A 120,126-nucleotide genomic window follows, 5' to 3' on the forward strand; every position below is an offset into this window, starting at 1 on the left:
AATTAGTTGGGGGAGATTACCAAAAAAAAAAAAAACACGAATTTAAGGCAGTCGTGGTTTTTGAGGAGGCTGGACTGCTATGAATTCATCATACCGATCTTTAGAAACCTAAGCAAGGTGATCTATTGCAACTGGGCTGATTTAAGAAAACTTGATTTTGTTAGGTCCAAATCGACCAAGTTGTCATCGCAAAGAACTTCGAGTTCTTATTCTTCTGCATAACACAAGGTCTTTAAAATCTAAAAACTGAGTGGATTGGCAAAAATCCCATGACTCATAATCGATTCACACTGCCTCTAGCTCAGGGCAAAAGCAGAGAGCATGCAAAGGTGTCTACGTGGCTGCACAACAACAATCACATATTTTTGGATATCAAGAATGGTTCTGCATAAATGGGTTTAGACGTTGAGTAAGCACTTCTGTTGAGGTTGACTGTATGTCTACCAAAATGGCCGCTAAGATTATTCTCATTTGAAGGGAAAAAAAAAAAAAAACATTTTGTATCATCAAAAATCATTTTATTTATTTTATATTACCACTTTAACAGCATACTTTACTTCTATTATTTACTATGTATTCCATTATATTAAAATAATATATTTTTTACCCACAGCAATACTAGCAACAATAGCAAACAGCAAAAAAGAGAATAAAAAAAAACAATAAAAGCCAAATGCATGTCGCTATTGTATCAAAGCAACCGCATTAGTAGTTGCAAAATCTCGTATAATACAAAAAGTGCATCATTTTACACATTTTAACAAAAAAAATGCCCACATCAATTAGTGTAAAAGTGTGCAAATATGCACCACTGCTATAGTAACCATGCATATATACACGGTTACTATAGCTCTTCCATTTAATATTTTAGTATTTGTTTTTCTCTCCTCTCTATACCTCTGACTCTCACCTCACTCTATTTTTCTCATTTAATCAGATCAACTCTCTCGCCAACCCAAACCCCATCGCCAATCTGTTGTGGCTGATTTGGGGTTGCTGGGTTTGTTTTTGTGTTATGGCCTATGGGGGAGGTTGGTATTGGCGGTGTGGCCTATTAGGTTTTTTTTTTTTTTTTTTTTGGTTGAGCTTAAGGCTACAATGATAGTGATTATGAGTGTGGGTTAGTGGTATCGGTGATTGTGGGTGTGGGTCGGTGGGTTGTGTGGTTTCCAATTAGGTTGTGGTGGGCAATTATTTATGATCGGCTTGTTCTTTAGGCCTTTTTTACTGGTTTTTTTTTTTTTTTTGGATGCTGGTGTCGACCTTGTTGCAGAGTGGGGGGCCGAAGGCGTCGATCTTGATAAGTGGGTTTTGATCCATTTTTTATTCTTTGTTTGATTAGTGGGTTTTGGGATTTCATATGGTTGGGTTGAATGAATTTTTGGATTTCATATGGCTGGGTTGATGATGGTGGTTGCTTGATGGTGGTGGCTGCGTGGGTTTTGTTGGGTCTGTGAGAGAAATGACAATGTTAAATAAATGAATATTTTATTGAATAAATGTGTAGAATAGATAAATTGATGTAGGTATTTTGTAAAAGTAGGTGTATAAAATAGAAAAAGTAGGTTTTTTCTTACAAGATAGATGAAAATTTTGCACTAATTGACGCAGTTGATCTCATGTATACAAGATGACACTATGGCAAGTTGTAAAACTCAAATGCAAAATGCTTCACAGGATGGAACTTGTTTTTTGTGCTTTTATGTAGTTAGTGTTATGCATTTTGTATTTTTAAAGGCTTTGCATCACCCAATAGAAATGCTCTCAAATTTGTTTAGCCTTTTGAGATTGTTTGGTTTTGGATGTATTGTTTCGTGATGTACTGTGTTGTCCTCTACTTGTCTTTTCTCTTCTTTATTGAATATATTCTTTTGCAGTAAAAGCAACAAAAAATATTATTTTAATTTTAGGAATTATAAATGGTGATTTTTGTACGATGATCTATAAATTCAAATACAAAATGAGTGTATAATAATATTAAAAAAAAAAAAAAAAAAAGGGAGTCATTAATCTCACTTAGATTAAGTTGACAAATATATCTTTTGGCAAAACTGTTCATCAATTTATATACATATTTTTCTAAAGGAAATACAATAAACACTATCCACATAAATGTCTGGACCAGATAAAAAATAAAAATAAAAATTCAATGCTTTGATCATTTATTTTGAATCACAAGTTTCTTGGTGGGGTTCTCTACTTTTGGAGCTTACCTGCTAGCTTTATTGTGGGGCTTTCCTTTACATTTAACATACTTTTATGATCGTGGTTGAGTTGAACTTTTTTATAGCATAAGGTTGATCATTTTTCCTGTACATCATGATCATGTTTTGCTTGTTTCTCCGTGGCATCTTGGACTTCTTGCACTTTTGGAAATAGCGAGGCATCTTAGGACCACTCCCATGACTTTGCTTAAAGTCATTGCTGTCCAATATCAGTCCACATCATAATGGGGTTATCTACTTTTTATAAGATTTGATGAATCTGGTGCCCCCTGTTCTTTAACAAAAGAACAACAAAGTCAAGAAATCTGAGGAATTTTTTTTTTTCAGACTCTGTCTTTATTATGTTTGTTGATTAGCACCAGTCAACTCAGATGGAGAGAGGGTTTGAAAAGCTGAAGGTACCCTCGATTAAAATGTGTAGGGATAAATATTAATAGTAACACACCAGAGAGGAGGACCATCTTTATATTGGTTGCAATATCTTGGAAAGATATCTTTGGTGATTGCTTATCTGCATATTGAATCTTCCACCTTCCAATCTTTAAAAAGACCACATCTCACGGATGAAATCAGAGAGTACCAAATTGAATTCTTTACTTGATTTATTAATAGCCTTGTGATTTTTTAAATTTTTTCTAAACAAGGTTTTGAGAGACCGAAGAGATAGTATAACTCCACCTCGGGACCACTCGAACTTTAGTCCATACACTCCTCGAAACTTAAAGAAGTACCAACTCGCCTAACGTGGACGATAATAACAAGAGGAAGTAGTTGTGCTCAAATTTTTTGCGTTAGGTGATATCCTTATATGTTATATTAACTACTTAATAAAGACTCCCTAAGGTGTTATTGTTATCTCTCCAATAGAATATATTCTTGAAAAGTGCTTCAAAAAACATATTTTCGACAAAGTAAAGAAATTTATCCAAAAAAATCATGAGAGAGAGAGAGAGAGAGAGATATGGAAGAGTGCACTTTCTTACTATCACTTTTGGCGTTGGAAGAGTGCACTTTCTTGCTATCCCTTCTAAAGTTTCTTGTGGAATTTTCATTGCTCTTCGTCATTTTAACAGTAAATTTGGTTTCCTAGCTATGGGGAATTTTTTGTTGGTTTTGGAATCTAGAGCGGTCAAAAATCTTCCTAGTCCAGGGTTTGAGGGATATTGATTGGCTTTCACCAAACAAAATCATCAATTGCTTTGACTGAATAAAATTATCGATTGCTTGAACTAACCAGTACAAGACCAGCCTTGATGAACTTGGGTTTAAAATAAAATGTTCCCAGTTAGGTTGGTCACTCATATTTAAAAAAAGATAAGCATCTCAAGGAAGTCCAAACTTATTACAAATGCATTTATTAATCATCAATTTCACATAAAATGCTTCGATATAAGGGTAACCACCTAAAACCTTGGGGACAATACTCTAAACTCATGAGTCATGACCCCTTAGCAGACTTGAAGGGATGGTGGGTTGTTAGAAATTCCCCATCCTATGGGGAAGTGTTTACTAACTCCACCAACAAGAGCTCATAAATATACCCTCCTAAATCTTGAAGTTGTATTCTTTTCCTAACTACAATTGTCGGTGTATAATTTTTCCTTCTAAGTCTACTCAATTCCGATACTAATTTAACCTTTAGAAGGGCTTATGAGTTATGACCAACCCCACAAGTTGGTCCTTAGCATATTAAGTAGGTTTCTTATTTCCTGTAGGTCTTACACCACTAGAGATTGTTCATTGTTCTATTAATTATTAATTATCAATTTTGTTCCGCTAGAGCCCTTGTTATGGTTCCTCTTATTCAAATCTACTCGTTTACAATTGCCATCACTTGTGAAAATCACAAAGCATAAGATCTAGCTAGGCATTGTCAAGGCAACCTGGTTCAACAAAAACACTCCTTGGGAATGATCTATAAGACATCTACAAAGAAGACTCAATAATCGAAGCGTTTGGGGGACCTCTTTCACTATAATGAAATCGTGGACTGACCATGCCAAGGGTTCAACAAGCATTGATGCCAAATGTTCTACCCCAAAGTTCACCAACTCAATGAGTCTCGAAGGGGGTGACACGTGTAGTCTTTGGAATTTGGATCCCCCATTGTAGTGGAAGACGAAGACTACAACTTCTACCTTTGGAGCAAGGGGAGTGTCCCTGAACAAAGGGACAAACTCAAATGACCCAACCTCGACCTATGAGTGAGCGATAGTCGATCTTAGGTAGTCGGTCCAGAGGCTCTAGGATGTTGTATGGGAGGAAAAGAGAAACCCTTCTTACCCTAAATTGCAAACCAAGAAATCACACTCCCCAATATCCCTTGGGGACATAAGTGGGGGCCAAGTCGTCACAAGCAAGACAAGTTAAGAGATTTCCTTAACCAAACTCCAAGAAGCAATAAATCAAGAGAAGGAAAACAATATTATATCCTCATAATCCAAAGGATGGCATGCCCTATAAGCACTCAAGGAATGATGAATGAAGGTATGCATGCCCTAAGGAAGAATGAAGAGTCCCCAAAAAGTAAAGATGAATTCATAACGCCATTTGGAAGGCATTCCATCAAATCTTGAAATTGTAATTTTCGGTCAAGATAGAGAAGGCAAACTTAGCATATAAGTTTTAAACTCTTAGGCAGGGCTGGCTCAACAATTTTGGGGGTCTTAGGCGAAAATTTGAAGTGGATTTTTTTAAAACTTTAAAGTCTAAACCTGCAAAAATAAAATATAATTTGTTATATGGTTCAATAAATTAGTATCACTATAATACAAATGAGTTGATATAATATACATCAAATTATTAATTGATGTGATAATTTATAATAATTGATAAAGTAAGAGTTTGCATTAAAAAAAAAAAGTGATAATTTATTAATTAGTGTGAGGCCGTGTTGGGGCCAACTTAACTTAGGTCTTGTGATGTATTGGGGTTTGTGGAGCACTGTGCAGTCTTGTCTTATCAAGTTGTGTGCACTGTTATTGTGCAGTATTTTGCATTTTAAGATACAATGTGGTCTTTTTAATGCATTTTATTGACCAATAAAAGTACTTAATTTTTTTTTTTGTAATTAAAATATATAGATAAATATTATATATATATATATATATATATATATATATATATATTTACAAGTGGGTGCTTTTTTTTATTTGGGGGCTTTAGGCGATTGTATCAATTGCATCTGTTGTTCAGCTAGCCCTACTCTTAGGCTTATCCTTTATAATAGAGGAAATGACTTAGTTGGGTATATAAGCCATTATTTTTAAATAATGGCCTTGTATTATTAGCATAATGCACTGATATGTTGAATGTTTCCTCTTAGCCTCAGATTTGTGGCATTGTAATGGTTCGATCAACTAGTGCACAACTCTATTCACTTTTAAGAAATGATGGTTGACTCATTTGTTGCTTAGTTCATAACCAACAATCGATGAACAAATGAAGTGGACATCCTCTCATATCTATATGTTTGGTGTCAATTGAAACCCTAAAGGTTTGCGTCACTCGTGTCTATTTGTGTCCCACGTTTTTTTTTTTTTTTTTTTTTTGTTAGTTTTTAGCTTTTGTGCACAATTTTTTAAAACCTTATTCTTTTTTTTCTGTATATTTTAGCACGCCTTTAACAAAAAAAAAAAAAAACAAACAACAAAAAACTAAATAAACTAATATGAAACGCACATGCCATAGGGAGACTTACAATAAAGTGGACAACTTTGGTGAAGTCTTTATCATGCGAAACTTAGGCAGTCCCCCCACTAAACAACCAATCGAAGACATGCAAGACCTACTGGCTCACAAGAAAATCTACAAGTCTCCCAAGTTTCTTTAGCCTTCAGCTAGGACCAAGAAGAAGGGGCCCATAAGGAAATCATACACTTTCAAGGGCTTCCTAACTGGGCTTTAGAATACAGGGTTGGCCCTTTTTAGTTTCCTCATTACATACAGTTTCCACAGCACAGCTGCGACGTCGTTTCGACAAAGTTTAAACCATTTTACAGAGAGAAAAAAATAGCAGCAGAAGAAAATGGAGGAAGACAAAGCCGCGGCGTACTACGACGAGCTGAGTCGCAAAGGCCAAGGCGCCGCCAGGTTCAAACAAGGCCTCGGCTTTTCCTCCTCCTCTTCTGCCTCAGAGTCCAAAGCTCCGCCGTCGAGAGGCTCGGCTTTGCCTTCTGCTTCCTCTTTCCTCAGCTCCTTCGTCAGAGCCTCCAGCCCCTCCAAGGTCTCCGAGCTCGAAAAGCAAGCTCAGCTCGAATCCATTCAAAACAAGCTCAAGAAGAAACCCACCTCAGATAAACAAGAAAAACACTCTAGGGCTTCTGAGAAAACCGACAGAGATAGAGACAGAGACAGAGATAGAGATAGAGATAGGCATTCGAGGAGGCGAAGTAGGAGCAGAGAGAGACACAGAGATAGAGACAGAGACAGAGACAGGGATAGGGACAGGGACAGGGACAGAGAGAGGAAGAGGAGAAGGAGCGTGTCGCCGCGAGAGAGGAGGAGGTCGGAGAAGAGTAGAAGCGAAGATAAAGATAGGGATAGAGTTGATTTTTCTAAGTTGATTGAAGGCTATGACAAAATGGTAATGTTTCTGAATTCAACGCTTGCTTGCTAGCTGAAATTTCTGATTTTGTTCAAGTTTCTTGTATTTATGATTCATATGCATTGTAGAATACTTATTTATGGGTGTCTATGTGGTTCTATAAGCTGTTGCAAAACGGTGTTTTTAAGTTTAAAATGAGTAGAGTTTTGGGTTTTAAAAACGCTCTTTTGGACTCTCAAAACGCCTAACCTGTATGATTGATTGTAGAGAGAATTTGAACCATTGACAAATAGAGATGTATGATGAAAAATATATGTTTCTCTCTTTGTGTTGTAAACAGACACCAGCTGAAAGAGTCAAAGCCAAGATGAAACTTCAGCTTGCTGAAACTGGTAACTAACTTATCTAAGATGCTACATTAGTATTGTATTTGTTTCTTTCTTAAGAATTTAGGTGTTGGGTTATTGTTTTAGTAAATGAATGCTGGTATCTGTTTTATTAATCTATGTAAAAGAATTATGGTTTGTGTAAAATGTACATGAACTGCGATAGATGGGTTTCACTTGCGAGGTAACCTAGTGCGCATGAGTTAAACCAGATGAATTTGGTGGGCTTTGAAAGTACTTGTTGATGGTCGAAGTTTACGTTTGGAGCAAGTTAGGTGGTATATAGAGTCATATGCATATGCTCACAAACATGCTACTTTGTTGAACATAAGTTAAAGTTGAGAAAATTTGCCATCTATGTAGATTCTTCTAATAAGTTTCCATCTTTAGTGAACATTAGTCTTTTTTTAAGCTCAGTCATTTCTTCTTGCGTTGAGAATGTTGAAGTGAACTTGATAAAATAATATAATCTAAGAGGCAGCAATTCTGTTTGATGAGAAGATGACCTACTAATTGTGTGTGGAACTGCGTTTATACCAGTGTTATTGCCAAAATAAATAAACAAAAATAAACAGGATAGCATGATTCTTTGAAGTTGAAAGCACCCATTCTTGCAATCTCCCCCATTATCGTATCTTATGAATTTGAGACATTTGGAAAGATGTTGAAGTTGCCAATACTCTTGGAATTTGATAATCAGAATAATGTAATTGCAGTAGTTATAAAATTTTCTAATAATGATTTATAATATCCCATGATAGTTATTTGTCAACAGTTTATCAAAGTGCGCTCTTAATTTGTCCATTTAATAAGGGAAACTATTAAAGCATTGTGACAGGACTTCAATTTGAGAATAAAATGGGATTTTAGTACTTTAGTTGTTCTTGATTGTCAAACCTACTCTTTCTTAGTGGCCACGTCTGTGGAAGAGTACTGAGTGGTGTGCTTCTTCAACTTTTGCACATGATGTTATTGCTCTTCCTTGTGATCCTTTTGCTTTGTTGGTTGTGAAGTGACAATGCATGCTTTATTTAAGGAAGACCTTGTGGGGGCTGAAGTTTTATTTGAAAATGAAGTTTTTGTAAGTCCACATGGAAGATTTTACTCTTAATAGGGTTCAAACCCAGATGAAGTTCTGACAATCTGTCAATAGAATTGATGAATCTTAACTTTAAAGTATGATGAACTCATACATATTGAGTTATCGGCTTATTGTTTTTTAAAGGGTTTGGTCCTTATCACTTGGTAATTATCTATGATGTTTTTTTAAAATTAATTTAACTTTGAAGCAGTATGAACAGATTGCCCATGTTCTTATTTCTAATTATAGCTATGAAACCAAAAGGACAACCTTTAAAGGAAATGTCTTCTTTTGTTTCAAAATAACTAGATTTTATAAACAACAGCATTTAAATTAAATTAAAAAAATTAAAGGTAAACTTTTGAGGCTACTACTGGACCATATCATAATGCTTCCCTCTGGGTGAGGGGGACCTGTAAAAGACAGAAAAGAATAGTAGTTAAACTTCTGTGTATGGTTGCTAGTTAAACATCTTTCATTCCTATTAACATGGAAGCCACCTCCCTATAGAGCTCCTTTCTCTTTCTCTCAGAGCGAGGGGGACCTGTACAAAACAGAAAATTGTAGTTAAAATTCTTTGTGTGGTTGCTAGTTAACCATCTTTCATTCCTATTATAGTATTATTAAAATGTCACTTTTATATGCAGCTGAAAAGGATGAAACAAAGGGCATGGGCTCAGGTTGGGAACGGTTTGAATTCAACAAAGATGCTCCACTTGATGACGAGGAGATTGAAGGTCAACAATCTATACCCATAACAATGACTTTTGAATTTGTACTATAGAATATAGATAATGTTGGCCATACATGTCTCTTGGTTTATTATTTGCATATCATTGCCATTAAACTTTGATTATACAATATTGCTCTTATCCCATCTATGGAGTCATTAAGCTGCCACCTGTTACTGGTTGCTAGTTTTCTCCTGCATTCCTATACTTTTTGTCTGATCCAATATTGAAAGATGTTAGCTTGGGTGTCTCCTTGCAACATAATCTATGGATTTCCAAATGTCAACAGAGATTCCATTTTATATTGTGCATCACATGCAGTTCAGTGTTAGTTCTGCTTGTGTGATTGAGGTGCAATTCACATGCAGCTTAATTTTAATTACTGTAAATTTTACTCTCTTGTAATATTGAGACATTATTAAGGACTTTTCTGGCGTAAAAGATATCATTGAAAATGCACAAAGTTCTAACAAGTATGACTAATTTTTTTCCAAATTTAGTAAGAAATCTAAGCTCAGAGCCTAGTGGCACTGGCAGCTACTGTTTTTGTGGTTATATTGAAAAACAGAAAGGAAAAATAAGGGCAAGGTTGGGGTACTCTGTTCTTCTGTAAATTCATTCATTGCAGGAAAATAGGGCTCACTCTTAAGGAATTTGCTATTTTGGCTATCTTATTGCCACTTTTGAGAAGCAAGTTAAATGATCATTTTGTTTTGCTCTATTATTCACTTAGAGATAGGGCTAGCTCCACAGATTTGGAAGTGACACTTTCATTCTATAAATGGACTTTATTGCAAAACAGAATTATAGGTCCTCTACAAACCATAGGTCTTTGCCCCTTTACCTTCTCTCCCTGTGTCCTGCCTTCCCCAAGAAATACCTCCTTTTTTTACCCCAAATAGTTTGTCTGCTGCAATGTTCCGATTGATCTAACTTATTATCATCTGACTGGTGCAATATTCTGCTCACAGAATTTCTCCCTCTTTGTGCCATATGTTGGATTTAAATTACAAGGTCATAATATGAGCCCAACAATTGATTGAGGGGATAGATTCAATGTAGAGACATCTCAGGTGTTTGGGGTATCCCGTAAATTGAAAGACAACATTATGCCATGATAATCTCTTATGAACTGTGCATGAGATAAGCAAAGAACTGATGGTAGAAAAAAAAATTGTTTACCATGTCTGCAGCTGCAGAAGATGATAAAGCATTAGTCAAGCACATTGGCCAGAGCTTTCGCTTTTCTGCAGTGGAGGTATTATGGCCCATCTTTTCTGCTATCTGTTACTCATGATAGTTTCCATTTGATAATCATGCATGTTAGTTGTGACAATTTGGTTCTCATGATGTGAGAGAGAGTTTCTTGTTTCCAATTGTAATTTAGCTATTGTGATTTTTAAGACAAGAAGAGAGGAACAAATTAAAGCTGCTCATGATGAGGCCATGTTTGGAGCATCATCAATTCTGCCTTCCATTAGTACAGAGAGTGAGCCTGAAATGGAGGACAACAAAGAGGAAAATGGCCCTGTTACAAGCCTCTTAAGTGATAAAGTAAGTAATTTCACCTGCTTTTGGGGAGAGAGGTAGTTTGGGATTGCTTGTTCATGATTTATGTTATCATTACCATGGTTTTAGGTACTAGCAAAGCAACAAGGATCTTGGCGTGACCGTGCTCGTAAAGTGTAGGATAGATCAACAAGCTGATCGGCAGCATCAGCGACTAACCAAAAGAGTCTCATGTAAGTATTTCATCAATCATGCGAGAGGCGTATGCCATGCATGTATGTTGAAGTTAATTGGAAGAAACCTATGCCTCTGAATGAATCTGTGCATGACCGAGTATGTTATTGTTGCTACTTGTTGGCGTTGTACAGTTAAGCTTGATGGTGAAAAGATTCTGATATCATCCAAATTTTGGGGGTATGAAAGAGGAAAAGTCCATGTTTCTTTGTAACAAATTTGTGAGAAGTAGGAGCTTTTTTGCATATTTTGTTTGAATTGTGATCATCGCTACATACTGCTCGTTTTTTTTTGCCCCCACTCCGCCCATGCTGCTTGACAAACCTTTCCGGAGACAATTGGCAAATAATTGTGCTATATTCTGTTACTCCCATACCATTTCCTCTCAAAATCAGAACGACCATTAGTTGATCCATTGATTCTTTTGTGACTGAAATTTGTTGCAAGTGACTACTGCAAGATGCATGTGAATCCAAATGATAAACTCATATGGTAAGGTTGATGGGCAGTGAACTCCTTTTTTACAGAGTTGTAAACTAAGCAAAGCATAAGTAATGGCCATGATACCTGAAGCCATCGTGCTGTGTGGTTGACACCAATTGCAGACACACAAATTCGCATCGTGTCTTTGTCATTGACATCATTTTCTCTTGAATTCATAGATAACGTCAGTTTTACATAAATTTATAGTGGAAAAAAAAATTGTGAATGTGGGTAGGTGTTAGTCAAGCAATTTTCAAGTATATGTAAAGTAAAATGTTTGTTTTGATCTTATACATTTGCAACATGTTTAATTAACTATTTCTCTTTTTAACACTGTTGATTGTTGCTCTACTAGTTGGCATTTCTTGATGTTCCAATAGAGTTATTCAAAATTTAAATCCTTCATTCTTCAAGTATCAAATTATCATGACAGGGTGGGAAAAAAAAAACACCATTGACCCTTTCTTTTATGGTTGTTCATCAGTCACTTGTATGCTTTTACAGCAGTAGCCTAAATTATTTAGTCTACTAGTAATTATCAACGACAGGCGTTAACAAATAGTCAAATACTATGTTCTCCTATTACGCATGCCACTAACAAATACTATGTTCTCCTATTGCACATACCAGTGGGCGCTAGGCTAATAGCAATGGACCTCTTAAAAAAAGAAGGTATATTCCATTACCATATCCTAAGGTTTAATATTGCTTGAGATTTAGTCTAATGCTTAGGTCTATTCTAATACTAATTATGTCTAAGACATTTTAAAACTTACTAATTTGGTCTTTAAATCAAACTTGGTCCTTAAGAAAGTTGAGAAAAATGGCTAGCGGGTCTAGTTAGGTTTAGGGACCAAATTAGTTAGTTATGAAATATCTTGGACATGGTTGGCACTAGCCTAAATTTGAGGGTATGTTAATGAAATTCACCCCAAAAAAAAAGTAGTAATAGAACTAAGAATTTGCATCAACATAGGCAAAAATTCTTGTATGTCTTAGCATAAAAACTTTCTTTTATATTTTACATTTACTTTTCAAAAGAACTCAAATCAAATTATTTATTTTACACTACATTTCATTAAAATATCAAATTTTCTTGACTTTTAAAGATTATTTATCTTTTTTACACACATCAACTACCATTCATTTACTTCCTTCATCCTTGTAAAAAAATAATAATAAACAAAATTCAAAATAAATAGTATCAATGTACTATAGCAAAATTGTAAATTTATACTATTACTCATTTTTAAGAAAAAAAATGTGTATACACAGTATAAAATTTACATATTTTTCTATCATATACTCAGTGTCTGTTTGGAACAGTTTATTTAGCTGAAACTGAAATTTTTTTACTGAAATTACTGTAAATAAAGGTAAAAATTAGTTGAAAAATATAGTGCAATTCATGAGTAATACTAAAAAATGTTGAAAAATATAGTGCGATTCATAAGTAATACCAAAAAATGCAGTGAAACCCATAAATAGTAGCAAAAATAAGTTAAAATTACATATAAGCTGAAATTTTCAGTTGTTCCAAATGCACACTCTCAATGTGTGTTTAGATACCACTTATTTACTGAAAATATTATAATAAAATAATTTTTAAATGTATGAATAATACTATAAAATCCAAATTTACGTGAAAATATATATTTTGCTAATTTTTGTGGGTCTTTAAACAGTACTAATAAGACTTACTAAAAAAAGGCAGACGCTCGAATTAGGTAAACCGCCCAATCCAAAGGTACGCTCAATGGTGCGAGTGCACGGCATAAATTTTCACATCCACTTGATCAAGTGGCTGGCAATATTTACATTATTTATATCTTTCTATATAAAAATAAGTTAGGCAATATTTTAGCCTCGAGAACCACATGTCCTGACGTGTCGAATGATGATTGGCTTACTACACCACACAAAACAATGTGCTGTGTTTACTTTCTTCCTCTCTCTCTTTCCCATTCCAGCCAATCAGATTACACCATTCTCCACCAAAAAAGAAGAAAAAAAGAAGCATATACTAATTAATAATATTTTTTTTAATATATAAAAAACTCACGTTTCTAACAATCTTTACTCATCAAATATAAATAGTCTCGCCATTTCAATTTTCTCACTCTCTTTCCTCACAAACTTTCAAACTCTTAAGTCCCTGCGTTGTTGAAATGGCGAATCGATGGCTGAGGCCCGAGGTACGCTCAGATCCACAGTTGTTGTTCCACAACACTTTTATAGTAGTATTGACTAAAAAATATCTATCTATCTATCAATCTTTGATTTGATTTTCTGTTTATGTCTTTTCTTTCTATAATTAGATAGAGTTTTAGATCTATCTCACTCCCAAATATTTAGTACTGTGTGTTTTTTGTTTTTATGGTAAGCGTAGGTTTATCCGCTGTTTGCGGCCGTAGGAGCTGCAATAGGGATCTGCGGGTTCCAGCTTGTCCGCAATATCTGCATCAACCCTGAAGTCAGGTATATATATATGATTATGTGTATATATTCAGAATTAAAAAAAAAAAAAAATTGAAATTGGTTAATCTTTATTTATTTATTTATATTTCATTTAATTTGTTATTATGGATTATATTAACTCTATGTCTATGTTTGGGAGTTATTAAGAAAATGAAATGGAAAAAAAAAGGGAAAATAAAGGGATTATCTTATTTTATTTTTTAGGTTGAGAGTTTATAAATGAAGTGGAAAAACGAGAGATTTTTTTTATTAAAAATATACTTTTTACTATTTTTAAATATTTTTTTATAGAGAGTTTCAACCTACGGCGGACGTCCCTGATGATTCAATTCCTGCCTATACCAATCACTAGGCAGGAACTATACAAGTAATTGGAACCCACAAGATGTAACAATAGTTGAAAATTTAGAATTACTAACTTTTTATTGGGGAAAAAAAACCTATAAGGTTTCTTTACAGAAAAAAGGAAAGCACTTAAGGTTATGAGTGTTACACTTGTGGTATTGTTTTATGTTTAAACCGTTCAATTGTGTAACACTTATCTCTTGGGTGGTTTTGAGTGTAACACTAACAAAAAAAAAAATTCTATGATGTTGTTTTATATGAAAATATTATGGACACATGTCGCTCACTATTTGTTTTTATAAAGGTTTACGCACAAAATAATACAACTGAGAGTTTAGTGTTACATGTAACTATAGTTGAAAATTTAGAATTTCTAACTTTTTTTTGGGGCAAAAAAATCTGTAAGGTTTCCCTATGAAAAAAAAAAAGATAAAAGATAAAAGGGAAGCCCTTGAGGTTATGAGTGTAACACTTAATGTCTTGTGGTATTGTTTTATGCTTAAACTGTTAACGCTTAACTTCTTGGGGGTTTCGAGTGCAAGTGTGCAACACACTAACACAAAACATTCTCTAATATGGATACATATCATTACCTGAACAACTTATTATTTGTTTTTATAAATGTTTATTGGTTTACATATTGAGTAATACAAATGAGAGTTTAGTGTTACACTCGAGACTTTTAAAGTTTTTAAAGGAAACCACGGGGTTTTTGTGTATTTTTCTTAAATTTTAAATTTAGAACATGTCTTAATTTTGTGGAATTTGAATTTTTCACTCTATATTTTTAACTTTCTTTTATGCAATCATTTATAATGAGAATGTGGCCTTTTTATGTGTGGGGTTGTTAGTGGGAGTATAATTTGATGGGTGATTTTAAATCTATAAATTTATCTGTGTGCTTAATTTGTTTTATTATTAAATCATTTTCAATTAGGCAGTAATGTTATTTTGAAGGTATTAAAACGTGGACACCAAGGAGTTCTAATCAAATATATATACTAGCATTCATAACTTATCAATAAATATTAAAAAAAAAAAAAAATAGGGCAACACTTGGGTACAATTTATTTAGGTGCAGTACATTTGCTTCTCAAATTTAATTTAATTGTCTTTGAAAAAATTAATGTTTATATTTCATTGGTCAATGTTACCTTGTGTTTGAATTTAATTGGAAAATTTAATGTACGACACTTAAGAAACTGTACCTAAGTTTTGCCCATTTATTTTAGTATCTTTTTGTCAAACTAGGGAAAAAATTGGTATTTCACAAGCATTGGTTTTTCTTGTGAGAAGCTAGTGTGTAGTGGTAAATAATAATTGAGACTTTTGGGAGGAATGGGAGAACCCAAAAGGGGTAGCACAATTGGCTGAGGACCATGTTTTGTAGGGGGTCATTAGTTAGAATCTTTCGTTTGTCCTCTCCTTGGGAGTCACTCACTCATGATTACCTACTAATAATATGATTATATGATGTTGCGATGTAGCATGCTTAAGGAAAATCACAAGGTGATATATAGTTTTGCCTTCTTCTTTATCAGGGTGAACAAGGAGAAGAGGGCTGCTGGAGTGCTGGACAACTTTTCTGAGGGGGAGAAGTACGCTGAGCATTTCGTAAGAAAATTTGTCCGCAACAAGTCCCCAGAAATTATGCCATCCATCAACAACTTCTTCACAGACCCAAATCGAAGCTAAGCTCTTGAATAAAGAGAACTAAGTGGAGATATGAACCCTAGTATGATGGTTATTTGCGATTGAAAACTGTGTTAAATTTGCATCTAGTGGATGTCATTGAACTTATGGGTGAATAAAACTTGAATTTTATATATGAGATAGATTAACTGCATCCACTTGGAAGGAAAATTTCCTGTGGTTCCTTACCTGTTTTAAATTGAATAGGCAGACGTGTATTTCATTCAAATGTCTTAGTCCCATTTTGGGACATTGAGCTGGATTTCGTCCCGCCAACTTAATTTATTATTGCTCTTGAAGCTGGACTTTCTCAACTTAAGAGTCTCTAGATGCCCATAGATGTGGGAAAAAACTGCTAACCAATATAAAATAAGGTGTTAGCCATCATGGATGGCTATCTATTATGGGACAAATTCAACCACTAATGAGATTATGAGACCATTCATTATTAATTTGGGAATTTATTCTCTTAAATTATCATAAATTTGTCTGTGAGGATAACTACTGCTCTTTCTAATGTTGGGGAAGTTCAATGAACGCAAGACCCCCAAAAATACCCCATGTCAACTGTTTTTTGTGCCCAAAAGGTTGAAATGGATAAAAGGTCACTCCTGTTTGAATTCGTGGTTAAAATGCATGCTTTTGCCTGCAACTATTTTTGGTGGAGGTTTAAAGAGGGAGTGATTCTAGGACCAGGGTGAAGAAGGTTCAAAATTCTAATTGATCACTGATGGGTGTGGACAGGTAACTTCTCTGCAGTCTGAAAGGGTAATGTAGGGGATGACCTGTAATTAATCCGACTCCGAGTCGGGAGGGGATTGTAGTTGTCCTCGACATTATCCAATAGAAATGCAAATGCCTACAACCTGAGTTTAAAGGGGGTTTTAAGAACTCTGTTTTCAACAGAGTTGTGATGCAGATGGGGTATTCCTCTTTCCAATTTTAACTCTTGAGTCTGTTCTTAGGCTGATGTTATGTAACCTGGCTGGCTCGTGTTGTATAGTGTTTGAATTTGGGTAGTGTTTTCAAAGACGTGATGGTCTGCTCTATTTGTATGTAGCTGCCTTTGCTACATGTTGTACATTGTGTTTTGGTAATAAAATCTGACTTGCCCCAAAAAAAAGCACAAATTAAATAAAAGAAGTTATTGACTAGTCCCTTCTGAAGATAACCATAAACATTTTGGGTATCAAGCTTGGGTGTCTTACAAGTGCATGAAATTCCTCTCACAGTTCTCTGCATGAGAAATACCTACCATAGATAGTCCCCATGTCATCCCTCTCTCTTGCACTTCGCAGATGGTATCAAACACGTGCCTCTGAAGAATCATGAGGAAAAAGAATGCTACACAAACAGCACACCTGAAGAACAGAGCTTCTTTGGACACCATTATAGCTATCATAAGTGGTCCAGCCTGTTCTCAAAATTACTGTCCGGATAGGCTCATGACAATTTCAAACCCCATGCAACTGACTGTATACGAAGTTTATCATCATTTGGATCCTGACTTCCAAAGCAACATCTTATCCCCTGAACCTGCCCACCCACCTTAAAGAAGAAGAAGACAGTAAGCAAGCAAAAGACTTGAAGTTATGAGATTAAGAGATTCATTATAATTTATAGCTGCAAAATGTCTCATGAAATGGAGAACACAAAACAAGAACAGCATTCGTACTTATTATATGACATTAATAAACGATCACAACAGATTAAACTTCAGAAGAATTACATTGGACTTCTAGTCAACAATCAAGTTCTAGTGCACAGCAACTCCAAATAAGGAAGAAATACTTTCCAAACTTCAAACTTGTTTCCTATATAACTGCAGCACCACATTCAGACTGAAACATTCCATTGGGGTAGCATCTATCCCACTATGAAAATAATTAATTAGATTACAATTGAAAATACATCAATTTGTTCAGCAGCGTTCAAGATATGTTTGCATTCTGATCTCATCCCAAGATTTTTATCAGTCATCGATTTCCATAATTCATAAACTGGGAGTAGAGGCATATACATGTAAATCTATTTGGAAACAAAAAATTTAGGGAGAGAAGTGCTCAACATCCATCGAAGGGAAACCAGATTGTGTTGTTCTCATTCCTCGAAGTAAACTCTTTGCTGTTTCCTTCTCCTGCAATCATGGGCAAAAAAGTGCAAAATCAGTGATTCATATTCAAAAAATTAGTAATATGGGTTTTTATGTAAAACATTGACAGAAGCGGGGAAAAATACAAAGAACTCACGGGGCCAGTAAAATCCAGAAGACGGGTACAATACACCTCTGCCTCGTCAAATCTCTTCTGGGTTTTATAGTACGTAGCAAGATAAAGCAAAGCTTCTACCATATTTGGTCCTTCCCTCTCTTCAGCTTCCATCCTCTCCAAATCCTTCTTGTAGTAAAATGCTGCCTCTTCAGGACGCCCGAGTTCATATTGCAACTTTGCTAGTTGGTGCAGGGCAATTGCTTCCCTGTCATTACAATTTGCTGCCCTTCTGTAACACTTAATTGCCTCCTCAAGCATGCGAAGTTGATCAGTTTCATAACAATGAGCCATTGAGATCCACAACCGAGAATCATTTGGCTGCAAGAATACGGATTTTCGGAAGTAATGTAGGGCATAGAATGGCATGCCCATCATCTCATAAGCTTGTCCTAGTCCATACCATGCTCGATAATCACATGGATTTATATCTATAGCCCGTCGATAGGCATCAACAGCAGCTGGCGTATTTTTCATCTCAATATACTCATGACCCATAAGTGTCCAAGCAGACAAATAATTTTTGTTCAATTTGAGTGCCCTCCTAAAATACATAACTGACTTCTCATGCTGCCCCTTTAAACTATAGTAATTGCCAATAATGCAACAAGATTCAGGCCTGTATTTATCAGTCATAAATACCCTATGGGCAAGGTAACTCAGGGCAGAAGAACACTCATTTGCATAGAGCACATTGGAATACATATCCATGTCTTCGACTCGGTAAGGATCATTTCTTAGAAGTTCTTCAAATATTGTTTCAACTTGTTGAAATTCCCTCAAACTGTACTGGGCTTTTGCAATTTGAGCCTGGATGTAATTACTATAACCAAAAGTTCCCTGTAGATATTCGTATTTTACTAAAGATTCGCTGTGCATCCTAATTTCTAGGTAAGCACTGGCAAGAAAGAAGTCCTTCATCCAATGGTTGTTGAGATTGAGGCTGTTCAAGATGTCAATTGTAGTACACAAAGACTGCAGCTCTGACCATGCATTCCAGTTCCAAGGGTAGCTATTCACAGACTCAACAAGAACTGTACGAGCAACAGTCTCGCTGCCTTTCTCTTTGAGAACAAGACCATACAAGTACAATCCAAATGGATCAATTGAGCCATTCTTGCGAAGTGTTGATAACTCACGCTCCAAAGAGACCAGTTCGCGGTTCACAGAATCACTCTTACCTAAGGGTCCCTCAAGTTCTATCACCTCTTCTTCTTTCCGCTTTTCCCCAGCCTTCATGAAACAATGAGAATAAGAGTATTTATACATATAAAACTTCTGAGAAAAAACAAAGATCGAATAGACCATATATCCTTGAAAATCAACAGGTATCACGCCATTTGTTAGAGTTAATTCTAGTTATTATTACCATTTAATATTAACATGCTAACATAAAAATAAACAGAAGTAGCTCTTAACGCCATTCATAACAGATCAAAAATTTATTGAAGTAGGAAAATAAAGAACTATGCAACCCCCTACTATCTCACAAATACCATGAGATTCTTTAATTTTCTTGCAATTTGGGTTGGCATGAGAAATTATGCACTCTTCATGACTTTCTGCTAGTGATCAAAGCTATGCATAAGTATATTCAGTCTTTGTTGCAGCCATTGCAAAACTGGAGGCACTTAGCCCAAAATTCAAACCTGAAAAAGGGTTAATTTTATCACCTTAGGTATGCATGTGCTTTCAGTTATTTATTAGTGAAATTTCATACCTAAATCAAACATTGAAGCAAGTCTCATGTCTGGCCACCATTTCTCATCTAAACAAAACCTCATTATACCATGCTTCTTTTTGGTTCTGGGTATTAAGTCCAATTATTGCATAGTTGACACTTTTTGTAGCACCAAGTCACCAACCACTAACCTTGGGTATTAATGATTCAACTCCATTGACAACAACTTTACATGCTTCCACCCAAATAAAAAAGGGAAGATTTAGAAAAGGCTTCAAAATAAGAATTCTAAAGACTATCATCCTGAACCAGCTAGTGTTTTGCCTAAATCCTACCAAATTGAATCTCTTATTGATTTATTTCCTACAATCAACAAAGAACACAATACAGAAAACAAGTCTCATTCCTAATGTATCAAAACCCACCATCATATAATATCCAATCTAAAACAGAAGGAACAATATAAATTATACAGCTAGAAGAGTATGCAACAAACCAGATAAAGAGCATAACAACGCAAGAACACAGATTTCTTCCCAGTTTGGTCCCGTAGCACATGAGCAGCCCTCCTGTACTCTCGGCAGTCAAAGTAAGACTTAGCCAGGAGGTAAAAGTCACCATCCACAGCATCGTCCTCCTCCATCACAGGAGTAGACACGTACGACACACCAGCAATGGGTGTTGAAGTGATCTCATTCGTGCGGAATCTCCTGCGAATGCTTGAGCTTCCCCACTGGAATCTGGTGTTTGAAGGCGTGAAATTTGCCGGGTCTTGCTCAATACCCATCAACTGTTCTGCTGCCCTGCATTACCAATTTACCATAGACCCAACAAATCAAAATCCATTGCAAATAAAATCAAACAAATATTTGATGATCAAAACAAGGAAAAAACAAATGGGGTAGCAAACTAGCAATATACTTTTCACTTTCCCATTTGAAAAAACAAGGTTTTTACATCAATTTTGACAAGGGAAAAGAAAAATATGCACTTGGGTTAGTTAAGTTAGAGATTCTGGATAGAGTTTTACAATTATGACTATTTGTTTTCCTATTAATCAAGTTGCTTAGTTACCAAATGGAGCATAAAGACAGTAACTTTAACACTAATTAGATAAATAAACACAGGAATTCAAACAAAAGAACATTGATTAATATGAAAATTAAGTAAGTGATTTCAGAAGCAACAAAAGCACTTATCAAAAATTGGGGGTTTAGAGTTTTATAGGGTTTTGGAGTTAGAAATGAGTACCATTTGGAAGCAGTGTAGAGGCAACGATCACTGAGCTGACGAATCGCAATGCGGAGCTCACTTCTACAACTCTCTTTTGAATTCATCTCTCTCTCTCTCTCTCTGTTCAAAGCTTAATTGCTTGCGCTCTTGTTCATTCAAAACAAATCCCAAAAATCAAACAGTGTTTGCCTCTAAAGTGCGCGCCGTGTGTGGTGGTCGAAATTCACTGCTCGGTCCGCGCCCAGGGTTTTTGAAAGTATAGTGGCCGAGGTCTTCAACTGTTCACTCTTTAGAGCTGGGCCAGGCCTATAGAGTACCGTGGTAAATGAAAAATGAACCAAAATTGTCTATGAACTAGTTGGGCTTAGTCGAGAAAAGATTGGTTTATATTCATTTGTTTAGCATGCAAGTTAACCTCAAGTTCAAGTTTATGCTTGTTATTAAACGAGTTAACCTCAACATTATAATATATTTGTGAACAAATTAGTAAACATGAGAGTTGATTTAATTATAGATATAATATTATATTTTTATTTACATTATAATGTACCCGTTCATTTTTACTATTATGAACGGGTACAGAATTTTATTAAGGTTTTAGCACATATGGAAAAAGAATAAAAGAATGAATAGTTTTTTATTTATTTTAAGTATACACTAAATGAATGAAATAGATTGTGAACAAGGTCGACTTTGTTTGATAAGAAAATGAATAAAGTTTGAAAATATGGATAAGGATTGGGTTTAGTGCACATGAGACCAATTGAAATGTGCCAAATATTTAACATGTATCAACATCTCAATAGGTCTAGTGCGTCTGTGCATTGGATCAAGCCAATTATTGAACTTGTAATCTTGTTCCATGATAAGTACAACTATACCTAAACTTTTAGTAATACTCAAGTCTGAGTAGGGTCGGCCCACTTATGCCATATTAAGGAGAGTGATAAAGCCCAAAACAAATTAGAGCCCAACTAGACAATAACGATTATGAAAAACCTGTGTGTTGTGACTAGGAAAATCGAAAATGTTCACTCAGCTTCAAAGAGCTCCTTCACCACTCTCCCATCTCAAAACCCACTCTCCAAAACCACTATATTTACTTCCACTCCACTCTCTCACCACCACCACCACCACCACCACACAGTGGCTCTAGCATTATTTTTTAGCGGGTTCAATAAGAAACATAAATTATATAAAATTTTAAACAAAAGATAAATTAATTATATCGACATAACAAAAACAAAAAATCTTTAATGCATAAAGTTTTACAATTGCCTTACGATGTTTCATATCTTGAAATTATTGTATGATATCTTCATTATCAATCCTACTAACTACATATATTTCAATGTACATAGTCAAGCAATCATTCATCCACTAATTTCTCATTTAATTGATTTATTTAAAATTTCTTAAGATCTAAATGAGCTTTTTCTAAGGTTTAAGATTAGTAGATTCTACTTTTGTTGTTGGGCTAATTAAAAAATTTTTCCCAGATTTTAGATCAAATTGATTTGTCATTGAGATTTTTCTTTGGGTTTAAAAAGGTCAAGATATTTTTAAGATGATTATATTTAAATTTATTTCAATTGGACTTAAGGTTAGGGAGTTCAAACTTTTATTTTAAGTGTCAAAACAAGAAAAATAAAATAAAAAATATTATAATAATTTTTTTCTTTTTTTTTTGGGTTCAATTCAGGGGGTTCAAATGGGCTCCAAGTGGAGCCGCCCTTGCCACCACACCGCCATCGTTGCCGCCATAAGATGCCACGACCTTAGCCAAACTAATCCTTAGCTATGACCCAAAAACCCTAATCTAAATCATCCAAGACCCTTAAATCCAATGGACCCAAGACCTAGTCAACAAAACCCTTAAGCTCCTCTGTAACCATGGACCAAAAGCCCTCCATTTCTTCGATAAAGCCTTCAAACTCTTCATGTCAATGCATGAGCATGGTTGTTTTTTTCAGGACTTGAATTCGTTCAATACTGTTATTGACATTTTGTGCAAGTCGAAATGCGTTGAAATGGCTCATAACTTGTTTAAGATGATAAATGGTAGGTTTAAGGCTGATTGTGTTAGCTATAATATAATTGCAAATGGGTTTTGTTTGATTAAGAGGACACCTAAGGCATTGGAGGTGTTGAAGGAAATGGTTGAGAGGGGAATGAATTTGAGCTTAACGATGTATAATATAATGCTTAAAGGGTATTTTAGGGCTAGTCAGATTAAGGAAGCTTGGGAATTCTTTTTGCAAATGAAGAAAAGGAAATGTGGGATTGATGTTATTACTTATAATCTTGGTTCATGGGTTTGGTTGTGTGGGCAAGATTAAGAATGCTAGAAAGGTTTTTGATGAGATGATTAAGGAAGGGGTGCTTCCTTCGGTTGTGATGTATAATGCTTTGATTCAGGTTTTGTGTAAAAAGTATAGTGTGGAAAATGTAGTTGAGAAGATGGTGGGGAAGGGTTATGTGCCTAATTCGACGGCTTATAGTGTGTTGGTTAGAGGATTATGTCACGCGGGTGAAATGGATGGGCATTGGAGTTTGGAAGAATGAAGGATGATGAGTGGGAGCCGAACGTTCAGATGTATAACATTGGGATTCGTTATTTTTGTGATGTAGGAGAGAAGAAAAAGGGTTGGAGGTGCTTGAAAAGATGGATAGTGGGGTTTGCTTCCCCAATTTGGATATATATAATGTTTTGATAAGTGCAATATGTTTGTGAGGAAGAAATCAAATGATTTGTTGGTGGCTGGAAAGTTGTTCACTTTCAATCGGGTTTTGAATGGGCTCTTGCTAACTGGTAATCAAGGCTTTTCAAAAGAGCTTTTGAGAATGCAGAGTAGATGTGGCTATCTTCCACATCAGTTCAAACTGTGCAGCCTAGTGGCATTTAAATTGGCTAATGAATAACGTCATTGCACTCACATCCTCTTGTCAAATATTGAAAATATTTCCAAGTGTGAAGGGCTCCCATTGTTGTAGAAGCTGACTTGTGATTGATAGTGGCTTTATAGGATGCACATCTTATTTGCTCTTCAAAGGCAACTAAAATTGCATTATGAATTTCAATCAACACCTAAAATTGGGACATTCAATGCCTGCTTGTGCAACTAGTCCACAAAAAAGAATTTATATTATAAAGGTTGTGGCAGTGAAGGGTTATTAATGGGAACAAAGTACTTGAGTGTTTGAAATCCCTCTTTCAGCCTTTTAGTGGAAAAAAAGTACAATTATATGTGGCAACAATTGGGATAGAGCAACATTTGATGATGGCCATTGATTTCATAAATTTGAAAGTTGATTTGCTTCATCCTTCCTAGTTCCTTATGCTACCTCATGTTTTGGAATTGGCATCTGCGGACATGTTTAAACTCCAAGAAGCCTAGAACCCTTCCATAGGTGATGACTATTCTTGTTGTTTAGAGGGCCAAATGTTGCATCAACATTGCAGGGGATTACTAAAATCTAAAGGGTAGTTGTAGAGGAAGTTGTCTCTACTATGATCAGCAATGGGAAACCACCTGATTTTGCAATGCACATTGGGGATGATAGATCTGACGAATGTCATATATAGATTCTCTCTACATATTATAGGCTACACATGCTATCCTTAGTCACCATTTGGTTCCCATCAAAACATTATTTAGATGTAGAGAATGGGGAGGAGGCTTGTTATAGCTACTTTCGATATCTTAAAGATGTACTTTTATGAAATCAAAGCCCAATGATTTTCTTCACTCAACTAACAAGAGCAACATAGATGAGAAAGTATAAAACAGTTTGCAATTTGTTCCTATTTAGTTACTGTTTGCTAAGTAATTCTATAGTACATGGCAAGAATACTTTTTTTTTTTTTTTTACTAAGGGTTTGTTTGGAATCCACTTATTTTGCTGAAACTAAAAACTTTTTATTGAAAGTACTGTAGATAAAGGTAAAAGTTAGATGAAATAACATAGTGAAACTCATGAATAGAATCAAAAAGTGCAGTGAGACCCATAAATAGTAGCAAAAATAAGTTAAATAGTAAAATAAGTTGGCTTTTTAATTTGGAGCCAATTTTTTTGGCCTATTTTATAGCCCATTGTAAATCCTATGCATAAGATATAGAAACCGCTGTTTTGGTGATTAGGGTTTTCTTTACGTAGCTTTTAAGAGAAAGAAAAACTGTAATACCGCATTTTGTATTTTTCCTTAATAATAGTGAAATCTCTGCAACTCCGTACACGAAGGCAAATTGCCAAACCATGTAAATACTGTTTTGTGCGTGTGATTATTTTTTCTTTAGTGTGTGTTTTCTCTATTTTGTTTCTCATAGGTTTGGGAATTTCATATTAATTCCCTACACCCTCATCTCCTTTGTTCTCACCCTTCAAATGACAAGCCCGTTCTCTCTCTCTCTCTCTCTCTCTCTCTCTCTCTTTTCCTTCAACCAATAAGCCTCTTCTCTAATTCTCTTCACCAAGTTATATTTCCTTTCTTGTGGAGTAACCCTTGCAACATGCAACCGATGCACAACTGCCACCATTTCTGGTCCCAATCCCATCATTTTCTCTTCAATCTTCTTATATTTTTTGGCATCGCTTGCCTGATCCAAAAGGGTACACCAAAAAATCTTCAGTTGGTTCCTCAATAGAAGCTTAACAAAGCTAAATAAATATGATTTGTAGAGATGCTGTAAATTATCATATTGGAAATGCACCAACAGCTGTAATTCAACTTCATAATCATTGCCTTCAGCAAGTATCTTAAGCACATCTTTTGCAGAATGGATGCATCTTGTCACTCCAACCAATTGATCACATGCTTCATTGATCTGGAGTTGAAGCCAATAAGAACCAATGCTTAGAACGTCAACCCTCATATTGTCAAAATTTGGTTGTAGTTGTGTAGCCCAATGACCGTTGGCTTCCACTTCATCATCATATCCTCATCTTCATCTGAGGAATCCCCAACAAATCATCCACTAGTCTTTTGATATGGTAGCAACTGATCAAAACCATAATTGGGTACAGTATGAACAAGCTTCTCATCAATCTTAAGCTCACCTATCTCATCAGTTAATATCTCATTAATGACAGTATTAACAGGCTTCCCCTGGAATGCTCTGTCACCAAAGCTCTCTGGGTCAGTCTTTCCCCATAGACCATCCACATGTTCTTCTTCCTTCATCAACTTCCAAAACAAGCTCAAACCCCACTAAAATCCAAAACCAACAATAGTATGAGCTAACTTTCCTCTTCTATTTAAAACAAAATCGAAATCAACATATGTATAAGCAGCAAAGCAATTGGTAAGGTCGCTACGCTTTTGTATTTCGTTTATTTCTCCCAAATTCCCACTATCTCTAACGAAGTTGAAAGCTTTAGTGGGTTACTTATTATACTAGGAGTAGGAGGTAAGTCGGTTGCCTTGTCTGTTTGGAAAAGGGATTATTATTATTATTATTATTATTATTTTTAATTTGAACCGACCAAATTATTTATAGTAGTATAGTACAAATAAAAATTTATATATAAAAAAAAAAGGGAAAAAAGAAATAATCTATGAATTGTTGGTAATTTAACCATTTTTTTTATAGAGGGTTTCAACTATCAGAAACTTTACCAGTTAAGCTAATTAGAATCCACTGTTGGTAATTTAACATAGTATCAAAGCATTACTCGTAACATGCTTATTTATATGAGTCTACTCAACAACTAATTTTACAACATTTGTTAATAGCAAGCAATTTTCCTTTTTCACTCATAAAAAATATAGAGGATTTTTTTTTAAAGGGACTAATAACTTTCAAGCGTAAAAAAAAAATGAACTGATCAAATTATATATAGTACCGTTTTTTTTTTCTTTTTTTTTTTGGGGTGGGGGGGGGGGGGTTGGTTCCATTAACTAATAAAACAAAAATAATATTATAATTTTCAACATAAATTCAAATTAAATTTTTTGAGATGAAAATAAATTCAATTTAATTATGCATTTGTATCTAATTACAAAAACTAGTGTACTATATTTAAGAAACAGTATCTAAATTTTATCATTAGTGTTTATATTCTTTTTTGGCAAACTTCACACCATCACTTGGCACTTCTCCTCGGCCATCACAAATTAAGGGATAACGTATTGAAAAAACTCCAATTAAGTAGTTAATATAACATATAAGAACACCACTTAACCCTATAAGTGTAAGCAGGGACCGACTTAAGATTTTAAGTTAGCAAGCACTGAAGTATAAAGAAAAAAAAAAAAAAAAAACTCTAAATAGGCTTCCATATAGTATTAAAAAATTATAAATACTAAAAATCATTATTTCTAAATACATTAAGATGCAATCATTTACTAACAAAAACAAAATAATGTCTTTTTTTTTTAATACTAGGCTGGTTAGGATTTTTTTTTTGTTAAAGTTAGAGCATTCACATTGATGGTGCTAAAATTTTAGCTTTTAGTTTTAGCATTTCAAAAAATTATTTTATCTATTTTACCACCTCACTTTACAATACACTCAATATCAATTTTTTTTTTTTTTTTTATAACTTCATTTAAAATAATATTAACAATAAAGGAAACAAGAGAATTTGAGTTTTTTAATAAAGGAAGCAAGATAATTTGAGTTTTTTAATTGAAAGTAGAGATATAATCATAATAAAATATTTTATTTTATTTTTGACAACTTGCTACAGTCAACTAGTATTTATACCAGTTTACTGTAATTGCAAAAAATTTAGTTTTAGCTTTTCCAATAACACATGATTTTTTGGTTCTTTGGTGGTAATATATATATATATATATATATATATATTGGCTAAAATACAATCACTATTGTGCATATTTTTATTGTTTTTGTTAAATTTTTTTGTTGAATAGTTGCTATTTGGGTGAGGCTAGTTAGGCTTATTGTGAAAAAAAGGGGCCTAAGGTTTTGGAAGGGGCTTAACTACAAAAATGAAAAATATTATAACAAAAAAAAAAAATTGGACCAGGGGGTGCCCAGGCTCCCACCTGGGTTCGTCCCTGAGTGTAAGACTAACTATGATATATTAACCACTCACTTTTATATTTTTGTTATGTCATGTGAGTATATTATTCTTAAGATGATCTCAAATGAAATTACTAGTCATTAGCGTGAGCGACACAAGGATAAGATTAATGAAAAAAAAAAAAAAAAAATCAAACCCATAACTCATAATAGAATTAAACAACAAATATTATTATAAAAAAAACATTGAAGAGTATACAAATATAGCAACCAATTTGGATAGAGTTATGCACAAAAACATATTGGATTGGTGACAAATCAAAAAGAAAAAGAAACATAAACATAACACACAAACACAACTAAAAAAACATGCATATACCGGAGGGGAAATTTTCTAATAGTTTAACTGCAATTGAAGATTTACTAATTTAGACATGGCCCAATAATAACAAACCACGTCAACTCAATTTGAAGTTAACATCATCAACTACTTACTTCTATAGCGGCTAGCATCGCTAAAAAAAAGGTGGTGGATTGGTGGTAATGTAGCATGAGATCGATTAATGCCATTTATGAGATAGAGATTTTTTTTATTATTATTGATAATTTGATAAGGACATAGTTTAACTACAAAACTAGTTGTAGCTCAAAACTACAACCTTACTTAATAAAATAAACATTATTTTATATTTCGAAAATATAACCGTTGAATTGTATGTTCTTTATACTTTTAATACACATGTCAAATTTTGTATCAATTGGATATTATTTACTATATAATTTACAAACTTATATTTTCTGCATAATTTTAAACTACAAAAACTTACAATTTAAATAATTTATTAATAACATAGCTATTAATTTTTAATTTTCTATAATTTTTGCAAGCATAAATGATATAAGAAGAAGATGCAAATTCACATCCAATTAAAAGATATTGAGTAATGTTGTAGACTTAGATTACAACCAATTTTGTAGCTAAACTTTGGCCATTTGATAATTGTGATTGGGGTATGTAAACCTTAAACATCTTTGTTGAAAAATTAGGAGATGCTAATTAAAATACAAAGCTCTTGGACAGAATTAAAGAAATAATAAAGTAATTGCATTAGATCAAAACCCATTAATAATTTAAAAGTGGCCACAGTAAATAAAATCTTTTCTATTACCAATAGTAAAAAAATTAAAAAGTGAATATTTATTTTTATATATAAAATAGTGAAATGTAAATAAATAAAAATAAATACAAAAATTCTATCTCTGGCCCAACGGTCAGAACTCAGAACCCAAATATAAACCACCGACTTGTTCAAATTTCCTATTCCTATTCGTAAAACAAGTGCTTCACATCACCGCCATTCTTCAATTGTACTTATAAATATGCCCTAACAAATTCTTTGCTCAAATTCAGTTCTTGCTCTTAGAAACTTAGACATCAAAGTACAATATGGACGGTGTCTCTTTTCCTCTGATTGTGGTAAGACAGGTGTGGAAACACAATCTTTTAAAGGAGTTTGATCTCATCAGAATTGCAGGGATGACTCACAGAATGGTGGCTTTCGACACTGAATTCCCAGGTGTTGTTTTCAGTCCAATTAACATTGACAAGCGAGAGCTTGGAAAACTACCTTCCTTCTTGAACTACAATATTATCAGAGATAATGTCAATGCTACCAACATTATTCAGTTGGGTTTGGCGCTCTGTGACGATAAAGGATCTCTGCCCAATTTCGGTACCAAGTATCAATACGCTTGGGAGTTTAACTTCAGAGATTTCGATGTCTATAATGACGTCCAGAACCAGAAATCAATAGAGTTACTCAAAAGCCAGGGAATCAATTTCGACAAGAACTTGAAGGAGGGTATTGACTCTGCCGACTTTGCTGCATTGATGTTGAAATCTGGGTTGTTGGGTAATCACTCTGCTTTCACTTGGGTTACCTTTCATGGTGCCTATGACATTGCCCACTTGATGAAAATCTTGATACGGCAACCACTGCCGTATGATCTGATGGAGTTTATGGATCTGATGCAGTGGTTATTTGGGAAAAGGCTTTTCGACCTGAAGCATATGATGAAGTTTTGTGATGGCCTTTATGGGGGTTTAGAGACAGTGGCTAATAGATTGGGAGTGGAACGCTTGGCTGGGAAGAGTCACCAGGCTGGTTCGGATACCTTGTTGACTCTGCAAACTTTCATGAAGTTCTTAGATGTCTACTTCAAAGAAAAGAACGATGGTGGACTTGCACATAATGGCCATTTGTTGACAGGGATGCAGTGTGTTCTTCATGGCTTGGAGTTGAACAATAATCATCAATTGAATAATGCCGGCTTAAATTTGAATCTGTGTAGACAATCACATGTATTATGTAATTAATTTTTCATTCAGTAAATTTTTTTTTTCTTTTTCTGTTTTTGGTTTATAATTTCAATACAAGGTTAATTTTTTTTTAACTGTTTAATATATATATTGCTGGATCTTACTTATCAAAAAGATAATTGCTTGTTCTTAACTTTAATATGGGTGCAAAGCTGGTTTCAAATTCTTGAATGGTGGCTTGATAAGATATATTTGCTTGCTAAAGTTTCTTGGTCCTCAACAACACATCAACCAGCCACATTCTAAGGGAAATCTGATTTAGTTCCCAAGTTTTAATTGGGGGGATCCAAACCAGACAGCTCTAGTTATTGAGGAATAGATGTGAAAAGGACCTTGCACAAAGAACAAATTTAAGATGTAGGAATTCCCCTTTCAATGAGCTTCAAGTTTATAGGAATACTCTCATGTAGCAGCTTCCATATAAAAGTGTTGATCTTAATAGGAAGCTTCACCTTCCAGACTAAATTCCAGATTTCCTTGGGAATGTCTGAGTTTCTATTCTGATGTTGGTTGGTCTCCATGAATTCTTGATGTAAATGTTCATAGGCTTTTTTCACTTGATAATCTCCTGAGTTGGAACAGCTCCAGAGAATCTTGTCCTGACCTTCCCCTGTTTTTGGCAGAGGGATCTTTAAGATTTCTTCACCAAGGGGATATTGGTAAAGCTTCCTTACTACTTCTAGTTTCCAAGTGTTGCTAGTGGTATCAATTAATTCAGACACAGTCTTATTAACTAAACCAAGCTCGCTAAGCTTCTGAGAATTACTCTCATACCGAACAGGATGAGACAAAGGAATGTTACAACCTCTCCCAACCAACCATCGACCTTGTGAGATAATGGTATTGTGTTTACCTATAAGGTTTTTCCCTATCCAAGAATGAAGAGTTTTAGGGTAATATTTAGCTTTGAAAGTTTTGACTAGAAGAGAATTTGGTTGCTTTATCATTCTCCAATATTGCTTAGCAAGCATAGCTTGGTTAATGAGATTGAATTTTTTGAGTCCTAGACCACCCTCACAGTTTGTTAAACAGATTGTATCCCAATTCAAGAGATGCAATTTTTTTTCCTGATTTTGTTCATGTCCCCACTCAAGTTAATTTTTGAGATAAAATTAAATTTATTTATGCATTTGTATCTCATTAGTGTTTATATTCGTTTTGGCAAACTTCACACCATCGACTGAATCTTCTCCTCGGCCATCACCAAGACTAAAATCACATCCTTGGATCATAAAATAGGGAATAATTCTATGGAATGTGCTCCCTTTGTAATGAAGAGGCTTCCCATTCTTCCTAATTCCTTTCTCCACCGATATGAGAGGGCGCATTAATATTAAAATGAATAACAAAAAAACCTGTTAGCCATGATCATAAAAAAGACACAGAAGGGAGCAAACAATCCTAAATATAAAAGCAGCTTTCATATGATTAAAGATATAAATTGAGAATCGTATAAGGCAGTGGCTTCTAATTTACCTGGGAACCATACCTATTGTTTTAGGAATTGTATATCAAAGAGGCCAATGACTATGTAACTTGAAAGGAATGAAATAAACGCAGAATGCATTGTAAGGTTGGCTATCTTTCTAAGATGAGCATTGAGGAATTTTGGAACAAAAGTTAGGTGATACTATTGTAAATCTTAAGTTTTTATGCCATTCAAGTCTCAATCTCTCCACTATATCTACCCCTAGAGTTCTTATTTTAGTGATTTTGTAGGGCAAATTGTCAATACCCAAGACGTCATCTATTTCTAGGGACCAAACTCCAAACCATACAACTTGTTCTCTACTATAATGAAGTGGCCAGAAGTCCCACGAATATATTAAATGCAAGAAAACATTTGATTTTCTTAAAATCTTGTAAATCACAATAGGGTGAAAATTAAAGGAGGGATATCTTTCTGATGAATTAACCATAGGAAAACAAATTCGCTATTAATTCTATCCAATTCAGTAATGTCATCTTAATTTATCTTTCTGATGTTTGATATCTGTAAGGGCAAATTTGTAGGGAAGTGGACATATAAACTAAACAAACATATAGCATGACTAGGGTCACAAGAAATTTAGTCCAATGATATGATAAGGCAATTCAACTAAGCATGATGATTTTAAATCAGCACGAGCCCAGTTGATATTTTAGTTATTTCCAAGTTTTTAGTGTTTGTAAATATGCATGTGAACTTAACAATTAGTTTTTTTTTTTTTAAAAAAAAACTGTGCAATTTAGGTCTCACCCATTTAACATGTATGCGAATTGAAAAATTAATTAATTTTGCGCAATTTAGGTCTCTTTAGTTAAAAAAAACCATGCAGTTATATTTTGTCTTTACCCCTTTAGCTTTTTACTATTCACAGTCACACTGGCCTACGCCCCACAGCACAACCACTCAACTCTTACCGCAAATAATAATTCATAAAACTAAACACTATTATTATTATTTTTTTTTTGTGCTAAACTTCAATGTAAAACTAAACACTATTATAGAGATGTCAAACGCATGCACTATCATAAATTATAAATTCACACTAGTCTATCAAAATTTACAAAGTCAGACACTCAAAAGAGAGATAAAGAGAAAGAGCTATGATAGTTACCAACAAATGAGATACTAAGGCCTCGTTTGGGAGGAGAGAATGGAATGGAATGAAAATAATAATTTTAGAATATTTTTCTCTTCCATTGTTTGGGAGTTTTAATGGAAGGAATGGAAAGTTCATTCCCTTGTTTGGAAGTTTAAGTGGGAGAGAATGAAATGAGTAAGAGGGAACACTCATTCCTCTCTATTCCCTTAAAACCTCAAATTTTAATTCCCTCCAAAATTGGGAGGAATGAGAGGGAATTGAATTAGATTTAATGATTTTTTTTTATTAAAACTCCCAAAATACCCCTATATATTCAACTATTTATTTTAAAATAGGGGTCTAATAGTAATATTGTTATAAAATGATTCCATTCCATTACTTCCATATTGCTCCCAAATAAGATTACTTATATTCCATTTATTTTCATTCATTTCCATTCTTTTATTTTAAAACATCTAATCAAGATTACTTAATTTCATTCCATTTCATTCTTTTCCATTCCTTTCCCTTGCTTAAATACATTCTATTTCATTCTATTCATTTCCATTCCCTTATGATCATTCCATTCCATTCCCTTATGAACTCCCAAGCGGAGCCTAAGAGCGACGAGTAAAACGATGGACGATATAGATTGGCGGACTAAGCAAAGGAGGCAGACCTTCTCTATCTAAAACTCTTAGGTTTGCTTTTGTTTTGTTTTAGTGTTTTTTTTTTTTTTTAATATAATTTGATTATGTTGTACCAAAAATTTTAAATTGGAGCTAGGGCTGTAAATGAACCAAAACCAAAAATTTTAAATTGGAGCTAGGGCTGTAAATGAACCAAAACCAAAAATTTTAAATTGGAGCTAGGGCTGTAAATGAACCAAGTCGTTCTAAACAGCTCGGGCTTAGTTCGATAAAAAACTCGCTCATGTTTGTTTGTTTATAAACAAACTAAACTTAAACTTTAGTTTTAGGATTGCTTAATAAACGAGCCGAGCCTAAGTAAAAAGTATTATTCATGAACAAACTCGTGAACACCAAGGCTCGATACAAAAGTAACAAAACAAGTTGAGTTTGGTAATAAAATTGATATGAGCTTGACATATAAACTCATATCTTTTTAAAACTTTAATTAATTATAAGTTGAGACCACTCATCCAAACAAAATAGGCAGGATAATAAACTTGACGTAAGTTTGATAATATACTTGTATGGGATCTCAAGCTTAAAAACATGATATTGAGCTTGAGTTTGGGCTTGATATAGAACTCGAGCTTGGTTTGACTAATGAACCAAGTCAAGCCAAGCCGAGCTCAAGTTTGTATACTTTATAACAAGCTCAAGCTTGTATACTTTATAACAAGCTCAAACTTGAACATTATTTGTAGGCTCGTATTAAGCTCAAGCCAAGCTTGAACATTCACTACTCGACAAAACTCGGCTCGTTTACGGCCCTAATTGGAGCAAAAGAGTTGTGCCAAATGGGCTTCTTTATTTGTTTTTCTGAGACTGTTGTTGGGCTTCCAAGTATTTTTAAAGTGTCAATGATATATTAAAGGGGATCAAGTTAGTTTTGTTGGGCTTAAATAAAATTTAGGGTGTTCAAATTTTTTAGGGTGGTCAAAACAAAATAAATTATAAAAATATTATTAATATAAAATAAAATAATTCCAGGTCAGGGTGTCCTTTGGATACATTAGACTATTAATCTTTAATCCATTTCGAGTCCAACAACTCATAGCTATGCTTAACCTTCACTAACATGATATACCTATGGTTACATTGCAACATCCAAGAAGCTATATAATATGTCAGCAATAAATATGAACATCACTTGGATGTGTTATTAAATGGTCTCCTTCTTGCCATCATGCCACTTAGATTTGGTCATAGGGGGACATGCCAAAGTATCAGACTCTGAAACCTCCACCTCGTGACATAGTTAAAACAAATTCTGTCCAAAGTATATAAGAAAGACCAGTAGATATTCTTGAGTCATAAAAATTTTCTCTTTGTATTTGAGGTGGGTATGAGAAATTTTCCCTTTGAAGTTGGGTTGAGTCAATCACCACAAGAGCATCCACATTGATGGTGTGAAATTACTAAAATGCTATTTTTAGCACCACAATATACAAAGAGTGTGTTACATTGGTGGTAGTATAGGTAAAAAATTTAACTCATCAGCTATAGTGCACAACCATTTTATAGATGTGCACCGTAACTCAAATGTTAAAGCAACATAATATATTTTATGTAGTTGTAGTTGTTGTTTATTGTAATGAATGTATTATTTTATTATGTTATTTATATTATTTTAATGTGTTGAATGCTAAAATAAAACCATTGATATTGAATGTTTTGTAAAGTGAGGAGGCAAAATAAATAAAGTAGATTTTTGTGATGCTAAAAGCTATTTGGTACCGCCAGTGCTGAGGCTCTTACAAGTGAACAATTCTTAAAAGAATTAGAGTCTCCGATGATGGAGTGTAGGGAAGGGGTCCTTGGATTGGGCAAGGGAGGCGTTATGGGTTTTCATTTTTTGGAGTTATTTTTTCCCTACAATGGCATTATGTGATAGGCCTTCTTTACTAATTTGTGAAATGGTGAGATGGACATGTTAGTTTTGGAGGGTGTAATACATCTAGGTTTTTTTTTTTTTTTTTAATTTTTTTAATTTTTTTTTATTTTTAGCTACCATTTCATTAAGGCTAAACATAAACAAAGGCAATACAACAATTATGCCTACAAGCTTCCAAAACAGGAGGCAAATTACAATAATAGAGCAATAGCAAGTTTAAAAGCATAATGAGCTACTAAGATTAGGGATCTCCCAACCTAGCAAAATTCATAACCAACAGAAGATAAACTTAAATCATAAGCATTACAAATAATAGAAGGGATGGACTAGTCATTGTGTGTGTGTTACACGATTCTAGACTATCTAGCTCTTGTTGAAACTTCATTATAATGCATTGAGAGATAGAGAAAGAGGCTAATAGCTTAAGGAGAAAGGAGTAAAAAAAAAAAAAGGTCATGAGTCTCTTAACTTTGGTGTAAGACAATCAAGACCCAAATAACTTAGGGGGGAAGGAGTTTTTTTTTTTAATTAAATTTTTAAATAGAAAAAGGTCTTGAGTCTCTTGACTTGGTGTGGTGAAGACACTTTCACAGAACACTAAGGTAGTCCAAAACAAACAAACATCCTTTGGAAAAAAAGAAAAAGAAAAGAAAAGAAAAGAAGATGAATTCTGGTCGCTTAGCCTTCACTCTCTCGGTCATTCTCTTCTTCACGATCATTCCCAATATTCAGGTACCTACTCAATTTCCAAAAGCATATTTATTGAAATCTTTCTAGAATTATATATTACTTATATATAACTTTTTCTGGGCAACCAAACGGAGAGTAAGCAAAGCAAAAATGGTTTTGTGTAAAATTTTGTTTTGTGTGCAGAAGAGCCACGCAGCAAATGAAGTACATGACCGGATCTTCAAACCCACATCATCGCCATTTTCAACTGCGCTCGAAACCCTTCAGAAGCAAATTGGGTATAACCCTTTTTTCGTTCCCGATTCTCGCATCTTTGTCTTCTACATTTGTTTACTTCATTTTTTGGTTTCTGATATAAAGAAATGAAAAATGGAAAATTTTGTACAATCATGTCGATGATCAAGAATTTTGAAAACTTTGTGTTATTCTATTCTCTCATGCTTATCAATTGGTCTTAGACTCTTAGTTTTATCATGCTTGTTCTATACATTCATATAATTTTTCAATGCCAAAATACACTGTTGGTCCCCAAAATTTAGAGGTTGAAGTTTAAAGCGATCGCTTTTTCTATCGTGTAATTTTTGGAAATGTTGCTTGCCAATGGCGTCGCGTAATGATGGAGATTATTGGTCCCTTTTCTCACTTAGCATTTCTTATATTTTCTGATTAACCAATTGGGTTCTTACAGTGTTGCTTTCTCTATCTGTAGCTACGATTTCCAGAACATTGGTCTTCTTCGTCGTGCCATGACGCATGGCTCTTTCTCTGAAGAGAACAACCGAGCATTGAGCATTCTGGGTGGCAATGTGATTGAAACATCGGCCTCCCTCCGGTTACTTGAAAAAGACATTGATATTTCTTCAAAAGATCTGAACCGTCGCTTGTCAGAGATCTCCAAAGTGGAATCTTCATGCACTAGTGATGGGATGCGGTTGGGGTTGCAGAAGGTGGTCAGGGTATCTCCCAAGACTAATTCTTCTGCTCCTGGAGTGGTTTGCAGTGCTTTCCGAGCGATGTTTGGTGCTATTGCTCTTGATATTGGGAAGTCAGACGATGCTGGAGACATTTTCTGGAATGTTCATGGTGGTGATGTTGGAGTTGGAGATGCTCTGGCATGGTAAGTTGGCCTTTCTATTAGCGTGGTATTAGAAGTTATATGCTAAACTACTATTAGTTTTTATGATTGTAGTCATGGTGGAAGAACCTTTGGTATGTTGCTTGTATCTTAGTTAAGCTAACTCTAGATATGCTTATGAGAAAAGCTTCCTTGGGCCCTGGGTCTGTAAGGTGTGCTTCATATTTGAGTATGTGGTAGAATGTAAATTAATAAGTAGGAGTGCATTTTTATTCTGGTTTCAGTATCTTTTATCTTATTCATATCATCTTATGTTTGGATTATTTATGATTTAAAAATTGCTCTTTTTCAATTACTTCAAAGGTTTACTGGAGTTACTTGAGAAAATATGAAGGACAAATGAGTGCTACTGGCTTGTGAATACTCATGCAGAATTGAGTTTCATGCCATATAACCTGAATGCAGATGAACTGCCATTTTCTATTGCATGATTGAATGAAAATGTAATACTCCTATAACGATAAGTGTCTGATAGAATTCTACTTGTAGAAACCAATGAGAGCCAGGACTAGATAAAGTAGCACTTGTGCATCCATACATCTATGCGTTTTTGTGTAAATTTGCTTTCTTCGTATTTAACACATGATGATTGACGCTTTTATTCTGTTAAGAGTATGGTGAGAGAATGAGCTAAAGTTCACATGGGCTTAAAGTCATGTCAGAACTACGATGAATGACTTGAAATCCCCGGTTTCCCCCTGTTCTCTTAATTTTATTTATATAATGTCCTGTAGACATGTGTTCATCATCAATTCTTCTCTCTCTCTCCCTCTCTCTCTCTCCCCCTTGTTTTCAAACTAGTCCCTATGGTGGGAACCAAATGAATTTCCAAATCAGTCACAAGAATGTTGTAAACGTTTTTGGTTTTCCCTTGGAGATGGAACAGCTTATGCTTGTCTATAGTAAATGAGATAAGTGAGTTCCATGTAAGATGTGGTTGAGATTTGTAATAGAAATTTTATGTCAAATTGACCTCAAGCACTTGCAGGATATAAGTACATTTGTTTCTCTTCCACAATTGTGCTGTTTCAGATCATCACTTACATAATCCTTCATATTGAGGTAGTGGCAACAATCTTGTATGGTTGTACATATGCTACCTCGCCTACCTTCTTCAATTATTAGAGGATAGGTAAAGTCCTTTGCAGTCTTTGCAATCTTTGAAGCCTACTTAGTTACATGATAAATCTTTAATCTTGGTTCTTTCTGTTCAATTGAAGTCCAGGAAATTCACGCAAAGTTTGCATCATTTAGATGATGGTATCAACCACTATTAATATTCCACATCCTAATTCCTCTTGAAACATAGTTGTCCAGAAATTCGACCGTTAGTGCAGTGTTAATGGGCTTCTGAAAGGTTAGGCCTACATGTTTTCATGGGCTTAAAAATATCATACTCCCATCTGGTAGAATTCAGTTGCTGACTTTGATAAGTTGGGTTCATCAAAATAACAAAACACATCAGCCAAGCAAATCACATGTTTGAGTTTCTTTGTTTTGCAGTTAATCATGTTGTTTTTCTGTTCTTTCATCTTCATTTGCCAAACATTAGGATGGTTGCTACCTCTTTGAGTTATAGTTTCATGGCTCCATGGCCGGAGGTGAGGTGGCCAGACTATTAAGCATAGCACCCAAGCGACCTGCATCATTTCAAAACAAATGATAAGTCCTTGGTTATATGTGTTTACTATTCAAAGCTGTATTATTTCAAACAAAGAAATCACTTCACAATTTTTTTCGCCATGACCATGAAGAGTGGTGTTATTTTAGTACTTATATCAATGTTTCAGTCTCCATCCTCGTTGTCCTATCAATATAAGAAAAGTTAGATACCAAAAATATCAAGGAAGACTCCCCTATAACTATAAGACAGATGGATATTGAAATATCTAAAGAAGTTGAAATTTCGTTTTCATCTAAAGAAATGTTGACATAAAATTTACGATAAACAATTGAAGTCTTATAGACTTTAAGGGGAAATACATATCTCTACGAAAATCTAAAGTAGTGCAAGCACTTGAAAATGACCAGATGATACCTGAACTAATAAAATCTCTTGACCTCAAATGAGAGGTCAAAGATATGAATCATGCCTACCCTAAAACCCAGTTAATAGATGCATGATGTTTAGCAAAAAAAAAAAAGTTAATAGATGCATGATGATAAAGCCATAACTAGGATAAATAATTATGTTTGCAGAGGGTTTATAAGAAAGTTGCTTTCTAATAGCAATTTATCATTTTAACAAAGTTCAAATTTAATAAGAATTTAGTGTAAAACTTATGTTTTACATCATCTAATAAGAGATTGTCATATCAATTTTTTACTCAATATATCTTGCCACACTTAATAACATTTTTATTTTTTTTAAAAGAATGAAAACTTTTTATTACAAAAGGAACTACAAAATACAAGAGTCCTTAACAGGAGCATCCACCAAAGGGGATAAGCAACATGTTACATCAAAGGACCCCACAAAATTACAAGATAGATTCCATTTTGCCAGACTATGAGCTACAACATTCGTACATCTTGGAACCCAAGTGAAAGAAACACTGAAATTGCAAGGAAAGCAGGGAAAATTCCTGCATTATAGAGTTGATTCTCCACGGCATGCTGGCTGTTGGGGAGGAAATAAGAAGTGAGAGCATCTTCAATAAACCCTTTAAAGTCATGTTTGGAGAGCAAACCCACAAAAATTAGTTCCAACAACCTCTCCAAAATCTAAAAAATAGAATAGATTAGCCACAGTACTCTCCACACATGAAGATAATAACATGAAGCTCTCCAAAATCTAAAAAATAGAATAGATTAGCCACAATACTCTCCACACATGAAGATAATAACATGAAGAGTTATTATCGCTCTCCAAATGAATTTTTATGACTAAAATATTCAGCCTCTTCTCTCCACTAATTAAAATATTCAACTACTCTCTCTTTTTCTATGCACATTAAGAATAAAGAATAAAGAAAGAACAAAGAAATGATGAGAAATTAATATTCAAACATGATAGAAAACAGATAGGAACTGTTTGAAAATGTATTAGAATAAGTACAAATCAATGTAAAAATTTGACTAGGCTACTAGAAATGACTCGAGTCTCATTAAAAAAATGATTAATTCAACACTTCCATCAGCTAATAAAATTCATTACCTATCTTAAAATCTCAACTTTTGCCTTAAAAGCCAAAGGTTTTGTAATTGAATTAACACTTTGCCATGCACAAAGTGTTTGGGGGTTTAGGAAGGAAATTGTTCGAATTGTAGGGTTAACAGTATATTGTAATTATTTCTAAAAAAAAAAAAAAAAAAATTCTGCCTTAAGGACAACTAACAACACCTCATTACATTCTCAAAAAAAACAACACCTCATTAGTTTTTTAATTAAGACCTGAAATATATAGCATTTATTAAGATATCATGTATGATAAGATATATCCATATTTTAATAATATCTTTATTGCAAGGTGTAAATCCATTATAGAATTTAATCAATTTAACAAACAATTTAGAAAATAATTAATTTAATAATAATGTGCCCAACAGGAAACGCTCCTCCCTCGTCTGATTAGGTAGGTAAGAGCGCTGCGCCGCTGTCATATTCCTGATTAGAATTTGTAGGGCCCATTTAAAAAAGGTAGACCCAACTTGGCCTACCATACCAAAATTTCCTTCCAATTACACCAAAGTCACGGGACCCACCACCACATTTATTTACTCCTCTTTTATTTGACCAAGTCCACCCAACTCGCAAAACAGTGAAAACACCCAATCATTTACTACACTTCACAACGGCACAAATCACCGAAATTACCAAAACACCCTCCTCCATCACTCTACTAGATAAACTTGTATTACCTGCTACTCCCGGTCTCTCTTCTTGACTACCGGTATTTCCCGGTCACCGCCATTGCCGTTACAATCTTCATGTTTTTCTGAAACCGTATATAAAACCCAGGCCTCAGAGAAATAAGAGAGAGAAAGAGAGAGATATCTAGGGTTTGTAGAAAATGGTTGCAGAAACGTCTCACAGTCACAGAGACATTGAAACGAACAGTGAGGATGTAACCAACACACTGATGGGAAACAATCGGTGTTGTTGCTTCCCTTCAATCTTTACTCCGTCATCGCGAAGATCCTCCGCCGTCGGATTATCCTGGTGGGAACGGGTCGGGTCGAGCGACGATAAGTGGTGGTCCGGAGGCTTTCGCGCCTTGAAGAAAGTCCGGGAGTGGTCGGAGATCGTCGCCGGACCGAGATGGAAGACGTTCATTCGCAGATTCAATCGGAGCAAGAGCGGAGGCGGAAGCAGCGGCGGCGGCGGCGGCGTTGGTAATTGTAATCGGCACGGAAAATTCCAATACGATCCGTTGAGTTACGCGCTGAACTTCGACGAAGGCCCGGGGCAGAACGGTAATCTGGACGAAGACGACGATTACCACTTGTTTCGGAACTTCTCAACCCGGTACGCTTCGGTGCCGGGTCAGTTGCCGGCGAAATCGGCGAATTCTTCATCATCTTCGACTTCGTCCACGTCGACGAAGTTGTTATCGACGCCGCCGCCTTTGGATTCCGGTAGACACGTGGCAGTATCGACGTAATATGCGGCGTGAACAGCGCAGGCGCTGAGCTGGATGGTGTTGGATGATGACAAGATAACGTGGCGGCGGCAATTACTTTTTTATTTATTTATTTAATATTTAATATTTATTGTTTGATATTTTATAGATACTTTTTTTGATATATATATTAATAAAGAAAAAAATTATGAATGATGCGTGTGTGATTAGGATTAGTGAAACAAAAGGATTGGTTTTGCAAATGGCATTTGCCATTAATTTGGTTAGGTAAAAGGTTGGGTTGTCTTTGTGACGAAAGGTGTAAAGGTGTTGGGTGTACATTTCTATGATATATGAACATATGAGGTGTCTTATGTTTGAACAAAGTCAAATAATCCAATAACAATGTTACCTTGCTGATGGGTTTTTGTAAAATTATACTATGTTCCTGTATGTGGATAAGGTATATAATGTTTCGAGTATGTATATTTGAACTCTCACGGACTCATTAATGTATGGACATTACGCGTTGTGAAAAAACAGAAGAAATATAATATCTTTTTGCTTGTTGTAGGTTCTTATAGAAAGCACATTAATGTATGGATTTTATGTGTTGTGAGAGAGCAGAAGAAACATAATATCCTTTTGCTCCTCATTGTATGTTTTTATAGAAGACTCATTAATGTATGGATTTTAAGCGTTGTGAGAAAGTAAAAGAAACATATTACGTTTTGAACAAAATTTAGTTACAAAATTGTTTGTAATTTAAGATTACAGCTTTACTCAATAAAATAAATATTACTGCACATTTTGAAAATATAACCGTTAAATTACATTCTTTATGCTTTTAATACACATGTCAAATTTTGTGTCAATCATATATTATTTACTAATTTTAAACTACAAAAACTTTCAATTTAAATAATTTATTGATGGCATAAATATTGATCTTTAATTTTCTAAAACTTTTGTAAGGAGAATATAAGAAGAAAATGTAATCTAATAATAAATTTGTCAAATCTCCAATGAATAGATATTGAGCAAAATTATAATCTTAGATTATAACAAATTTTGTAACTAAACTTTTTTCATATCTTTTTGTTTGTTGTAGGTTCATAATAACTTTTTGCTTGTTGGTAGTTCTTATGTAGCTTCCAACGCAATTTTCATTTTTCTTTTTTCCTTTTTTTTTTTTTTTTTGTGTTTTTGCTATGAATTGTGATGTAAATGTGATGCAATTCTTTAGTGAGCTAAATTGTATAGTTCTTTTTCACACTACTTTCCGCGAAAGAAAATTTGTACCATATATCCCTTTTATACTAATTTAAATGTGTTTTGCTTGACGTTACAAAAAGAAAGTGTCTTGCTTTTTACTTTTCGGATGTTTTAAGATAAATATTTGTTCTCTCCAACCAATGGATAAAAAAGAAGTAAAACGAGGAACATTCCTTTCCCCCTCTACAAAGGCTTCTACAAATGTAAAGACTTGATTTTTTTTTTTTTTTTTTTTTTTCATTTCCTTAAACTATTCTTCTTTTTAACTTCTTCTATTTTTATTTATTAGTGTTATATATTTTATTTGTAGTTAGTTTAAACCTAAGAAAAAGGTCTTAGGCATTAAAAAAGAAGTTCAGTGTAGGCTGAATGCTAGACTAAAATTTAGTTATTTTGTTATGAATGAATTTACTTCAATTAGTCTATTTAAAATTTATAGTCAATCTCTTTTACTCTTTGACTTCCCAAAAAAATTAATAGTTAATCTCAAACTCTTGTGACTAAAAAATTAATGTTATTGTTGTATTCGTATTATTTAAAAACATAAAGAAGATTATATGAAGGTTTTTATTTGAAGCTTTCTCCACTTCTAGCATGGTGTTAAGAAGATTCTTTTTTTTTTTTTTTTAAATGTTGTTTTAGATTGGTGTAGGTTGAATGCTAGACTAAAATTAAGTTATTTTGTTATAAATGAATTTACTACAATTAGTCTATTTAAAATTTATAGTCAATCTCTTTTACTCGTTGAGTTCCCAAAAAAATTAATAGTCAATCTCAAACTCTTGTGACTAAAAATGTTATTGTTGTATTTGTATTATTTAGAAAAATAAAGAAGATTATATGTAGGTTTTTATTTGAAACTTTCTCCACTTCTAACATGGTGTTAAGAAGATTCTTAAAAAAAAAAAAAAAGTGTTTTAGACTAGTGTAGGTTGAATGCTAGACTAAAATTTAGTTATTTTGTTATGAATGAATTTACTACAATTAGTCTATTTTAAAATTTATAGTCAATCTCTTTTACTCGTTCACTTCCCAAAAAAATTAGTAGTCAATCTCAAACTCTTGTGACTAATAATGTTATTGTTGTATTCGTATTATTTAGAAAAATAAAGAAGATTATATGGAGGTTTTTATTTTAAACTTTCTCCACTTCTAACATGATGTTAAGAAGATTCTTTTTTATAATTAAAAAAATGGTGTTTTAGACTATTTTATTTTGGTTAAAAAGCAAAACTGACCCTCTAACTTTTTTCAAATTTTATTTCAGTCCTCTAACTTTGATTTCATTCATTTCAGTCCTCTAAATTTCAAATTTATTCAATTAAAGCCTTTCTCTTAACTTTTGTTAAAATTTTTTGAAATAAAAAATCTGGAAAATATTTTTCAATCATTAATTGAATTTTTTTAATTTAAAAATTTTGAATTTTTTTTATAAAATTGAAAATTAACCACAACATATAACAAAAGTTGATGGAAAATTCTTAATTGAGTAAACTTGAAAGTTAGAGGACTGAAATGAACAAAAGCAAAGTTAGAGGATTGAAATAAAATCTGAAGAAACTTAGAGGATTAGTTTTGCATTTTACCATTTTATTTTTCATTAATAATCTTGTTATTTATAATCAAGACACATATCTTGGGTGGGAGGAACTACCGATCTATGCGAAAGAACAATTAATAATGTTCATCTGAATTGTTCAAACTTTCAACTTGTTTCTTGAATTTTATGAAAGACTTGCACAATTTTTGTATCTTTCTTACTTTTGTCTTTTGTGCAGTCTGAATAATGTTGTAATTCATATTCTTTGCACAATTAATAATGTTATGTTACGTCAGTTTAAAGTTCGTATTCTTTGGGTCCGTCCTACAACAAATGAAAGTTTGTGAACATACTATGTTGAAGAATGATAAAGAACAAAGTAATGGATGTGAGTGTTAGCAAGGGCAGAAAAAAACCCAAGAAGCCCCTCTCTCTCACCCAAAATGACAAATGCCCCATGGATTGAGAATGTATCTACTACATCAGCCATATGTAATATGCTGTTTACAAACTTTTGGATCTCACATATGAGCATCTTCCATTTAACATCTTTTCCTTCTCACACTCAAAAAGACAAACACCTCCTCAATAGAGAACTTCTGAAAATAATAAGGTCGACAATTGTGAGAGGCATGTTGCATTGATCGGATGCTTAAGAAACTAATTAATCTTGCTAGGTTTAGTGTTGGCAAATTCCATGACAATGTAAATAGTTAAGTGTGTCTGTAATAAGTTTATTAAAGTTCAAGACAATTTGTACAAGATGCAGCTCAATAAAGACAACGTTCAGTTGTCCTTAGATAGAGGCTCAATTGCCCCTCTATCGAGAACAAAGTAATGATTGCCACTCAATCAAGACTGGACGTTTCAGTTGTGAATGCAAGTGAGTAATTTGTGAAGCACTCAAATAATCGGAGAGTTCAAAGGTTTGGAGTAGTAGAATGTTTTTAATGTAAGTTATGTACTGGGATTGTAGGGTTTAGGTTAGAGGTTTTAACCTCAATTGTAACAACTTCTCTTAATTATAATGGATTGCTTATTTGGGGAAGATTTTCTTTTTAGTGGGTTTTCCTTTGGAGTTTGGAGTGTTCTCTATTGGTTTTCTACTTCGTTTAGTTTGTTATTGTATCGTTGTCTCATATTTATTGTGGTTGATTGATTTGCAATTGATGACGCCTCATGCCTATGCTACTTTAAATTGATTACAACTTTATTGGTTAAATTGGCATAATTTGACTTAATCTATAAAATTCATTGTATAATATACAACTGGGGTATAAAATACCTAACATTTATCATACCTTTTAATACTTTTACAATAAATTTTTTAATTTACTTTTAAATTTTATTTTTACTTATTTTATCTTATTAAGATATATTATGCATATCTCCTTACATATCTGTGTTTAAAATTTTGTTTTGACAGTTACTATCTCAATGTGATTCAAAGAGCAAGCTTAACCAATTGAATATGTTATAAAGGATGTTGAATATTTTTTCCCCAACTTCATATTGTGAAACAGATACTTTTATTCTGATTCTTAAAAAAAGTTATACTTTTATTTAATTTTTTTTTTAATATAATTTTGTTATATCGATTATTTTTTCACAATTAATTTTGTTCAATTTTGTCAATTATAACTAAAATTCTATTTCACCACTCAGTTTAATTCTACACATCCATGATCTACCTCAGACTAATTTTTGAGAGATTTTAATGTTTATTTTATTTCATAAATATATATTTAGTATTACAAACTTTCATTTAATGTGAAACAAAAAAAAAAATGATTTTCAAAGTTGAAATAACTTTGTGGAATATTGTTAACTACAAAATATTTTTTATAACTATTAAGTTGTTAAATTATTACTAATTCTTATTTGAGTTCATTGCTAATACTATTTTATTATCTATAATTCAAATGTCACAATTCCTAATGTGAAAACAGTTATGCCTCTAGACTGATTACTTTGTGATGAATGGGTGTTTAAAAGCAACTCAATGCAGCTGAACTAACGCAGAACTGAGCTGATTTTGAATTCTAGACGGGTCATAGTTCAACAGAGTAGTGAGGAAAGCTTGGAGGAAATACTGTGAAAAAAAAAAAAAAAAAAAAAAGACTTCTAGACGGGTCATAGTTCAACAGAGTAGTGAGTTTTGATGGGCAGACTTGACTACCCTGGTCACAGTCTCTTTCTTTTTTGGGGTCCATCCTGTAACCAGGATTTTGAGAATATTTTGTGTGTCAGCTATGGAAAATGGCCGACATTAAAGTGGCTAGAGGATTCTAATCTTCTTTTTTCTTTGATAGAGAGAAAGAGGATTCTAATCTAGATGTACTATGACTACAAACTTTTAAAATTAAATGTTTCATCCTCTTTTTTCTTTTCTTTTTTTCCTTTTATCTTTCTTTTTTAGGAAAAAAAAAAACTATCATTCACGTAAGTGAAACATTTACGTCCGAGAAACATTTACGTCAAAGAACAAAACTTCTAAGACAGGAGGAGAAAGATTTTCCATCCAAGTTACATCATTAAAGATATATTTAACAAACTTAATTAAAAAGTGCGCTATTGAATTACCAGATCGATTGACACATGAGAAAAAGCTATCACGAAGACCAGCATCAATGTCTTTATTTCTTGCAAAATATTTGTTCACATTACATAATTGACTACATATGCACAGCTAGACATAAGTTGCTTGTTTTTTATGTTATCAACATTGCAGTGTCACGCAAATTTTTTTAATATTTTTTTATTTATTAACAAGATGTCACAGAATTTTTATTTTTCTCTCTCTTTAAGATATCTGTTTTTGAAACTTTATTATAGTTTTTTGGATGATGGTGGTCTATAAAGGTGGTGAATGATGAAGAGGATGTGTGTAGGATAAAGTATTTTTTTATTTGTATTTTTTTAATATATGGAGGTAGAAGACAAACTTTTCATTGTTGTGTGTTGAGAGAGTTTATTCTATGGGGATAAATTAAATAATGGCCCTAAACTTATCGTAAAAAGAACTATTCTTGAATTCCTTTTGTTTGTTAATAAAGATATAGGGATACGAATCTAATCTCATGTTATTCTTGAATTAGGCTATTGTGGGTATTTGGATGTTTTAGAAGCATCTTCCATTTACAAATTAGAAAAGAAAGAAATTTAAAATAAATAAATTTAGTAATTTTTTTAATGTGAATAATAAATGTAGTAATTGTATTGTATCAAAGATACACAACTCCTTGGGAGTAAAATAGTACTAAGTCTTCATGGATTGAACATATGCCCTCCCAAATAAGAGAGTATGGAATTACCTTTGACCCAAATACTCCTTGATTAAAGCATTTATAATTCAAGTATATAATTGTGTACAAGTCAAGGGCCTCTATTTATTATTATTATTTTTTATTTAAGGGACGAGAAGGGGAGAGAAAAGAGCCCGTGGTATGAGTACTGGAGACATAGAAAGGTGCCAATTGGATTGTAATCTCAATGTGTTAATGACATTATTTATTTTTTTATTTTTTATTTTTTTGTTTACATCAAAGTACCGAATGTGAGATTTGAACTCAAATTTTTTGTAGTAGAATTAGATAATTTTATTGAGTTACAAAACTTTTAATATTATTAAATGAAACTACCTAAGCCAATGAAAAGGACAACTATCACCCCCCACCCAAAAAAAAAAAAAAAATTCATAGGTGCTGTGACTGCTGTCATCTTCAAAGTAATCTGATTTCCAGCCTTGGTTTTCTCAAATACAACCTACACGCAATATACACTTCACTATAACTTTTTCTTGCTTGTACAGTTGTACGTAATCATTATTTTTTTGCCGCACATTACATCACCAAAAGGGCACATCTGTTGGGTCTGGCTTAGGCCAACCTCAATTCCTAACAAGCGCCATTTTCCCTAAAATATAAAGTTCAAAGTTTGACTAGTATGATGGATATAAGAAAGAAAAATATAATTTAATGGTAGATTTGTTAAAATTTAAATCTAATAAAGTTTGGTTACAAATTTGGCTAGAGTCTTAGGGGCGGTTTGGATCCCACATTTCTGTATTGCGTTTTTTGCTATGCGAGTTTTTTTTTTTTTTTGCTTCAGCCGCACCTTTTGACTAAGTCAATTGTGAACAGTGCATTGTTCACAAATTACATTTTTCAGCAACTTTTTCATTAAAAATAGGTCCTACAATACTATTCACACATTTAAAAATTATTTTGCTACAAGTGTTTTCAGTTTTCAGTTTCAACAAAATAAGTTCTATCCAAACAAACCCTTGTTCCTTAACTCACAATATGAAAATGAAGGAAAATGAGGCAGCCTAAGGCATTCTCAGCAAGACAAATTTGTATGATATATGCACACAAGGCATAAAAGGCAGATATACATGATTGTTCAAAATATAAGATATAACATCTGCATATGAACTCTAATGGGCCAAAATGTCACAATAGCACTGTTCATTGAAATATATATCAATCTACCTCTGTTTCAAAAATATATAAAGATCTACTACTTTTTAGGTACTTGAGTTCTATAGAAAAATTTTGTGGCAATTTTGAAGGTAATTTTTTCAAAGAATTCAAGTTATACGACAAACTCAAGTTTCACATGAATTTAAAAAAGGTGATAGATCCAAAATAATGGTCGATTGATATATATTTCGGTAAACAGTAGTATTTGGCCATTTTGGCCCTTCTAATGCTCATTGGTAGTTTATATCAATGGCCTAAGGCACATATTTGGGTAACAATCTAAACTTGGGTCATTGCTCATAGGTCATGCTGAAAGAGTCAACTACAAGGGGAAAGTACTTTCCCAATCAATCCAGATTTATACAACAATTCATTATCCTGCAAGGGGTACAACATGAATAAATTCCTGAACACAAACTGGCTACATATGATCTGTTTTTATGCGAACTTTTCTGCCATTCACATTTTTAATGTTCAATAAATAATCACCTACGATCCATGGAAAGCTCAAGTAATTAAGGCCTTCCCGGCAATAAGTAGGGTGATAAGTAACATAATACCATGCTGAGGCCATCTGCTGACGCTCATGCATTTTGCAGCAATCTTCAAACCATTCTTTAGTATCTCTTTGTAGCCTCTTCACTGAGAGCAGAATCCGATCCCTCAAATCACCATATCTCCTGTTATCACGCTGCAAATATGCTGCACGTTTCCGCAGATTACCCGTCAGCAATTCATCCTCACTCTCAGCATCATAATATTTCATTAAGGTACTCATTTTCTCTGTATACTGGTCTTTGTGTCTTTCTGCAGTTTCAAGGAAGGCCTCAAAACCGTCCACTTCAAGATCATTATCATAAGCTTCTTTAGCAAACTTCTCCAACCAGACCAAGTTTGGCCTTTCTTGCACTGCTGACTCAACAAAGGCATGGTAGAGCTTCCCCAATACGCTGTTGGAGGTATACATGGGCTTGTCTAGCCTCTCCATGAAATCTGGAAACTCCTTTGGTTTCAGAACCCTAGGCATTTCAGCTGGTGCACCAGTCTTTGCAAAGTCAACGGCCATTGAGTGAAGGTTTGCCAACTCTAGACATTTTTGACTTCGGGCTTTATCTGACTCATGGTCAGCATGAACTAAATGTGCGGTAGAGATGGCACCCAAAGTATCATTGATCATGTAATCAACAAAAAACTTTTGGATTTCCTGCAAGTTCACCAAGACTATGAGAAGAGCAATAAATAAATCACAAAAATATAATTAAACTTCTATTTCAACTCTAAAGGGTAAAACTAAGTTTAGAAAATATACCTCTAAGGTCACATCATGATCCATTTTCCGAGGTCTTCTCCCTGTGTAGTCCATTGGGGGCTCAGTTTGACAGGGGATCAGATCTTTATCCCAGCTTATGAAGAACTGGTCTCCATCAAGATCACCACCAGAGCATTCATTTGGATGTGGCCTGTGGACACAAATTCTTGACACCATTATTATCTGTTTAAGAACTAACCATCTCTTCATGCCCTATTATGTGTTGTTATAACACACAGCTCAAGACATTGTTGTAGGAAATGACTGCCCAGTGCAGTTAAGTGACTAAACAGAATGAGATGTTAACTGCAAGTAAAGGTGGTTAGACAGAATGAAATGAAAATTTCCATTTCCTGGCAAGGGAAAGTGGGTTTCATAAGTAGCTGCTAACCAGGATGCTAACTAAAAATGCTCCTGTGAGAAGGCATTAGATTGTCACAATCACTAATGAAATGAAAATTTCCTTTTCCTAGCAAGGGAAACTGGGTTTCAAGAGTAGTTGCTAACCAGGATACTATTAAAATTGCTCCTGAGAGAAGGCATTAGATTGTCGCAATCACTAATGACATAAAGTGTAAATGCATCATCTAAAAAAACAAAAAGGAAGTAGTAAAAATAGTAGTAAACTCAGATCAATAATTTTCTTTAACAACAATAATAAACAAGGGAGAACTCCATGAGGAAAGGAATACAGATTTTCCACTAAAACCAAGTCAATATTAACATATCCCTAATATGAAATTAACAGCCTAACTTCACTACACAGTGACATGCCCAAATGTAAACTCTACAGTTCATATGCCGATAGTACCTGTCAACCTGATCTTGTAATTTATAACAATCTGAGGACCTAAATACTTTAGGATAGTCAAATTAGGAAGAGGAGTTTTTCATGATATTGTCAAATCATTGTGGTAAAATAAAGGTTGAGCAATGCAATGGTTCTAATAATTACACCTCACTAATGTACCATATCTGGTGCAGCCATAATAATTGCTGACTCTAATCCAAATATGTAAATTAAAAACAATTAATCTAGAGATGCGAAGTATACCGTTGTCCTTTCTGAGGGAAGATAAGGCAATCCACCAGACCCTTCTCCTCTAATTCCACTTCATAGATAGCCTCAAGAACTCTGATGTCTCCTGGGTGAAGACAAGGGTTTTTGGTCACAACAACCTTCCCTACTACTATACATGTTGTCTCATCCACCTTCCGGAAGAAACTCTGATCCTCAGATTGCAGTTCTGCTTTTGTCATGGTAATGCGGACATACACTTGGCCATAATTTAAAATACCGGTTTCATCCAGGCAACCAATCAGGATTCGACCCTTTGGGACAAATATTCGACATCTACTTTTCAAATCAGACAAGAGGTTCTCATAATGTGCTTGAAGCATCATTGAGAGATAAGGTTCCTGATTTGGCTCATAACCCTGAAGCAGCATTTTTACCAGAATGTTTCTAGAATCTGATCCATTCAATATCTGTAAGACCTTTATAGCTGCCTCTCTATTGGTCAACATTTTGCCCAGCAGACACAGTTGTTCCTTTTGCATTGCCTCAAATGCTTCGTCCTTTACTCCCAAGGTAGACAGGAGGGTAATAATCTCTCGATTCAAATAGCAGGGCATGGAATCACTCCATTTAGTGACATTAAGCATCCTGTTCTTTGATTCAAATTTTTCCATACTTTTACGCAGAGATAGCTTCCGGTAGGAATTACGGTCAACAGTGACAACACCTTTAAATCCACCATATCGAATTTGAAACGCTGAAGGGGTTTTATTTAATCCACACTTTTGAGCAACTAGCCAAGCAAAAGACTGAGAAATTTTTCCAATGCCATCTGAGAAGCAGTACTCAATATCATCTGTGATCACTTTGATATCAGGAATAATCTCTACATCTTGTCCAGGGACCTCAAGTGTTTGCATAGAGGAACTGAACAACTGACCCATCCTTGCTGCACATTTAGATACACTGCGAATCTTGTTGAAACACCCCATCCATTCTCTAATATCTTCTGCTTTTACTTTGTCATTAGAAGCAAACATCCAAACAGAATTTGATCGCAGTTGACTAGCAGAAAAAGCTAAAAACTGAAATCTTTTAGCTCCAATCACAATCCCATCTCGAAGAACAGTCAATATGCGATGATATATTCCAGTTCTAAAAGGTTTGGCAAAAATACCTCGCTGGACACTTGTGGAAATGGCATTTGCAGGAAGCTTACTCCAATCCTCTTCAACAAAAGTAACTCTCATAAAATCTGAAGCATATGTTGCAAAATTCTTCACCACATAATTAGAAGTTTCAAACTCAGGTCCCAAGCAATAAATCTTTGACGGGGTAATTAGTGCTCTATGACAACTCATTACATTTTGATCTTTTAATCTATTGTAGGAAGAGGGGGGAACACTCTTACGGTTTCTTTCTTGGATATGAAATTGAGTCTTTACAAATGGTACAGGCTCATAACAAGTGGAATTTAGCTTGTGCAACTTCTGAAGAACCATAAGAGCAGTTTCAACATCTTTCTTGCTAAGTATCTCAATCAGATCAGTACCTGCAGCAAGGCTAATTTTCTGGGTATGGACAAGGGAATTGAGTTGGAAAAGGATCTCATATGCTAAGTTAGAGGCCAATTTGTATTTCACAAGTGGAACTATCTCAGATTTTGAAGAGAATTCCTCTCCATCCTCTAAAATTAGATCATTCATATCTTCTCTATAATGGGGGAAACTTGTAAAAAAATCTGAACTCGTTAATCCTTCAATTTCCCAACAAAATGAAGTTGAGTGTCCAATTGACTTTTTACTGGAAAAGTCTATCGTGCGAACCCAACGAAAGTCAAAATCTTCCTTGCAGAAATTGTACCGATCAGCACTAAATTTTGAAGTTATATCAGGTCCAGAAATTTTCTGATAGATCCTTGGTCCATACTTGAGCTGAGAGAGTAGATTAGTACACTTTGAGTCAGAGTATTCTAAAGCCAGAAACCAATCAACAGGAGTAAGTAATGTCAGAAGATAGCTATAGTTATTGAAAAATGGTAATTTCATCCAAGTGTTGTATGCTACAAACTCCCAGTCCCCACTTATTCCCTTTTTTACAACCCCAAGCAAATGATATTACAAGGTTTGAGTAAAGCATCCTCCTTATAAAGTTGCCAGTGTTCATGCATCATCACAGAGACTTTACCAATATAAATGCCTAAGAGGGAATTTAATCATTACGAAGCTCATTATGCCTTTACTAATTCATTTGTGAAGCTATCTGCAATAGAGTCAAAACATATACTATTTATAAATAAACTCTATAAATTCATCAATACAAACCTATCCTTGAATCCTAATCAACAAGATAAATTTAGTTAAACTCACTATTGACTCCACCTCTATGGATTAACTATCAACTTAACTTAATAAAGAATCTTCAAAAAGGTTGTCAGTTACATCATGCAGGTAATTTACTGATGCATTCATTATTTAGTAGAATAAAAAGGAAAAAAAAAATCCAGAAACTCCTATAACAAAGGAAAGAAACAATTTTCAATTTTCATAAATCTTTTGAAACAAAGGTGGCAGGGAACTACCAGAAGGGATAGGCTGCATTATTATGCAAGTATCTACTTCTTGCTTAGCACAAAAATGTGACACAAGCTTTGGCAGCAATTGCAATCATCCATATTGGGTTCACATTCAACTGAATCTACCCAATAATCCTTTACTCCACAATGTAAATCAACTCACAGCCTATTGATCATGCATTCTCAAGAGAACCAGGCTAGACAAGACATTTGTCACAAGACACGACAAAAGAATAATAACAGAAATTGAAATGAAAGTGTACTTATTGCACCTCTTCCCTAGAATGTCCCAAATTAAAAACATCTTCTATCCTACATTGTACACCAAGATAGCAGCAAACACAATCAGACAAGGTAACATCAACAAAAGCCAAACCAAAAGAAATATCTCAGCATACATATCAGACACTGCCACTCAACAAATTTGAGACAAACCTCAAAACTTTTATTTTGAATTCAAGGAAAACATTGACAGATAAATTGGCAAAATCTTTGTTTTTTTGTTTTAATAAGTACTTGAAAAGGAAAAACAGCAATGTTCCCCGTAAACAAGAAGTGTAGTAGGGAGGCTACAAACATATACCAAGAAATTCCTCCAAACTAGAAAAAGAGTGACTGCTTAAAGCAGCCGTCCAATCATACAAAGAATGTACAAACAAATATTTTATCTCCAACAACGAACTTTCAAACCTTTCAAATGTACGTTGACTGATGTTCCCAAATAGTCCACATAATACATAATGGAATCTTCCTATTTTGTAAATTCTCGGGTTGAAAACAAGCCCTCTTCCTCCACCAAAATCTCAAAGCTTTTCAATTCGATTTTAAACAGGCTTTTACCACCCATGTTTGGGAAAAAGAAGCAAATTTGAGAGACTACTGCCTCTCCACCCAAGGATCTCCCAATTTAGCTGTTTAACAACAACAAGGGTGATCCATTAAAGGTGCTGATGTTTCCCTAGGGGAAAGCTTTTCGCCAATCAGAGTCTCCCAAAAGCCATAAATCAACCCAATGTACCAATAACATAACGTAATTCAATCAACAGATACACTAGCAGAAACCATTAACAGCCTATCTAGCTCTGTAACTAAACTAGAGAGTAATAAAAGGCATAAAAATGTTCCCTATTCTCTCATTCTTATTCCTACAAACAATCCAAGACAGAACAAACAATCAATCAAAACTCGCTTCTGTTCATATTAAAAAAAAAAAAACACACACACACACACAAGCTGCAACACATTCATCATTCTTATTCCTACAAACAATCAAAACTTGTTTCTTTGCCTACTAAAAACAAACAACAAAATCAGCACAAGCTACAACACATTAATCATAAAACAACAAAGACATACCAAAAAAGCAAGAAAAACAAAAGTAAAAAAATCAAACCTTTAAGACCAAGGCATCGCCATCCCCATCAGCAAAATGACTCCGAAAAGTGTCCAAAACATCATGAAACATAATCTCAAGTTTATAACACTCCCCACCTTGCCAAACCCAGAACTCGACCCTTTCTCTCTCGGGCATAACCCAGACCCTCACACCCTCCCAAGAATCCAACACACTCATGCAACCCTCTCGAGCTATAAAACCCACATGCAAAACACAGTTATCTAGGCGGTGCTTTGGGTTCACGGGGCGTGGGACGATGTCGTCGTAGGTTGTCTCGGAGAGTCTGAGAGTTTGGGACTTGAAGGTGAGAGTGACAGACATGGCCTTGGACTTGGCCTCGAGAGTGGTGAACTGGATTCGACCGAAGCTTCGGGGCTTCCATTGCTTGTGCTCGGTGGAGATTTCGAGGGCGAAGATGGAGTCACTGCCGAGCTGGGATTCGAGGAAGTGACGGAGGTCGTGGGCAGTGATTGTTTGAGGAAGGTTTGAGACCCCAACTGTGGGTCTCTCCGCCGCAACAACACTCATTGGTTTGCTCTGCTTAGTTGCGAATACTGAGAGTATCTAATAAGCAGTGAAGTGAAGAGTAAAGAGCGAAGAGAGAGAATCTAAGGAGACAGACCCAAGTTTGGGAGCTTTAAGCGAGAAAACAGGAAAAAGTTCCGCCCAACACTTGTCTGTGGTGGTTTTTTGTTTTTTGTTTTTTTTTTTTTTTAATAAAAATCATTTGTCCTTGCCCTTCTTGGAATAAGGATTTTTTTTTTTTTTTTTTTTTTTTTTTTTTGGGTAAGAGACTGTGCGTGGGTTAACATTTTCCATCACTTCGGGTCAGTTTAGATATAATTTATTTTGTTAAAAATTGAAACTGAAAACACTTTAGTAAAATAAATTTTAATATATAAATAGTATCGTAGGATCTATTTTTAATATTTTTTTTGAATAAAGTGGTTGTAGATCTCGTGAACAGTATTCAACAGTGCATTCTGTCGAGAGAAAGTTTGAAAAGCATGCAGCAAAAAAAAAGAGGAAAATGCAAAATGCAAACGTTGAAGGAAACGCCAGATCCAAACACTACCTTAATAAACAATAACGAGTGAGAGAAAAAAAAATTTAGGGCCCATTTGGTACATGTGTTTAAACAATAATTTTCAATTTTTTTGAAAAGCGAAAAATGTATGAAAATACTTGTAATATTATTTAAAAACTGAAAACATGTATTTGAACTCACGTAGCAAGCCCTTATTTTACAAAATGGTATTATAAGTGACTCTGTGGGAATCCCACAAATATAGGTCTCATAAGACACCTTCACTGGAGGCTAAAGAGATTACTCTTTATATTCTCATTTTCTAAAGGAAGGAATAATAAATTAGCCTCATTGCAATGAGGCTTTTTTTTTTGGGTATATAATCATAATTTTTTATTTATTCATCCTTTTTCGGGCACTAAAAATCTGTGATGAATTTGAATTTGTTGAATGTCTAGAGTAACTATTTTAATTTTTTTTTAAATGATAAAAGATGAGGAGGAAAATATGTGTGTTTGTTTAAATTTCAAAAATGATAAGTGATAAGGAGATTACAATGTAATTTAGAGTGTGCCTATTTATATTTAAATAATAATAAGAGATGAGAAGGAAAATATGATTCTTCTCTTTTAAATTTCAAAAATGATAGGAGATAAAGAGATTGTAAACTACTAAGAATGTGAGTTTGGTTTTAAATTATGAGCTTTTATTTTATGAATCTGTCCACCTTCCATAAATGGCTTGGGTTAAAATGGCTTGAAAACCCCTCAAATAGTAATATAAATATAGAAGTTGAATAAGGAATTTAGAATGGTATTTAGGGAAAATTGTCCACATACCCCTAAACTTTCAACTAGTGGCCAAAATACTCCATGAATTATTATATTACGAAATTTACTCTGTAAACTATACATATCTATCAAATCAGTACTTCAGTTAGTCTAACGTTAAAACATTAACAGAATAAGGGTCTGTTTGGATACTGTTTATTTGTTGAAAACTGAAATTTTATTGCTGAAAATACTGTAGTAAAGTAATTTTTAAAAATAAGAATCGTACTATGGACCCAAAAATGTATGGGCATGCGCGTTTTTGTGTTTTTGGTTGGGTCGTGAACAATACCGTGGGACTCAGCCAAAAACAAAAACGCAAATGCAATGCTAAATCATTTGCACGCAAACGCATACTAAGAGCATCCACAGCAGTGGAGCTAAAAATTTAGCTTTTTAACTCCATCAAAAGTTATTTTATCTATTTTACCTACATACATGCTGCAGCAGTGGATCTATTTTAGCTTTCAACACAATAAAATAATATAAATATCACAATAAAATAATATAACCATTACAATGAAATAATATATCCCACTACCAAAAAAAATCTACAGCACCCACCACAACCACTTCTACCATCAGCCACAGCTATAGCCACAACCACCACCACCACTGGCCACCAGTCCACATCAGGAAAAAAAAAAAAAAAAAAAAAAAAAACCCAAATCTCCAATCTTTTTCCTCAACCCAAACCAAACAAATCACCAATCACAAACAAAAAAAAAAAAAAAAAAAAAATGCAGCACAACCACCACTAAGGCACCAACACAGCATCACCAACAAACCCACAGCCACCACAAAACAAACCCACAGTACATCACAAAACAAACCCACAGCCACAAATCACAAATCGGACCCATAAATCACAAATCGAACCCACGCTGATACGACCCACCACCAGCAAAACAACCCACCACCACCACCATCTCCACCGTGACTCCTGAAATCCAACAACCCAAACGCCGAAACCTACCAAACCCAAATCCAGCTACCCAAACGTCGAAACCACACATCGAAACAAAAACCCAGCCCGAAACACAAAGCCGAAACATAAAGCTGAAACACAAGTACAGCTCGAAACACAAAACCGAAACGTCAAAAATAGAAAAGAGAGGCCGAAATGGGTCAGGTCGGCGGTCGAACTTAGGTCGACAACCAAGCGTGGGTCGGCGGTGACGGGTCTGTGGCAGCTGGGCTCGTGCAGATCAGCGATAGGTCTTTGAGGAAGAAAGAAGGGTCTATGAAGGAAGAAAGAAGAGATGGGGAGGCAGGAAGGAGAGAGAGACAGAGAAAGGAGAATGAAGGAAAGAATAAAAAATAAAAAAAGAAGTGTGAACACAGAATAAAAAATTATTTTTCATTTTAGCTTTGAGCTACAGTGCACATCTATCTATAGATGTGCATTGTAGCAAAAAACTAAAAAAATTTAAGTATAGCTCCATTGCTATAGCCTCTTTTTTGTGTTTTGCTGCTACGAATGCTCTAAGCGTGCATTTGGATTGGGCGTTTTGCCCAATCGTGTGTCTGTGTTATTTTAGCAAGTCTCATGGGCACTATTTACGGACCTACAAAAGTCAGTAAAATACAAATTTCTAAGTAAATCTGGATCTTATTATACTGTTCACAAATTTAAAAATTATTTTATTACAGTATTTTCAACCATAAACTTCTTATTTTTAGCATATCAGCGGTATGTAAACATGCTCTAAAAGCATGTGAGATGCCTGTGTTCCCCGCAGAGAGGAGAGACCTCTGACCAACAGAAAAGAAAGAAAGGCGGTGAAACTAGAGCCACCGCAGAACTTCTCTCCGCCGTCTCGCCGCCCTTGTCCCGGCAATGCTTGGTGGTTTCGCTGCACCGTTCAATACCCAGCACCTGGTATTTTTTTTTTCCTTTCATTCTTTACCTGAGTTTAAATCCATAAAGAACTCTTTATTTTTCTGATCTCCATGTGCAAATTTCTTGGTTTGGTTTAGTTTTGGGGACTGGGTTTCTGCTTTGTTTGTTTCATAGAAATTAATGGAATTTACAAATGAAATAAACATTAAATTTGGGGGTATTACAATATATATATATATATATATATATATCAAATGAATGAATTATATTCTTTATATTGTTTTGCAATTGATGCTTATGTGGCTAGTGATCTAGTGAACGTGTATTGCATTATTACTTTTGAGTATGCTATACAGCTATTTGATGAAATGCCTGTGTGAGATATGGCTACTGCATCATCCTAGACTTAGAGGATATGGTGGTTGCTTCCTCACACTTAGTATTGGCTAGAATAATTGTTTTAGATTATTTTGCATCAATTTGCAGATCATAAGACAGATGCATTATTTTAAGAACTCTTAAAATTAGATTCCACCTTCAGGGTCATTGAGTGTTGTTCAGGATTGGATCTAAAAAGTTAGAACTAGTTCAAGGTTGAAATTTTCTACGGACTCCAAAAGCAAGAAATGAATATTTAGATATCTTTTCAAAACTCTAATAATTATTTATAGAATCTAGGCTACGTGCTAAAATTTATGGAGTATTCTATTTGGAGACCTCATTGAAGAAGAGAGGAATTGTCCTTTTACTACATTCAAGTTTGTTTTGATGTATTTCTAGTAACTTTTGTGGGCTAAAGACTTCATTTTAATTTTCAACGCCTTCAATTGCTAACTCATTTTCTTCCTTTCTGGTCTCTTTTCAACTGGTGGAACAAGAAAGAAGGAAAACACAATTTAGAGTGTAATTTAGCGAGCTTGCTGATAGGTGATTTTTTAGCACAGTGTGTATATTGTTTGATGTGTTGGCAATCTAGTTGCTAAGCATTTGACTCTTTATTGGCCATTTGCAATGAATTATATTCTCCAAATTGTTTTATTTAAATAAGTAGACTGGTAAAAATACTAGCTTTAAGGGAATAGTTTAGCTTATGGATTAGGAGTTCAGTGTATTTTTTCCCTATTTCTATATTGGATTTTTTTTTTTTTTTTTTTCTTTTTCCAGCTCTTTCTGTTAGTCTTCTTGTTAATTTTCTATTGTAGCCATGGATGAATGTCTACTTTTACTCCCTGCAAATGCACCTTTTATGCCAAATGTACCACCCTCAAAATTGCCTACATCCAGTGCTTAAGTTGCTCTAGCAAAGCCCTTATCTGCCACTGGGAGTAGTACACTTCAGCTCAGTTCATCTTGTGTAAAACGTTCAAGCCACATTTTCTATGATTCTGATGATTACTTAGATCGAGATATTTATGAGATTGTAGATGCTATGGCTACTGAGTCTGAACCGTCTACATCCGGTGCTGCACAACCTACATTATTTGATATGATGGATCTCCTGCAACAGATTCTACCTTGCTTATATCAGATTCTACATTACCTAAATCGTATTGAACAAGATATTAAAGAGATTAAGGAGGGTCAAGAGTTAGGAGTTGATAATTTAGTGATGTACTTATGTTCTTTGTGAACTTGCTGGTTTAGTACCTTGTGAACTTTGATGCTTAGTTATAACAGTTTGTTTTTGTACTTAAAACATACTTTACTTTATACTCCTTGCTTCCTGTAGGTTCTGAATATTGTCAATGTATGTATCAATTTCTTTCAGACTTTTCTTTTTTCTTGATTTGGTCTTAAAATTACAAAGAATTTAATATTCTTTTGCTCAACTGCCAATTTTATATACTTCCATGTAACTTTTAGGTGACCATGTTATTATTTACATGTAATCATGCAAGCAGAGCAATTTTTATGAATGATTGAATGGTGGCAGGCTATGTAACTTAATTAATTCTTTTCATAGTGTAGGAATAAAAATATTGGGGTGTCCCTCAGAGAAAAGCATTCAAGTTTTTTAAATGCGTGGGGACACAAGATTTGAGAGTGGCATGTGAATCTAATTAATTTTAATTCTCTGTTAATCCACAACACTGACTCACTACTCTACAAAGTCTTCAAAGCCAAATATTTTCCACATTGTACAATCTTGGATGAGGAGGTTAAGATGAAAGGATCCTATGCTTGGCAAAGCATTTTGAAAGCTAGAAGTCTGGTGCGTATAGGGTCAACTTGGAGAATTGGCGATGGAGAAAAAGTCCTTATAAGAGGTGATAATTGGCTACTTGAACAGTTTTCCAAGCAAGTCATAGATGAAGAAATCCCTTGCTGGTTGGAAGAAAGAGTCTGTGAAGAACTGATGCCGCATGAAGCCAATGCTGTCCTCAGTATACCCCTTAGCAGCAGGCAGCCAGAAGACACTCTAATATGGTAAAAGTCAAAAAATGGAGTTTACACAACGAAGAGTGCTTATCGTTTACTAGCTGACAGTGAGGCCTTGAAACAACCTGGACAATCTAACCCGACAGCTAATAATGGACTATGGAAGAAATTGTGGAGTCTTGACATCCCTAACAAAGTGAAGCACTTTTTATGGCGTGCTAGTTGTGAATCACAAATATCACTCGCAATGATATGTGCGAAATATGCGATGGCGAAGCAGAAGATACCATTCATGCATTGTGGGATTGCCATGTACTGAAAGAAATTTGGTGGGAGATGGACATTTGCAGGAGTAATCTTGCTACTCGTTTCACTTGTTTTAGTGATCTCCTAACAGGAATTTTTAATAGTCAAGAACCAAACCAGGCCGAGGTGTTTGCATTTGTAGCTTGGGAGATTTGGAGAAAGAGGAATGCTTTAAGGGTGGGTGTTGACTCCATACCGTACTCAAAAATATTTGTGGAAGCCATTGAGAGATTGCAAGAGTTCCAAGCAGCACGGTCTGATCAAATCTTAACCAACCAGAGGAATGGTTTCACTAGCTGGGTCCCATCTCCTAACCCTCTGCTGAAAGTTAACTTTGACGGGGCGGTATTCCAGGATACGTACCATGCTGGAATTGGTGTTGTAATCAGGGACTCCGAAGGCAAAGTTTTAAGTGCTTTATCTGAAAGGATCAAATTAACCCCAACGGTGGACGATGTTAAAGCAATGGCATGCAGGAGAGCAATTGAGAATGGACTACAACAAGCACTGTTTGAAGGGGACTCGGCAACAGTCATAAACGACATTCAAGCTGGTCCACCTTGTCTGGCTTCGTTTGGGCATATTATTGAGGATGCCATCAACTTGACTTCACACCTCTATTACTGCTCCTTTTCACATGTGCTACGAAAAGGCAATACTGTGGCTGACAAGGTAGCTATAAATTAGCTAAGTTTGTTTTGTACCCAAATTTTGGAAGGAGTACATCGCTAATGATGTCAGCTCTCTTGTATTACTCGACAGCAGCTTTGCGTTGGCTTAAATAAAATGGTTGACTACCGGGCTTTCTGGCCTAAGTGGTACCCAGTTCACTTGGTGACCGCCAACTCATCCCCTGCATAAACAATTACCCAGCAAAAAAAAAAAAAAAATATATATATATATATATATATATATAAATAAATAAATAAAATGGTTGACTGGTTTCTCAAAAAAAAAAAAAAAAAAAACTTCCCAAAAGACAATTGGAATCCTTATAGCTTTGATATCAATTATAAAATAATATTGTTTGGCTTAAGACTTTACCTATTAACTAGGTTTAAGCCTTTCATGCTCGACTGATGGACAACCTTAGAATATGAGATAATTTAAAACAAACTTGAAGTCCTTGTTTTTGCATTGGAATAAAGGATGATGAAGTCCTTGTCTGAATTGAACTTTATGCAATAACTCTAAGGCTCTTTAATTTATTTATTATAAAAAAAAAACTTTCAACTTTTTTACATCCCCATAGAAAAAAAAAGAAAATAAATCTTGTCATCAGAGTAATTCAAATTTGTAATGTACTAATATCATATCATAAACACCAAAAACTGAATATGTCTCGATCTCCCATGGATTGGAATAATAATGAATGTTTACAAATAGTATATTGTTTGCTAAAAAAAAAAACAAACACTCAATGAATCAATAATTACATTTTTCTAGCAATATTGAAAGACAAAAGTATACCGGCTCCATTAGTAAACAAAATATTGAATTAAAAAACTATTTATCTTCTTCGTACCACTAGACCTTAGTCTTTCCCTTGTCCTTCTTGCTTCCACTAGTGTTGTCAACATAATTCTTAAGTTGCTCTCCATGCTCAATTATTGTAGAAGCAATAATTTTGCGATAATTAAGCATGGAAAACATGGGATTCCACTCAATCCCCTTCTCCCACAACCACAAGTCCTCTCATTCAAGTCCACCACATATCTTCGACCATAAATATACTCCACCTCATATTTGGACTCTCCATTCCAATAAGAAATGCAATGTACAACCTCGCTTTTTATCCTCTCAAGATCATACATGATGGGTACACATTGTGTTACCACTTGATTATTAATCAAGCCTCAACCATTATGAAAGACTAATAACTAATTAACAAACAAAAGTATATCGGCTCCATCAGTAAACAAAATACTGAACTAAAAAATTATTTATCTTCTTGGTACCACTAGACCTTAGTCTTTCCCTTATCCTTCTTGCTTCCACTAGTGTTGTCTACATAAGTCTCAAGTTGCTCTCCATGCTCAATTATTGCAGAAGCATTGCTTCTGCAATAATTGAGCATGAAAACATGCAATCCCCTTCTCCCACAATCACAAATCCTCTCATTCAAGCAATAATTCTGCAATAATTGAACATGAAAACATGCAATCCCCTTCTCCCACAACCAAAAGTCCTCTCATTCAAGTCCACCACATATCTTCGAACGTAAATACACTCCACCTCATATTTGGACTCTCCATTCCAATAATAAATGCAATGTACATCCTCGCATTTTATCCTCTCATGATCATATATGATGGGTACACATTGTGTTACCACTTGATTATTAATCAAGCCTCAACCATTATGAAAGACTAATAACTAATTAACAAAACAAATGCAACAGCAGATCAATTTGAAGCAGACCTCGGCTATGACTATGTAAATATATTTAGAAATCTCTGCAGATAACAGCAACAATTTAGAAATGTAAAAAATCAAATAAAAAATAGTAGTAATTTAAGAAATATTTTATGGGCGTATAAGACTGTAAAAACACTGCTGTCGGGCAGGAGATAAAACATAGAATACAATGCTGTGATTCTAAATCTACTACATTGGTGTACAACACCAAAATGGGAATAGGATACCACTAAGTAATACACTGAGAAGTTACAGTACATAATAGGATGCTCCATGCACTATCACACCACCCCAACTATTCTTCTTGCACATATAAATTCACTCTTGCTCCCATTTCCCTTGTAAACATATCAAGCATATTTTCATTTGCACGCTCTCTCTCTCTCACACACAATAGCACTTATTATCATGGATATGCATACAGAGATAAGAGACTTCATGGTGACTGTGAGCAAGAAAGAGGTGGTGGCAGCCAAATTTCCAAATCAAGAGCATTGGCTACCACTATCTAACCTAGAAATGTGTTTTGGGCCTCCATTGGATTTTAGTCTCTTCTTTTGTTATACGAAGCCAACCTGTGAAGACAACTGGACATTTGTGTCAAAGGTTGAGGTTCTAAAGAAGGCCTTGGCAGAACCTTTGGTTCCATACTACGCTCTTGCTGGTGAGATAATTCCAAACTCCATGGGTGAACCTGAGATTCTTTGCAACAACCGTGGGGTAGACTTCATTGAAGGTTTTGCAGATATAGAACTTCAAAACCTCAACTTGTATAGAGCTGATGAGACCATTGGCTGCAAACTTGTACCCAAGAAGAAGAATGGCGTGCTGGCTGTTCAGGTCAGGGTCAACGCTATACTTTGTTTTGATTTATTTATATAATATTTTTTTTTTGTTAGTTTAATACTTAAATTTATTCTTAAAAATATTATTTTTGCACAACCTAATTTAAATTTTATATACTCTTATTACAAATATTTCCAACTATAAGAGTAAAAATAACTAAGTATTTAATTAAGGATTGTAAGTATCACTCTTTATCATAAATTTATATTAGAATAATGCTCAAATTACAAACTATTTTACAAAATGTTAATATGACCTACTTCTTATTGGTTTTTATTTAAACCCACTATTAATATCACTTTTTTATTTATCAATAATCACTCACCACGCTAGCCGTTTGTAAAAAAATTTGTAAAATAGTTTGTATTTTTAGCATTATTCTTTATATTATATGTGTGTGAATGTATCTAATATTGATTTTATGCATTACTTTTTGTTATAATGTTATTTGTGTAAATAATAATGTGTGTAGAAGTTTGTGTGTACCTTATAAATATAAGGGAAATGTTTTGACATCATTTTCATGGGAAATATAACAATTGCCCTAAAGGTATCTATTAACATGATCCTAAATATAATATAATTTTATCTAATTTAGTAATTAGGAAATAGAAAAGGTTTGTTGCATGTGTGTATTGTTATCATGTTATAATAATCTTTTTTTATAAAGTCAGAAAAATTCAAGAAAAAAATTGTAAAGTTAGTGATTGTTCAAGTATTTTATTAGTTAAGTAGACATGTAGTATATTATTTATGTATGAATGAGTATAGTTATGTGCATCAATAATTAATACAAAACCAATGAGTTGAGTTTATTTATTTAGTTTAAATTATTTTTATAAAGACAAAGACAAATAGATAATAACAACTACATAAAAATAAAAATAAAAATATTAGACAAACTTAACAAAATAAAATGGTCATAACTACCTACAATGGCAATAAATACTCATATTGAACTATCATATAATAATTCAAAATTTGAAAACTTTTAAAAAGAAATTGTAAAACTTCAATTTTTTTTTTGGTATCAATAACTCGATATATTCAAGTTCTCTATCTTTTTATTATTATTTTTTTTTCATTTAAGTTTTTTAATGAACCCCCTAAACAAAATTTTTGGAGCCACCACTGGTTTAGGTTTGTAAAGGAACAATGACCTTGGAGATTTGAGGCTATCCTAGAAGACATTAATTCTTTGATCTTATCCGATTATATGGTAGTATTTTTTTTTCTACTATGACTAAGTCTCACATACATCAAGTTATTACAAAGAGAAATCCATTGGAGGCAACCCTAAAATATTAGTAAGATGTTTCAAAATTAGGAATAGGATCTCATGGATATCATAACACCTTAAAAACCACTTACCATTGATAGATCAAATGATATTAATCTAAAACTTAGAGGAACTAAAAGTACTTTGGATTATAAAAAAATACATGGTTAATTTTTTTTTTTGGTTAAATCCAAATTACACCATTTAAGTTGGATAAATTGTCATTTTTGTCCTCAAAGGATTTTTTTTTAATCATTTTAATTCCTAAACTTTAATAAATATGTCAAGTCTATTATCCCGTACATTCACGTTCATAAAATTATTATTGAGTTCAATAAAATAACGTCGCCTTACATAAGTAAAGTTTTATTGTTGGAATAACCAATCTTGACAAGAATATTAAAGTTTAAATATTAAATGAGAAAGAATAAACTCTAAGGATGAAAACTCACTACTAAAGGGGTATACTGTTGATTGTAGGTTTCCCCCCTTTTTTTTGGGTTAGTCTTTTGCTAAATTAATGCCATGAGACCTACTTGTAGGCTACTGGGTTCAAATGTGGCGGACTTATGGTGGCATGCACTTTTGGCCATCAAATAATGGACGCATACTCGGCCAGCATGTTTCTTATCTCATGGGCTGAGGTTGCTCAATCTAAACCTTTCTCTTCACTACCAACATTCTGCCGATCATTGCTCAATCCTCGAATCCCCGGTTCCTTTGATTCTTCGATTGAAAACTTGTGCATCCCCATCACAACGTTCCACCCAACCAAAGAGCCAAACCTGGGCGCTAATAACTTTGTTAGCCGCACGTACATTGTTAAAGCCAACATTATCAACCAACTCCAATCACTAGCCAGCACCAATGAATGCAAAAGGACTAAAGTTGAGTGTTTCAGTGCACTCCTATGGAAAATTATTGCCAAAAGTGGTACGACTGACAAAAATATATCCAAACTGGGCATTGTTGTTGATGGAAGGACAAGAATTGGCCGTGGAGACGAAGAGAAAACAAAGATATTGGCTTCTTACTTTGGATTCGTGTTGTCCATTCCTTATGGAAGCAAGAACGTAGATGAGCTTATTGAAAAACCATTGAGTTCGATAGCAAATGAAGTTCATGGAATTGTGGAAAGTGCAATGACTGAGCATTTCTTGGATTTGTTAGATTGGGCAGAGGCTCATCGTTCAGTTCCTAGGTTGTTAAAGATATATGCCTATGGCAGCAGAGAAGGTCCTGCTCTTGTGGTTTCGTCTGGTTTGAGGTTTCCATTATCAAAGGTGCAGTTTGGATGGGGAAGACCAACTTGTGTGTCATGCTATTTCCCATGGGGTGGAGATGCTGGGTATGTGATGCCAGTGCAAAGCCCTTCTGAAAATGGTGATTGGATCGTGTACATGCACCTCTTGAAGGAGGAATTGGAATTGATAGAACGTGAAGCTGGTCATGTGTTTAGGCCTTTAACTATGGAATACCTCAATGAATTTGAACAAGAACCTCTTGTTAGTTTATCAAATGTGACTGTTTGATCATGTTCACTAGTTATCTTATATTATATTATGCAAACGTGTCATGTATATATTTAGAATAAGTTTATGCATTTATATGTAACAACTAGTTATAGGTCCGTGCGTTGCACGGTTTTATGAAAAAGCTTATAAAATAAATGTATAAATAATTATATATTTTAATAGATTCAATAAAAATAAAAGAAAAAATTATCAAAGTATAAATAATTATCTCACTAAAATAAGGGGTAAGATTTCATCCTGAAACTAAATTAAATTGATAATTCCAAATTGAGTTTTAAATTGATAATTTTTTTTTAAACGTACTAAACAATTGATAATTCTAAAATTAATATATTCTTGATAATATTATAAATTAAAATTAAAGTTGATAATTCAAGAATATACGTGTAAAACATCTTGATAATTTGATGTAACATAAAAATCAAATAAGAAAATTGTTAAAATTAATCTATTAATTCTAACCATATTTAATCATTAATTCTAAGACCCTAACCCTAAGCATATAAATTAGATCAAAGCTAAGAAAATTAGTTTAAACAAAAGGCAACCAATACACAAAACCTAATCAATTTAATAAAAACAAAATACAAAAACAAAGAAGGAGCCTTTAGAAAATTGACAATGTTTTTGAATGTTTGGAATTCATTAATTAAAATCACATGAAGACAAAAAAACCAATAATAACACTAAAGAAAATAAAAAAAAATGAAAATAATAATAATAAAAGAAGAAAGAATGCATACTTGCATTGTCATAGGATTTAGGCATTCACATATTAAAATAAGCTTCACTCCAAAAAGGATATATAGGGTTATATATATTGGTAGAGTTCCATTTGAAATATAATTCATTTAAATCTTATTGAAATTAAAGATATCTAATCAATGTGTTTGTTTTTATCCCATAAAAATTGGAATTAAAAAAAGGTCATATGAATATAATGAAAAAAAGAAAGAAAAAAAAAGAGTTGATTCAACATAATGTAACATATAAAAATTTTAAAATTAAAATTTTTTTTTTTAAAAAAAAAAAAAGAGAAAAAGAGAACTTGGTTGATAGCTATAAGGAATTTTGATATATATATATATATATATATATATATATATATTTAAATGTCATTATCGTAGAAATTATCAAATTAATGAAGGTATATACTTTTTTTTGGAATAGATAGAGATTTTCAAATTATTGGAGATATATACTGTTTCTTGGGGTAGATTTATATTAATCACCTCTTGAAGAATTTGGATTGTGCTTATCCCTTAATAATCAAGTTTTATAACTTGATATTTTGATAAAATAATATTAATTTAATAATATTAAAATTTTGAAAATTTAGATGATAAATATTATCTAAATTAAATTTTTGTATGTTAAATATTATCCCCTAATTTAAGAAATATATCCTAACAAATAAAAAAATAATGTTAATTAGATGATAAATATTATCTAAATTAAATTTTTGTATTTTAAATATCATCCCTTAATTTAAGAAATATATTCTAACAAATAAAAAAAATAATGTTAATATAATTTTATTTAATGATAAGAATGTATTAGAGTCCTGGTAGTATACTTTTTTTTTTTTTCCTTTCTTTTTGAGTAAACAGTAATATTTATTAGAATACACACGAAAATAGTAATATTAGTGTTTTAAATCAGGTTTATAATACATTACATAACCAGAGTACAACTACAAAAGAGCCTAACTTTTGTAGTTCTTTAAAAATCTAAAAATTTAATAAATTTTTTACAATTTGGTGAAGTCACATGGCGCAACCACGGCGTCTAAGTCCAACTTTTATTATATATAATATGATATATAACAAGATTTTTTTTTTTATACAAGATAGAATTTCTACTCTAGCAGTCTAGCCTCATCTAAGTGTATATCTGTGTGAAACTCCCTCTTGAAAACTTAAACCGCGGTCCTTACTCCCCACACCTTATAAGCATTTATACTTGTGGAGTGACCACTCCACCAAGGGTGCGCGATAGTAGCTATATATAATTATGAATAAAAAACCAGCCTAAATAATAATAAAAGACCATTAACGTACGTTATATTATGTTCATCCATGAGAGGCTCTTTTACATATGAATAAATCATTTTTTTATTTTATTTTTTTATCAAGTTCCCACTTCTTTTTAATAGCTAGGATAACCTCAAGTATAGCCCATGTGAATTTTGATAAGTTGGCTAATATAGATTCATAAATGATTAAATTGTAATATTTTTACGAACAACGTTTGACTTCAAATATGTTTGAAGCCTTGAGCACCTCTAATAACCCATAAAAAAAATGACATTAATCCTTGTCATGTGCAACACACATAATTCACTTTAAGTTAGTAATGTGCATTGCATATGATGAGATAAATATCATAAAAATATAAGGAAAAATGCCCATATACCCCCTGAACTTTTAACCATTGGCCAAAATATCCTCTTAATTTTTTTATTGGCCAATTTATTGGTTTTTTTTAAAAAAAATAACTATAAAACCCAAACTATATTATTAGTTAGGAAACGTTTCAAACATATTTGGTTTCTAACAATTCGAGTCCAGAGGACTCGATTTTCGGGTTATAAATTGAGTATATTGTACTCGAGTTTCCTATTTTGCCAGCAGCTGAGGTGGACAAAGTGTCCACGTACACCTAGAAATCGAGTTTAATGGACTTGGTTTTTGAACATAGAAATCGAGTCTTCTGAACTCGGTTTTTGTACATAGAAATTGAGTCCACTGGACTCGGTTTTGTACATAGAAATCGAGTGCTCTGAACTCGTTTATGGAAAATGAATCTATTGAACTAGATTTCTTTTCGGCCCTCCACGTGTCCTAATAGATCACATTCAAAAAACTTGAGTTTAAAACACACTCACAATTGTCTCACTCTCATTCCCTCCCACTCTCAGTCTGTCTCTCACTCTCACTCTCATTCCCTCTCGCTTTGTCGTCGTCCGTCACTCTCAGTCTCATTCCCTCTCCTCATTCCCTCTCGCTCTGTCGCCGTTGCCCCCTCTCTCTCCGTTGCCGTTGCCCCCTCTCGCTCCGTCGTTTCGTCGCCGTCATTGCCTTTCGCTCTCGTCGCTCCGTCTTTGCCTCGCTCAACTTTTCTCCCGCAAAAACTAATTTTGGTTGGCTTCGTTGGTAGTCTATCACAAAAGTAAGGACTCTCTCTCTATTCCTTGCAACTGATAGAATCATATATGGGTTTGCTTTGATTATTTCTTTTTTCTGGGTTTATTGGTAATGGATGATTTTCTATTGGCATGCATTGTACTTGATAGCAACACAAATAGTGAACATAACTATATTTTTGCATATGGTGATCGTCTTCCTATTATTGTTGTTGCTATGATCATCTATATTAAAATCATAGTTGAAATTTCCTATACAAATTGTTATGAAAACCAAAAAATTGTAATGTTCTGATTTGTTAAAGCATTGCTCTAACTCCTCAGAACACATTTGAATGAAAATGGAGAAATGTAGAAGGCTTAATTAATTAGCTCATACTGAGTTTTTAGTAGCATATTGAGTTTTTTATATGTATGTTTATTCCCTGTGGTTGATTGTCATACTTATCGTTTGTGCTAGAAATTAGGCTATACATTGAGATCTTTGCCAATTTATCTTCAATATGTGCTTATATTACTCTTGACTCCCTAAACTTCATGCAGTTTGGCTACTGTTCCTGCTTAGATCCCTGATGAGTTCGGTCCTGGTCCCATTGAGGATTCCGTGTTAAGGTTTGTAAAAGAACATTGATCATGTGCTATTTGGGAAGGCAAGGTAAAATTAAAACCGACCACCTGCTAAATATTCTCTTCTTATCCTTTTACATTATATTGATTTTCTTTTTCTTCCCATTTCTAAAATTCTAAGTTTGTCAATGGTATTACTAGCTTTGAATGCATAGTCATGCCCATTAGTTGGGTTAAGTTAGATTGGTTGACTGTTGCACACCCTTACATAAATGTTACACTTAGATAATTAAAGATATTGCCATTGATAAGATTTAGAGAGGTTTGACTGTTTCAGTCTTTTAGCATTGGACTAAGATAACCAAATTGAATTGTGAGAGCTAGAGAGAATCAAATTTTGATGTATGTATTCGTTGTAAACATGGTGGGTAATGGGTTTGATTGCAATTATGGCAATGTTTACACTAGCATGCATGGCATAAGTAGCAAGATAAATGGCTAAAAACAAATGTATCAAGTGCATTGCATCCTTTTATTTTTCTCCTGTTGTTGCTTTTTTTTTTTTTTTTTTGAGATGATATTTTAATTTTCCTTGATAACCGCTTTATTTTTGTTTTTTGGGATCAATAGCTACAATCATATATACAAAGGTTATGGTATATTGCATCTCATCACCATGGTCCTATCATGTGCAGGATTCGAGGGCACTGAAATGTTGCGGTCGTAATGACGAGTTCTAAAAATGACGCCGGATAGTGGTGGATGATTGCATCATTGACATTGTCAAGAGAGTTGGATTAGAGGGGTTGCATAGGACCCCATGTAGAGAGATTGATCATAGCTTGATAACGGTCTTCGTTGAGCGATGGCGGCCTAAAACCCATACCTTCCACTTGCCACATGGTGAGACAACGATCACATTACAAGATATGGAGGTTCTTTTGGGGATTCCAATCGATGGTGAGTCAATTGTTGGAACAACTGACTTGACATGGGTTGCTGAATGTCAAAGTATGCTTGGAATTGCTACTAATGGTGTGGTGCTTAAAGGACAAAGGATCCTAATTAAGAAGCTACTAGAAAAAAATTGACCAAGGGTTGCCCGATGGTGCAGCAGAGGTGGTTGTGCATCAATATGCACGGTGTTATATTCTAGTACTCCTGGCAGACACAATTTTCGCCAACAAGTTTGGTGATAGGGTGCATAGGATATGGTTGCAGATGTTGAAGGACCTTTGCAATTGACCTCAGTACAGTTGGGGGAGCGCTTGCCTTGCACGATTGTACAGAGAGTTATGCAGGGCAATCGACAGAGGTGCCAGTCAGATTGGTGGGGCCTTGATACTGGTTCATTAGGCATGGATCAAATTCCCTTTTTTGTGCCCAAAGATAGACCTCCCACCAGATGGTGCATATGGCCTACCATTTGCACCTTCTCCACTGTCCATTAAGTAAGTCTCTTCCTTGACCAATTCTCTCTATTGGAAATAAATCTATAATTTTAAACACATTGTTAGACATAGAAAATAAAATTTTCACCTTGATATTCCTCAAATTTTGAAAATTAATAGGATTTTTATTTATTTTTATATATCATTTTACAACCACTGAGGTCATATGTTATGATTGATATATAATACAAGTGTTATTAATTTCTAACTCCACCACTAATCATATGTTTAGATAATCAATTATTGGTATAAACTTAGTGGTATGTAATGTTAAATTTACGATTGCCCATCATTTATTGTTGTTGATTACTTCAAATTCTCAATTCCAAGTATTGACTCCCTCTTTCTTAATTGTAGGACCGTGTGGGTCGTGAGCACCTTGAATAGCCCCGCTAAAATTTGTCTGGTCCGGTACTGTTAGCTATTAGATTCTATACATCCCAAGCAGGTACCCAAATTGTGTTTCTTCTATTGTTTATGACTATTGTATTTATAACTGTAAAAGAGCTCATAGTCGAAAATAATGGAACATTGCATAATGTGCTGCCCTTTTATTTGGCTATTTTAGGGGGTGGCAACCATATGAAATTGAATTAGCCCGCCTGCCTGTGTTTTGTGTCGCAAGAAGGGACGTATGGACGGCGAGGGTGCCGCTTGTATGTTTCTGGCTAGTAAAGAAACATACATCGGACCGTGTTGTTCGTCAGTTTGGGATGGTACAAGAAATCGCCCCAAATGTTGATACTGACGAAGCCCTTCATGCCATAGACCTGAGGGGGAAGATGAAGGTGAATTGGAGGGACAGACATTATGGCCATATCCAAGTATGGAATAGTCGAGCATGATCTCTATGTCATGAAGCACGAGTAAAGGGTGATATGTCGTCTGCTCATCCATACTTCGATTGGTATAGTAGGGTGACTTAGAGGTTCGTCGACCACACTACGGTTGTACTTTTTATTATGGTAATTTCTTCGACCTTTCTTTTCAATTTTTGTTGCGAATCACCATTTTTGTGTTAGATGTACTAATTGTATTTATTTACTTGCAGGTTGCCAGTCACAAGCAGCTGTTGACGCGTTATACAGTAGGCAGTCCTGAGTGCAAGCATATTTCAGCTATACTTAAGACAGTGGAACGCCTTCACCGTATAACTGTCCAACTTCCAATGGAAGAGACCAATGGGGCAAATCCAGAAGCGCCAAAAGATACTGGATGACCAAGCACGAGCTTAACTCGTGCTAGCCATAGCCATAGTCAGCGTGCTGCATCCCATCAAGTTGTCAGTAGGTCGGACCCCACATGCATCTCCTACCCCAGAGTTCCCTCCACCTCCACCTCCACATGCATCTCTTTCCCCAGAGATCCCTCCACGTACTGCTTATGCAGTTCCTGACCTAGAGATCCCTTTACCCACTACTTATGCATCTTCTCACCCTGAGATCCCTTCACACACCCCACGTACATTTTTTGATCCCGCTCATCTTTCATTTACTCCGCCATCCTTTAATCTCAGTCCTGATTTCAGTCAGACCCCTCCTGTCATGTACACTCAATCCCCCTCATACAGCATTGGTCATATAGACCATGTACCACCCCATAGTCACTCCATGTCATTCATGCCCACTCCTGGACTGCATATAGATCCCATGACTATAGGCCTCACTCATATTTCATCTGTTACACCATCCTCCCCCGCAATTGTAGGATCTTCAGTTGTTGGGAGTCAAGCAAAACAGCCAAATGTGCATCTTGAAAATGAGCAAGTAGTTGGGTTACAGTCACCTCCACAAGGTCAACCTAAATGCACAACAAAAGCACCTCCTTGTGAGACAGGTGGTCACAAAGCAAGACACAAGACTGGCCCCATAATATGACAAGTCATTTAATGTAATGAATATTGAGTAACTGCTTTTATGGTTGATATTAGAATTCATGTAACCCATTGTTTGGTTGTAATTCCATCTTTGCAGCAATGCGAGGAGCCTCATCAAGGAGAAGCAGCACCCCCTCCCCTACATACGAGACACTATACGAGACAGCATAAGCGTAAAATGCATTAGGATTAGCACCCCATCTGAATGTGTATGTGAATTTTGTTATTGAGTTTTCAATTTGTTTATTTTAGGCTATATGTAATATATTGGATGACTTTGACCTTCTGACCATCATAATGGGAGAGGGGCCTTTGGAGAGGTTAGAGATGTGGATATTTTATAAACTACATACAAGCTTCGTTGTCAAGATCTTTCCCAAAACAGTCCTCGTGTTCATCTTCAACTACTGGAACTGTAAAGGATTCACCTCGATGTGTACAAAATTGATCTTCATATCTATTTCCAAGTTTGCTCTCAATTGTTGTTGGTGTCTCTTGAAAAGGGGGTGTATAGCCTCCCAATGTGGTGCATCAATCATCTAGGACTGCAAACTGTAGAGATGTAGTTGTTTGTACAATTTCCTCTACACCGACTTCCGCATGCGGCTCCAAAGTGACGTACAACTCAAAATTTGCTACTTGTTCCCATTTTTTGCATCTTACTAAACATGAATTTCACATGTTTGTCCTCTGCTATCGCCATATATTTGTAATTAATGCATTGATTGAGGACTTCATGTGGAGAACGGAAAGTAATATGTATGTTATGCAAAGCAGGGTTCACTTACAACTCTTCCATAATTTTTACTTTCAAATCATTTAGGGTCTTTAGCTTACAACATATCATCATATAGTAGCATTGGATACTCGGACCTTGAAATGAGAATCCGTCATAAGGGTTGACATTGCTAAGGGGTCCACTGTAGTATATATTTATATGGATCATTGTCAACCTATAGATCATCAAGTGCAATGGTGTTAGTGACAAATTTATAACACTCAATCAACATCAATCACAAAACTTTGCGTATGAAATGCCAACAATACTAACCTCAACCAAATTTGCATATACTCACCTCAGGTCACATACAAAAATAGTCATTACCAATTTCATATTCTTTTAAAATTCCAAATCATTCTAGGGGCATGACTTTCAAAACCCATTCAAATAAGTTATGATGAACAAAAAAATTATATACCAACCAGTTATCCATTGAAATCTCTGTTACAAATCTTAAATAAATATATCTTGAAATAATTTATGGTAAAAAGACTACAAATACTATCTTAGGTATCAAACTCATAATCCATTTCATATCCATGATAAAGACCTAAAAGTACTAAATATTCCTAACAATTGATCACAATATTTAGTACTAAATGTTCCCAATAATTAATCATAATATTAATTTTTAAAAAAAAACTTAGCATATTATCACAATATTTACACTAACAAACAAAACAAAACAAATATTCCCATATGTTATAATAACATAATTAATCACAATATTTGGTACTAAATATTCCCAATAATCACAATATTAATTTTTTTTAAAAAAACTTAGCAAATAATTTAATCACAATATTTACACTAACAAAAAAAAAAAAAAAATTCCCAATATGTTGTAATTTAATCACAATATTTAGTACTAAATATTCCCAATAATTAATCATAATATTACTAGTCGTTATAGATATTTTTTCTTAAGTAGATTCATGATCTTATATAAATGTGTCCAAATATTCAGACATTGGTTTGGCGGTAAGTAATCAAGTTCATCATTCAATTGAGCACTAATGTCAAAACTCAAATAGCTTCACTTGTCATGATTAAATGCAAGCTATCAAAATAAAAGGACTGAACAAAACCAATTTCAAGATATTACTAGTTTTTTGGACATAACATGAGTAATTTGAGGGTGATTACACTTTTTATAATTAATCATAATATTAATTTCAAAACAAAAAAACTAGCAAATAATCACAATATACTAACAAATAAACTAATCACAATTTACTAACAAATAAATTAATCACAATATTTACACTAACAAAAAAATAAATAAATAAATAACTTTTCCTAATATGTTCTAAATTTTACTTTAAAAAAAACTAGCAAATAATCACAATATTGTAAAAACGTTACCTGAGATAAGTGTTGTGTGAGATGAGTGTTGTGTGAGACAGTTTAGGAAAGTTGTGAGTGAAGAGAATATACTAAGAGCTGAAGAGACAGGTAAGGAGGAAAATAGGTCCCAGCTGGGACCCACGGCAACACGTGGAGGGCTGGGGACCATTCATAGAAATCGAGTCCAGTAGGCTTGATTTCCAACTCAGTATCCACGTGACCAAAAACTATTGATGTTGTGGGATGAGACTAGTAAATCGAGTCTAGTAGACTCGATTTCTATGAACAAAAACCGAGTCCATCGGACTCGATTTCTATGTACAAAAACCGAGTTCAATGAACTCGATTTCTGGGTGTATGTGGACACTTTGTCCACCTTAGTTGCTGGCAAAATAGGAAACTCGAGAACAATATACTCAATTTATAACCCGGAAATCGAGTCCTCTGGACTCAAATTGTTAGAAACCAAATATGTTTGAAATGTTGCCTAACTAATAATATAGTTTGGGTTTTATAGTTATTTTTTAAAAAAACCCCAATTTACTCCCTAAACTAATAGAATAAAAGCATGTGAGATGCACGTGTCCTTAAAAACTAACTAAACCACACACTCGATAGAAAGCTGTGTGAGGAGAGACTAGAGATCTGACCAACAGAGAAAAGAGGAATTTTTTTTTCTAAATAACAATAAATATTAAAAAATTTAGTTAGTTGTCACGTTTCAAAATAATATTGAAAACTAGCATCTCGAGTGTCTGAAACTCGAGTTTTTAAGTCTCGGTTTGCATGTGGTGGTAACTGAGGTGGAGGTAAAATCCACGTGGAACTCGAGTTTGTAAGGGTCGAGTTCTACTTTTTAAGACTCAAGTTTTAAAAACTCGAGTTTTACCATATGATTTTCCTTTTTCTTCCTCACGTTCTTCTGACCCAGCGTTGTTCTTCTTTGTTCTTCGACACTGCAGATCGTCCTCTTCAGATCGGAGCTCCAGCGTTCATCAAATCGTTGTTCTTCGACACTGCAGATCGTCCTCTTTAGATCAGAGCTCCAACGTTCATCAGATCGTCGACGCTGCACATCGTTCCTCTTCAGATCGGAGCTCCATCGTTCCTCTTCAGTTCTTCCTCTGTTCTCTGTTCTTCGTCAGATCGTACTTTGTGTTTTTAGGTATCAAAATCGAGTCTTAGAGACTCGGTTTTGCTTTTTAGAACTCGAGTCTATAAGACTCGAGATCTATCTGGCAAAAACTGACCAAATCAGCCAATGGAATTCGAGTATTTGAGGGTCGATATTTAGAACGCATCTCGACCCTTTTAAACTCGAGATGCTAGTTTGCAGTTTTATTTCTACGCATGTCAACTTATTATATTATTTCCCTCACCACCGTTATTCTGCACATTCCCTCGAGAAAAGAGAGAGAGAGGCGATAAAACTAGAGCCACCTCAAAGAGTCTTCCGGTCGTCTCGCCACCCTTGTACTTGCGGCATTTTGGTAGTTTAGCCATGCCGTTCACCACCCACCACCTGGTTTTTTTTTTTCCCCTCTTACGTATTGCTCTTTAAATCCACAAAGAACTTTTTTTCCATCTCCATGTACGAATTTCTATAGTGGAAATTATTTGTTTGGTTTAATTTTTGGGTTGGGTCTCTGTGATTTTTTTTTTTTCCTCCATATGCCATTCACTGGCTGTTCGATTAAATGCCTGAGAGACATATGACTACTGCTCTAATGGTTTAACCAATGAAGCCTGAAACTGGCTACATGCATCAGTGGGTGTGCAAAATATGCGCCTAATGTCAATGCTGTAATTGTCAAATATGGAACTCTAATAATTTTTTATAGTAATCTTACTTCCATAGATTAATTTTTTACCATGGAAAAAGGAATCAGTCGACGACATTATGCATCCTTCAAACCAGACTTGATAAATGCCAAAACGTGTACTCAGAGTTGGGTCTCTACTGAACTCAAGTTCATGGTTGAACTTCTCTGGGTTTTGGGGAAATGCAGGAAGACTTCAAATTGGTAGACGAATGAATTCAGTATTGAGTGCATTTGGCTCATGTGGCTGATACTTTTTTTTGTTACTTTTCCTGAAAGGTTTACTTTCCCTACGAATTGCATATGTACTATAGCTTCTCAGTGTATTTCCATATTGGCATCCTATTATGTACTGTAACTTCTCAGTTTATTATTCCTTAGTGGTATCCTATTCACATTTTGGTGTTGTACTCCAATGTAGTAGCTTTAGAATCACAGCATTGTATTCTATGTTTTATCTTCTGCCTGACAGCAGTGTTTTTACAGTCTTATACGTCCACAAAATATTTTTTAAATTACTGCTATTATTTATTTGATTTTGTACATTTCTAAATTGTTGCTGTTATCTGCAGAGATTTCTGAATGTCTTTACATAGTCACAGCCGAGTCTTTCATAATGGCTGAGGCGTGATTAATAATCAAGTGGTAACACAACATGTACCCATCATATATGATCTTGAGAGGATAAAAAGCAAGGTTGTACATTGCATTTCTCATTGGAATGGAGGGTCCAAATATGAGGTGAAGTATATTTTTGGTGGAAGATATGTGGTGGACTTGAATGAGAGGACTTGTGATTGTGGGAGATGGGGATTGAGTGGAATCCCATGTTTTCATGCTGCTTCTGCAATAATTGAGAATGGAGAGCAACTTGAGACTTATGTAGACAACACTAGTGGAAGCAAAAAGAATAAAGGAAAGGCTAAGATTCTAGTGGTAGCAAGATAAAAAATTTTTTAGTTCAATATTTTGTTTACAAATGGAGCCGGTATACTTTTGTTTTTCAATATTGCTAGAAAAGTGTAATTATTGATTCATTAAGTGTTATTTTTTAGCAAACAATATACTATTTGTAAACGCTCATTCTTATTTCAATCCATAGGAGATTGAGACATATTCAGTTTTTGGTGTTTATGGTATGATATTCGTTCATTACAAATTTGAATTACTCTAATAACAAGATTTATTTATTTATTTTTTATAGGGATGTAAGGAATTAAAATTTTTTTTTTGTTTTTTATTTATTTATAATAAAGAAATTAAAGAGCCTTAGAGTTATTGCATAAAGTTCAATTCGGACAAGGACTTCATCATCCTTTATTCCAATGCAAAAACAAGGGCTTCAAATTTGTTTTAAATTATCTCACATTCTCAGGCTGTCCATCAATCGAGCATGCAAGGCTTAAACCTGGTTAGCAAGTAAAGTCTTAAGCCAAAAAATATTATTTAATAATTGATATCAAAGCTGTAAGGATTCAAATTGTCTTTGGGAAGATGATTAACAGATAATTAAAATTAATTAGATTCACATGCCACTCTCAAATCTTGTGTCCCCATGCATTTAAAAAACTTGAATGCTTTTCTTTGAGGGACACCCCAATATATTTATTCCTACTCTATGAAAAGAAATAATTAAGTTACATAGCCTGCCACCATTCAATCATTCATAAAAATTGCTCTGCTTGCATGATTACACGTAAATAATAACATGCTCACCTGAAAGTTACATGAAACTATATAAAAGTGGCAATTGGGCAAAAGAATATTAAATTCTTCGTAATTTTAAGACCAAATCAAGAAAATAGAAAAGTCTTAAAGAAATTGATACGTATATTTACAATATTCAGAATTTACATGAGGCAAGGAGTATAAAGTACAGTATGTTTTAAGTACAAAAATAGACTTTTATAACTAAGCCTCAAAGTTCACAGGGTACAAAAACCAGCAAGTTCACAAAGAACATAAGTACATCACTAAATTATCAACTCCTAACTCCTAATGCTCCTTAATCTCTTTAATATCTTGTTCAATACGATTTTAGTAATGTAGAATCTAATATAGTCTGCTGCAGGAGATCCATCATATCAAATAATGTAGGTTGTGCAGCACTGGATGTAGACGGTTTGGATTTAATAGCCATAGCATCTGCAATCTCATCAATATCTCGATCTAAATAATCACCAGAATCAAAGACGGTGTGGCTTGAAAGTTTTACACGAGATGAACTGAGCTGAAGTGTACTACTCCCAATGGCAGATAAGGGCTTCACTAGAGTAGCCTAAGCACTGGATGTAGACAATTTTGAGGGTGGTACATTTAGCATAGAAGGTGGATTTGCAGGGAGAAAAAGTAGACATTCATACATGGCTACAATACAAAATTAACAAGAAGATTAATTGAAAGAGTCAAAGAGCTGGGGAAAAAAAAAACAATATAGAAATAGGGAAAAAATACACTGAACTCCTTGTCCATAAGCTAAAATATTCCCTTAAAGCTAGTATTTTTACCAGTCTACTTATTTAAATAAAACAATATGAAGAATATAATTCATTGCAAATGGTCAATAAAGAGTTAAATGATTAGCAGCTAGATTGCCAACACATCAAACAATATACACACCATGCTGAAAAATCACCTATCAGCAAGCTCGCTAAATTGCAATCTAAATTGTGTTTTCCTTCTCTCTTGTTCCACCAGCTGAAAAGAGACTAGAAAGGAAGAAAATGAGTTAGCAATTGAAGACGTTGAAAATTAAAATGAAGTCTTTAGCCCACAAAAGTTACTAGAAATACATCAAAATAAACTTAAATGCAGTAAAAGGACAATTCCTCTCTTCTTGAATGAGGTCTCCAAATAGAATACAACATAAATTTTAGCATGTAGCCCAGATTCTATAAATAATTATTACAGTTTTGAAAAGACACCTAAATATGCATTTCTTGCTTTTGGAGTGTGTAGAATATTTCAACCTTGAACTAGTCCTAACTTTTTAGATCCAATCCTGAACAACACTCAATGACCTCGAAGGTGGAATCTAATTTTAACAACTTGGAATTGAGTTCTTAAAATAATGCATCTGTCTTATGATCTGCAAAATTGACGCAAAATAATCTAAAACAATTATTCTAGCCAATACTAAGTGTGAGGAAGCAGCCACCATGTCCTCTAAAGTCTAAGATAATGCAGTAGCCATATCTCACACAGGCATTTCATCAAATAGCTGTATAGCATACTCAAAAGTAATAATAAAATACACATTCACTAGATCACTGGCCACATAAGCATCAATTGCAAAACAATATAAAGAATATAATTCATTCATCTGATATATATAGTAATTTCAAGCCCCAAATTTAATGTTTGTTTCATTTGTAAAGTCCATTAATTTCTATGAAACAAACAAAGCAGAAACCTTGCCCCAAAAACTAAACCAAACCAAGAAATTTGCACATGGAGATCAAAAAAATAAGGCCAAAATGGGAAATTAACCTTGATTTTCAAACATTATAATTAGTAAGCTACGTTTTCAAACTATATTTTTTACTAGTATCTCAAGTCTTAAAGACTCGATTTTGGCCTATAAATCGAGTCTCAAATACTCGATTTCCATGGTCTGATCCCATCTGATGTGACATTTTTTCCACGTGGCGTTCACTTGGAAATCGAGTCTCTAAGACTCAATTTATAAACCAAAAAAATTTTAAGTCTCAAGTCTCTCAGCCATTCCCAGAAATACCCAAAAAAAAAAAAAAAATTAAGAAATCCAAGAAATGCAACAATCCAGCACAATCAAATTAGAGACACACCAGAAACACAATAATCCAGCATATTCAGATCAAAGACACAACAATCTCAGCACAATCAGATCATAGAGAGAAAGATCTAGAGACCCAGATTAGATAGGAGAGAGAGAGGCCGCGCTGCTTAGGGTCGGGTTGCCCAGGGCAGCGCGGCCTGGGACCATGGGTGGGTGGGTTTCAAGTCGACGTGGGTGGCTTCAACTCGAGTGGATGGCTTCAGATCTTGAGCTTGCATCTCCATTTCTTCTTCTTATTCTCTCTCTCTCTCTCTCTCTCTCTTTCTTTTTTTCTTTCTTTATGTGTTTTTGCTGTTTCTGCATTTTGGGTCTTCTGAGTATGAATGATTGTAATTATTTTTGGGTTATAAATCGAGTCTTAGAGACTCGATTTCCAGGTAGACACCACGTGGAAAAAATACCACATCAGACGTTATCAACCTATGAAAATCGAGTCTCAAAAACTCAATTTATAGGCCCTAAATCGAGTCTCTTAAACTTGAGATGTTAGTAAAAAATATAGTTTGAAAACGTGGCCTACTAATTATAATGTTTGAAAATCAGGGTTAATTTCCCATTTTGACCGAAAAATAAAGAGTTCTTTGTGGATTTAAACTTAGGGAAAGAATGAAAGAAAAAAAAAATACGAGGTGCTGGGTATTGAACGGTGCGGCAGAACCACCAAGGCACTGCCGGGACAAGGGCGGCGAGATGGCAAAGAGAAACTTTACAGTGGCTCTGGTTCTATTGCCTCTCTCTCTCTCTCTCTTCTGCCGGTCTGAGGTCTCTCCTCTTTCTTTTTTTTTTTTTTTTTTTTTTTTTTTTTTTTTTTTTTCTACCGTGCGATTGAATTTGTTTTGTAAGGAAGTGGGGAACACGTGCATCTCACATGCTTATTCTGTTAGTGTTTTTACGTTAGACTACAGTACTGATTTGACAAGTATTTATAGTTTAAGGAATAAATTTGCTAATATAATAGTTCATGGCCTGTTTTGGCCGGTGGTTGGAAGTTTAGGAAGTGTGTGGGCATTTTTTCCTGGTATTTAATTGTATATGTGCACACCCAATCCGCGGTTAATGGGCCAACTGTATGGTTGGGCTCACAATTTACTTCTTTTTGTGGGTTTATGAATATCCTACAATGGGAAGTTCCCTAAGACAAGATGGCTAATCAAACTGACCGAACACCCTTATTCCTAATTGTCCTTCTTCTCTCTCTCTTCTTTAGTTTTTCTCTCTTCAATGTCTAGCCCCTTTTTTCTCCTACCTTTCCTCTATTTATAGCCTTCCTTTAGTGGGTCAACAATGATTGCTTTCTAACAATCCTCGTGCAGGTGGGGCCTATTTGGATTATTCCTGACAAAGGTGGACCCCGCTTTAGAAACAGGAATTTGAATATTGGAACTAGTGCTAGACGCCAAATGGTGCTCGGCGGCGATATTCCCTAAGGTACTACCAAGGTATTTCGGGATGCATTCGAGCAATAATGACACCAAGGTTCGAACAGGCCTTGGCCTAACCTGCCGTGCATTTCATACCAACTGGTCCCATCAATGATGGGCCTATGACCGCACACCGTACAGCCTTGGGCCCAACAACAATGGGCCTGTAGCTGCATGCCGTACATTATATATTTTTTCTTCTTAATAAATTCGATAATTACATTGGGAGAGGGATCTGAATTTAATCACTCAAATTGGAAGAAGTTAGAGAGGAAGGGTTCTAGTATATTAAATTTTTTTAAATTTTACCCTTAACCTTTTCTTTCTTCTTAAACTTACTAACTATAAACTACAACCTAATTATGTTGATCAAATTACTCATCAAGTTTTCTCTTGCTATGAATTCTTCATTTGAGCGCCATCAGTATTCTCATTAGCCTAGTTAAAACATCATTTAGTCAAAACTCTCATACATTAAGCTCAATATTTTGTCTGAAAAACTTGACAATGTACAGCGTGTTAAATTACGATTATTGAGCATTGTTCACTCAATACACCACTCTTTTTTTTTTCTTTTCTTTTTTTAATTTCCATTCTCTAACACTCTCTTTCCCTTCATTTGTGAATCTCTCTCTCCACGACCCGCGAGGATTTGTAGGCATTTTTCTTCCAACTCTTCAAACTCTCAAATCTCGTAGCAAACTCACAGTCACTCCAATCACTCATCCTAAACCATAGCCACTTCAAAGTAAATCACAATTACTCTTAAAAGTTAAAACTCACAGAAAAATCACAATCGTAGGCGTTGTGCTTGTATGTAAATAGAATAGAGGGAGAGATATTGAAGCTGATGTATATGGATGTAAATCTAAGTTTTTAAAATAGTAAAAGTGAGATTTTTAGACCAAATTTGACGAAAATTGGATTGAGGCTTATTTGAATGATGTAATTGCAAAACATTGTGGTACTCTCTTGTTAAATTTATGGTATTTAAAACTACTACTCTAATTAAGTTTATGGGTTCTTCCCACAGCAAAGTATTTGCAAATAGTAACTAAAGCTAAAAATTTTATGTCTAATTTATTAAGTGCAATGTGCCAATGTCCCTAAGAAACAGCAGATTTTGTTCTGGATTGTAAAGAATCTTATAAACTCAAGCGAATCCATAGTGTTAGACTTACATATGTACAGGAAGAATATCTAGCTACTACCCATTGGTTATGTTAGGATTGTATTTGATGGTATTTTGACTTCAGTAGTCAGTACATTGTTATCATTAAAAATCATGGTATAGTAACTCTCCTACTCCAACCAACAGTTGAATTGCAATGTGGGATTCACGTCAGTAGTGACTTAAATTAGACTCAATTGCAAATTTATTAGCTTTTTAAATGTACTCAACGATGGTCCAATTGTAGCCTTCAAGTCTTCATAATACGTGAAATTATATGCTGTTGGGTATATGTGTTGAGAAATTAATATAACATATTTAGGCTTATAATTTTTTGTTTAGTGATGTAGCCTTAATTGAAGTTTTTCTAACAAGTGACATTCACTTGTTACATCAGAGCCCATGAACGTCCCCTGCGCAATTGGAGTAAAACAAAGTGTATGTACATTGAATCCACACAAGTGTGCCTCGCATATCCATGGATGAGCATACAAGCCTGGTATGTGGTTTCAAAAATTGGCTTATATGTTATATTAATTAACATTGACAAGTGACAAATAGATTGGCATCAGATTAAGATATATATTTAAAGAGAGACATCAAATTAATCTTTCTTGACTCAACGAAGGATAGCTAACTATGTCTAGCAAAGTTGGGGCCTCTGTGAATGAGCTAGAAAAGCTCCACTGATACACCAAAGTAAGGCTTCTGCATATATCATTTTTGTTCTGGAAAATACGAACATATAAACAGTAAAGGCATGCTCTTCTAGTGAATATGCCCAAAGAAAATAATCAATGCGATTTTTTTTCAGTTGACATCATGCTGCCCAGGTTCCTCCCCATTATATCTTGTTCATTACTTATCAATGAGGTTGCCTGAGAAGAAAGTACCTGACATGAACAATGCTAATGCATTACAACAACATTGTATTGTCTATCTTTTATGCTGCTTATTAGACCAGTTCTCTTGTCATAAAATGTGATTTTGGCAGACCCTAACGGTATTTATTAAGTTTTGGCCATCATAATTTCTGTACTTCTTGTCATACAGGTCCCTCTATTGTTTTGGTGACCATTACTTGTAACATTTTGTTGTAAACTAGCAAAATTTCCTACAAAACCTCTACAAGTTGAATTTCTCTGATCTTTTCTGTAATATTTGCAAGAAATGTAAAGATGAGGTGGGGGGATTAGGATTTCTGGACTTTCTTTCTTGCAAGATGTAATGACTCCTACACTCAGATGCTCATTGTAATATAGCGGAACAAAGAGAACTAAGGATGAGAAATAGAAGATACTGGAAAAACCCACCAATACTATCTGTATGAAGCAGAGGCCCAGCCTGAGAGAGAGAGAGAGAGAGCAAAGTTATCATGACCATAAATCTTTCTTACCACTTTCAAGATCTCCCCCTCCTATATCTAATTACAAACAGGAGGACTATAGTTCAAAGGATGAGTTTTTTAGTCATAAAGACAAGGGAAAGAATTCCCAAGCCTCAAAAGCATGATGGAAAAGCAACTGTCAATCATGCTTCCTTTCATTAGCACTTTCACTAAAAGGAAAAACTCTATACACACAACACAACAATACAAACATGAATCTAGCCTCCCTAAATGATTAACCACATACCCCAAATTTCAACCAATTCATATCTTCATGTTGCATTAGATTTTTAGCATAAACATATGAGAAAAAAAATGTAGGCAAAGCATAGAAAGTTGTAGGTGATAATAGTAAATAAGCCTGTTTTCAAAGGACTGTCTTGACTATTCATTCTCGAAAAGCAAAAGTTTATGCTTAATTAATTGACAGGTTGCAATTAACACCATCTTTGCTAATCTTATTCATGGAATTGTCTTTGACTGAATGCTGCCTAATAAGATAACAAAATGGAAGAGTGGAGAAAAGTAATTATTCAGGTGAAGATCTAAATCACGTGTGTCTCGCTTTTGGGAGCCAAAGACAATTCTAGCTTTAAGAAGGTCCAACGACATCTGAAATGTTAAACAAAAGAGGGCCTTAACTTTCACAAGCTCATTTTTCTACATGCCCCAAAAAATTTACAGAAAAAATAATAATAATAATAAACCAACCTTCTCTAACAATCTTTAATTTCATTACTGCAACATATTGTCCTTGAAACTTTTGGCAAAAGATGAGAAAATTTTTAAATAAGAGTTATATCTTTACATTATAACTAGAAATGAGAAAAACAGAACACAACATTACTAGCTTATACGTGTGTGATTGATTAATCAAGAGAGAACACAAAAAATTTAGTCATGCACCTTCTATACAGCATGAGTTTCATCATTATTAATTGGGAGACTTGCATTAAGAGAAGGCAACAAATCCATACGATTGTTCGAAGAACTTGGAAATCTGCTCTTCTTTGACCAAAGCCAGATCTTGGATACGGAGAAGCTCTCACCTTTAGTGTGGCCAATGATTTTCTTTCCCTCCACATCCCCGGTATCTGAAAAATTTGCAAGGTATCCTCTTTCATTGGCATGATTCACATTACTACCTCCATCACCAACACCACTACTATCAGATAATGCCACTTGTAGATTTGAATCATCGACCACATACTGATATGTGCCCATTGAATAACATCTTCTAGCATCCAAATTACAGCTACTTGTTTCCCCCTCTCTCCTTCCACTACCTACCCCATCATCATGTAAGCTTCTGAACTTCCCAAGTCTCACAGAAAATACCCTCTTTTCACAAACAGCTTCCTCTATATTTATTGGGTTCTGACTACTGGAAGACCTATTCTCTCCATTACTAGGAAACCTATTTGATTGCTCCCTGGAAACAGCAAAATTAAGTGCTGGAATTTCCATAGGATTGCCAGAGGCCGATAGAGTCCCTCTACAAAGAGGGCATGTTGAGTTTGAAAGAAGCCATACATCTATACACTCAGTATGAAAAGCATGACTACACGTTGGAAGCAACCTTAGCTTGTCAAGGTCAGAAAATTCACATAAACAAACAGCACAATCAGATGGCTCCCTCAAACCCATTATATCTTTGTAGAAGAACACTGGTAGAGCATCAATGAAAGCTTGGTCTAGACCTGAGTCATGTAAGCGAAAGAGTTGTTGAAGCTGTCTTTGGAAAGTATGGGAGCCAGAGGTTTCTGGGTATCTATTTGATTGAAAAACAGCTGAAGAAGATGGCACTTTCATACAAAATCTTACAAGTAAATGGAGAAGGCCATAGATGAAGAAGATTACTGCTAGAATTACTATAAGCAAAAGAAGTACTGGACTAATTCTGTTGAAAGATGATGTTGGGGTTGCTTCTGTCTCATAGTTAGTACTAAAATATGGAGCAGAGAGAGATGACTGAGGAGGTGGGTATACCAAACTACCATCTTTTTGCTTGATTTCAAATGGAATTTTATACATTTTTGACAGATGGGTACGCTCAAAATCAAATCTTTCTCATAAGTTTCTTGAGCTTAGTCACTTAATCTTTGAAAAGCGCATTGCTTTCAATTCCAAGAGACATTCTTTCCTGCATTGAGACCATGGAAGAAAAAAAAGGGAATGCAAGCTAGAAGATATTACAAAGCTAGAATTATGCTATGCTATTGACAACCAGCAAATTCTCTCAGATTTATGAGGAAAATAAATGCTTTCAGATGGGATTTTGCTGCTATTACATGAAAGCTGAATGATGAAATTATCAAGATTAGAAAGAAGAAGATGGGTTTTTTTGGAGAAGTGAGGAAATGTTAAAAGTTGCAGAGTATCTACCTTTTGAGGAGAGTACACTAGAAACCATAGAACTGCAGTGTTTTTTGTTGGTGAAGATGAGATGTTCTTGTTTTGAATTCTTTTTGCGCCACATAATAGGTCCCAAGAGGAAGGGTTTTTTTTTTTATTGGTAGTTTTAATAGTACAAGCCACAAGGGAAGGTGCTGGGTAGGTGAGGTTGATAGTGCCTGTTGAGAGTGGATTGGATAGGAGCCCATAGTGATGATAGCGAAGCTAACATGCTCTAAACTTAGATTTTCCTTATTCTCTCTCTAGGATGGCAAAAATACGAATACCCCAACCCATCCTGCACCACTTGACTGTTTGGTGTGTGTTTTCAAAACTAGTTGTTTAAAGCTTTGTTTGTTTTGTTGTAAAACGTTTTTATTTCATTAAAATATTTTCAGTTATTTTGTGTAACATGTAAAAATTTTCAACCAAAATGATTGCTTCGACAATCAGACTGGCGACCGAGTTACCAGATGGTGGGGGGGGAGGGAACCATGGTGTGTTTTTATAAATATTTTTCCCAAGTTTTTCTTACAATATTTTACAAAGGTGTTTACCAAATTTTACAATGAAATAAATACAATAAAATGGTCAAAGTATTTTATGTAAAACATTTTACTGTGAAACAAACGAAGTGTTAGTGTTTAGAGAATTTATTCTCAAAAAAAAAAAAAATTGTTTTCTAGTGTTTTTCCACCCCAAAATACAAGTTAAATTTGTTTGTTACATTGTTTTCTTGTCTAGTTGTTTTTTTCCTTCCCATTCTTCTATTTCATTTTTTTCCTCAATTTTGCCAAGGCCATGGCAACCCCGTGGGCACACTGCAAAGGCCATGACATGCATATGGGCATGCTGCCAAGGCCATAGTAGCCCTATAGGCATGCTGCTAATGCCATGGCATGCCCTAGGGGCATGCTATTACCAAGGCCAAATAACCTCTCTCTTCATCTAGTTGCTTTTTCCCTCCCTTTTTTCTATTTCATTTTTTTCTCAATTCCTTTTCTCTTCCAATAAAAAATCTCCACCAGACATCACCACCTGAATCCTATGTAGGTTGAAAACCATATCCACCACCACCAAACCCAAATTTAGGTTAAATTTGATTGGATCCAAGAGAAAATTTGTGTCTCAAAGTGATTGGACTATTTTAGAACTTTCATTATATTCTTCTTCTCTGTTAGCCTAATACCTAACAATTAGAAAAGTTTGTTTTAATTCTTTTATTATTCATTCTCATTTTTTACAAATAATTTAGTAGTGTCTTTCTATTATGATTACATGGTTACAAAGGAGAATACAATTTTAAAACTTTCTATGTTACTTAAAGATCAAGATTAAAGTATAACAAAGGACAAGGCAATTTAAATAGACACATTAGCCAACCACTTAGGAAAAGAGATCTAGGATTTAATTTTCGCCTATATTAAAAATCGAGATTTCTTAGTTTGATGATAGAGAGCTATTATTAGGAGCAGACGCTATATATGTTGAAACTCTAAAAAAATATAAATAAATAAATAAAAACACTTAGGAAAGGAAAAAGATGCGTCCCAATAGTGAAAGGAATGGAAAAAGGAAATTGTTTAGAACATAGCGATTGGAATTTACTAACCTACCATTGTCTTCAAATGTAGCTATTATTGTTCCCCACAAAAAAAAAAAAAAAAAAAAAAAAACTAACTGTAGCTATTATTGTTGTCGAATACATTATAAATTAGAGATTACCAAAACCAAAATAGTTGGAGTCTTGGAGATAACCAATTTAGGTCTAAAAATAAATTGAGAGATTTCTACATTAAACACTTCAATTATAATTTCAAATGCTTCTATAATGGGGAAATTATCATAATATCTTTTTTTAAACTATTTTTTTGCAAAGGAAAACAGTCAATTTTATTAAATCATATCCTCTCTCTCTCTCTCTCTCTCTCTCTCTCTAAGGAAAAAGTTTACCTTTAAGGCTGCGTTTGTTTCGATGGTAAAGGAAATCCGGAAGATATTTAACACCCTTGAGGATGTTTGGATGCACATGAAAATTTAGTCAAATTGAAAACCAATTTCAATTGACCGTAAAATAGGCACCCCAACTCTGTAAAACCAATTACATACTCATTTTACCTTCAAATGATTTCCAGCCTCACTCATAACTCAACAACCCGAAGAGAGAGAGAGAGAGCACCAGAGGAATCAGACCACCGTGCAAGTTATGGTCGTCGTGCAAGCTCCGTCCATCATCCGTCGTTTGCCTGCAAGCTCCGTCCACCATCTGCCGTCCGTCGTGCAAGCTCCATCCACCGTCCCTCTTCTCTTCCTCCCTCGTTCTCTCTCTTTTCCTCTGACCAACCATGGCCGAATCTTCAACTGCATGTCATTGATCTACAACCCACCACCCATCACCCACCCCCGCCGTCGTTGCCACCTCTAAATCAAACCACCGATCTCGTCACCCAAAGCCCCAAGCTTGATATCGATCTTGACAACCGATCTGGCCGCCACCGATCATCAACCCACTCCACTCCACCCCTAAAACCCACCTGATCTGGTCGCTGCTGTCCTCCATCCACTCCAATCCTCTCTTTCCCTCGTTCTCTCTCTTTCCCGATCTGACGAGTTTGTGAATAAAAAATGTTTTTATTTTGATTTTTGGTTGTGTTAAGCGTTATTTTGAAATTTTCTGTTATAAAATTTGTTTGGGAGCTAAGAAAATGTGAAAATTTTGTAGGAAAATAGCATTTTCAGAATGTTACCAAATACTAGAAATCGTTTTCCGGATTATTTTCCATTGTAGAACCAAACACCCGGATTTCATTTTCCTTATGGGAATTCACTTTCCCCTGCATTCATTTTACACTTGGAAAAGGATTTACATCGAACCAAACATAGCCTAAATCAGTCCGATGAATCATCCTCTAAATCAGTCCAATAAATCATCCTTCAACTCACTATGTGGTAGTTGAAAAGATCATTCACGTGTAAGACTTTTAGTCATATGAACTTTTTATGAGTCATGCGACTTGTTTAAATAATACAAATAAATAGTTTTATAAATTACCACCTAATCGGTTAGAGGAAATTCCTATAAACTTGTTTGGTTAAACTTTGTCCTAACTCCTAACTATAAGCAAGTATGTGGGGCTATGATTCACAAGGCACGATCCATGAAGCTGCTTTTGGTCTAATTATTAACTAGAAATAAATTAAATAATAACCAAACAAGCCTATGCTTCTTCTTTTTGAACCTTTCTTGCGTCACTCATTTTAAGATATAGATGAGTACATGTATTAGTAAAAAGTTAAATGATGTTGACCACATTGCAAGGGAAAATTAGGAATGATTAACAGGTCCACCATTACACACACAATTCGATTGTTCACAGTAGTCTTTGTGACTTCTTTGTTTACCAGAAAATTATCAAAATAATTACCCAGCAATGATGATTTCCTGTATCATTTCTTGCCACTAGCAGATTTTTCCATCAATCCTGGCATGACTTCAGTTTATGAGCCATTCTTGATGGAAAAATCTTGACCAGGAAAAAGGAAAAAGGCAATTTTGATTTGATTAACCATGAGGTATAATTAATAAAAGATTAGCAGAGTTAATAATGATGATGATTTATTAAGGAACAAGACATTTTAAGACTTAAGTAATGGCTACAAAGTAATTCACTCATGCTGAAAAGAACCCTAGCAGTCGGTGTTAGATAATGCCTTATTTTTGGCTCATAAAGAATGAAATAAATTTTAGATTAAATTATAAATTACATCCTCTAAATTTGGTTTGTTTTCAATTTAATCCTTTAGATTTTTTTTCTAGTCCTTTAATTTCCATTTGTTGTCAATTCAGTCTTTTAATTCACTCTCATTAAGTGGATTGTTGTTAAGTGCTAAAAAAATAAAAAGCAGCTTTGATATTTTTGAATTTTTTTTCCAAAAAAAAAAAATTCATAATAGAAAAATGAATTTGACTTGATTTTCAAACTGATGGAAGAATTCAAAGAAGAGGAAAAAAAATTGGTTGTTGTTAATTTTCTTTATGCTTTGGTCCCTTTCATCTACTAAGGGTTCAATATCTTTTATTAGGATATTTTTTCAGTTTTTTTTTTTTTTTAATTTTTAAAGAAACAACGTATTTGGATTAAACGAGCTATCTTTTAAAATCTTCATTATTTTTACCTTCTTATTAAAAAATTATTTTTAATTTTGTAAAAATTAAAAAATTAAAAAATTATATATATATTAGTCAATCGCCTTAATATATATAGATAAGTGATAAGTGATTATAAGTCTGCTATATACCGACATTAATTTCTCATCAAAAAAATTTTTTAACTATTTACCGACATTAATTTTAGCCGTGAGTTTCTCAAAAAAAAAAAAAAAAAAAAAAAAAAAAATTTAGCCATGACACTTCGTGTGGACAAAACGATATATATGATGGGATGAGAGAAAGAAGTAAAAAAATCTCAAAGGTGGACAAAACTTGATGGTGGGGTCCCAGAGTGTTTTTTCTTGCACGCATGGCATTTCACACACCCATGATAGATCGCACTCAAAGTTGGTGGTGATTATATATATATGTAACCATGTTAGTTTTTTTGATGGCTTTGACAATTCTGTGAGATTTTCCCTACCAAGATGATTTTGTTTGGTTATTGGCTTTTTAGTTCTAGACTCAAACCTCCAAAATGTAATCATGCTGTATGACTAGCTAGTTTGGTATATGTAATCCATGAGTAATTAGGACCAATAAATGTTTTTAAACACCAACTAAATGGTTTTCAATTATGTGATATATGTAATGTAATCCATGAGCAATGTGTAATGTAGAGGTCTAAAACACAATCTTTTCTGTACATAAAAGTTGTCTTCTACTATGAGTACTTTTTATGAATCCTTAAATCACTAATCACACACTTATGCATGTAACTTGTTGATCTGTATTACATAAACCCTCTAGAAGATCACAGTTTAGACTGAGACAGTGCAAGTGTTAACACAGATCTAACACATGTTAGAATTTGTTCACCAAAAGATGTCTTAAAAGTTAAAAATTTCTTAAATTCTTCTACCATTTTCTTTGTTTGAAGAATTCTATCATTTTCAAATATACTTGATTTTATTTGTTTTTGCCATGGGAATTGAAATTTCCTCTAATATTGTAGGTTCTAGTTTTGGTATAAACCCAACTAGCACCACTGCATATTGATGAAAAGTTAAAAGCATAAAAGATGAGCATTGCCATGAGATGAATATTAATTTTAGTAAATGGCAAATAAAGTTCATTCATAAAATTAAATTCATATGTTTAAGTTCAAGAAAAGAATTGTTCTCCATGCAAAGGGATACAGCTTCGCTTGAAACTATGTATGTATTCGGATATAGGGATAAATAGAAATTTCTGAGTCCTTTCACCTATGAAGCACGGGTGCGTTTCGGGACTCGGGTGCGGGTGCGGGACTCGGCAATTTTTGAAAAAGTAGGGTGCGGGTGCGGCGGGACTCGGCGATTAAAAAATTATTAAAAATATTTTTATTTATATTTTTACTATTAAAATATTCTTAAAAAACACATTAATATACTTGATTCACAAAACAAAGAAAGAATAAGGCAAGAAACGCATTTGAGGCCAGAATTTCGGCCTCTCCGGCGATTTTCACGGCCGATTTCGGCCTGTTTCGGCCGATTCCGGCCTGTTTCGGCCGTATCGGCCGTATCGGTCGCCGGCCGATATGGCCGATACGGCCGATACGGACCGATTCGGCCCGATTTCGACCGCGTCGGCGCCGATTTTGCCCGAGTCGGCCCGCGTCGGCCCGAGTCGGATCCGCCACGTGGCGCGACGCGGCACGACGCGGGACGGACGCGCGGTCTGCGGCGTCCCTCCCGCGTCGCCGCGTCCCGCCGCGTCGGACGCGGGTGCGCCGGCCTGGGAGCCGCGTCCGTGCATCCTTGCCTTTCACAGTTGATGGCCCATATATATCCCTGAAGTATCAAAGGAGATTGAACTCTCTTCTTCCTGTTTTAATGTATTTAATGTTACCGCAATATGGTTCATGCTTGGCCTTTCATTTGGGGAAGGATTTATGCAATTCAATGCTACCGTGCAACAAGTTCACCATCCTTTCTTCTCTAGCACCTTCTGAGAGCAAAGCTTTGTTAAAGACTTCAACAGTCCATTCCTCTCTAACTACTGAATGCACCCATGTAGCCAAATCAGTCCCATTGTTCTGGACCAGCTTCCCCGTCAGCAGCTCGAGAAGAATCACACCAAAGGCATAAACATCCAGCTTGAAATTGTCATGTGTATTGACTCCATTCGGATTATTGTTTTTGAAACTACTGGTTCGGGAAAGATATGGTTGTTCTTCTTTGTCAGCCTCCATTAGACCATATTCACTGATGCACGCATTCATGTTTCTGTCAAACAAAATGTTGGTGGACTTTAGGTTGCCATGAGCAATCTTATCCTCATGCAGCTCCTTGTGCATGTATGCCAAGGCCTCGGCAATGCTCGCTGCAACACTTAGTCTGCTTCCCCAGTCAAATTTATGGCCATTTTGTAATTCTGCAGATAAAAAAGTGATGCAAATATAGTTACTTGTGCATTTTTTTTGTTTCTGAAAATTTATCTAGTACCTTGTTTTTCCAAGTCAAAATGGGTGTTTAGAGTCTCTAGACCCTGTGAAGAATAAATGGGAGAAAGGAACTGCTAAAAGAAACTAAGGGGATGGATGCAACATTCAACAAATCCCTAGCAGTCTAGAATTTAAAACAGGTTTCATGGCTAGTCAATCTGACGTTGAGTCTAAAATGTTTTTTCAGTTGCACGATTATTGGGATGGTCTCACAATCCATCGTCTCCTAGTAAAAATGCAAATCCTAGTCTTTCAAGCTCGCTGGCATAGGCTTCTGTCTATGTGTGCATTCTGTTAGAATACAATAGGCTACACTATAGATATTATAGAGCATGGTTTTGTATAATATCATAGGCTATAGTGATTCAGTTACCATATTAAGCCTATTGTATTTCTATTTGTATTAGGGTTATAATTATCTACTGCATTTTTATTCTGCATTTCTAATTACACTCTAGGGGTTCATTGTTACACACAAAGCACAACAATAAAGATTAGCTGTTTGGAGCTTTCTGTTGTGGATGTAATCAGCTAAAACTGAATCACATTAATTTTGTGATTTTTTTTTCTCTTTACTTCTTCCCAATATATTCTTATTCTAAGATAATATCAGGGCATTGTCTCACCTTTTACAAAACCTTCTTTGGTCTCTTATTCTACTCATATTATGCATGTTTTAGTACAAACTAACAGCTGCAAATTTCCCACTTATTTATTGGGGAAAAGAAAGAGGGATGGAGAGGGTGTTTTTTGTTTGGGGGGGGTGTTGGTGGGGTGGCTAGCTATATATTGAGAATGAGAAACTTACCATGGAGAAGCTGGAAGAGGCTGCCTTTCTGCTGATATTCGTAGACCAAAATCTTCTCTTGATTGGAGCAATAAAATGCAACCGGTGGCAATATATTTGGATGCCTCACTTGGTCCATCTTCTGCAGCCTACTACGGAATTCTTCTTCGGAAATTCCCCAATCCTTGATCCTCTTTACAGCCAAAACGACCCCACTATTAAGCGCGACTTTATAGAGGCTTCCATGCTTTCCTCTCCCAAGCAATTCAGCTGGAGCTTTAAGCAAGTCCTCAAATTGCAGTTCCTTTGCCAATGGACTCGTGAGAACTAAAAGTGTAGATGGAGTGACTGCACTTTCAAGAGATGTCATTGATAAATCTGACCTGTTTACACCAAACCCAAACTCATTGGAGGTTTCACTAGGCTTGTCATCGACAATAATATTCTTTTCAACATCACCCTTTTCTTTTTTAGGCTTGTTTTTGGGAATAAATTTGAGGGCTAATGAGAGCACTATAACCACACCTAGAATTATGTAGCCTAAGTATATAAAAAACCCTTTATATGATGGTGTTGAGTCCTCTGCAGATGGTAAAGGAGCAGGAGAAGGTGGACAAGCAGTTGACAGTGGTTCTCCACATAATTCTGAATTACCAAAAAAGCTATCTGCAGTCAAATGGCCTTGGAGATACGGAATTCGACCGCTGAAATTGTTGTTGGTGACATTAAATTCATATTTTTTGAAGTTTTCAAAATCAAAATTTGGTATTTTCCCACTCAAATGATTGTTCTGGGCTAAGAAGGTTACCAGGCCTGAAATCCTAGGCAGATCAGGAAGCTCACCATTGAAGTTATTGTCAGATATATCAAGCCTCTTCAAGTTAACCAATTGTGAGAGAGAATTAGGAAGGCTACCAGAGAACTTGTTCCCACTTAAATACAAATGAGTTAGCTCCTTGCATTGTCCTATCTCTTCTGGTATTGATCCACTTATTTGGTTCTGCTTCAGACTGAGGATAGTAAGAGAATTTACCATGCAAATAGAACCGGCATCAAAAACTCCAGTGAGATTGTACCCATCAAGTGCTATTTTCCCCACAGACACATTCTCTGGATAGTTGCAATACACTCCCGCCCATTGGCCACTGCAAGGATCTGAACTCATGTTCCAACCCCAGTTGATATTTCGTTGTGAACTTCCTGGTGAGAGTTTGTCCATAAATTGAACTAGCGCCTGCTTCACATCCTCATCTAATGAAATTGACATTGGAGTGATGAGAATGATTAAAATGGGGAGTAACCAGATGGAAATTCGATCCATCTTTCGATGAACAAGTATGATTTTTTTTTTTTTGGGGTACAAATTGCTACTTTGTTTTCCTGTCAATAATGTGGATTGGTTATTTGTAAAAGAAGAAAAAAGTAACAAGGTTGATGTTCCTTTTTTTCTTCTAAACAACAAGGTAAATGTTGTTTGTTAAATCACTAATGATTTGCAATTTTCTGATATTAATATGTAGTTTGTAAGACCGTATGTGACAACCAATAGGTACTTGTGGAAAAGAGCCAAAAGCCACAGAGTTAACCTTTTAAACAATTAGGAGTCGGCAGCTTGAAATGGTCACATTTTGAATGCAATGTCCTTGTTGGCTTCTCATAGACTTGAATGTTTACTGGTGCTACTAACATATTAATCGTCATATCTTTATGTATGCAAAGAGACCAGCCAAAAAGAACAGTAACTTGTATTCAAGAGCTACATTCCAATTGTTCTAAAGGGGTACTTACTAAAACAGACTAGATGAATTCGATTGGCTTCTCCTCTCCTTCTTGGAAAAGATTGGAAAAGGTAAATATCAAAGAAATGGCTACTTCAATTGAGCAAACAAATTTGGAATAAAGAATCTAAGAGAGGCACTTGTCAGAATGGTAAAATCTTTGTTCCAACTGCGATAACAGACAAAATCAAAAAATTGCCTACTTCTGCTTATTATATTTTGCATGCAAATGACTTAAAATTATAGATTGATGATTATAATTGGTACCTCTGTGAATCCACAGGGACAAAAAATGACAAAAACAGCTCAAACTGTAATTTAAAATGGGAAAAGTTAACAAATGCACTAAGAAAACCTTTTTATGAAATAATTAAAAAAAAAAAAAACAACTGAATTTCTTGACATATTTTAATATTTTTCATGAAAGTAGTATTAAAACTTTTTTAAAATAATCTATTAACAAATACCACTTTTTTTTTGTTTTTGTTTTTTGTGAAAACATTAACAAATGCTCTAAGAGCCTCCGTTAACTGGATCTATTTAAAAATTAGGCCATAACAACTCTTTGCTCTTGTAAAAGCTGGCCACATTCGACCAAAGAAAACTTTCAAATCTCACTCCACTCCACATATATGAACTATTGGGCACCACTAAAAGTTCCTTTTGTCACAAATTAATTGCAGCAATCTCTCTGCTGAAAAAGGTGTCCTATTTATCTCAGTAAGATTGTCTTTCTACCCTTTATTATTTATTAATCAATTTAAAGTTCATGAATTGGTGTGCCATGGCTCCAACATTATGTTATGTGAGAGCGATACCAGTAGTTATCACTCTTTTTTTTCGTTTTTTTCCAATACGTGGGATAGGTGTGTCATGAACTCATGCGTCCCAATTCCAAGTTGTTTAACAAAATGGTTCATGCCCTATTAACATTCACTATTAATTTACTCTGTCATCAATTATTTGAATCATTACTGCTCATGGATGACTTTATAAATTATGTTGTCATAAAATATTTTGTTACATAATTATGTAGACCCAACACACAAGAAAGGGTTAAGGTGTTGAGATCTGATATCCGCTAGAGGAAAGAAAACAAGATTCTTTTTAATTGATATAAGATTTTCTATATTTGCATAAGCCTTGTAGCTTGACCAGTATTTTATGATGTTTCTAACAAAGATTTTCAGGATTTAAATCTCCTCTCTCCTGTTGTAACTATTGAATTTTATAATAATAATAATAATAATAATACTTTCATTTACAGCTTAAAAGCTAATTTAAAGGTTTTGAAAATGCTTTTAATTTCCTAAAATACTTGAACTTGCATGTGATGTAATAGACCTCACACACACATATATAAAAAAGCTCCTACCTACTAAGTAATAGACCTTTCACATTTATAGTATTATTAAAAGCATAATGAATTGAATCTTTTTATATTTTCTAAGGTTTAGATCCATTAAGTTTTGTGCAAATATACTTAACACATATTCAGAATTTAGAGTATATAATTGGAAGGACACTTTGCATAAAATTAAAGTGTTTAAATTTTGATAAATGCTACATTCACAATATTTTCACAACAAATTTTAAGTAGCAAGCTATTATTGGTGGATAAAAAATTGATGTTAGTGGTAGCTTGGATTAAAACCAGTAATAACTGGTTACTTAAAATTTGATATGAAAAAAAATATTATAAACGTAACATTTCTCTTAAAATTTAGACACTTAACATCAAATGGTAGGTCAATTGACATTGAAAAAAGAAAAATGTCAATTAGAATCACACTTGTACAAAATCGGATTGCAATTAAAATTAGATTCTTAATTGAATTTTCTCTGAGCTCTGACTCTTAAATATAGTATATATAAAATAAATTTTGCACCGGATAAGGTTGGTTAGCCTAAATCATGGGCCTACCGATAAGCTTGATCAGTTCAGGCATGGTGGGTTGGGCCTAATTTCATTTGGACATTTATAGTGGAGTGGGCCTAAATTAATTTGGACCTAAATTTCTTGATCACTGGCCCAAAGAATTTGACGCTAAAAAGTTTTTCTTCTTTTTTAACACTAGGCACTTCTTAAAAGTGGCTAATCAAGTCATCCGAAGTACTTAAGTGTATGTGTTTAACGGTTAATTTGTTTCTTAAAATAAAAGAATAAAAAAAAAAGTCATCCAAAGGAGCCCGCAGTTACAACTTACGACCTTTGTTACTTTGGATAACAGTGTGACTTTATTATTTTTATTAATAACTTGATAATTGAGGGGTAAGGGAAATTTAAACCTTAAACATTTTTGTTGCAAAATTAAGAAGTGCCAGTTGAGTTATAAAACTCTTAGCAACAATGTGAGATTTTAAATTTTTTTTTTTTGATAAATTTTAAATTTTGTTAATTTGAACAACTGTCATAATAAGTAAAAAAAAAAAAAAAACCTCAAAACTTCATACTTTCTAAGCTCTAATTAACTATTAACAAGATTGATTCATCCACAATCTTATACCTTTGATTCTCAAATTCTTCTACTCTCACCCTCTCCATTGTCATACCCTTGAGAGGATCTTTATCCAAATCCTTACCTCACCATATTCATACCAGTGAGAAAGTTATTTGGTGCTTGCAAAGCAGTTCAGAGAGGACTAATTTATTTGGTTAATACAATGGGCTTATTGTGGGATCCAAAAAGCTAGAGAAGACATAATTAGGTTTAACCTTGTTGGAGTAAGAAGTTTGGAGGGTTTAAGTGCATCAGGTAGATTAGGCGCATCAGGTAGATTAAGTTTGGAGGGTCTATTACTATTCATGTATCCCAATTAATTTTTAGTGGATCATTTTACCGCTTAGAGGGCGGTGGAGAGATTCTTCGCCGAGTTTTTCGGTTTCCTCTTCAATAACACTTGCCAGTGTTATCTTATGTTTGCATCTTTCTAACCCTTACTCTTTGCTTTTAATTACTGTTGTGTTGTGATTAAATTATGACTTAGAGTTCTTTGCTTGTTTGGATATAGCTTGTACTTATCATTCCGCACATATATTGTTTAAGTATAAGCTTGTGTTAGTAATTTTGAAATTGAAGGTCTAAACATTCACTAGTATTTTACACACTAAGTGAACTTTCACAGCCATTCAAGTTGTGAGCTTTGACAATATTCCCTCATTGCTTGTGATCCAAATATCATTCCAGAAGCATCAAGTGGTTGTGCACCAAGCCCAAACACCATATCAATTCGTTACCAAAGTCATACAGCATATAATTCCAAAAGTCTTCTTTTTGGATCTTTGATACAATTAAAAAAAACGATATTCTCTTCACAAGAGGATAACTTAATATTCAAAGCAAATTCTTAGGAGCCTATCCACCAAAAAACCAATGAGTAAGAAAAAACTGACAAGTGTGATTTGGCCCTTGGGAATAAAATACAAGCCAACATTACAAGTTGAACCTAAAGATATAGATATGATAGATGTCCATGTACTAAGGGTATTTGATTTAAAGTATTGAAAGGGATAAATGAAATTGGGGTGGAAGAGTGCACTGATGTCGAAGGGTGGCACCGAATGGTGCGAGGAGTTGGCATAATCATGCACAACAAACCATGCTGTATCTGCATGTATCAGCATAGAATTTCTAAGGAAACACGCAATCATGTAGTTACTGCTCATTGAAAAGAGGCTCAAGGTTGAAGGAGTCAATGAATTGAAACTGCAAAAGAACCAGGGCCCCATTCACGTTAAGTTATTGAATTGTTTACAGCCATCCACTTCAAGATTAGATCAGAAGACTCTATTTTAAATTATTTTTTTATTCATCTGACTCTGTCAAAAATAGACAAATGTTCTAGACCATGAAAAAGCTTTAGAAAATACCTGAGGCTGCGTTTGCTTCAGTGTAAAATATTTTTCCAAATGTAAAATGCTTTCAGGTGAAAATATTTTTCGGAAAAAAAAATATTTTCAAGTGTTTAGCTGCATTATAAAAATTGTTTTAGAAAATGTTTTCAGGTGTTTGGTTGCATTCTAAAAATGCTATTTTCTATTAATTTCTCACATTTTCTCAGTCATTTTCTCAACTTCCAAACAAATTTTATAATAGAAGATTTCAGTATATACAATTAACAACATAAAAATCCATTAGCTCCATTCATTCACAAGCTGAACTCGGTCAAACTGAGAGAGAGGGAGGAAGAAAGAGTGAGAGATTAAGGGAAAGAGAGATAGATCAGGAAAGAGATGGAGATCAGGTCAACGAGATTGGTCTTCAACGGCGACAACGAGATCGGTCTTGGGTCGAGAACGAGATCGGTCTTGGGTGAATTGGGTATTGTAGAGGGTGGGTTTGAGAGAAGTGTTTCGCCAGCGACATGGAAGCGACGGATTGGAGATGTTGGAGGAGAGATGGGCTTCGCCAGCGTGAAGGGGGACTTCGGACCAGCATCTGCGTGTGGGGTGGAGCTGTGTTTCTCTCTCGTTGGTGCGTGGGGTGGAGCTATGAGCTCTCACTGTGGGTGGATCAGCGGCGCTCGTCGGACTATGGGTGGAGCTTAGACTGGCGTGAGGGAAAGGGTGGAGTTGAGTTTGGCGTGAGAGAGAGGGTGGAGCTCAGTCACAATTGAGCTTGGAGAGTACCAGTGATGTCTATGAGGAGTGTGTGTGAGAAGCTTCAAGAGAGTGTGTGAGAAGTGTAAATCATTTGAAGGTAAAATAAGAACGGAAATGGTTTTACGGGCGAGAAGGGTTATTTTACAATCAACGGGGAAAATAATTTCTATTTGACTCAATTTTCTATAGGTGCCAAACACACAACCTGGTGTAAAATAATTTCTTGAAATCCTTTTTAGACGAAACAAACGCAGCCTAAGACTTTCCATTTTTCTATCTCTATCAAAGCTAATTGATCCTTTGACAGTTTCCAAGAGGGACACGATTTGCTAATACAAAATTTAAAAGATAATTTGACCACAGCCCGTCTTCAGTGGACTTTGTTGCTGCTTGTGTCACTACCTATGTCTCAGCATCAGCAAAACTAAGAAGTCATTGGGGTTTTCACATAGAAAGAGAGTTATATATAGAACCACGATCTTCATTCTTCAACCACAAAACCAACCAAAAACTCATCTTTTTACCATCTTGTACTCTCTAAAAAACAGGAGTCTCTAACAGCCATGATGAAATCATCAAACTCACCCCTCTACCTGCTATCTTGCCTTCTAATGTTACTGCTTCTCCCGGTGCCTTCCCTATCAGCTGACCCTGATTCGTTACAGGACTTTTGTGTTGCAGATTTGAATGCATCCATATCAATCAATGGATTTCCTTGCATACCTGCCTCAAAAGTTAGTGCAAGTGATTTTTTCTTTGATCTGAGCAAAGAGGGTATCACTAACACTTCGAACTTAAACTTCAGTGTCACTCCTGCAAATGTCCTTTCATTTCCTGCTGTCAACACTCTTGGGATTGCAATGAACCGTGTAGACTTTGGCCCTGGAGGACTTAATCCACCACACTCTCACCCTCGTGCAACTGAGATGGGTTTGGTTCTTGAAGGGAGCATACTTGTGGGGTTTGTGACAACTTCCAATGTGTATTACTCTAAGGTTTTGACTCCTGGAGAGGTCTTTGTCATTCCTAGGGGACTTGTACACTTCCAAAAGAATGTTGGAAACGGGAAAGGTATTGTCTTCACTTCTTTCAATAGTCAAATGCCAGGGGTTGTGATTACCTCAACAACTCTCTTTGGTTCACAACCCCCAATGCCTAATGAAGTGTTAACTCAAGCGTTCCAAGTAGACGATGCTGTTGTCAATAGCATAAAATCCAAATTTGGTTCTTAAGCCATGGCCTTCCTGATAAGGTCCCTTTGATTTGAATATTGTTTAATAATACTTTTGAGATTACCTACCTCCCTTTATTGGGCTGTGTTATTCAGGTTATCAGTGTATGTTGTTTTGATTATTGATTGATTTATAAAACTTTTTTATTTTATTGATTGATTTTATGATACCTATGTTGTTATCTTTATAGATGAATTTTATTATAAATGTTTTCACTTGTGAGTTGAAGTATTGAGTTCTAAATAACACAACTGAATCTCCCTCACTGTAACAAAAACAAAAACCAAAAAAAAAAAAACTTGAAGAATATACCTCTGAATCCGGATACAATAATCTAAAAGTGTCCTGTATCAAACCCCACATACAATGATGGCAAATTGTCAAGGAGTATTTATAGCTCAAACTAATTTCCATTTAGTTTCATTGTAAGTGGAGAGTAATGATTCAAATTGGCTTTAATGGCTTCTCTCAAAAAAATAAAAAATAAATCGTCTCCTATGGCATTTGTTAATTGCTCTTTTCTGTACTTCAACATTAGTTCTATTTTAATGACTCCAAAATTTTGCATTATTTGAATTTATTTCACTGCCATTATTGAAGCATGAATTTGTACCAATTAGTAATATATTTAAGAAGGAAAAAGAAATTTTGCAAAGCAAAATTCTCTCATTACAAAGTTTGGCCTGAAATTGTATCAATTAGTAACATACTGTAACAATGAATCAGGAATTTCTAAGTAAGTTCTAGAAAGTAGAGTATTAAGAACTAATTTAACCTAGGAGATTCTGTTTGCATATTAATACAATTAACTAAAGTGTATCCATTAAGATGATACATAAAAAGATTAATGTATTTTCTACATATGATTTCATATTAAAATTTTAGGACATTAAAAGAGACTAGGAAACACACTTCAGCATCAACCATGGAGAAACCTACAACGCAACTGCCCTTTGATTATAAATGATTAAGTACTAATTAGTTGAGTTCTCGCACGAAGTGCGGTACAACTTATTATTAGTTTTATCCAATATTTCGATAAATTTTGCCAAAAATCTTGTAACTTAACTAATTAACACCTCAATTTCCAATAGAAATATTCAAGATTTAGATCCTCACCCCCAACTATCAATGTATAAAAAAGATATTTCAATAAATTTTATTGTAAAAAATTGTAATTTTTAGTTATTTTATATATAGACAAAATAGAAATACACTAAAAGTAGTATAGTGATTTGATTATACTATATATATGTGTGTGTGTGTTTACAAATTGAAAATTGCATGATATAGTAGCTAATATAGATAGGCATGTTTCATGCCTACTAAAAAATGCATATATCTTTTTCTTTCTTTCTTTCTTTCTTTCTTTTTTTTTTTTTTTTTTTTTTTAACATTCTTGATTGTGTTTTACTAAAAATATTTTCCCTTTTTTGTTGGACATGGTTTCAATTGTTGCAAAAACAACTAAATTTGAGTAAAAATGTCTTATTTCAAATCAATTGTTTCTCACATAAAATAAATAAACCAATTGTTTCTCATATAAATCTTAGAAAGATGATATTAAAATTTCATTATGCTTAAAACAATTAATATAACAAAATTAATATAACAAAATAAACATATTTATTATATTAGTAATTTTCTAATTACACAGAATACATACTATAGTGTTAGTTCCACCCAAATACATACACACACGCGCGCGCGCGCACAAAGGAGTTAGGAAATTTAAAGGTGTGGGGACACAAGCTCAAATATATATTGGGCCTTGGGCCTTGTTCGAGGACGCACAATGGTCCAAGAATAGATCAATAGCAAGAAAGACGTAATACTTCAAACATCACAAGCAAACTATGACTATAGAGGCTAGGAAAGGTTGTTCAAGGAAGAATATCCCCTCGACTAAACGCAACGAAGATCAAGATGTGCCTCTCGTCATCCAAGGTGACGTTCCAAGAGGTTCTATGGATATGCACTATGAATGTACGGGAAGGATAAGAATTAGGAAATATCTAAGGAAAGACTGCTGCCACCGCATTAAATGCTCTGCAGCTAACTTTCTGACTGCATTAATATGGAGAAGACCCCTAAATAGTATTGTCTTGGCTACCCCAACTCACAGAGGACCTGAGAGGGTATCTAATGGGACAAGCAATTAAGTAGTGGCTTCGATGATCAACAAGTGGAAGGCTAAAATCGTCCAAAGGGAACTATATAATGTAAGAGACCCTCCATAGAAAGGAATCGAGAAATTAAGAGAAAAACACTGTAGCAATTTGGAACAAAATTTGTAATCAAACATGTAAGAACTAATCTCCTCGAACTGTGCCAAGGACGATTTTCTTTAGTTTAAATCAATCTATTTCCCTGTTCTTATCATTTGAGCCCACTTTACTTGTTGTTCAACTCATTTTTGTCCAGTTTTCCAACTCACTCTCTACAAATTCATTGTTTTGGACTTTTTGGGCCTAGATTTATCCATCTTTTGGGATAGAGACTCAAATCTGGTCCTTACAAAAGGATTAAGATTAATTTTAGTGAATTCACAATTTTTTTTTTATGGCTTTTGTGATAATTGTTGTCAAAACAACTAAACATGATTCTAAATTTATTATTATTATTCCAACTAAAAATTATTTTCTTTATAGAGTTTATAAAAATTATTTTCTATATAAATTCATTTAATATAAATAATTAATGCACATCAATTGATAATTAATATATGCATTTACTCTATTGGCTAATTTAATGAACTAATACTTTAATATAATCCCCCTAAAAAAAAAACTTTAATATAAATGCAAACTTTGTCAAAGTAGAAAACTAAATAAAGATAACTTCAAGGAATGCGTCACATGGCACAACCTCATACTCTCTAGCATGAGGTCTCTGCTTTTAATACTTTACAATTTAATTTGAAATCATTTTTATGTATATTAAGACCTATATATAATAGTTGATTTGTTGTATAATATTTATGTTTGCCCACAATATTGTTGAATACTTTGAAACTTGATTTTCTTTATTCATATTTTATTAAAAAAATATTGTATAACACTATAAGACTATAACATATTATAGTATTTATCGTTAAAAATAGATTTAATTTTTTAAACCAATTAAATGATTTTGAAATATATAAATAAGAATTTAAAGCATAAAATACTAGTACATCCTAAAATTACATAATTTTAAGCAATCTTCCAAACATTTCTTCAACCACTCTATTCTTACAACCAAATATGGGGACCTTAATTGCAAACACCCAATTCATTATCTCAATGAAATTAGGGAAATTATTTGTAGGTATTGACATAAAAGGAACGTGATAAAATAAAGAGAAATTGGCTAAAAACACATCCATTTATCATTGATTTTTATTTTTATTACTATGGCTTATACTGCACAAAATAGCAGTAAAAAAAACTTACGAAGAAACCTATGAATTATGAGTTCTAACACAAAATAAATATAAAAAAAGCTAACTTCATAAATAATCAATTAGAATGTTTCTGTTTCTTTTTCTTTTTCTTTAGTTCTAAAACCAAATACATTTATGACATTCCCAAACCAAAATCCTAAACACCTAAAGACTCAAAGCAAATGAGAACCTTCACAAAATCCACAACGTTCGACTTCAACATCAAAACCGTAAACTACCGTCATTGAATAAAAAATGCAAGTCCTCTTCCTTGGCCATAGTCTACTCATACGGTTAGGATCAAATGATACCACAATGTTGAGTTATGTAGGTGTCACTGAAAGGTTGAAGGTAATTGACGTCGCCCTTTTTTTTTTTTTTTTTTCCTAATGATTGTATTTGAGATGGAATGTCATGAAGGGTCGTAGGCATGTGTATATAAAAGAGAAAAAGTGAAAATGGTGGATGGAAATGCAAAGAGTTTTTTGTATGTGGGAGAGAGAAGAAGTCTTGAAACATTGAACCAAATTAAATAAATAGTAGTCTTAAAACATTGAATAAAAAATTTAACAAAAAGTAGTCTTGAAACATTGAATCAAAGGAAATAAAGATGCTATATTTTTAAATTTGCTCTAATCTTTAATGTAGCTTAAGAGTATCTTAATTCTTTTCATAAAATATGCCACATGGCAGAACCTCATACTCTCCTACACAAGAACTTTACCTTTATATATATATATATATATATATATATTAATGATGGATTGATTGATTGATTGATTAAACTAGTAAGCTTCTTGTGCGATGCATGGATATTGTTGTAGTATCTTACATAAGATAGTTTGGAATATGTTGTATATATATTATAACATAATTGTTATAGAATTTTATTAATAATGAGTTCATCATAAAAGACAACAATTATAAATTATATATACATATCCATTATAATTATTCAATTGAATGAATGAGAAATAAATAAATAAATAAACTTTGGAGAAATATTATAGAATAAAAGTTTATATAGAATGTGTTTTTCTAATTCTCCTTAATTCTAAAACAAAATACACATCCCAAACCCCCACAATCAATTACATCGTTTACAAAATCTACGAATCCACAACGTGCAACGTTAACATAAAAATCGTAATTTTGTTGCCACTCAATATAAAATGCAAGCTCCCCTTCCTTGGTTCTAGCCAACTCATACGGGTTAAGATTAAATGAAACAATAATGTTAGTGCTAGGTAAGTGTAGACAAAAGATTGAAGGTAAATGACATCGTTTTTGGTCTGTGTGTATTTGATATTAAATGACATGAAGGGCTACGTATAGGTGTGTATATATATATATATAAAGGAGTAAAAGTGCAAGAGATGAAAATAGTGAATTAAAATGCAAAGAGTTTTGTATGTATGTGTGAGGATAAAAAATCTTGAAAGATTGAATCAAAGAATACAAAGAATATTTATTTATTTATTTTAATTAAAAAAAAGCCTTGAAACATTGAACCAAATGAAATAAAAAAATCAATATTTAATTTATTCTTCTCTCTAATGTGGCACTTGAGAATATTTTAATTATCTTTGTATAGGATATGTTACTTGGCAAAACCTCATATACTTTTGCATGAGGTTTTTACTTTTATATAATGACGTCTTTACTTTTATATATATATATATTGATTGATACTCAAAATATATATACAAAAACTATAGACACTTGCAACAATCAAGCTGACATTTCCTTTAATACATCTAGTCACAAGAAATTATAAAACCCAACCACACCAATGCAATGACACGAAAACATTGTCATATTTCCTTACAGGTGACAACAAATTAGTAACAAAATTGGCACTTGACATTTACTTTAATCAACCATATCAAACAATAGTATGGTCTTTGGTAAAACTTACATTCGGATTTTGGGTCATTTGGATCACATTCCTCAATTTTTATAGATAGTGATCCCACACACAAAACAGTGCAATAGTGAATGACCATAAATTGTGGGAGCCAACATCTATCTCAATTACATATATACAAAATTTAACACAATTACTGACCAAATTTTAAATGAAAACAGATATTATTAAGTTTCTACAGCATATTCATTCTACTCCTTCGTTCCTAGTTCCTTTCTTTTCTGTTTTGAAGGCAGGAGCCTTAAACTCATTTCTCTATTAGGATTTTATTTTTGTAAATATGAATGTAAATTTTGTCTTACAATAGTCTGTTGGGATGCTTTTTTAAATTGGGATGAGCCAACTTCATCTCATCTCTTCTATCTTAAGTTCTTGTCCCTAAAGATAGGATGAGTGAGCCGGAGCCCTATCTTATTTCTTAATAGATTTATATTTAATCATTGAAAAATGAAACAAATGTTAAATGCATACTAATGACATAAATGCATGAAAAATTCAAACAAAACCTATCTCCATTTTCAGCATATGTAAACTATAAAGCATCAAATACAAAGTGAAGTTTAAACCACTTAAAAAGATCAAAGTCATGGTGCACCCAAACCAAAACAAAACAAAACAAAAATGCAAGTACCCAATTAACTAAATCAAGTTAACCTTGTAACTCTTAAATATAAAGTTTCACAAAGGTATCAAATGTTAATCACTAATAAAGTTTCATATTATAACAAACATTTCTACCAAAAAAAAAAAAATTATAACAAACATGCCTCAAATTTCGATGAAGGTACGTTTGTTCCTTAATAGCAATAACATATTGTTTAGTCATTAAACCAAATCACATAACACACACCAAATCACATAACACACACCAAACCACTTATCTACAAGGTTCAAACATCATGTTAAAATTGAAAGTCATCCATTTAGAGTTAGAGTGTCATTCCCCCAGATTTGTGCAATTTACCCAAAAATTTAAACACGCACAAAATTGGGTAATAGCAACTTTAAAAGACAAAAAACTAAAGCACACTTTTAATCCTTAAAGTTTAGAGTTTGTTTTATTTTGGCCATTTACGCTTCAAAATTTTTATAAGCTGGCAAAAGAATCAATAAATAATTAGTTAAATAAATTAATAAAACAAGAAATAGAACATGTACTTAAAAGAGCTGAGTATCTTGTCAATTCCTTCTGGTTCTCAGATGAGAATTTCAGATTATAGCAGGCCAAATAATCAATAAATAAATAATTAACATAATTAATTAAAAAAGAAATAGAACATGTAGTAAAAAGAATTGATTAACTTGTCAAGTCCTGTTTCTTTGTTTCTAATTGATCCCTTGTACCTATATCAGTACGGGCGTTACAATAGTTGTCATGATTCTACAAGCAAATACAATATAGTCAAACAACTAGTAACAATTGAACAGGTAGACATATTATAAGGTTCCACTGCTACTGCTATAAGGGCCTTTTAAAATCAGAGAATGAAGCCATTGTGGTTCATTATGGGTCAGCATGTCCAGCAATTTCATCATCACTAGAACCACTTTCCTCATCACTGATGTCCTCATCACTATCCACTTCGGCTGTGGAATTGGTGAGATGCTCCTTCTTTGCGTATCGATCACAGTATTCTGAGTCCACAAATAATAGTAGAAAAACTTATATTTTGCAGTTCCAGATATGACATCTCATCCCACTAGCAGCAAGAATCAGTAAAAAGTTTCCGCCTCCCTTTTTTTCTCTTTATCAATTTTACTACTAGTAATTGTTAAGAAACTATCTCAAGGAAAAATACATTCTAATAACACTTAAATAGCTAAGGTTTTCCATGTCTACTATTCTTTGAAGTATGTGGTAACAACTTAGTACAACAACCACTAAGCATTAGTCCCAATATTTCCTCAACTGTAACGACCCAAACTAACTAAGCATTAGTCACAATATTTCCTCAACTGTAACAACCCAAACTAACCAAAGTCGATCACACATATTCTTTTCTCTGTCCACTATTCTTCAAAGCTTAATGTGGGAAACAATTCAATATTGAAGTATTTGGAATTGAAAATAAAGTGGAAGAAAACCTAAGAATTTATATATATATATATATATATATATATATAAGAAAATCTAAGAAGAAATTTGAATCTGGGCCTCAGGAAGAAATTATTGACACCCCTCTTAATGGGCATTCCTTAGAATATTTGCAGTCAAATCATCTTAATGGGGTTTCCTCTTATACTATCTAAACAAACAAGATATACTAGATAGTCCTAAATCATCTTATTGACCTAAATTCATTTCACATACAGGGAACCTTCTAGCAACCCACCCTCTGTGTCACTGCTGAGCAAGTTCCCAATTTGTGAAATTTCAGTAAGTGGTTGAGATTTTTCCTTGAAGCTGGTTTGCTTCAAAACTCATCAATATAAAAAAGGAAGGAAGATTAGGTAGGAATCGAATTTCACCTTTTACTTTCTGATCATACTGCTTTCGATCCTTCATCATCAATGATGCAGCATCACCATTGAGTGGGTCAGAAGGATTCGGATAAAGCAACAGCTGTGGAAGGAAAACTTCAAACACGTTTAACAGATCTGTTCAAGAAAAAATGGGTATATTATGTGAGGAATCCAAGTGAATCCAAAAGGTTGAGAGAGAGAGTTTGATGATTTGTGCAAGAAAGTAAAGAATACAAAAACATTATACATGATCATTGTAACAAATTCTGATAGTGGAGGGAGAAAATATGAACTCTGACACATTAAAAGCATGAATAAAGACACCTATAAAAGAACCTACACAACTGTTGAAGTCTTTTTTTACTAAAAAAAGAATTAGAATTGATAATTGATAATTACCAAACATTGGACTCCAAGATTGATTAATAACATCCAAGCACACAGAACCAGATCTGCAATTAATGAAATAAAAAACCAAAGTCAGCTTTCTTGACAACAAATTTAAGAGGATTGCCTGCAATGAATTTTTACTGCTCATGAAAAAAGTCAGCAAAGTAATCATATTGTCCTTGCTTGATGCTTCTCAAAAAGCAGTAGCAAGCCAAAGTGTTTTTAGAATCTAATGAAAAATTTTCATATGACCAAATCTGCCAGATAGCAGTTAAACAATCCCAGGGCAGAAGAGTTTTTGATAAAAGTTAGGTTTGTGTTAAGGTATAAGTTGCTCACAGCTCATCAACATTTGGGTGGTATATCTTGTTCACAAAACCAATAGAAGGAGACTTGTATGGATAAGCATCAGGAAGTTCGACTCGGATTTTCCAAACCCCGCCTTCATAAAGGCCTGAAACCATCACAATCATATAAAATAAAGGATATGATATCAACCAAAACAAAGAAAAATAAGGATCAAAACTATATTCAAAATTTGAATTAGATTATAATTTTTCCATTATCCTTTAAGCATCATGTAACTCTTGTTTGTTTACAGACATCAATTACAGGATTAAGTGTAATTGGACAAGGAAAGCATCTTAGGGATAACTGGTGATATAGATATTAAGGACCTTTAGCAATTTATGACATAATGGATCTATTTTATCTGTTGTAATATTTAAAATTAAACAGACCATAATGTTTTCAGACAGCCAAATCAATATTTTTTTTTGGGATTGATCGGCATGTAATATTTCTGAATTTATTCATAGAATTCAATATTAAAATGCACCCAAAAAATAACTGGCCCTGTGCAGCGGGGTGGAGGAGGAGGGAGATCATAGCCATCAAAACAATTGCAAAAGTGCAATACATGAAGGTGAAACAGAAGCATGAGAGTAAGAACAGTACTTTCTTTTGGACCATGGAATTCCACATTGAATTCATTGAGTCCATCATTTATTGTCTCCACAATGTAATCACTCATCATCCTGGACAAGGACAACATGAACACATGTGAGATGTGCCAGAAAGAAAGTCATCACTAATAACTTCAGCATGTGAAAATGCAATTGCAATCCTGAAACAGAACTCATGATACAAGGCCAACTTGGTCAAACTAAAGTGCATATAAATAAAACATTCACACAGAGATGTCACAGTCAACAACTTACAACTTCATGACATCCATCTCTCTCCTCTTGCTTGGAGAAGACATTTTAATTTTTATAAACTAAAATTCCACAACCTGCAAGATCGATCAAAAGAACTTATTTCTTTCAAATTATTACTTAAATAATTAAATTCAATACAAACGAACAAACCTTTGTGTTCAGGAATATTCAGAAATACAAAATGATTGGAGATAAAATAGTTCAACATACAAGAATAAGCACATACCGTCTTTGCAGAAACTCACAAGATGTACTATGAGATAGAAAAGCAGAATACCAAAGTATCAGAAACCTCAAATTTTACTTAACAACCAAAACGAGGAAAAAGGAAGTTGCATATCTGTTGATCCAAATAAAAAAAAAAAAGGTCAGTAAATGAAGACTTCTTGCAACAACGTTAGTCAAATCTGCCTAAAACAGAAAGTTGCATCAATAAAATGTGACATCACAAATCCCACCATTAACACCTCCATTTTGTTAACTTTGACAACCTTATGCTCAGAAGGATAACTAAAGCACATCTTTAAGGACATCACCATTAAAGCACAAAGTAGAGGTAAGTAATGTCTAAATAGAAAACATGAAAATAACACAAATCTAACACTAAATAGAGAGAAAATTTAAGACAATGGTAATTAAACCATTAATGAGTCAGCAATGGATGTGTATAACATATGCAAGCAATGGAAACCAATATCATAGACCTATTATATCGTGAAGGAATTAAAGAGTAAGAGAAATAGAGAAAAAATTCACACAATACGATTAAAATGCAACCTATTCCAATTCTAACTCCAGTCATTTCAAAGAAATGGACCTGTTGTATAAGCTAAAAAATACAGCTTCTGGATCATATTTCTTCAAAGGCTTCATTGCAGCCATTCAGCCAAGAAAACACTACTAGTCCTAGCCTTCTAGGAAAACCACATACTCCACCATAAAATCTTTTAAATCTTTAGTGCATTAAATCTTGGTGGAACCTGTAGCAGGCTCCATTTAAAGTGATCTTAGGTTGTCGAAGCCTCCTGTTAGCTCAATCATAAACTTGAAAGCCTTCACACATTTTAGAAGGACAAATATTTGTACCATCATACAATCTAAAGCCACTGTCCTTCAAATGTCTCCATCTCAAGCTCAAACTAATTACCTTTCTTTATAAGAGAAAGCGCCTATGCTATTATATTGTTCAAAAGCTCTGTATTAGCATATTTATGTTGTCTTTTTAGCACAACAATTTAGCCCCTAAGCTACAAGCTGATACATTAGCACAGATTATATGTCAAGGATAAACAAAGTTCATGAATCAACAAGTGTATTATTATTTAGGTTTCTAATAAAGACCACCACAATGGGGCTATAAAACAACACCAAAAAATATTCCGAAGGGCAAAAACATTCAGGTAAGACAAGTACTGTCAGCAAATTACAAAATCTATGATAGTGCTCACAAGCACTTATGATCATTTTAAAAGAAAAGGTTAAATATGTAATTTTTTGGAGAAATTATTTCCCACTAAAATTAGAAAGAACACTAATGATGCAATCTTTACTCTCCAAATTAACAATTAAAAAAACAATGGGTCATCAACATGCAATCTTTACTCTCCAAATTAACAATTAAAAAAACAATGGGTCATCAACAAATGATCAAAAAAAAGCAATGCACAGTGTTTGATCCACAATGCAACCACTCAATCCACAACCACTTGCACCATTTTCCAGTCACAGAAACTACACGGGACCAACAGCAAAACTGTGAAATCTTTATACAAAAACCAGTTCAAATTTCTCATATTCCATCACTTGCTTAGCAAACAAATAGAGCATCATTGAAGAACATACAAAATTAAAAATTAAAAATTAAAAAAAAAAAAATTGTGGAATTATTTAAAGCCAAAAAAGGTTCATAACTTTTTACACAAAATGAATTGATGATAAGATCTAAGAACTACCCAGGTAACCAAATTCAGAGAGAAACAATGTAAAAACATATATTTGTGGTCCATTTGATTGAATCCTTATTAAAAGTGAGAGAAAAATACATAATGAAAACTGGGTGTGTCTTACAATTGCCAGTGAATTTCACGGGTTGACGCTTGAGTTCCTGATCGGAGCAGAGAAAAACCCAGAAACCAAAATGGAAAGAGAGATTGGGAAAACTCAAAAAAGTGAAATTTGACGAAGAAAAATGAAAATATACGTAACTGAGAGATAAAGAAAGAGAGAGAGAGAATGTTATTTATATATACATTGAAGGAGACAAGAGAGAGAGAAAGCGTAGGAAATGGGTGTGTGAGAGTTTCGACGTGTTTAGAGGCACGTGTTAGGAAGTCCGGTTTGCACGTGGCAAGCTAATTTGTGGTTAGTCTGATTTGTGGCGGTGATTAATCAAGCAACCAAAAAAAAAAAAAAATCAAGTTTCACAGTATTTACATAACAAATTTTAAATAGCAAAATGTTATTAGTAAGTAAAAAAGTAATTTCAGTAGCGGATTTAGATTAGAATCAATAACAACTTACCATTTAAAATTTTTTTGTGAAATTATTGTGAATGTTACGTTACTACGGAGTAGTAGAATAAAATAATTGACCCCATAAATTAGGACTAGATTTTTGGTCTTGCCGCTTTGCATATTGCACTATATGCTCATCTTATCTCCTTTCTAATCTCTGTCTCTAATCTACACATTAATCCTTTCTTGATGCATTTGGGGCTAAAAAAATAGCTTCAATTTTAAATAATAATAAAAATTGTGGTTTGTCAAGAATATTGCAGCTGAACTAACACTTCCTAATGTTTAAGGCGTAAACATTTAAGATTCAAATTCATTCTCCCTAATAATTAAATTATTATAAAAATTTATGATTTAAAAAAATACAATTTCAAACTATTGAAACAAACGAAACCTAGTTTTCTTGTAAATTTGTACTATTATTTAGCTTATTTATAAGCATTATAAGTAAATTAATCATAGCATGTGTTTAATAAATCTTTTTTTAATAAAAAATAGTAATATTTTTAGATTGTAACTGTGAGTAGTTGTGGTTTAAGTATAATATAATTAAAATAGTATACAAACAATGGAAAATACATGATAATGCAACATGTAGTGCATGACAATGCAAACATACTACTTAAATTACGTGTGTATTTGGATACCGCTTATTTTGTTAAAAACTGAAAACTAAAAAAAATAAAAAAATAATTTCCGATTACTGTTCACACAAAAAAATACTGTTCATTTGCCTTAATACATTGTTCGTGGGATGTGCAAGAGGTGCTAGTCCTTTTTCAAAAAAAAAAAACGCAAATGCCAATCCAAACGAAGCCACATGTTTTCTTTGACCAAATTAAGGACACGTTTTGTGCACCACAACGACGTTTACAAGGTAATAAAAATGAATATTATAAGGAATACAATAAAATGGAATGGAATACTTATTCAATTATTTTGTTTAGTAACACTAAAGAAATAATTTGAAAAAAAATTATCATTAACATTATCGTCTTTTTTCAGGATTTATATCTCCATAAATAATGGTATGCTATCCCTTTTGTCAATACGAATAATATTTAGGTATTTTCAGAATACGAAGAATGGTAGCTCCTCCTCTCACATTCATGATGGGGTATTCTCATTAAATTCATAGTAGAATCTATCATGAATATAAGAGTAAGGAATACCATTTATCAATACTTCAAGAATATCTAAAAATTTTCCTATTAATACTAGCTTTATTTTATTTTTACGCAAGTAAAACAAAGGTAGAGTTACTATTCTTTAATAAATTGATTCTTAAAACTATTGTGCTAAATCATTAAAATGCATTAATTTTTGTTATTATAGTTCTTGGTAGTTCCAATGGGGGAAAATTTTCTCTTTCCTTGGATGATTTGTTATAATTCTTCAATAGTATAGCTTTTAGTGTAAACTGGTGTGTAATACCATGCTTATACACGGATACAATTAGAATTGCATTATTTAAATTATACATTTTTTTTATAGAAAATGTTCAAATTATACATGGTATTGACTTACACCTTTTTTATATCATACATTCTTAAAATATGTAATGGTTTCTAGCTTTATATATATGTAGGGTCACAATTTGGGGCCCAAGCCCAACAAGTATGGGGTCTTGGTCCAAGGAGCCCAGAAACAATGAATTTGTAGAGAGTGTGCTATAGAACTAGGCCTTAGTGAAGTGGACAATAGTTAAGGTTAGGCTATACAACAATTAGACATAAACAAATCCTGTTAATACTCATATATTCTCAGTCCGAGGAGATGAGATGAATGTTTGCTGGTTCCTGCTCTAAGTCTACAGTTATTTTTCTATTCCTCCGTTCTCCTCCTTCTTTTCGGTCCCCTTCCTCATGAGGACTCCCTTTCTTATATAGTCTTTTTAAAGCCATCATGGCCTTATACTTGTTGATTATCTGGACCATCACTTGAGTGCTTGTCCCATCGGACACCCCCTCCATCTTTTTGTGAGTTGTGGTAGTCATGGCAGCATTGTTCACAAGTCCTCTCCACATTAATGTGGCCAGAAAAGTAGGTGCAACGCATTTAATGTGGCAACTGCAGCCTCTCCTTGGACATCTTATGTTTCCTTCTTTACCATGGGTCTGTGGGACTCGTCCCTGTTACTAATGTCCGTTGGGGTGGGTCCTTCTAGTAGGCAGAGTGTATGTTTTGGACTATTCGTCACGTCCGATGAGACATTCCTCCTCTAACCGCCCTTTAAATGTCTTCATGCCCATGAGAACTGGGCTGGGAGTCCTTTTGGCACCCACGTCTTCTCCTCGGACGTGGTTGATCTTCTCGTATGGGGCCCAAGGCCCATTGTATAATTTTGGGCCTTTGCCTCTACAATATATATAATTTAGAATTTAATTGGATTTAGATTTTTTGGATTTTTTACCTAATAATTCACTTGCCACAAAAATTTAAAAATTAAATAAACACATGACACAAAATTAGACTCCAATTTAGAATCTAATTGTATTTGGACTCTTCAATTTTTACACTCAATAATTTACTTGGCACATAAATTAAAAATTAGATATATACATGGTGTAAAATTGAGAATCCGATTAAAATCAAATTGGATTTTTTTTTTTTTTTTTTTTTTGAGTTTTGGCCTTCATATATATATTTGGAAAGAAGTTAACTATGCTAGATGATAACGACAATCCTACTTGTTAATATTTGCATACACTCAAATCAAGTTGCTATAGACAAATGATATCAAATCCGGATTTTAAAAAATAGAAAACAGAAAAGAAAAAAAAAAGTTATGGATTCATTGTTTGAATATCTTATTATATTAAAAAAAATGATAATAATGAAATCAACAACGTAAAGATGGTGAAAGAGACAAAAGCAACAAGAATTTTTAGGATGGTACCGTGAACTTGCTAGTGATAGCTAATATATACTAGAGGCCATTTGGGGAAATGTCAAAGAGTTGTTAGGGATGTCCACAGGTCGATCTGGGTCGGGTTTGTGCCCAACCCGTAACCGACTTGATGACATAGGGTTGCCGGAAATAAGACTCGCCGCCGATCGAGAAAACCCACGGATCAAGTCAGATCAGACTCAATTGATCAGCAATCGGGTCGGTTGAAGCCGAAAAAGATGCTGCCGGAGGTTCCAATCGACAACGATCTACATTTTTTCATCGAATCTTCGCCAAATTTGAGCAAAACCCACTGGATCTAGGCAAAATAACCTTAGATCTTTGCCGGATTTGAGCAAAACTCACCGAACCTTAGCCTAAAACCACTTGATTTTTGTCGGAGTTGTTCAAAACCCACCGGATCTAAGCCATATTGGAGCAAAACCTATTAGATCATAGTTGGATCTAAGCGAAAACGACGAAATCTGACCAAAAACCGCAAGATCTTCACCAGATTTGAGCAAAAACCACTATGTTTTTGCCGAATCGGGGTAGATCTAGCCTCTTTCAAGGGCTTAGTCGGCTAAATAGGGTGGCTTAGCTTTTGGAGAAGGAGACCCTCCACCTGACTCGCCGGTGTCAGTTGTGGCACTCTGAGACCCACCGCCGACCACCTCTCTCCTCAAATCGAACGGTTTCAGTTTAGGTGGCTCCGAGTCAAGCAGATTAGTCTGTTCATAGTTGGGTTTGGACAGGCTTAAGAGTTGTTACCTAGCTTAAAGAAAAATTCTTAGGAACAAATACTAAAAAGAACTATAATACCAATATTACCAAAAAGAAAAATGTTTACTGTGGAGTCCAATAATTTGTGGCCCTGGCCCATTTTTACATTGGGGCTCAAGGCCTGAGCCGAGGAAGGATATAGCCAATGATGGGTAATAAAAGTCCAAATAGTCTTGAGACACAGCCGAGGATGATTCTGTCCTCGGCATATCCGAGGTCCCCCTAAAAGAAAGGGCAAAAACGGTATAGGAACAGTTTGGGAAAAAATCTAAAATATCTATGTCAATAGAGAAGGAGACGCTGGATAGTATAACGATCAAGAACAAAGGGAAAGCTGTCATTACTGCCATTCAATACTCTGCACCTGACAGAGCCATACTCTTCAGCTTTTACAACCACCCCCAACCACTCTAGGTATGGGCTAACAGGACAAGTCTTAAGTCCTAG

The 120,126-nt window shown here is 34.2% G+C and overlaps 13 protein-coding genes, 1 long non-coding RNA gene and 1 pseudogene across 17 annotated transcripts; 10 read left to right on the top strand and 5 right to left on the bottom strand.

The window, feature by feature from the left end:
* The first annotated feature begins 6,083 nt into the window (after positions 1–6,083).
* Positions 6,084–11,549, top strand: LOC126702481 (uncharacterized). 2 transcript variants are annotated; one of them, XR_007647761.1, is made up of 7 exons: positions 6,084–6,810; positions 7,112–7,163; positions 8,886–8,975; positions 10,163–10,227; positions 10,374–10,523; positions 10,608–10,711; positions 11,240–11,549. XR_007647761.1 is itself a non-coding variant. In XM_050401182.1 (6 exons), exons 1-6 carry the CDS (start codon positions 6,253–6,255, stop codon positions 10,656–10,658), a joined length of 966 nt encoding a protein of 321 aa, XP_050257139.1. In that variant the 5' UTR covers positions 6,086–6,252; the 3' UTR covers positions 10,659–11,085. The 2 variants fall into 2 exon arrangements, 1 of the variants encoding a protein (XP_050257139.1); XM_050401182.1 differs by lacking the exon at positions 11,240–11,549 and having other exon boundaries at positions 6,086–6,810; positions 10,608–11,085.
* Positions 11,550–13,227: 1,678 nt separating this feature from the next.
* On the top strand, positions 13,228–16,024 carry LOC126701473 (uncharacterized). The gene is made up of 3 exons (XM_050399589.1): positions 13,228–13,390; positions 13,585–13,673; positions 15,560–16,024. The coding sequence occupies exons 1-3, from the start codon at positions 13,364–13,366 to the stop codon at positions 15,711–15,713; spliced, it is 270 nt and encodes an 89-aa protein (XP_050255546.1). The 5' UTR covers positions 13,228–13,363; the 3' UTR covers positions 15,714–16,024.
* Positions 16,025–17,364: 1,340 nt separating this feature from the next.
* Positions 17,365–21,224, bottom strand: LOC126701472 (anaphase-promoting complex subunit 8-like). The gene is made up of 4 exons (XM_050399588.1): positions 20,910–21,224; positions 20,155–20,461; positions 17,960–19,210; positions 17,365–17,847 (listed from the first exon to the last, which is right to left on the bottom strand). Exons 1-4 carry the CDS (start codon positions 20,993–20,995, stop codon positions 17,758–17,760), a joined length of 1,734 nt encoding a protein of 577 aa, XP_050255545.1. The 5' UTR covers positions 20,996–21,224; the 3' UTR covers positions 17,365–17,757.
* Positions 21,225–21,552: 328 nt separating this feature from the next.
* Positions 21,553–23,813, top strand: LOC126704214 (pentatricopeptide repeat-containing protein At1g74900, mitochondrial-like; annotated as a pseudogene).
* Positions 23,814–29,324: 5,511 nt separating this feature from the next.
* Positions 29,325–30,254, top strand: LOC126704215 (probable CCR4-associated factor 1 homolog 11). Its single transcript, XM_050403233.1, has one exon. It carries the CDS (start codon positions 29,325–29,327, stop codon positions 30,252–30,254), a length of 930 nt encoding a protein of 309 aa, XP_050259190.1.
* A 5,716-nt stretch (positions 30,255–35,970) lies between these two features.
* LOC126702658 (protein NUCLEAR FUSION DEFECTIVE 2) lies at positions 35,971–37,455 on the top strand. Of its 2 annotated transcripts, none has more exons than XM_050401462.1 (3): positions 35,971–36,139; positions 36,284–36,375; positions 36,807–37,455. In XM_050401462.1, the coding sequence occupies exons 1-3, from the start codon at positions 36,071–36,073 to the stop codon at positions 37,216–37,218; spliced, it is 573 nt and encodes a 190-aa protein (XP_050257419.1). In that variant the 5' UTR covers positions 35,971–36,070; the 3' UTR covers positions 37,219–37,455. The 2 variants fall into 2 exon arrangements, with proteins under 2 accessions (XP_050257419.1, XP_050257418.1); XM_050401461.1 differs by having other exon boundaries at positions 35,972–36,139; positions 36,281–36,375.
* Positions 37,456–41,176: 3,721 nt separating this feature from the next.
* Positions 41,177–42,214, top strand: LOC126702795 (uncharacterized). Its single transcript, XM_050401653.1, has one exon. The coding sequence runs from the start codon at positions 41,246–41,248 to the stop codon at positions 41,834–41,836; it is 591 nt and encodes a 196-aa protein (XP_050257610.1). The 5' UTR covers positions 41,177–41,245; the 3' UTR covers positions 41,837–42,214.
* A 7,186-nt stretch (positions 42,215–49,400) lies between these two features.
* LOC126701455 (RNA-dependent RNA polymerase 2-like) lies at positions 49,401–56,067 on the bottom strand. Its single transcript, XM_050399569.1, has 4 exons — positions 55,389–56,067; positions 51,457–53,354; positions 50,403–50,553; positions 49,401–50,297 (listed from the first exon to the last, which is right to left on the bottom strand). Exons 1-4 carry the CDS (start codon positions 55,917–55,919, stop codon positions 49,515–49,517), a joined length of 3,363 nt encoding a protein of 1,120 aa, XP_050255526.1. The 5' UTR covers positions 55,920–56,067; the 3' UTR covers positions 49,401–49,514.
* A 2,716-nt stretch (positions 56,068–58,783) lies between these two features.
* LOC126703208 (uncharacterized) lies at positions 58,784–62,604 on the top strand. Of its 2 annotated transcripts, none has more exons than XM_050402165.1 (2): positions 58,784–59,130; positions 60,516–62,604. In XM_050402165.1, exon 2 carries the CDS (start codon positions 61,723–61,725, stop codon positions 62,461–62,463), a length of 741 nt encoding a protein of 246 aa, XP_050258122.1. In that variant the 5' UTR covers positions 58,784–59,130; positions 60,516–61,722; the 3' UTR covers positions 62,464–62,604. The 2 variants fall into 2 exon arrangements, with proteins under 2 accessions (XP_050258122.1, XP_050258121.1); XM_050402164.1 differs by having other exon boundaries at positions 58,789–59,130; positions 60,294–62,604.
* Positions 62,605–64,385: 1,781 nt separating this feature from the next.
* Positions 64,386–67,882, top strand: LOC126703293 (coniferyl alcohol acyltransferase-like). Its single transcript, XM_050402254.1, has 2 exons — positions 64,386–65,034; positions 66,862–67,882. The coding sequence occupies exons 1-2, from the start codon at positions 64,603–64,605 to the stop codon at positions 67,849–67,851; spliced, it is 1,422 nt and encodes a 473-aa protein (XP_050258211.1). The 5' UTR covers positions 64,386–64,602; the 3' UTR covers positions 67,852–67,882.
* A 10,577-nt stretch (positions 67,883–78,459) lies between these two features.
* Positions 78,460–79,956, top strand: LOC126702917 (uncharacterized). The gene is made up of 2 exons (XR_007647880.1): positions 78,460–78,546; positions 79,414–79,956. It is a non-coding gene; the product is annotated as an uncharacterized LOC126702917 (long non-coding RNA).
* Positions 79,957–87,349: 7,393 nt separating this feature from the next.
* LOC126702564 (RING-H2 finger protein ATL46-like) lies at positions 87,350–89,277 on the bottom strand. The gene has a single exon (XM_050401307.1). The coding sequence runs from the start codon at positions 88,669–88,671 to the stop codon at positions 87,547–87,549; it is 1,125 nt and encodes a 374-aa protein (XP_050257264.1). The 5' UTR covers positions 88,672–89,277; the 3' UTR covers positions 87,350–87,546.
* A 5,739-nt stretch (positions 89,278–95,016) lies between these two features.
* LOC126702563 (probable inactive receptor kinase At2g26730) lies at positions 95,017–97,892 on the bottom strand. The gene is made up of 2 exons (XM_050401306.1): positions 96,478–97,892; positions 95,017–95,599 (listed from the first exon to the last, which is right to left on the bottom strand). The coding sequence occupies exons 1-2, from the start codon at positions 97,775–97,777 to the stop codon at positions 95,100–95,102; spliced, it is 1,800 nt and encodes a 599-aa protein (XP_050257263.1). The 5' UTR covers positions 97,778–97,892; the 3' UTR covers positions 95,017–95,099.
* A 5,423-nt stretch (positions 97,893–103,315) lies between these two features.
* Positions 103,316–104,233, top strand: LOC126702566 (germin-like protein subfamily T member 2). Its single transcript, XM_050401312.1, has one exon. It carries the CDS (start codon positions 103,401–103,403, stop codon positions 104,067–104,069), a length of 669 nt encoding a protein of 222 aa, XP_050257269.1. The 5' UTR covers positions 103,316–103,400; the 3' UTR covers positions 104,070–104,233.
* Positions 104,234–110,699: 6,466 nt separating this feature from the next.
* On the bottom strand, positions 110,700–115,727 carry LOC126702568 (ubiquitin-conjugating enzyme E2-23 kDa-like). Its single transcript, XM_050401313.1, has 8 exons — positions 115,561–115,727; positions 113,720–113,833; positions 113,494–113,567; positions 113,231–113,310; positions 112,613–112,727; positions 112,283–112,335; positions 111,890–112,018; positions 110,700–111,055 (listed from the first exon to the last, which is right to left on the bottom strand). The coding sequence occupies exons 3-8, from the start codon at positions 113,535–113,537 to the stop codon at positions 110,925–110,927; spliced, it is 552 nt and encodes a 183-aa protein (XP_050257270.1). The 5' UTR covers positions 113,538–113,567; positions 113,720–113,833; positions 115,561–115,727; the 3' UTR covers positions 110,700–110,924.
* Between the last annotated feature and the right edge of the window lie 4,399 nt (positions 115,728–120,126).

Source organism: Quercus robur, chromosome 10 (genome assembly GCF_932294415.1).
Source record: "Quercus robur chromosome 10, dhQueRobu3.1, whole genome shotgun sequence".
NCBI lineage: Eukaryota > Viridiplantae > Streptophyta > Magnoliopsida > Fagales > Fagaceae > Quercus > Quercus robur.

Excerpts from the sequence above, each read along its gene's own strand:
- LOC126702481 (XM_050401182.1), top strand. The coding sequence starts at position 6,253 with ATGGAGGAAGACAAAGCCGCGGCGTACTACGACGAGCTGAGTCGCAAA. Across the intron at positions 7,164-8,885 it reads ACTTCAGCTTGCTGAAACTG|CTGAAAAGGATGAAACAAAG; the intron begins GTAACTAACTTA and ends TTTTATATGCAG. Across the intron at positions 10,228-10,373 it reads TTCGCTTTTCTGCAGTGGAG|ACAAGAAGAGAGGAACAAAT; the intron begins GTATTATGGCCC and ends GTGATTTTTAAG.
- LOC126701473 (XM_050399589.1), top strand. The coding sequence starts at position 13,364 with ATGGCGAATCGATGGCTGAGGCCCGAG. Across the intron at positions 13,391-13,584 it reads ATCGATGGCTGAGGCCCGAG|GTTTATCCGCTGTTTGCGGC; the intron begins GTACGCTCAGAT and ends TGGTAAGCGTAG. Across the intron at positions 13,674-15,559 it reads TGCATCAACCCTGAAGTCAG|GGTGAACAAGGAGAAGAGGG; the intron begins GTATATATATAT and ends CTTCTTTATCAG.
- LOC126701472 (XM_050399588.1), bottom strand. The coding sequence starts at position 20,995 with ATGAATTCAAAAGAGAGTTGTAGAAGTGAGCTCCGCATTGCGATTCGT. Across the intron at positions 20,462-20,909 it reads CTCTACACTGCTTCCAAATG|GGCAGCAGAACAGTTGATGG; the intron begins GTACTCATTTCT and ends TTGGTAATGCAG. Across the intron at positions 19,211-20,154 it reads GTTGTTATGCTCTTTATCTG|GCTGGGGAAAAGCGGAAAGA; the intron begins GTTTGTTGCATA and ends TGTTTCATGAAG.
- LOC126704215 (XM_050403233.1), top strand. The coding sequence starts at position 29,325 with ATGGACGGTGTCTCTTTTCCTCTGATTGTGGTAAGACAGGTGTGGAAA.
- LOC126702658 (XM_050401461.1), top strand. The coding sequence starts at position 36,071 with ATGAATTCTGGTCGCTTAGCCTTCACTCTCTCGGTCATTCTCTTCTTC. Across the intron at positions 36,140-36,280 it reads CGATCATTCCCAATATTCAG|AAGAGCCACGCAGCAAATGA; the intron begins GTACCTACTCAA and ends TTTTGTGTGCAG. Across the intron at positions 36,376-36,806 it reads ACCCTTCAGAAGCAAATTGG|CTACGATTTCCAGAACATTG; the intron begins GTATAACCCTTT and ends CTCTATCTGTAG.
- LOC126702795 (XM_050401653.1), top strand. The coding sequence starts at position 41,246 with ATGGTTGCAGAAACGTCTCACAGTCACAGAGACATTGAAACGAACAGT.
- LOC126701455 (XM_050399569.1), bottom strand. The coding sequence starts at position 55,919 with ATGAGTGTTGTTGCGGCGGAGAGACCCACAGTTGGGGTCTCAAACCTT. Across the intron at positions 53,355-55,388 it reads GCGATGCCTTGGTCTTAAAG|CTCAAGTATGGACCAAGGAT; the intron begins GTTTGATTTTTT and ends CTACTCTCTCAG. Across the intron at positions 50,298-50,402 it reads ATCATGATGTGACCTTAGAG|GAAATCCAAAAGTTTTTTGT; the intron begins GTATATTTTCTA and ends GTGAACTTGCAG.
- LOC126703208 (XM_050402165.1), top strand. The coding sequence starts at position 61,723 with ATGTGCGAAATATGCGATGGCGAAGCAGAAGATACCATTCATGCATTG.
- LOC126703293 (XM_050402254.1), top strand. The coding sequence starts at position 64,603 with ATGGATATGCATACAGAGATAAGAGACTTCATGGTGACTGTGAGCAAG. Across the intron at positions 65,035-66,861 it reads ATGGCGTGCTGGCTGTTCAG|GCTACTGGGTTCAAATGTGG; the intron begins GTCAGGGTCAAC and ends ACCTACTTGTAG.
- LOC126702564 (XM_050401307.1), bottom strand. The coding sequence starts at position 88,671 with ATGTATAAAATTCCATTTGAAATCAAGCAAAAAGATGGTAGTTTGGTA.
- LOC126702563 (XM_050401306.1), bottom strand. The coding sequence starts at position 97,777 with ATGGATCGAATTTCCATCTGGTTACTCCCCATTTTAATCATTCTCATC. Across the intron at positions 95,600-96,477 it reads CCTCTTCCAGCTTCTCCATG|AATTACAAAATGGCCATAAA; the intron begins GTAAGTTTCTCA and ends TTTTATCTGCAG.
- LOC126702566 (XM_050401312.1), top strand. The coding sequence starts at position 103,401 with ATGATGAAATCATCAAACTCACCCCTCTACCTGCTATCTTGCCTTCTA.
- LOC126702568 (XM_050401313.1), bottom strand. The coding sequence starts at position 113,537 with ATGTCTTCTCCAAGCAAGAGGAGAGAGATGGATGTCATGAAGTT. Across the intron at positions 113,311-113,493 it reads GAGATGGATGTCATGAAGTT|GATGATGAGTGATTACATTG; the intron begins GTAAGTTGTTGA and ends GTCCTTGTCCAG. Across the intron at positions 112,019-112,282 it reads ATCTTGGAGTCCAATGTTTG|ATCTGTTAAACGTGTTTGAA; the intron begins GTAATTATCAAT and ends TTTCTTGAACAG.